Genomic DNA, 144,179 nt, shown 5'->3' with positions numbered 1-144,179 from the left:
AGCTGTGTCATGGATAGAATTGATAATCTTATTATAGAGTGTGAGGGGATAGTGGGTGCTGATCTTCAGGTTTCCACCGATGCTACAAAACCAACACCCCCAAAAGTCCTTACTCCCTCACGCCCCACTATTGTTCCACCAAAATGTTCCAGAAACCACAGCGTAAGGAATTAGCTGATTCCCATGAGACAGCACAGCCAGGATCTTCTCCTCAGATACCAGACTCCTCTCTTGAACCCCCTATTCTTCCTGTCCAGGACATAGTATCCCTTGTAGATCCTGTAATCGTTTGCACAAACCGATTTGCAGCTCTGACTGATCCCCATGAGGAAGTATATCCTGCACACCCTATTATAACTTCGAAGAAGAGCCAAATTGAGATAGATGACGCAGTTTTTATTCCCCCACAGTCTTTTTACCACACGGTAAAACTCCTTTGGGAGGAGGTTGGGTTCCTAAAAACAACAATTGAGGAGTTAGTGGCTACTGTTAAACTCCTAGTTTCCAATAATGTATCGCATATCCCAGCCATCTGTGTTTCCTCTAACTTGCATTGTACACCAACACTAGGAGCCCCAAAAGACAGCGCCTTGCCGCTGGCCTCTGCTGTTTCTTTACAGTGAACCGTTGAGCCCCAACCCATTAAGTCTTTAGGCCTATCTCGAATCCCCCCCCCCCATACTCTGCAAAAACAACTCTACTCACAAGCAGTCGCTAATCGTAGAAGGTCAGGCAATGTTCCATTTACTCCCCCCTCGGGTGGGAAAATATCTTCCCAACAACACACGGAATCACCCCGCCCCACCAGCCACGCTCAGTCAGTTTTTATGGTCAATGTCCCCAAGATAGGCACGAAAAATGAGAACACTGAGTCTCTGATAAACAAGTCCATACACTGGCTGCGTCATATCAGGGGTTGCCGCTCGTTGATCAGGAAAGACATAGTCTGAGCGAGGAGATGTACTTTTAATAACCAATCGCTGGATTGTATCGAGTTTACCTTGATCAATCCAGACTTAGCAGAAAATCTTTTGGCTCTGGAGTATAGAACTTCTTCTCCTGATTCTTCATCTATTCAGGTCAGGCGTTTTCCCGTATTTACCAGGGCCAGGATCAATGACAGTGTGCAGTTACCATCTACCTCTAGAGGGTCCCCACTTGAGGCTGTGGATTGACTACAGCAGTCCAAACAGCTTAGGCAGGAACCACAATCTGCCATAACCACTAATACTCTAAACGCGCCTCATACCCTTGGAGCAAACCCCATTCCTGACGATCTTCCAACTCTGCATAAATCCAACATCCATTGTAATAACCTGATCAACAGTCCAAGAGATCAAGGGTCGGCAACTCTAACTAACACCTTCGCCCAACCATTGGTTCCACCACAATCGATAAGCCAAAACTTTATCTTTAATAAAACTTCAATATCTCAACTTAAGATTCTTTCATGGAACATTGCAGGTCTTTCCAGTAAAATGTCGCTACCTTACTGGAACGACCTGATCGAGGAACACCATATCTGCATGTTCCAAGAAACATGGAGTCTAGCTCCACTATACAAATCTGGTTATAGTTGCTTCTTCAAATCTGCTGTTTCCAAGGGGAGGGGAAGGCCTTCAGGAGGCCTCATTGTCTGGATTAAGATCGATATGGGTTGTCAAGTCACTGAACATCATTGTGATAACCCAGACATTATGCGACTTTCAATCAAGGGACATAAATGTGGTAAAACCGTGGAGTTGTTTAATGTATACATAAGAGGTACACCTGGGGGCAAATCATCAAACATTGTATTGTCCTTAGAACAGGAGTTAGCTAACTGCCGATCAAATTCATGTGTTATGATTGGGGGGGATTTTAATTGTACTTTTGAGCCACTAGATTCTGAGGACCTGATGGGACAAGAAGCTGAAGACACTGAATGGGGTGTCCCAGCATTAAACATACCCCCCATTAAGAAATGGTCTCAAATTGCAATCCAGATTTTGGCATTCACACTAGAATTTGGGTTACGGGCCGTGAACGGTAGAACTTCTTCAGATGCTATAGGAGCCAACACATTCAATAGAGCCAAATGCCCCTCACGAATTGACTACATATTAGTTGACGTGAGGTTATGGAAAATGATACTGGACATGGAAGTCCTCCAATCCTCTGATAGCGATCACAATACATTGAGCATGACCATAGATAGTCCCTGGGCTCCTCCTCTTTCTTGTAATCAGTCTTTAGTACCTCTTATGATTACCAAAGAGTTAGTACCCTCAAATTCTAGAAGGACCCTTAAATGGCCTACAGTTCTCGCCCAAGAAGCATTGACATCTGGCATTAGCCATGCCTACTACTAGAGATATCGGAGGCCCCCGGGGGACTATCAAAAATCCTGGATTTACATGACAACTTGATAGCCCAGATAGGAGCATATTTTATAGTAGTTAACACAGGAAAACCAACAGGAAGAGTCAAAAAGTGCTATACCTGGTACAATGGGGACTGCAGACAAAAAAAGAAAGTTTTAATTCTGGCAATAAAAAGCAAAAACCCCCTTTTAATTAGAGAAGCTAGAAAGATCTACAAAAGCGCAATCTATTGTGCGAAATTGGATTGTGATGAGTCATTCTGGCAAGACTTAAAAGGTGCTAGTACAGCTAGAGACCCTAACCTCTTTTGGAATAAGGTTAGCGGTTTGGCAACAAAGATTCTGATGTAATCGCATATCTCATTACATGTCAGGACTGGTTTAATCATTTTGAGAACCTTTACTCTACATCGGTCTCTTCCCACCGTGCGGGGACACAAGAGCTAACAAATTTCCATACTATTATACATTTTACAGCTCTCTTCACACTTGAAGAAGTTGAGATGGCCATAAAGAAAATTGTCCCAGCTAAAGCCTCAGGACCAGATGGCCTCCCAGGAGACTTTTTCTTGCAGACCCGAGCAACTGGGCAAACTATGTCATGCTCTTAATTAACTCAATTGCAAGAGGGAGTGCAGTACCAGAATCTTGGAAAGGGGCTGAGGTGGTACCCATTTTTTAAAAAGGATCAAGGGATGACCCTGCAAACTACCGACCAATCAGTTTGATTGATGCGATGCAGAAAGTAGTTGGCAGGGTGGTATTGCAGAGAATCCTTCGATGTATAGATGAAGAAAACATTCTTTCCCAATACCAAGCTGTCTTTAGGGCATGTACAGGGACAATGGACCACGTATTTAGGTTGTTTTTAATTTATTGGAAGGTGGTCTTGATTGCCAAAGGTAGCCTTTATTTGGCATTTATTGATTTAAAGACCGCCTTTGACCTAGTCCCTCGTGATCGGCTATGGCATCTATTGGAGAATTGGGGATGCCACCATTATTACTGAACATCCTGACTCTCCTACATGAGAGCACTTATGCCCAAGTGAGGTGGGGGTCCCAGGGACAATTAACAAACAGGATCCCTGTAAATAGAGGGGCTGTGTTTTGGCTCCCACCCTGTTCTTTTTATATATGAACGGGGTGGTGAGCTACCTGCAGGAGTTTCAATCTGACGCCCTGGCAGGTGAAAGGGTCCCCACTTTACTTTTTGCAGACGATACGCTACTTATCTCTAAAACGCCAGCAGGGCTCCAAAAGCTCCTAGACAGATTCTATACTTTTTGTGAGGCCAGGGGTTTGATTGTGAACACCTCTAAGACAAAGCTTATGACATTTAACCCTTACAAGCCATATAGAGACAATTTTACCCTAGATGGTACACGCTTGGAAAAAGTCTCAATGCTCGATTATTTGGGAATAAGACTTTTTTTTGTTGAAAGATTTTTTTATTGTTTTCCAACACATCAATACAACAATCAACTCTCTCAATCCCCGCCCATTCAGGAAATACCCCACATATACCAGCATTTCCGCTCAACCTTCCCACCCGGTCCCTTCCCCCCCTCCCCCTCCCTCTGTCAGTGTGCCCCCATCTTCTACCCCGGTCCCACTCTCGATGTGTCCCCTCCCCCTGGTCAATGCAATACAGGGGCCCAGCCTCTCCCTAAACCAACAGGACCTTCCCGCTAGCCCAGCCCAAAGTGTAGGCGGTCAGGGCCCGCCGTCTCGCCTCGACTACTCCCCGCTCCCCACTACCACTTCCCCATCAGACCCACTCCCCTCCACCCCCGACTCGGACATCAACCCCTGGAGTTCTACCACCAACGCTTCCCATGCCCGGGCCGTCGCTAGCGCTTTTTCGTCATCTCGCCGGAGGGCCAGTTGCACCCGGAGCGTGCCCTCAGCCCCCGCCCAACGCGCCAGTGCTGACCTCCAGCGCAGGAAGCTGGGTCCCCCCCGGGATTTCCAGTGCAGAGTCAATTCCCTCTTGGCCATTATCAGCCCTAGATCATAAAATTTGCTAGTGACCTTCGTGCGACGAGTGTGGGGGAACCAAAGCAGCAAGCAGGTCCCCATCTCCGGTGCAACGGAGCGATCCGTGACCTGGTTCAAGCAATCTACCACCGCTTCCCAGTAGTCACCCAACTGCCTACAGGACCAAAACATGTGTCGAAAGTCCGCACCGTCCACCCCGCACCGCGGGCACTGAGAGTGCGCTCCTTCGAAATATTGCAGTATCTTGGCCGGTGTCAGGTATGCTCTGTGTAATGTGAAAAACTGGACTAACTGGAACCTGGCATCCTCGTCCCCTTCCATGCCCTCCGCACCAGTGTGGACCATGTAGACTCAGGGATCTCTTTCCCTAGGTCCGCTTCCCACTTTTCCCGCAAGGCGCCCAAGGGGAGGAGGCTCTCCGTCGATAGCCGGCGATAAAGGCATGTGATGGCCTTAGCCGTCCCCGCCGCCATCACTACATATTGGCAACCCGCGGCAGTCGGGGGCTCCGACAGCCCCACGTTCCAATGCCTCTGGAGGCTCGCCACCAAGGCCGCATGAAGCAGGAAGTCTCCCCGCGGAAGCCCATACGAATCCTGCAAGTCTTGGAAAGGCAGCAATACTCCCTCTCTAAATAAGTCCCCCACCATCTGTACCCCCAGTTCCTCCCAGACCGCTAATCCCGACCAATCTCCTCCATGCTGGAACGCCGTACACATCCCCAGGGGGATCTCCGGGGCATAGGGGTGAACTATGGCAGCCCTTCTCTGGCATCTGTTCCAGCATAACCTGAGGGTACGTTCCTCCATGGTGAGCTGGGCGAGGTCCAACCTCTGGTGGAGGACTATAAAGGCCAGCACGTGGCGCGGGATTAGTCTGCCCTGGGGGCCTTCCGGGCCCCTGTACTCCCTGGCCACCGCCTGCGTGAGCCACTGAAGCTGGGCCGCCAGATAGTACCATTCGAAATCCGGAGCCGCCAAGCCCCCCTCCGCCCGTGGCCGCCGCAAGGTGGTCAGCGCCACTCGACGCCTTCCCGAACCCCAAATGAAGCTCGTAATTAATACCCGCAGCGTCGCAAAGAACGACGCCGGGATCCATATTGGAAGGGTGCGAAAATAGTAAAGGAGCCGCGGCAGCGCCACCATTTTCAGCAGCGCCACCCTCCCAGCACACGAGAGCGGGAGCGTTTTCCAAAACCCCATGCTACTCCTTAGGCCTCGAAGCGCTCTACCCACATTCCCTTCCAGCAAATCAGTCTGGGTATGGTAAATGTTAACCCCCAGATAACGGAGACAGCTACCTTCCCAGCGGATATGACCCAACGCCTGCGGGGGCTGTCCCCCTCGCGACAACGGGAACAAACATGTTTTACGCCAGTTGACTTTAAGCCCAGACAGCCGACCAAACACCTCCAAAAGGGCAACCGCTCCCTCCAGTGCTCCCGCAGCATCTGCCAAGAACATCAGCAGATCGTCCGCATAGAGGGAGATATAATGCGTATCCTCTCGCAAGGAAACCCCTACATACGCACCCCCTCGTCGGGCATGAGCCGCCAATGGTTCAATGGCCAGTGCAAACAGCAGGGGGGAGAGGGAACACCCCTGTATCGTCCCCCTCCGGACATGGTAGGAGGCCGATATGGTGACCCCCGTCTTCACTCGGGCCGTAGCCTCGCTATAAAGCAACGTGGTCCAGCGCACAAAGTCCTCCCCCAAGCCGAACTCCCGCAACACTCGATACAAATAAGGCCATTCCACACTATTGAAGGCCTTTTCTATGTCGACCGACAGCGTGCATGCCTCCGGGAAGACCTCCCGGTCCAGTCCCATCACTCGCATTAACCTTCGCACGGAAGTGGCAGTGCTGCGTCGAGGAATAAAGCCCGCCTGATCCGGGTGGATTAAGGCGGCCATATGACCCAAAAGGCGCGACGCCAGTACCTTACTCAATATCTTATAGTCTACCGTCAGCATGGAGAGCGGCCGATACGCCGTGCGCGCGTCGGCCTTCCCTCTGGGCTTTAATAAGGGTATCACAATCGCCTCCCGAGCAGAGGTGGGTAAGCACCCACGTCGCCAGGCTTCGCTGTAGAGGGCCTGCAGCTGCGGGGCCAACAGATCCGGAAACGCCGCATAGAACTCGACAGGCAACCCATCTGCCCCCGGGGTTTTCCGACGTGCCATGTGTCTAATCGCCGCCCGAATTTCGCCCAGCGATATGGCACCGCCAAGTTCTTTCCCAATCTCCGGGTCCAGTCGAGGTAGGCGGGCCTCCAGCAAGAAGTCCGCTAGGCCCTCAGGCTCCCCCTCCATGGTACTATCATATAGCCCAGCGTAGTATCCGGCAAACTGCTGATTTATCCCCTTCTGGGAGTAAACCGGGGCACCCCCCGCTTCGGCCAGGGAAAGTATCGGTTCTCCCCGGGCTGCCGGGTTCGCTAACCACGCCAAAAGGGATCCCACCTTATCGCGCTCCGCGTGCGCTCGCATTAGGTAGCTTTTATGGTCAAAGCATCGGAGCTTCTCCACCTGCACCGCCACACCCTCACGCGCCTCAGCAACCGCAGCCAACTCACCGCCTCCCGTCTGATGCGCCCGTTCCGCCGCCCGCAGCAGAGCCTCCGCCCCATCTACCTCCTTCAATAGCGACTTCCTTACTCCGGTTGTGGACGAGATACAAACCCCCCGAACAACCGCCTTGAACGCGTCCCATTCCGTCGCCCGGCTTGCCGTCGTACCCGTGTTTCGCTCGAAATATTGTGTTAAGCAGTCACTAACCTCAGCCCGGAAGACCGGGTCCTCCAGAAGCAGAGGGTTAAGACGCCACGTGGGAATAACTTGCCGCTGCCTGGACCACTGCAGCACCCCCATACAGGGGTTATGGTCCGAGAGAGTTTTCGCTAAATATTCACTATGTCGCATCAGCGAGTGGACGTCCGGAGAACACAGTATACCATCCAATCTGACATACAGCTCATGGGGGGCAGAATAGAAGGAGTAATCCCTGTCCAGCGGGTGATGAGTACGCCAGGTGTCTACCAGACCCCAAGTGTCCTGCCAGCTACGTCGAGTATTGGCCACCCGACGCACCGCCGACTGTGCCAGGGGAGGGTGGGACCTATCCAACTCCACATCCGTCACCGAATTAAAGTCCCCTCCCAGCACCACCGGCCCCGTCAAATACGCCGCCAACTGCCCCGACAGCCTGGAGAAAAACGCCGCCTGGTCCATATTAGGGGCATATACACTACACATGCTCAAATCCCTCCCATCCAGCCGCCCCTGCACTGCTACGAACCTGCCCTCTGGGTCTACCAATGTCATCAGGGGTTGGAAAGGGACACCCGCTCTCACCCAGATCAGAGCCCCCCGGGCAAACCTCGAAAAGGTGGTGTAGTACAATTGACCCCGCCAGCGCCTCTGCAGTGCCTTCCCCTCCTCTCTGTCCAAGTGGGTCTCTTGAAGGAAGGCTACCTGAACCCCTCTTCGCACTAAGTAGGCATGGATTTTATGTCTCTTCACCATAGAGGTGAGCCCCCTCACATTCCAAGTCACGATTCTCAATTCAGGGGGGGTCCCCATCCCATCGTCGAACCAACCATCCCTTCCCACCCCTCCAAGGCACACTGACAACCCCCTGAAACCCTAAAACACCCCAACTCCCCGATTCCCCACCCCTCCCCAGAACAGGCTCTAAACCACAGTCACCCATCCAAATATTCCCCCAAACAGAAACCAAATACTCTGGTAGCCACCAGAGTCTCACTATGTCCGTGAGGTTGAGGTGGTGGCTCTACGCCTGACGGGTTCGACGGCAGTCCTCCCCAAAGCATCCATGCCCAGTCTCCGTCAATCCCCCCCAGCGGTCCACCCCCCGCAAGCTCCCCCACCCCGGGGCCCCCAAGAATCTCCAGAACCTCCATCCATGGACACCACCTGGTACCCGGCTCTCCCTAAGCCCCATCAAGCCCGAATCAGCGTCCCTCTCCACATGTACCCAGTCCTCCCTGCCCAAGTCCCTCAGTTCATAGCCCGAGCACTCCCCAAACCTTCAAGCGTCCAACAGTCCATCCGCCGTCCCCGGGGTAACATCTGGCAGCACCTCCGCTTCGTCGATAGCGCCGTCCGAGTGAGAGTCCTCCGTGCCCTTCCTAGAGCCCGAATCCTCGCTGGGCTGGGAGGCCGTGGCCCCGGAAATCACAGAGACCGCCCGCAGCGCAGCTCGCCTCTCCAGAGCTGTCTGGGATGCACCCGGTGATCGGGCCCCCGCTGTCCTCACCCTGTTGCGTCTGTTGCGACAGGCCTTCGTCTGGGTACCCTGCAGCCCCTCCCCAGCAGCATGCGCCGTCGCTCGGGGCCGGGCCGACTCCAGCCAACTCCAGGCTGCCGCGGGGTCAGTGAAGAAGAAAGCCGCCCCATCCATCACCACTCGGAGACGGGCCGGGAACAACAAAGAGTATTGCAGCCCCTCGTCCCGCAGTGCCCTCTTCACCGCCAGGAATGAGGTACGTCTGCGCTGAACCTCCATGGGGTAATCCGGGTAAATAGAGACCCGAGCATTCTCCACCTGGTAGGGTCCCGAAGTTCTGGCCCTCTGAAGGATAATATCCCGGTCCTTGTAATGCAGCAGGCGGGCCACCACCGGCCGGGGCGGCCGGCCCGGGTCCGGGGGACGGGCCGGAACCCTATGCGCCCTCTCCAAAGTAAAGAACCGCGTAAGTCCCTCGGGCGCCACCACCTCTTGCAGCCAAGTCTCCAGGTAGGTTAGCATATCTCCCCCTTCGATCTTTTCCGGCAGCCCAACTACGCGAATGTTATTGCGGCGGTTGCGCCCTTCAGCGTCCTCGGCCCTCTTTTCCAGAGTCACCACCCGCCGTAGGAGATCCGCTGTCTGATCCTCCAATACCTTCTGCGCTGGCTCCACCAGGTCCATCCTGTCCTCCGTGGTCTTGACCCTGTCCACCAACTTCCTGTGGTCCGCCCGGAGCAGCCCCAGGTCCGAGGATACCTGGGCGATATCATTTTGCAGCGCCGTTTTTGTGTCCGCTATGGCCTGTAAGATTTGGTCGAGCTGCCTCTGCTGTAGGCCTGCCGCAGAGTCGGCGCCAGTGCCACCCTTGCAGCCTTCGGTAGGGTCCCCCGCCGATTCCACCGGATTCCCTCCCGGCTTGAGTCACGGCTTGCCCATTCTACCGGCCAGGCGGTGCGTCAGAGAGGCCCTCCCCAAACGGCCTCCAGGCCCGTTCACCAGAGCTGCGGGCAGCGCGCCCCCTCACCGGCCTCAGGGGCCTGCTCCACCGTGCCTTCGGTCCACAAGGGAACCAGCGCCCTCCTGCCTCTCACCGGGCGCCTCGACGGGAGCGGCCTCTAGCCTTCTCTAGAGCTGCTGTGTCCGGGGGCCTCGTCCGACCCTCTCCGCTGTCCTCCGAGGGACGCCGGGACTATCGCACCAAGGCGGGCACCACCCAGAAGCCAGGTCCTCACGTCCGCCACCTGTGGCCAGTCAAGCCGCCACCTCCAAGGGGTCGCTGCGCCGGTCACCCACCTCGTTGGCCCACTAAACACGTGGCGTCTCACTGCGGGCGCTCCAGTTCCAGGCCTTCCTCTACCGACACAAGCCCAGTGCCGTCCGCCGTGCCGCCGCCGCCCTGCAGCTCAGCCACCGCCGCTAGGGCACTCTCTATTGCGGGCATCCTAGCCCCGGGCTCCGCATGGAGGGCGATCCCGGCAGCCACCCTCCGGTCAGCAGGGCCAGGCCGGCACTTCCGGTGCCCGCGGCCGATGCAGCCTCACTTCCGGCCCGCTCCTCCAGCACTATGGACCGCTGCTTCCCGTCCTCTCATAGGCCGCCCAAGATGGCCGGCGGCCGCCCGCCTCCGCTGCTTCTCCGTCGCCGCGTCAGCCCTCTGCGCTGCGTTCCACCCCGTCCGACTGCTCCAGGGGTCCCGAGGTGGCAGGGGGAGCCCTCCGGGAGCGTCAAACCGCTGGGGGGACACTCGTTACAGGATCAATTGCTGGGCTGGATGCGGAGCTCGTCGCTCACGCGTCCATGCCCGTCGGCTGCCAAGCCACGCCCCCCTTGGGAATAAGACTTGACGATAAAATACGATGGAGGCATCACACTGACAAAATGCTGCTAAACCATAAGCGTGTCACAGGCACTTTAATCAAAGAACACCGCTCCTCGCACAGTAGACCTGTGGCTCCTGCTCTTACAATCTATGCAGCAAAAGCAGTCAGTTCACCTCTTTATGGAGCTGAACTGTGGGGTTTCGAGAATACCGAAAGTCTTTGCATGTCTGAACATAAATTTTTAAGAAATTTAGTGATGCTTCCACGCAGTGTGCCATTGAAACCATTGTTAAAAGATATGGGTAGTCACTCCTTTAAAGACATAGCTAGGTTACGACCCTTGTGATTCTGGGCTCGCTTATGCCGTACCCCAGAATTAACTAGCTACGCCGCCGCGCTAACAGAAGTCATGGCCTTAGATGTCAACCAAAGAATTAGCTGGATACACAATCTCAAAAAATCTCTTATCGCATTAGGCCTAAAGGAAGCTTGGGATACACAAACCCCACCTAGCAAGGCCAACCTCAAAAGATGCTACTGGGCTTGGGTCAATGCCCAAGAGCTTAATAATTCAGGAGTAGGCAGACTGACAAAGGAGTTTTACCTCCACAAGCAATACACATTTTTAGAACCGTATTTAGATTTTATCCAAATACCGCAGGATAGAGCACTCTATATACAGTTTAGGGTAGGCTCGCTGCCGGTTAGAGAGTTAACTGTGAAATGGAGCACCCCATATCGGACACCACTAGGGTGCCCCTGTTGTAAAACACCGGTAGAGATCATAGCCCACTTCATGTTGGCCTGCCCTGCTTACATAAGTATACGAACCAGATGACTTAAACCCATTTGCAGAGAGTTGAAGACGCGCGAATACCGTACTGCTTTACGTATTCTAAAGGCCGATGCGCGGTCTCTCTTTGCTTGTGGTGTAGCCAAATATCTTGGTTGTGCCTGGATTGTAAGGTTCAAATTTTTGCATGGAGTTTTTTAATGAATTGTGTCTCTATATTCTCATCTTGAAGGTTTGCACATGATATTATGCACTGACACTTTATTCCCTATTTCTGGTCCAAGAACAACCTAATGGGGGTGGTGGGGTGGGGGCTTTATGTGAAGAAGGGCTTGCAATGAATTTTTATTTATTACTTACCCAAGCTCATTCTTACTACCACCATTTTTTGTAATTTTTAGGGCAATTAGAAATTGATGAATTTAATGACTTAATGTTTTATCGGATTTCATTCCTTTTAAATTGTCTCTTTTTAAAATATTTTTATGGCTTTTATAAATTGAAAGTTGTAAGAAATGCTTTTAAGATAAAATAAAGCAATTTTGACTTGAGAAACAAAATTGCTTACAAATTCCACTTAGTAAGAACATGATCATGACACCTTGATCACATACAAGGCCTCGACACTCATTGTGCAAATGTCGTTATTTGTTTTCATCCATAAGGCGACGCAGCTATCAATAGATCATAATGATGTCAGCCCAACTAAGGCCTCGGCTCGAGAGCAAGGATGCATTTTGTTATAAATAAATAAACAAACATTTCCTGGAGCACTTGCTGTCATTACAAGGTGACTACATGCTGAAACCTTGCCCAGCGGCATTCTGATGCCTCTGCGAGGAAGCATGTCCAACTTGTGACCAAGACTGGTACCTACATCCTTTCCCTAAAGATAACGCAGGTGTATCATCCACCAATGGGGGATTCTCGGCAGAACCCATACACACCCTAGACTTAGGTTAGGGAATGCATAGTAGGAGTACGCTATCTATATAGATTGTTTTATATGCTCGCATATATACATTGTTTAGCAGGATAGTGGAACTGTTCATCCTGTTCACTGTCCTTGTATTGCTAATTGCTCTTATCTGCTTCTGTCTATTGATCATTGCAGCACATATATTCTATACAAGAATCACAATGATTCAATAAACATTGAAAAACGCCTCTCTGTGTATTCCTTGTATATTTTAAGTGTGGGCGGTGAAGTGCGCTCCGCTGGCGGAGCTTGCGAAGTTCTTTAGACTCCGTGCTTCGCATGGAATGCGGAATTTGTGGAAAAAGTAAAACTCTGCCTCCCATGTAGCGGAGTTTACCGCCCCACATACAGGCTCTCAGTCCCAGTCTGGGGTCCCTTGGGCCACTCTCATTAACGCCCATCTCCCTGTAATCCCGCCCCTTTACCCTCTCCACACTTGGTGACATCACTGCCAGCCGTCAGCGAGAGGGAGGGAGCCGAGGCCAGAGGCACCATTCAGCAGAGAGACAGCGAGACAAGGTGGTGGAGACACCAGGAGCAGCAGAGACAGGCCCACTGTGGAAATGAGCCTTTTTAGAGGCCCACCGGTGCAGGGGTTCACCCTTGTCTGTCCACTGGTTCTTAAACCAACAAAGTAGAGATTGGCACTGAAGCTGTAATATCAAAGAAATAAGTTTATTAACCTCTCATGAGTGGGACTACGTCACTACAGTACCCTCGGGCCACTGTAGGAGGTAGTCCATTGAAGTCACAGAACACAGGCCTTATATACAGCTTTTTCTGCACTGTAAGCATTGAGACTCAAAGGGGAGGTACAGGCATAAACAAGAATAGTTATTGACTAACATGGGCATACAGAAATTGCTTGGTCAACAAAGTGGGAGGGGAGATGTACTGCTTACTTCAGTTGGAACAGCCTGACCGTGACAGGCTAAGACAGGTGCATTCCAGCAGCTCCAGGCCTTTCTGAGCATGCGCAGTGCTCTGGCTCAGTACTGAAGGAGTTAACTATAGTTGATGACTCAAGCAGAATAGAAAAGCAGGCCACAGTAAAGACGGAAGAAGCACATGGCTAACTAAAATGGATGCCAGAAACAAAATGGCTTCAGCTTATGCTAACGGTAATTTCTGTGATTTCCACAGATGGCCCTTTTAGCATTAGCTGAAGACAGCTCTATGAATTAATAGGAGCATGGACGTTATCCTGCACATCTATCCTCATAAATTCATTAATATTCTGATCCATTGCTAGGTGGGCATTTGCATTTCGTTTAACTGGTGAGATACATAGGGAACAGAGCATTGGGTCACATTAAATACAGAGGCAGCAGGAAAAAAGGATCGCAACAAATATACATGGTGCTGATGATAGCTTTCAGTCCCAGACAGAAAACAGTGTCCAAAACCAACCAGTCCAATTCCAAGTTTCAGGGCTACAATGTATGTCCGTGACTATCTTATTCAGTTTCAAAATAGCCAACAACACATGTCTGATACAATGTCTAAATAAAAACATTTTGTTGATAGGCCTTCCGGTGTTGTTCTTTATGAGGGTTAGAGCACCAATGGTATGTTCGAAGGGGGCGGAGTAGTATTTATCAAAGTGTACACAAGATGTTTCTCTTGCAGAAAAAAACAGTATTCCAAATGCAAATATTAAAGCAAATACACCTATTTTCACAAAAACAATTTTTGTGTTGGGGGACTAGGAGGACCAAACGGGGCCATGGGAATTAGGGCGAGGAGCCGCAAAGGGCTGCTCCTTCTCAAAAATGGGACGACCTAAGGGGGACATTGCTAACAAAAAAAAAAGTACTTGGGGAATTGAAGCCTCTCTACAACCAGCCAGAGGGGAGTCTTCTCCCTGTGTCTGTCTGAGCCTCACAGGCAGGCTTTTATCGTTCATCAAATGTTCACTTCTCCCACGGTGGAGCTGCACAACTTGTAACCCAGAACAACAATCACGGCCCAGGCTAAGGGAAACGTTTCTTCTTTCAGGATAGGGCAATCACCGTCCAGGGCAAACACCCTCAACGATCCTGTCCAGTGTCTCAGGCAGTGCACCAGTATTCTCCACTCTAATCTAACAGGCACCAAAGGCACAACACCTGTACCCTGAACTCAAGTCCTTCCCTAACTCCTGTGTTACTCAGCTGACGCACTGCTCTTTTGTCGGGGCCGCAGATTGTACCTAGTGTGCCCAGGCACCTCTTGATCAACAAACAAAGGTGCAGGCTCACTTTCAGTTGTGGACCGGAACTCAGAGGCCTGATGCGGGAGTATCTGAAACAACCCTTGTTTCAGAGGGGGTCACCTCAAGCAAAACCTTCTTGCCGTCCTTGTCGGTCTGTGCCTCTTTCAGCTGGGCATCAGAAAAAAAGGAATCCGCTCTCCATCCTGATTTGTGACCTCGTCTTTCACCCAAGACAGTGGTAAGGGTACCCGCTTCTTCCGGTCTTCCACCTTCACCGCTGTTATAGTTGCCAGCAACGCCTGCGCTCGTTCCCTTTACCTCGGCTCCAAGCTGGACTGGCGCTGACTCCCCAGGCTGGATCTGATGTCCGAGCCCCTCTGGCAATGGTTGTAGGGCAGCAGATATCTATTGGTGAACAGAACAAAGATCGTTTAGACAAGGCATACACATAATCTATCAACGGAGATCTCGGGGTGCCCCATACATTAGCAGGACGCCCAAGCACCACTTCATCTATCTGAGAGTAAAAAACACCCTATTAGCGAGTATAAAAGGAACTTTTAGTGAACTGACAAAGGTAAACTTTATTTTTCTCTCCCAATTCCTAGAAGCCGGGAAAGTCTGTCTTCGTTTACTAAACATACTCTGAATCCTAACAAAACAACTATTTTTTGGTGTTTCTTGTGTTAGCAAGCTTGTGTTCCATAAATCATATAGTTCACAACACTTCTACTTGTGATTTTTTTACTGCTGTACAGGACTGTGGACACTTCTAGAATCATTTTCCTTACGTAAGAACAACTATATGTTTTGCTTATGACCATGCTCTCATGTTATAGATGTAACGGGAAACCCTAAAACTGTGAATGTAACAGAGATCTGTATTGCATGAACAACTGACACATCAATCCCAACATAGTAAGCTCACAAATCTCTCCAGCAGAACTTGTTGTGGCAAACAAACTCCTATAAGGCTATATTTTTCTTCAAAATGTTTGCTAAGGATCACACGGGCATTGCTCCTAGTATTGTGAACCATGTGTATACTACCTTTCATGATCTGGACTATGTCCAATCTTGTTCCAGGAAGGCTTAATCAAGGCCATAAGTTCATTGAAACAACTAAGTAAATTCTTCCATTTCTTAAATGTAGTTAAATTACTAATGACGAAATCCTAAATATTATTAACATAAATTGAGAATTAATTTGACTCTAATTTTCCTAGGCACATTATAGCCTCAGACATCATTTGAGCAAAGTTTACATTACCTGTAGTGTTTTAACCTACAACGTTAGAATCAGGAAATTTTATTAATACAAAGGAGTGAATTTGTTAAACTAGTCTTCAATATTACAAGCAGGTATTATATCTATGGTTTTCCTGTTTAGAACAAGTGGCACTGAAGTGTGCGTTTGCTTAAGATGTGTTATTTTCTGTAGACCAAAATAGCAGCAAATCTGCTGAAAAGGAATGTGTTCCCCGTTCAATCAAATACAGCCCTGTTTATTTATTTGTATTATTACTACAAGGGCTATAGACTAAATGTACAACTTGCATTTACACAATTATATATGTACATGTACACATCAGGAAACGTTGTGATGCTTTCATAGTGTACTGTAGACCCCTAAAAGTGAAAATCACACACTGTCACAGTGGCTAACCTCAGATAAAAAAAATGCTCCAAAACTCCCTGTGTGGAGATTTTGCATTCAGTAGTGCTGGTCAGTTCTAAATACAGAACTTGGCCTCTGGCCCTTAAACCTATTGCCCCCTGTCTGAGCAAGGCTATTCCCATGTGGGCATCACAGCTCAAAGTAACTCTCGAGAAGCATGACTGAGGGTCTGACTCCGGTGGTGATATTTTAAAGGTAGGATGTAACTTTTACTCTTTATATTTTTATTATTCTTGTGCACTGCGCATATATAGCACCTAAAAAACGGGCTCAAATTTTTAGTTATCAGAATGCCATAATGCACAAAGAACTATTGTGCATTAAGGCGTGCAATGTAATTCACGTCTGTACAGCTACTCTTTTTTTTAATATAACTTTTAATTGTATTTGAGACTGCAGCAATTAGATCATACTAGAAATCATATTTTAAGTTTGTCACCAAGATACAGTAATATTGTCATTGTTAGAGAAACAAATACTCACCTTTTTAATTTGGATGCACAATATATTTAATCATTTAAACATTGCATTGAAATCTTAATGCACAATTTGCACTGGGTAATTTTCTACAGTGCTAAATATTATTGAATTTTCACAATTGTGTTATTAGACATTATAAAGATCATGATAATGCAAAAACGATTTTAGTGCAGTGACTTTTAATAATTTTTTACATGTATTCAGTTTTTGAATAATGATCACTAACCCTTTTGTTGTTTCTACATATGAAAAGCAAGCCTCATTCCTTACCTTTTGTCTTTAAATGCATTATAACACTTACAGAATTTCCTTTGAAACTAAGCACAGAAGCTTTACTGAAACACAGAAAGTTTCTTTCACCTTTTAAAAAGCAGTAATTATTTACCATTCAGATCCACAGATGTGTTTTTCAGGAAAGCAGCAAGAAAGGAAGTCTTTACTTTTATCCTTTCTCTTTTATCTACAATAATGAAGCTGTATTTCTAACTTTCAAAATTAATAGTCTTTAATGCACGTGCTTTTAGGCCATTCTGTACTAGCTTGAAACCTAGTTGCCACAGCGTTTGTTTGTAGTTTGTGCCTGGGTAAAGCATGTGTTATTTATTCAGCTGTGTTTTATGACCTCTGCTCTGACAGACAGCTTCCTTCGGAGAGACAACTTGAGCAGCTGTTAAAAGCTCTCTTTCTGGTGCTGGGAATGAGACTTCGTTAAAAACCAGGCATTCCAAGCCAGTCAAAATCTATCGTTGGCAGTGGTAAAAGGACGCTTTTATTTTAGCAGCAACCAATTACTCCGATAATGTGAATGCCTTTTAATATTTTATATAATGTATCTAAGGGTAACGCTGTAACATTTTGTATTGAGTCCTAGTTGTGTAAAAAACACATTCGTTTTTTTCTGTGAGGCCTACTGTTTCCAATTGAGTTTTAATTCTAATTTTTTGCCATTGTGGCAATATAATAATTGAATGTTCACACATCTATACATTGTTACTGCTTTACTTTTAATAGTAGCTTGCAGCTACTTAACATATTTTATATAATTAATACTTTGAATTTGAAAGTGTAATTCTTAAAATGGCATCTGCAGAACATAACGACGACAACAAACCAAATTGAGCTCATTCCAGAGATATTCAAGAAGGGGCCACACACTCATAACACAATACAGATTGCAAAGGCAAGCCACCCTTACACAAAGAGCACAGTCGCTATTCACTCAAACAAGTACTTAACAAGCATCATCCCCGGTGTCAGTCCACAAACCACGTAGACACTCAAACACACAATCAAACCACAAATCAACACTTAGGACAAAAACAAGAGGCAGCCCACAGACTGTACTCAAACCAAACCAATTGTAAATCATATTTACAAACAAAAGAGCTCTCAAAAGCAGTTTAGAGACTGCACCAAGACAAGTAAACAGCCCAAAGACTGTTCCACCTTAAAGAAGACAGGCTCTAGCCCCAGACCTTTTCCAAAGTACCCCGCTTTACCAGTTGATCTGGCAGAGTGTTCGCAAACAGTCTGTGTCTTTACCTAATCATACTTATTCCAGAAGGCATGCCTATTACAGGGGTCCACAGACCCACCCAAAACAAGACAAAGTACGTAGATCAGGATCCTTTTTTCATATGTTTGTTCCACAGTGTACTATACATTATGGAAGAAATACCGTATTTGACATACAGATGCCTATTGGGTGTCCCCTCTGAGGGAGCCGGCTGACGTTTTTCTAAACTCATTGTGGTACCACCGAGAAAACAACACATCCTACGAAGTGCACTAATAGCAGGCATGCCAAAAATATTATAATAAATATAATATTGTCAGTTGAATAGTACTATCCCCAAATATAGTACCGATCTGAATATACCAAAAGTAGAGACAAAAACATCTCCTCATTACCTACCCCTTTTTATTGCAATAGAAAGGTCCAAACCAAACCAAAATCTTGGCCAAGAAAATCCAAAACAAGAGTGTCGCTTAGCGACTTTACCAAACCAAAGTCTCCAACCTCCACCTGTCAAGCTCTGGGTTGACCTAACGGTCTCTAGAATTTTTTTTACAACAAGGGAGATCTCAGTCTGGACCGGCCAACACCTGGAGGGTCAGATCGGGAAACCCGGAAACACGTTGGTCTGCAAAGACAAAGGGTCTCCTCGTGCAGGGTACCTCCTCAGTAGATGCCTGTCTTCCGTCAAGACCACTCCCTCAGATGGCCGCGTCTCCGGTGAGCCCCGCAAGTTGGGTGCCAATTTGTGGAAATGAGCCTTTTTAGAGGCCCACCGGTGCAGGGGTCCACCCTTATCTGTCCACTGATTCTTATACCAACAAAGTAGAGATTGGCACTGAAGATGTAATATCAAAGAAATGCGTTTATTAACCTCTCGTGAGTGGGACTACGTCAATACAGTACTCTCAGGCCACTGTAGGAGGTAGTCCATAGAAGTCACAGAACACAGGCCTTATATACAGCTTTTTCTGCACTGTAAGCTTTGAGACTCAAAGGGGAGGTACAGGCATATACAAGCATAGTTATTGACTAACATGGGCAGACAGAAATTGCTTAGTCAACAAATTGGGAGGGGAGATGTACTGCCTACTTCACTTGGAATAGCCTGACAGTTACAGACTAAGACAGGTGCATTCTAGCAGCTACAGGCCTTTCTGAGCATGCAAAGTGCTCTGGCTCGGTACCGAAGGAGTTAACTATAGTTGATGGCTCAAGCAGAATAGAAAAGCAGGCCACAGTAAAGATAGAAAAAGCACATGGCTAACTAAAATGGATGCCACAAACAAAATGGCTTCAGCTTATGCTAACAGTCATTTCTGCGGTTGCCACAACACGACCGATAGATTGGAGGTAAGAGGAGCAGAAGAGATTGGTAGTTGGAGCAAAGCCTGCAAGTGAGGGGTGGGACTCTTGGGAGCAGAGACTGCATGCATTTGAGAGACAGAAAGCGTCGCTCAGGGAGGTGCGCAAGGAATTGCAAAACAGAAATTAATTTACATTTACTTTGTTTTTTTTAATTAAAAAATACGTATTACTACTGCCTGTATTTCAATCGCACTGTGGTCAAGCCCTGTATGCCAACAGACATATCTGAATATATTTAATTGGATTACCAAATGTATGATTGTACATTACTGTAGGAGGTGCAGCAAAGGCTCTGGTGGCGTAATCTCCCAGCTCCTCGACCTCATGTGGAGCTCCCTAGCAACCCTTAGTTAACAGATCTTTGATAACACTGCAGCGGCTTCACAGACCCGCGGTGCAGGCTCTTCTAAAGTACCTGTTTTTTTATTTTATTTCCAGGGCACAAGTTGGACGAGGAACCTCAAAACAGGAGGGGAAGTCTCCGGATTGTTAAAACGCAAGGTGCTTCTCCTCTGGAGAGTCACACCAGAAGTTAGTGAAAGACCCAAGGAAGGGAACAGGGAGGCCTCATGCTTCATGCATTGCCACCCGGGCCGCAACCAAACACAGGCTGCAATTAGCATGCAGGGGTTTGTTTGATGCACCTTCCTTCCTGGTAGGGCACAGCGGAGTTTTTTGCAACTCCGCAAGCTCCGCCCACCCTTAGTATATTTCTCTGAGAGAAAGAGCATGAGTGACTGAGAGGAAGTGTTCTAGGTCTGTTACCATGATTCCTGAGAGGGATCTGGTTGTCATGTTCTGTGTTTGCGAAAACCATTTGTTGCCTTTCTAGGTTTAGGAGTACTTATGGTGGCACTGTGCGCTAGCTAGCCTTTAGGACAACAGATCCTGAGGGGTTGTTCGGAACCAGTCTGGCACCATCCAAAGTTTATGTTGCCCAACAAACGCACAGTTCCTCCTGGAAAGTGGAACCTACACGACACAGTAGTGCGTGATGTTTGAACCTGCTGTCTTCAATAATGCAGCGGTGTGCGGCCTTCTCTGTAGTATTTTGCACTGGAGATCTACCCAGCGATGTCTCTAGAAGTGAATTTTAGGAGGGCGGGAGGAACACATTGGGCCACAGATAAAACTGGTAGAGCCACTGACAAAGATTATATATATATTGGTATACGAAGTATTAATGAGATTTTTTTAATCTATGTTTTCAGATTGATGATTGGCAAAAGGAATTTACTAATTGGAGGATTCAGAGATTGTAAATTGATTTTCCTGAATGTTTCATGAGGTAAGTTTTAGGGTGTAAGAATATGAACGTAGTTGGCAACATTTTTGAAGGCTGAGCAACGTGTCACAAATGCTTTTTGTCTATTATTATCCTTTGGGTAGGATGTTTGTGTACGTACAGTGGATATACTAAGCTGCATTTGTAAACCACAGGCATTGGTGAGCCTTTACAGAATCAGCCTGGAGAATTGATATTTATCTCTCATTAATCAGAGTTAAACTCTGGTCGACTTTGAAAGTACATGAATTTTTGTATCATCTTTTTTGATTTCATTCTTCTCTTTCTTTTCTCACTTTGACCTTTTTATTGCTTTTCTTTTTATGATCGAGAATTTATGATTTAGTTCGCTTTGAAGGAATATTTATAACATAGAATGATAATGTTCCAATTTTACTATGATAGTCGGCAAGTAGGAAATAGGATGTAATGAGCAGTTTAAGGCTTGGCGAGGGAAGCCACATGGCCCGCTCCCCTTTTATTTGAACTGGCCCCTAGGATGTGGTCTGCAGGGCCAATTAGGGGTTGCAGAGGGGACTGCCCATCCCCCCCCATAATATATATGTTCTGCCCCAGGGTACGCAGTCATCGGGACCCGACGGCCAGCCTTACGATGCGCTCGCCAAAGGCAGTGCGCAATGTGAGGCTAGCAGCCTGCAAGGATTTGGCCACAGGGCCTGGCGGCAGGCTAACCCTGTGGTCAACATCCCGCTGCACATTGCCAAAGGCCCTGTGCAGCGTGCGGTTGGCTGCCTGTGGGAGTTGGATGCAACCCCATGTGATGAAAGGCTGGGCTCAGCGTAGAGTTGGCTGCCTGCAGGTGGGTTGGCCACAGGGCCTGGCTTGTGCAGCCAACCCCCTGCTGTGCACAACCAACGCTTGTGCGCAGCATGGGGTTGCCTGCCTTTGGGGAGGTTTGTCTCCTAACCTGTGGGTAACCCTCGCTGCACATGGACGACTTTACGTATGGTAATAAAATAATAATTTATGTTAAAAAAAAATATAGAAATTCACTGAAAAACCAAAGGTTGAAGTAACGTTATAGATAGGTCTGATAAAGCAAACCTTAGAAATTCATTGGAAAAACTAAAGGTTAAAGTGACATTATAGTTAGGTGAATATGACAGTGATAACATAACATTTTTTAACTTAAAAAAAACACTGAAATTCACCAGTTATAGTTAGCAGAGCTAACTATAACTTTCGGCCTTGCCATGCACTGCTTATGACCTCATATATTACATCATTCATGACATGTTCTTTGACATCATTGATGACATCTCAAATGACATTATTGATGACCTAATCCTATGAGTGTGCTAGTTTATTTTATAGTTTACATAGTGGTGGGTACCTGCAATATTACATTTGTACCTTATCTTGCACAGCCTGTGCCTAGCTAATGGGTGTAAGTGTTTAAAAAAAACTCATGTTCTTCTAATGCATCACAGGTTTGGAGAGGTATTGAGCGCATTATAAATCTTTGTATTTTAGGACTAACTTGTGTCCAGTATATTCCACGCAAGTATTTTGGTTCTGCAGGAAAAGTTTCCTACAGGGCAAAGATTCTACATAGTCGATGCTAAGTATTGTGAGAAGCCTGGAGTTCAATTCAATTCAGATGTTTTGGTATAGCACAGAGCTACCCGACCTGGTCTCCCAGTTCGGATAGCAACAACACTGCCAGGAATACCTGCATGAACTTTTGACTAAAGCCAGACTTCAGAAGAGATGAGTTTTGAGAAGTTTTCTGAAGCAGACTTCGGACTGTTGAAATATGAGGGCAGCGGGAAGGGTGTTCCAAAGCTTGAGAAAAAGATACGCAAAGGAGCGGCTGCCACTTCCCACTCTATTAACCTTAGGTACTCTCAGAAGTCCTTGCCTACTGGAACGAAGAGGCCTACATGGAACATAGGGGGTGAGTATTTTCTGGATGATGAGTGGGCCTTTCCCATGGATGACCCTATGAGCGATGTAGAGGGCTTTGAACTAAATTATTTTTTGAACCGGTAGCCAGTGCAGGGCTGGACTGGCTGATTGATGCTTGGGTATTTTCTGGAGGATTCTAGCTGCAGCATTCTTGACAATTTGAAGTCTTTTTATCATGTGTTTTGGACTCCCTAAATAAACGGAGTTTCTATTGTATAGTCATGAATTGATTCAACTCTGCACTACCATCCTCCTAGTGGATAGTGGTAACATATGTAAGTATTTTCTGAGAGATCGTTGAATGCTAAAACAGGAACCAGCCAGTCTTCCGGCCTGTGTTTCCATAGGGAGTTTGTCATCTATCCAGAAACCCAGGTTTTTTACTGCCTGGGCTGGCTCAGGTATTTCTCCTAATTGTCCTGGCCGTGACACTTCCAACCATCTTGACCTATTGTTACCGACCACAAGTACTTCCGTGTAGTCGCCATTAAGTTTCAGGCTCCTGGCAGACATCCAGCCTGTGACCTCCTTGAGGCACGAGTTCAATTGGGTGGAGTTCCACTGACATCAGGTGTAAGAGCCATGATGACCTTTGTATCCTCTGCATACAAGACTAATGCTAATCCATGTGTCCGCATGATCTCTGCTAGGGGGAGTACGTAAAAATGTAAAAATGTGGGTCTCAGTGAGGAGCCTTGTGGAACTCCACACCATAGCGTACGGGTGGCTGACGAAAGTGCATCTTCGCACACCTAGAAGCTCCTATTTCCTAAGAAGGGCTTCCAGGCAATCAATGGCATCCCCAGTGATTCTGACTTCCTTCATCCTGTGGAGAAGGCCAGGATGTCACACGTGTAGTAGGCACCGCTTCGATCTAACATTATCATGGCTGCTGAGCCACCTTGGCTCAGAATTGAAAGGAGTTCCTCAGTAACTACAAGCAGTGCTGCAGCCCGATCTGAAGCCTGTCTGGGTGTGGTGGCGAATGTCATGAGTTTCCAGTAAACTGGAAGGATGTTTGTTGACATGTCTTTCCAATAATTTGCTTACTACCGAAAGCAGGGAGATGGGTCTATAGCTTTCTGCCAGAAGAGGATTAGCTGTTGGTTATTTTTAGTAGCGGATGTACTATGGCATGTTTCCATGCTGGGGGTATATTACCACTTGCCAGGGAGTGGTTAAGAATGTTCATAAGAATGGGCAAGGGGGTTTTGTTGCCCGGGTCTAAAATGTTGGAAGGGGCCGGATCCAATGGTGATCCTGATTTGATTTATTTTTGGGTGGATTCCATGGTTTCATGGCTCAGTGGAGGGAACGCCGACAGGGTGGATCCCGACCACTGCCTTGCCAGAGAAGGAATATGTGGTGGATGACATAGGCAGAAGACTCAAACTATTATTAATGGCAAGCATGTTGCAACGTTCTTCTGAGGGTGGGAGACTTATGGAGCAGGAGGGTAAATTCATGAGACTGTTTACCAACTGAACAGTTCCTTGGAGAAATTAGGGGCCGTCTCTATTTTTAACTAAAAGTGAGCTATCCTGGCACGTCTTATGGTTGGTTTGTAACTTTTATTGGCTGTTCTGTAGTTGTTTTTACTGTTGAGTTATTAGACAGATTTGTCTCAGCATGACAATTTCTACATACCATAGATGCACCAGGTACTAACCTATGTACATGTGCTTCTTTTGCTTCAGAAGATGAGCTATCTGTAAAGGTTTCACCACAGTATAAAGGCTGCAGGTAGTATAAACTTTAGCACCTTCACACCATGATTATTGTAAGCGAATAGTGTCTTTTTTTGACAGGTTTCTTTTTTTTTACGGAGTTTTATATAGCACAAACTTGAACCGAAGGTATCGGGTATCAGAGCGCTTTACATAGCACCAGCTGCATTACATGAGGACACATTCATTCTTGTTAGGCACAAGGAGATTAAGTGATTTGCCCAGGATGTTCAGTGTAATTGCCAAGACTTGAACCTAGTTCCCCAGATTCGAGGTCGACCGCCCTAGCCTTTAGGCCACCTCTCTCCATCGAGTGTACATACACTGATCTTAGTAGATACTTTTTAATATTCTGTGGTGTATTTATGTTTACAGTACCCACTTTTCTGCTTATTAACTTAATTTCTCAATGTATGTAGGTTCGGTGACTGTGAGACGTTAGATACAAATAAAGGCTGTCGGTAGTAGGTATTTATTATGGAAGAAAGCTTGAGGGACTTGGCTTTCTCTGAACACTTGCATACAGATTTAACACTGTGTGCAATAAGAGTTTTTATATATCTATGGTTGTTAATGTGAACTAGGCTACCAGTGAAGTGTATGGGATAGGGTTGATGTTGCACATAACCCATGCTTGTTACACCCTAGGGAGTTGTATGTGTGATGACAATAATGATGCTTCATATTATTATGAGCAATTTCCTACTTACTTTTAGGCATATAATGCTACTGCAGTTTATAGAGCGATGTGTGCAAAAGAAGCTTGGATGATTTCATCAATTATGTCATTTAAGATGTCATCAGTGATGTCAAATGATGTCATAGAACATGTCATGAGTGATGTAATATGTGAGGTCATGCAAGGGCTTCAAGTTATAGTTAGCTCTTCTAACTATAACTGACGGATTTCTGCGTTTTGTTTAGTTTAAATCATTAATGTTATCACTGACATAGCCACCTAACTATAAAGTTACTTTAACTTTTGGTTTTCTCAGTGAATTTCTGAGTTTAAAAAAAAAAAAAAAAAGATTTATTTATCAGATCTAACTATAATGTTACTTTAAACCTTTGTTTTTTCAGTGAATCTTTCTATTGACATATATATATTTTGTTTTCAGCAGTGATAGTTACCTGAGCTAGCTATAAGGTACACCTCCACAATCGCAATGCACTGATTATGACCTCCCATATTACATCACTCATGACATGGTCAGTGGCATCACTGATGACATCTCAAATGACATCACTGATGACATCATCCAGTGAGTGTGTGTTTCGTTAACGTCTCTGATACTGAAAGATATATACTGAGCTACTGCATAAATTAAATTACTATTTTTTCTGTACTACTGAGTGTTAGTATTTCTAACAAATATTATCTGAACTATAATCCCATTTTCTAAACGGGTGTACTCTTTATGAGTGAACTAGCCTCTATGCTAACACGTGTCCTCTGCTGATGTACATTTATGGTAGTGCTGTGTGACAGTCTAAGCTGTTCAAGTAGACTCCACTCACAATGACGACTGAGCATAGTTGTGTTTTATGACATACTGACCACTTTGCTTAGACCTCTCTCTTGTGTGATAAATTAGTGTAGTAGTAGTTTGCAATAAATGAATCTGTTCACTAAGAGCTCTCTCTATGCTGATGGCTCAGTGTAGTAGTAGTTTGCAATAAATTAATGTTCTCAATAAGACTTCTTTCTAGGGTGATGGTTCAGTGAAGTAGTGGTTTGCAACAGACTGACCTCTCTGCTAACAACTTTCTCCAAGATTAACAATAATTTTACTAGTGGTTTGTGACACAGTGGCCTGTGCACTAAGACCTCTCTACTGGGTGTGTGTTGTAGTGGTTTTTGTAAAACTAACATCTGCACTAAAACCTCTTTCCAGGTTGACGAATGGTGTTGTTGTGGTTTGCGATAGACTAGCCTATCCGGTTAGATGTCTTACTTTGGCCATTAGTGTTTAGAGTAGTGGTTTAGAAGAGACAGGACTGTCCGCTGAGAACTCTCTCTTGGGTGATAAGTGAGTGTAGTAGTTGATAAGGTTACAGCGAGCTCTGTGCTGTACGTCTCTCACTTGTCTCCTTTTCTTATTTTAAAATATTTAAATGGTATTTCATGAAGTATATTGAAGTTTACTTTGCTGGATGATGTCATTTAAGATGTCATCAGTGATGTTACTGACCATGTCATGAGTGATGTGATATGTGAGGTCACAAGCAATTGCATTGCAGGGGTGTAAGTTATAGTTAGCTCAAGTAACTATAACTGCTGAATCTCTATGGCTTTATGCGTGTAAAATCTGAACCTAACTATATCTCTGTAACCTTTGTTTTTTCAGTGAATTTTAACTTTTTTAATGCTATTTCCTAACTATAGCGCCCCTATAGCCTTTGGTTTTTTAATGAATTTCACCGCTTTTTTAAATATAAATTGTACTACTAATATACATGTTCTCAAGTTTATAAATACATTTTATTCACACATTCATTCTTATTATATATTTTAAAAGTAAACATTTTAAAAATACAGTAAGATAACTTATGTAGTCTTTCTATAAATGCAATGCACCAAGTCTTTCTTTTTTTATTCATTTTATGGAACCACAGATCCGTTCCCAACCAAAAGCACACTTTCAATAGTAAAACTGCAACACATTTAATACAAATGTTGTATTGCAATTTCTGTAAGTGTATCTGCCTGTGTGTCGGTATATGAGTGACTATGTGGGTGTGTGAATGGATGTGTGGGAGTAGATGTGTGAGTGGCTGTGTGGGAGTAGGTGTGTGAGTAGGTGTGTGAGTGGCTGTGTGGGTGTACAAGTGTTTTCTGGGTGTGTGGGTGTGTAAGTGGGTGTGAGAGTTGCTGTGTGGGTCTGTGTGTGGCTGTGTGATTAGTTTTATGGGTCTGTGAGTGGGTATGTGAGTGGCTGTATGGGTGTGTGAATGGTTAGTGTGAGTGACTGTGTGGGTGTCTGAGTTGTTTTGTGGGTCTGTTAGTGGTTGTGTGGGTGTAAAAGTGGATGTGAGTGGCTGTATGGGTCTCGGAGTGGGTGTGTGAGCAATTTTGTGGGTCTGAGAGTGGGGGTGGTGAGTGGCTGTATGGGTGTGTGAGTAGTTATGTGTTTGAAAGTGGTGCGAGTGTGTGTGTGTGTGTGTAGGAGGCTGGCTTAGTATATGGTGAACAAATTAAACTCAAAGAGATGATGGACGGTGCGCTGAAACCTTTAAGACACTCACCCCCAGTCACAGATCTGGGTTGAATCCATCATCATTCTTTAGCTCACTTCGCCACTCCAGTTCAGACCCAGCCATATGCAAATCAGTCTTGGCCCCGTGCCTCATGGAGACAGCCCAGCCCGAAATGCCAAGCCATTTCTTCCCTGGACCAGAAACAAGCATTCTAGGACTTGTTTTGGGGTAACACCCCTCATCAGCCAGCCTAGCTTGAATCCAGTGGCAAAGTGAGCAAAGGACCCACGTCTGGGCATATGACTGGGTCTGAACTGGGGTGGCGAAGTGAGCTAAAGAACGATGATGGATGCAACCCAGAATTGTGACTGGGGGTGAGTGTCTGAAAAGTTTCAGTGCTCTGTCCGTCATCTCCTTTTGTTTGCTTAGTATATGGTGGGCACTTAAAGGAGTGATGCACCTTGCACTACTCCAGGCAACCCTTATAGTGATATTGGTGGTCTTTAGTAACCTTAGACTCCCAAAGTGGTAGCTATGGACAGCAGGCTTCAGGCCTATCTTGAAGAAGTGGAAAGCAGCTTGTTTTACCACGTTCAATCGATAGTATAGATTAGATTATTAAGAAGCACCAGTGTTTATGAAAATAAGTCTATTTATTACACAACACGCATCACATTGGTATATCATCAATACACATGAAAATACTCAAAAGAAATCAGGTAAGTAAATATACACTAGTCTCCATGGATAGACCAAACCATATACTGAAGAAGTAAAAAGCGAACTGCAAAGAAGAACAAGACTTGGACCAAAGGACTCAGAGGAGCTGGAAGAACCAGGAACAACCCAAGGTAAATACCCAGAAACCCCATGGAGGCTGTGTGCAGAGTGGAAACCTTTTGCCTAATGGAAGTCTGTGGAAAAGTCACGGTTGCAGTTTTAAAGAAGAAGAACCTTTCTCAGAGGACCCCGAAGAAACCCTTTGGAGGACGTAAGGTTGGAGAGCCACCTCACCCGTTGATGCCCCAGGACCCGTGTTACCTGCACCAGGGAAGCAAGGTGCATAGGGATGAAGTGACGTCTGAACCTCCCGTAGACTACAATAGAAGAATCTGGCCGAAAGGCCCCTGGAGAAGTCCCTGAAGATGTCTGGTGGAATCCAAGAGTGGATTTTTGAAGAGAAGAACCTGCAAGCAGAGAGGACAGAGTCTATGCCACTCTGAGGTGACCAGGGGGCACTGTAGTACAATGCACACCCTTAGTAGGGAGCTCAAGAGAGTTGACAAGGACCTTGTTGCTGCAGCTGTAGGGACTAGGCGATGCTGAGGTTGACCAGGGGGCCATATATAAGCTTTCCCATGCCGAATGTCTGTGTCTAGGTGGTTGGCGTCTGTCGGGAGCACCAACAAGCATTGGTAGCCACAACGGACGTGGAAGACAACAAGATAAAATCATTGGGACCAGCAAGAACCAAGGGACTCACAAAGTGCAGGAGAGTCAGGGCAGGCCCAGAGCAAGCAGGGGAGCCCATCAAAGCAGGAGAAGACACTCAAGCGGACCCACAAGCTGAAGGCACAGGAGTCGCAAGAGGACCTCAGGCAGCTCATCAAAGATGCAAGGGGTGCAGTGAGGATGGTGATCTTCAATGGATGAGGTGCTGGGGGCTAGAGCTTCATGTAGCCTGAAGATCTCTGGAGTGCAGAGCCAACAAGCCTTGGCAAAAACAAGTTGATGCGGTGCACAGGGGTTTGGTCCCTGCGGCTCCGACGAGGGATACTGTCCTCCAAATTTCAGGAAAGACAAGTCAGGCCTCCGGAGAGCCACAGAACCACCACCTGTGTTGCTGAGCCTCAGGAAGTCCATAGGACGAAAGGAGCAGCAGACCGGCCAACTTCGTTGCGGTGCCTGCAGATGCAGGGGAGTGACTCCTTCACTCCAAGAGAGATTTCTTTGGATGTCCTTAATGCCCACAGGTCTTCTGGAGGACCTGAGTGAAGCACAGACACAAACGAGACAGAAGACTTGCTGAACAGCGAGACCAGGAGGAGCAGGACTCTCCCTTGATGCAATCTCGGTTCCAGGCGAAGCCCAACGAAGTCCAAGTGTCCAGGCGGTCTAAAAGTGTCTTGGTTTCAGAGGTGTGTCTTGTTCCATGATGAATCTGAGGACGCACCCATGGGAGGAGTCCTTAAATACCCAAGGAAAGGGTTGAAATGACTCTGGGATCCCTCTCAGAGGAGAGGCTGGACAGAGGGGAGGATACTCCGCTGTCCTTTGTCCAGTTTTGCACCAGGGCATGGTCTAATGGCTAGGGCAGTAGACCTCGAAGCTGGGGAACTGGGTTCACTTCTCGACAGGAACTCTCAACATCCTGTGATTCTAGGAAAATCACTTAATCTCCCGGTGCCTAATATAAATTAATGTGTCCATCTGTAACGCAACTGGTGCTCATGTAAATGTAAATGTAAATGTCTTGTAAAGCGCACTGCTGCCCTGAGGCGTCCTGGCGCTGTAGACCGCTAGGGAACCCGTCCTGGCTATCCCTGTGAGATGGTCCCTCCAGGGTATCTCCAAGGTGAAACCAGGCATCCCCGGCGAATGTGGGGGGCCGTTGTGGAGATGAGGCAAGCTAATGCCCAGAGTCGCCGAGTGTGATCCCTGGTTAGAGTAGGCACCGAAGCGAGAATTATCGAGTCCGCTGGCCCTGGTCCACGACCCTGCCGTGTCGGGGATTGAACCCTGGAACCCTGAAACCCTGGTCCCGGGCCGTCCTCTGCTTCTGGGTCTGCTTCCTCTAACCAGTGAGCCACACCTCTCCATGTAAGGCACTTTGATACCTTCGGGTCTAGTTCACGCTATATAAAACTACATAAAAACCAAAAAACACAAGGGTTCCTGAACTGGCTCAAACCGGAGTATGCAAGGAGGGCACCAAAAGTGCCCATCAACGCAGTGTGGTCGCACTGGAAGGCACCCCCACCCCAGCCCAATACACTAAGTCCTGTCTGGGGGTGGGTCACACCTCCCTGTGACAGGCAACCTATTGTTCTACCTTCCCCTGTTCTACTCAGCTCAGCAGCAGGATAGCAGAACAGTGTTTGTGGTTGGTAGCAGCACTAGCTTGCTGGCAGACCCTGAAAGGCTGTAACCGGGAGTACAGGGGGCTCCCCAGGGGGCCATCCAGTATATGGGATCACACCGCCAACACCAGAATCGGTGTTGGGGTATGGTTCCAACATGTTTGATACCAAACATGACCAGGTTTGGTGTAGCCATTATATAGTTAGACATCTAGTAATAACTGATGCCCACTATATATCTTAAAATGGCTGAGCACACTTACAGTGCCTGGAGAATCGACTCCAGGGTCTGAAGGAGTGTCCTGCTCATGCAGGGACACCCTCACACATATAACCAACCAACCTGCCCTCAGGACTGAAGGGCCTTCCACAGGGGTGACTTATAGGTTTTAAGTGTAGTGGCCTCAGATATAAGAAAACTTATATCTGTCATGAGAGTTGAAAGCACCACCTCACTCAGGCAGCAATGGCAGGCCTGTAGTCTGAGTTTATGTGGACTCCATGGGTAGCACAATACATGCTGCAGCCCATGGGAGACCCTTGGTGTAACTATGCCCTGGGTACCTTAGTATCATATACTAGGGACATATAAGGGTACACCAGTAGCCAATTGTGGACGTACAAAAGTGCTTAACAAAGCCATTTTGGGAGCGAGAGCACAAACAATGGGGTCCTGGTTAGCAGGATCCCAGCAAACCACAGTCAAAACACAGACACCAGGCAAAAAGTGGGGGCAACCATGAAAGCAGATCCTACTTTCCTACAGTGTGTCAGTGGTTTTGTGGGTCTGTGAGTGGTTGTGTGAGTGGCTGTATGGGTTATGTTAGTAGGTGTGTGAGTGAGTGTGTGTGTGAGCAGTAATTTCCCCCGGGAACAGAGTCCTGATGCACAAAATGGCGGCTGCAACTTTCCTCTCAAGTTGCAGCACGCCAATCTTTTTTTTTTTTTTTTTTTTTTTTTTAAAAACCTTTATTTGTGCATCTTAAACGAACAAATACGGGCCTACAACCGTCAGGCCGGCCACGATACAATGAAGCACTGATACCCACATCACATCCCACGTGCGTCAATGGTCAGGATTAACAACGAGTTATGGGTCACATACTGGAGATATCTTTGACACCCGGGGAAGGAGAAGTGAAGGTTAATTTTAAGTTTTTAGATTATTTTATCAGAGAAAAAAGTCAATGAAGGATAAGAACAAAGGAGATTCGAGTCCGCAAGATAGCCTCACCACACGGGAGAGCAGCAACATCAGTAAGAACAACAATGGAAGTAAAAAACTCAAACAGTGAGGCGGTGCAGAAATATAACAGGATAGTCACATGAGCAAGTACGCACCCCTCCGGAGCCGCCCCCACTTGATCCACCCCACACCCGGACCCCGAATCGAAGAAAGTAGAGCGCAGAGACATAGAAGAAAAAAGGCCCATAGAACTAATTAAGAACAGAGTATTATCCCCCCACCCTACACCAATGCGGAGGCTACGGCCTACCCCCCCCCCGACATAGTGCCTGTCGCCCAATGAACCCGAAATATAGAGAAGAGAGAAAGTGGGAATAGAGTAAAGAAAATAAGAAAACAAAAAAGAAGGTGGGGAGGAGCCCACGGGACACCAGAGCGCCCCGAACCATCAGCCAGTCATGGCCCCCACACACTGAGAGCCCACTACTCCAAAAAACGGCATGCGAAGATACCATGGCACCACAGTGTAAGCGAATGGATACAAGTCGCGATGAGTGCGCGCAAAACAGACATACAGTTCCAGTCCCAGGCCAGCCCGTCCATAAACCCTGGCAATAGAAGTCAGTCTAGCCCTGGCCCGATCGCGGGCGTGGGATTAAACCAGCCCCTGCATGAAGGTCCCGTGTCCCGAGCAGACAAAGACAAGATGGCCGCTCGTGAAAGGATGGTGAAGTAGGATCACGAAATGGCCGCCGACCATCGGTTGAGGTCCCTCTTTGCACCACATAAAATCCAAACCTGGCAGTTAAGGTACAGGAGTTCCACAAAAAGTAAGCCGTGGACCACCGCGGACGGTTCCTCGACGCCGTTAGGTATCGCTCAACAGGATAGTCCAGCGGACGCGGCGAGGCAGGCAACAATAAAGCAGGCAGCCAAGACCAGGGGGACAAAGGGTCCGCAGTTGAGGTGTAGAGCGGTGTACCCTGAGCGCCGGGAGCGCCAGGTGAAGGCATCAGTGTAGCACAGTCATACACCGCCGTTGCGTCCCCGCAAGTGGACAAAAGCACCGGGAGACCCACGCCCTGTAGATGACAAACAGTGCGCTCACGACCCGCAGCCGACAGTATGGGGTCAAGCCGCTCACTCAGCGCTTGCAGGCCAGCGCACATCTGTAGTTGGAAGTCCCGCAGGGCAGCCAGAACGGAGCCGCATGTCGGCGGAGGCTGGGCCCCCACAGCGGCAGCAATCCGGGACGGCACCGTGGAGCTGGTGTCCGTAGGAGGGAGGGCGAAGTGGGCAGCGGGCGAGACCGGAGTAGCACCCCCCCGCCTCGAGCAGGCCCTCAGCGCCATGTTTTGCCGCTATACGTTGCAATGGCCGAGGGGGGGGGGGGGGGAGTCGTGGCAAGGAGTCAATTCCCCTCAGGTCTACGCCGCAACGGGAACGGCCGACAGTCGCTTCTCTTCTCGCAGGTTCCCTTCGCCGCTGGCTGGGCAATAGGTGAAGGGGGCAGCAGCATCCCACAGCGCGGTCATCAGAGCGGGGCAGGAGACACGCCGCACCGGGGCCCACCCCACAGCTCCAGCCCGGCCGGCACAGGGTGCAGAAGGTGTCCGGCCGTCCCTCTCCGGGCTCATCCGGCAGCGATCCGTGGTGCGAGGGGAGATCGGGACCGCGGGGCTCAGGTTAGCGCTCGCTGGTCCGGTAACTGCAGAGCCTTCAGGGGGCCAGCAAAGGCCGTAATGGCGCAGGATTTCAGTGCCGAAGACAAAAGCACCCAGAACTCGGGCATCCGGGCGGGCTGAGACTCCGGGAAAGCGGCAGCACGGTCAGCGCGTCTTCGCACACGTTTCACCTCGAAAATCGGCGAGGATGGGCATCAGGATAGTAGTCCGAGGCCACGGACCGACGGAGCCGGGCGCTCAAGCGTCTGCTCCGGTCGCCATCTTGGCTCCTCCCCCCAGCACGCCAATCTTAACATTGCTATTGGCACGTAGCTCTGTGGATCAGCCACTGTGCATTAGCTGTGGATCTGTGTCTCTAGATATACATAATTAACTCCAAAACTACTGAACAGATTTGCACCAAATTACAAAAAGCACTCTTTCTAAGCCAAGATCTAGCTGGCAAATTTGGTGTAATTCCGTTCAGCGGTTCAGGCTGTAGTAGTGTCTAAAATCCACAACAGAAGACAGACTCACAGCATTGAAAGAAGTTGCATGTAGCTGCTCCGACTTGAATATTCCATTGTCATGCTAAAGGGGGAATATTCTGGAGGGTCGCAACATGAATAGAGTCCAGCGCTGTGAACACTGACCTGTCCGCTGCTGCTGCCATTACGCCGCACATAATCATCGGATCCAGAGGAGGGTGGGACTGCGAGGACCAGCTTCCTCAGCGCCTGGAGTTACATCGGCGCAGCTGGGTCCTCTTCCCTGGCCCTCCCCTTTGACCTACGCAGCAACTCGCGGCCCCCGCTTCGCGGGAGCCGCTCGGGGATTTAAACTCGTGGTGCCTGAAGAACTTTGTGCGCTGTGAACACTGACCTGTCCGCTGCTGCTGCCATTACGCCGCACATAATCATCGGATCCAGAGGAGGGTGGGACTGCGAGGACCAGCTTCCTCAGCGCCTGGAGTTACATCGGCGCAGCTGGGTCCTCTTCCCTGGCCACTCCCCCTGTTGCACCTTATTGGACATATACCACTCACTCTCGCCGCGCTAGCGGAACGCGCGCGGAACAAAGCGGCGCGAAGACCGGGCAAAGAGCGGGCCGTTTGAGGCCGTTTGAGGCCGTTTGAGGCCGTTTGAGGCCGTTTGAGGCCGTTCGAGGACGGACGAGGAAGGAGAGGGACCACTATCTACTGTTGATTGCTACTGATACGCTCCCTACACTCGGGAGGCTGAGGATGTCACCAAGGACAACTAGGAGCAAATCCTCGACGGCCAAGGGGGCCCACCCAGGTACACTGGACACATACTTTGTGAAAGCGGGTTCTCTTCTTATAGATGAAATTTCTATATTAGAAAGGCGAATTTCCCAAGAGTTAGAATGGGCTAGAAGATCTTCATTGGGACCTCTTCAACATGCAACATCTCCGGCCCCTCTAGCTAGGGCTACAATGTTGGAAGGGGGGGGGGGGGGGGGAAATGAAATAGCGACCAATATAGTTGAACATTCGCTACTTGGTACCCTAAATGATTCTCTAACAATTCATGATTTTTCCATCCACTCTGATCCCAGTCTATTATCCCTCCCCCTACCCAATCCGTCCATATTACCTGCTATTATCGAACCTACTCTTTCTGATAAAGTACTAATTCCAACTTCCACAGTCCAGCATGAATTAACTACTGTATATGAGAGAGATGGAGCAATCCCCAAGACAAGAAAAGGGGCACAAAGCATAAGAGGAGCTAAAACTAAGAACTCTAAACATATCCCTTCTCGTGGCAACAACACAGCTAGCATAGCCAAAAAAGCCACGACGAGACCCCAAAAACAAGCGAACTCATCCTTCAGCGCACAGCCCAAAAACAAACCCATCGTAACTGATGCCTTGGGAGAAGAGGGCCTTACATTATTGAATATAAGTACACTACTGAGGGACTTACTTAACCCTATTCTAAACTGCCTAGTCAAGATAGAAAAAGCCTTAGTGCAGCGCAAGACCGATTTCACTCATGTTGACGAGGGCTCTGACATAACAAACCAGATCCCACAAAATAAATCTACACATACCATCAATATCTCTACATCCGAGACTAAAGGGGCGGTGGGTAGTTCGACCTTACATCCTATACAATTGCAGCAGCTTTCCAACGTTCCTGCAGTGCCTTCGAACCATAGCCCTATAACTAAAGCCCAAGGCTCAAGTGACCAACTGAAGACAGACATACTTTCTATGAGCACGAACGGCATTGATCATAATTATAGAACTATTGATTTACCACCAGAAGCAATGCCTTACACTGTAATTCTAGCTGGCATCCCCAAATTAAATTCCTCTACTAGAGAGCCAGCGGAGGCCTTGAAGAATAAGGTAATTCACTGGCTCTCTAGGAATAGGCCGTTGCCAGAAGGAATATACAGTGAGATTTTGATGGTAAGACGAATCCACTGGATAGGACATAACAGGAAGTCAATCCAGGGAGACTGTGCGCTGATTAATTTTAGAGACCCTCTTACTGTCTCGCACATATGTAGCTGGCCCTATCAGCACCAAGGTTCACAGATTTACTCCCTCCCTCTATCCTTTTTTTACCCAACCGCTGAGCCCGAACGGGGAGAAGATTGTTGGGAACTTGTGTCCAGAAGGACTAGAAATCAGGCCCCTACAGTTTTTAGAGCAATTCCACACCTCAAGCCCCCACGCTTTGACTGCTTATTAACTCACAATAGATTTAGCAGCCTGGATATGGTCGATTGACCAATAAAGGCGATAGGGGCGGTAACAACAGGGTCCAATGACTTTACTAACAAACTGACCAGGCTAATTACTCCTTCTGAAAATAATAAAACAATTGGAGTACATCAAGTCATAGAAAAAAACATGGGTTCTTTCCCCCCTAAGCCTAGCCCACATGAGGTACCTGCAATTAAAGTGGCGAATTCATGAGCTTCGAAATCTCCAAGCCAGGCTAGGGGGGAGAACGATGTTTCTGCAATTATTGCACCGGAATTATCTAATCGTCCCTCCCTCAAGATCCTGTCCTGGAATGTGGCAGGTTTGGCAAATAAAGCCAACTGTCCAGAATGGAGAGCATTTATCCAGGCCCAAGATATTTGCCTCTTTCAAGAAACCTGGGCGAGAGAACATCTCACCCAAACAGGCTTTGCTTAATTTTCTGTGCAGGCAACATGGGCTGGCATTGGACGTCCCTCAGGTGGTCTGGCTATCTGGGTAGCCACTGATCTGGGGTGTAAGGCTGTTGCATACCCACAAAATTCGCCGAACATCCTTATGGTTCGGCTTGATTGGCCGAATGCAAACAGCCTCCTGTTGATTAATGTATACTCCAGGCCAACTAAGATCTCCCAGACTTCAAGTACGATAGAGGAGCTCTCAGGAGTCTTAGACGATATCCCACAGGGCACTTACCTTTTAATAGGAGGAGATTTTAACTCCCACTATGAGCCCCTTCCGGGACTACTGCTGGATTTAGCCGTGGAGGAGGACATGGAGTGGTTCATACCTCTCTTGCAAGCAACAGCCCCCAGAGCTTGGACCCCCCTTGCTACACAAATTACTGCTCTAACCTTGAAATTTGGTTTGCGGGCATGTAATGGTAGGACAAATTCAGATAACCCAGCTAGTTTTACCTTTAATAGCAAGGGTAGGGAGTCAAGACTGGACTATATATTGGCTCCACTACCAATGTGGTCAAGCATCATTGACTTCTGGGTATTGCCTAGGGAAGACAGCGACCACAATGCGCTGAAACTAGAACTTGCCCATCCTGGCCTAGATTCTAGACTGGGATCGAGGGACTTCGAGGATACCGGTCTCGACCTGATTCAAAACAGACGTAGAGTAAAGTGGGAGAGATTCATCTCTAACCCAGAGAGGATACCTATACTCTACCAAAGGGTTGTCCCTATACTTGAAATAGCTCAGGCTCTCACGGTCAATGATATAAATCAGAGTAATCATGAACAAATAGGGCAGTGCCATAGAATCCTCTCTGAGACAGTATCTGCAATACTCACTCGTACTCTAAAGAGGCCAACTGCTTGCGCAGCTGGTCCAATATGGTATAATAGGACCTGTCGTATTGCAAAATCAAGCCTCCTGACCTCTATTAAAGCAGGTCTGGGAAGCGAGATAATTAGAGCCAAGAGATCCGCTTACAAAATTTTAATTTGTAATGCAAAAAAAGAATGGGAACACCAGAAATGGGAATCCCTTTCTGTATCTCTGGCCAGGGGGGATTCACGCACATTTTGGCGAACAGTGAATACTGGTTCACTGGAATTGGCCCGAGCACTGGAGCCGAATATTTCACCTAGCGCATGGTCTGATCATTTTAAATCGCTGTACCAACTACCAGATGGGGAGCAGGCTGCTCTCTACCCTCCATGCATTGAGGATCCCAAAGAAATCTCCTTGTTTACACTCAAGGAGGTTAGAGCGGCTGTAGCTGGATTAGCTCCAGGCAAGGCCCCCGGGCTGGATGGTATCCCAGGTGACCTTTTTAAGCAGGAGGTGGTTGTCTGGACTCCATATTTAGTTTTATTATTCAATCATATTTTGCGTGGCATGGAGATTCCTGCTACTTGGCTGGGCGCAGAGATTGTTCCCGTTTTCAAAAAGGGCTCTCCTCTGCTCCCAGCCAATTATAGACCTATAAGCCTCATAGATGTCCCACAAAAGATCTTTGGTAGATTGATCCTAAACCGGCTGCAGGCCTGGATCGATGACAATAACATCTTGAGTCCCTTTCAGGCAGGTTTCAGAAGGGGGGTTTCAACGGTGGATCAGATCTTCCGATTGAACCTTCTCTATTGGAAATCAGTAACAATCGAGGGGGGCAGTTTATATACGATATTTGTCGACCTGCGGGCGGCATTTGATTTAGTCCCTAGGGACAAACTCTGGGCAGTTTTGGCAGCTTCAGGGGTCCCCGCTGATATACTCTTCATTCTGGAAAAACTACATCGGGGCAACTATGCAAGGGTAAGATGTGGCAGAGGAGGCACCCTTTCAGAACCTTTTCCGGTTGACAGGGGTGTTAGACAGGGTTGTGTGCTTGCACCCACCCTCTTCTGCCTCTTTGTCAACGGGATCTTTAATCATCTTGATGGGATTAGTAACATCGATGCCCCTAGGTTGGCGGGCAATAGGGTACCGGCAATTATGTTTGCCGATGATACCCTGTTGCTCTCCAAATCACCTATGGGTATACAAAGGGTCCTCGATGGCTTTGTTGACTTCTGCAAGTCGCATGGTCTGGAGATCAACACCACAAAAACAAAATATATGATCTTCAACCCACCTGCATCTACCCGATCTAGCCCGCGGATAGGGACCTCCAGCCTTGAGAGGGTATACACCTTTGAATACTTGGGGGTTATTTTCAATCCACTAATGAAGTGGGATTCACACCAGACAAAAGTGAATCTCAAGTTAACCCAGATGACGGGTGCTATCTCTAGGATGTTGAGTGGGCTGAACTATAAACCATTAGGCCCACGCCTTCATATTTATAAAACCCAGGCTAGGGCGGCTGGGTTATATGGGGGTGAAATCTGGGGACATGTACCTATCCAGAAACTACAGGTTGTTGAGAACAATTTCTTGAGGCAGCTGACAGCTCTACCATCAAGCACTCCGCTATTACCCTTAAGATTGGATTTGGGCTTAAGACCCATTGCGGTGGAACTAGGCCTCAAACCTCTAATCTTCTGGCATAAATTATGGCGCACCCCAGAGCTTGAGAATTACAGAATAGAGCTAGAAGACATTTTGCGTCTTATAAGAATTGATCAAGTACCATGGTTTGCATATATTAAACCTTCCTGTGAATCAATAGGAAGACCCGATTTGTGGTCTGACCCAGCCAACACATGCCCAATGTCTTCCCGCAAAACTATCTCTTCAGCTTACTATGAGCACAATTTACGTGTTCTAGTTACGAAGGCCAGGGCTGGGTCCCTCACTGAACAGTTCCTGGGATTCAAAGATACATATACCCGGGAACCAGTCCTAGATGACATTGAACCAACATTAACCAGGAAGCTTTACTTACAATGGCGCTATGGTACTTTGCCCCTTGGAGCCCACACTGCCAGCTGGTCACCTAACCTAACAACTCAATGCCCAGCGTGTGGCCACCCATCTGAGTCTGACCTGCATATAATCTTTTTTTGTCGAGCCTACCACAGACCACGGAGATACTGGCTTCTTCCACTTTTAAAAAACCTGGGTTTTAAGCATTACATTTCAGCTTACAGAATGCTATGTAAAGTCCAAAAATAGAGGAGGACCTGATCTGAATGTTGCTACGCTGTTAAACACTAAATGATGCATTTTTAATATGTGGTGTATAATATGTTATTTATTGTATGTTCATCTGTCTTATTCTTTTATGGCCCAAGTGGCCGAAATAAAGTTGAAATGAAATGAATAGAGTCCTTGGTGACTAAAAATGAACGCCATGACCGGCAGGCGAGGGTCACCCGAGTTCCCAGAGCCCCGCCCTGATCCCCTGGGCTCTGGTCATCACTTAGCGAGGGTGTCCTCTGCGAGGTGCTGACCGGCAGGCGAGGGTCACCCGAGTTCCCAGGGCCCCGCCCTGATCCCCTGGGCTCTGGTCATCACTTAGCGAGGGTGTCCTCTGCGAGGTGCTGACCGGCAGGCGAGGGTCACCCGAGTTCCCAGGGCCCCGCCCTGATCCCCTGGGCTCTGGTCATCACTTAGCGAGGGTGTCCTCTGCGAGGTGCTGACCGGCAGGCGAGGGTCACCCGAGTTCCCAGGGCCCCGCCCTGATCCCCTGGGCTCTGGTCATCACTTAGCGAGGGTGTCCTCTGCGAGGTGCTGACCGGCAGGCGAGGGTCACCCGAGGTCCCAGGGCCCCGCCCTGATCCCCTGGGCTCTGGTCATCACTTAGCGAGGGTGTCCTCTGCGATGTGCTGACCGGCAGGCGAGGGTCACCCGAGTTCCCAGGGCCCCGCCCGGATCCCCTGGGCTCTGGTCACCACTTAGCGAGGGTGTCCTCTGCGAGGTGCTGACCGGCAGGCGAGGGTCACCCGAGTTCCCAGGGCCCCGCCCGGATCCCCTGGGCTCTGGTCATCACTTAGCGAGGGTGTCCTCTGCGAGGTGCTGACCGGCAGGCGAGGGTCACCCGAGTTCCCAGGGCCCCGCCCTGATCCCCTGGGCTCTGGTCATCACTCAGCGAGGGTGTCCTCTGCGAGGTGCTGACCGGCAGGCGAGGGTCACCCGAGTTCCCAGGGCCCCGCCCTGATCCCCTGGGCTCTGGTCACCACTCAGCGAGGGTGTCCTCTGCGAGGTGATGACCGGCAGGCGAGGGTCACCCGAGTTCCCAGGGCCCCGCCCTGATCCCCTGGGCTCTGGTCATCACTTAGCGAGGGTGTCCTCTGCGAGGTGCTGACCGGCAGGCGAGGGTCACCCGAGTTCCCAGGGCCCCGCCCTGATCCCCTGGGCTCTGGTCACCACTTAGCGAGGGTGTCCTCTGCGAGGTGCTGACCGGCAGGCGAGGGCCACCCGAGTTCCCAGGGCCCCGCCCTGATCCCCTGGGCTCTGGTCATCACTCAGCGAGGGTGTCCTCTGCGAGGTGCTGACCGGCAGGCGAGGGTCACCCGAGTTCCCAGGGCCCCGCCCTGATCCCCTGGGCTCTGGTCATCACTTAGCGAGGGTGTCCTCTGCGAGGTGCTGACCGGCAGGCGAGGGTCACCCGAGTTCCCAGGGCCCCGCACGGATCCCCTGGGCTCTGGTCACCACTTAGCGAGGGTGTCCTCTGCGAGGTGCTGACCGGCAGGCGAGGGTCACCCGAGTTCCCAGGGCCCCGCCCTGATCCCCTGGGCTCTGGTCATCACTCAGCGAGGGTGTCCTTTGCGAGGTGCTGACCGGCAGGCGAGGGTCACCCGAGTTCCCAGGGCCCCGCCCTGATCCCCGCCCTGATCCCCTGGGCTCTGGTCACCACTTAGCGAGGGTGTCCTCTGCGAGGTGCTGACCGGCAGGCGAGGGTCACCCGAGTTCCCAGGGCCCCGCCCTGATCCCCTGGGCTCTGGTCACCACTTAGCGAGGGTGTCCTCTGCGAGGTGCTGACCGGCAGGCGAGGGTCACCCGAGTTCCCAGGGCCCCGCCCTGATCCCCTGGGCTCTGGTCACCACTTAGCGAGGGTGTCCTCTGCGAGGTGCTGACCGGCAGGCGAGGGTCACCCGAGTTCCCAGGGCCCCGCCCTGATCCCCTGGGCTCTGGTCATCACTTAGCGAGGGTGTCCTCTGCGAGGTGCTGACCGGCAGGCGAGGGTCACCCGAGTTCCCAGGGCCCCGCCCTGATCCCCTGGGCTCTGGTCATCACTTAGCGAGGGTGTCCTCTGCGAGGTGCTGACCGGCAGGCGAGGGTCACCCGAGTTCCCAGGGCCCCGCCCTGATCCCCTGGGCTCTGGTCACCACTTAGCGAGGGTGTCCTCTGCGAGGTGCTGACCGGCAGGCGAAGGTCACCCGAGTTCCCAGGGCCCCGCCCGGATCCCCTGGGCTCTGGTCACCACTTAGCGAGGGTGTCCTCTGCGATGTGCTGACCGGCAGGCGAGGGTCACCCGAGTTCCCAGGGCCCCGCCCGGATCCCCTGGGCTCTGGTCATCACTTAGCGAGGGTGTCCTCTGCGAGGTGCTGACCGGCAGGCGAGGGTCACCCGAGTTCCCAGGGCCCCGCCCTGATCCCCTGGGCTCTGGTCATCACTTAGCGAGGGTGTCCTCTGCGAGGTGCTGACCGGCAGGCGAGGGTCACCCGAGTTCCCAGGGCCCCGCCCGGATCCCCTGGGCTCTGGTCATCACTTAGCGAGGGTGTCCTCTGCGAGGTGCTGACCGGCAGGCGAGGGTCACCCGAGTTCCCAGGGCCCCGCCCGGATCCCCTGGGCTCTGGTCATCACTCAGCGAGGGTGTCCTCTGCGAGGTGCTTTGTTCTTTGTGATCACGGCTAGCTGTGAACAAACTGAGTGTAAGTAAGTAATACGCAGGCATCAGATGCAGCGGACAAAAGCCCTCGTGCTGCCAGGCCACGTCTCGGGCAGCACAAACGCACCCACCACACGCCCCGCAACCTGCTGCAGAAGGCACGGGTGCAAGTGAAAGCACCGGAGCCGCAGCGCTCTCAGCACTAATTGGAACTATTTTTCCTGGTTTGTACTTTCCTTTTTTAAACGATAACCTGTTTATGTTCATATTAAAATGTGCCAGCTTCGTCTTTCTGTCCTAAATGCGGTTTCCCAGCAAACTGCAATAGGCTTTTGTGAGGTTTTTTAATGTTTTTTGTTGTTTCCAATTTAATGTACCTACCCCGCTTTGTAGGGTTTTTATTTCACCACCTCTGTGAAATGGCAATCAGTTTAGTTGTTGGGAAATTTTTGAACCTGTGGCATTGAGTTTTAAACCTTGTAGTGGGGATGCTGCGTGTGTTATTGCCCCACACCAGGGCTTCTTTTTCTCTCTGCTGGTAAATCTCTGGACAGGGCTCGTATTTTTGCACGTGTGGTGGGTGTTTGTGAACTTGCACGAGAGAGACCGGAAGAGGTTTTGTGTTTGATTTTACCAGCGGCTTCTTGTCTGTTCCTCGCAAACTTTGAGACAAATTCTTACAGGGACATTGTTTCGTTGTGTTCATAATTCACTCTACACTTGGCTGGGAGTTCATTTAGGCTTGTTTTTTGTTTAAATGTAGGGTGCGCACTTTCCACAAAAACGCAAATAGTACTCTATAAAGATATTAGTATGTTATTTTTTAGGGTGACTTTGATTGGGTTTTAACTATGAACCGAAGAGTGAGGGATTTAGAAGAAGTCACGGTACTTTACGGAAAGGTACACCTTCTATCAACAAATGTACTCCACCATATCTGTGGCACCCCTCTGTTGTACCCCTGTACAACCACTCTTTCCGCCGCCGGCTCCCATGCAGTAATTGGTAAATTAAAATGAGGGCTTAATTTCCTCGAGTTCTCAGATGTATTTCTCATCCATGTCAGTAAAATATTCTGACTTGCAGCCTGACACGTTACTTTCGAAGCAAACAGGCTGCTAATTCCCCGTTGTGCTACAGCAGCTACCCAACAGTGCTCTAATAAATAACTAGAGTGCTAACAATTTCAATTCTGATAAAAGTGTGGCTCATCTGAAGGCATCTTGATGTAAACTCTATAGCATTTCCTTTAGAAATGGACAAAATGCAGGGTTTCTTCTTGTTACTGAAATAATGGTTGTTGCTCTAGAAGGCTAAAATGAGGACAAGCAGGCGGCAGGGGCAGTGGAAGCAGACCAGTCAGCGGAGGGCCACACATGTCAGCGGAGGGCAGGAGGAAGGGTGCAGGGGCAGTGGAAGCAGACCAGTCAGCGGAGGGCCACACCTGTCAGCGGAGGGCAGGAGGAAGGGTGCAGGGGCAGTGGAAGCAGACCAGTCAGCGGAGGGCCACACCTGTCAGCGGAGGGCAGGAGGAAGGGTGCAGGGGCAGTGGAAGCAGACCAGTCAGCGGAGGGCCACACATGTCAGCGGAGGGCAGGAGGAAGGGGGCAGGGGCAGTGGAAGCAGACCAGTCAGCGGAGGGCCACACCTGTCAGCAGAGGGCAGGCGGCAGGGGCAGGGGCAGTGGAAGCAGACCTGTCAGCGGAGGGCCACACATGTCAGCGGAGGGCAGGAGGAAGGGTGCAGGGGCATGCGCATGGACAACGGAGAGCGGGGGGCAGGAGCAGCAAGCTGACCAAGGCTGCTAGGCCAGCATGGGCAGTGGCAGCACAAGGGACAAGAGGGGTCAGATGTATGCACAGGGAGAATGGAGGGCAGGGGTAGGGGCAGCAAGTTGACCACGGATAGCAGGACGGCAGATGCAGCAAGCTGATCAAGAAGGGCAGGTGGGAGCGGGCAGGGGCTCACAGATAGTTAACAGTAGGCAGGCAAGAGTGGAGGGTCTCATATAGGAATCGAGCACAAGGACCCCTTAGCTCCACCTCCAGGTGTGCAGGAAAAAGGCCTTTACCAGTCAATTAAAGGCTCCCACTAGCTGTTTCCCCACAGCCCGGTGATGGGGTCATGCCTGTCTTCCGCTGTGGATGATGGAACACTTTGGGTGGGATGTGAGTCCACTGGGCAGAAAAGCTACCAGAGTGTACGCAGACCATGGAGGCAGGCTGGTACGGGGCACTATGCGATGAGATTTAGTCTACCAAGCCTTCTGGCCTGGGGGTGTACACGCGGGGGGTCCATGAGCCGCTAGGTGTCTCCTGAGCCACTGATGGGTATTCACTTATGGCAACCTGGTCCCCCATCAGTGCAATTGATTGAGTGGACCGAGTCTGGGTGGGACATGGTAAATCTGATTCTAGATGGATGGTGCTCCAGCGGAAAAGGCAAATTTACATATTCTCCCTATGTCACAGACTCGTCATCTCACTACTCATCCATACACTCATTAATTGGTGGGGCCCATAACACCAACACGCACTCGTCTTACACGAATCTGCACACAGGAGAAACGGCGCTGGACATGTGGGTACCTTATTACCTATCAGGATTTCAATTTCTTTACATTATACACGTTATATACATCTGCACTTATCGAATCCTGACCTTAACATTAAGGCACTCCACCACTTGGTCGACGGACCATTAGTTGGACTGGTTGATGGTGATTTAGAACCAGCTAAAACACAATTAAAGCCTCGGAAACATTTGACTAATTTTCAGTACTCAATAAAAGAATCACAAACTCATTTCGTATTCATCCAAATTTGTTTATCTAATATTAATTTGCTCTGCATTAGCATGTAGGCGCTACAGATTATAACATAATTCGGTTTATTTCAAGAAGAAAATCAAATCTTGGAACATAAGCACAGATTTAGAAATGCACTTGATAGTTACCAGGTAGCAAAAGTTGGCGACCCTCCAATCACACAGAGGATTATTCAAAGTCTCTGTTACAATCTCTGGGATAAACCGTCCAACCCACAGCAATGATCAAACCATCAGATGGAATAACTTCCCGAAAATCAAAGAAACCCAAGGTAAACCATGGAAATCTTCATCAGCTCAACATAGACCCAACGCCACGGAAGATCAGCCCAATGAACCACCCCCTTGGGCGGATGAGGGTCTTTATACCCTTTTCCCACTTACTTCAGATCAATATGCAACAATCTTTAGGGGTAGAAACTGTTCGGATTGGCCAGTCCGGGTCAACTTAGAATTTATTAAAGTTTCACAAGACCCACTAGTTTTCCATGAGACTTGGCATAGCAAAGCGTAAATGTAGTTCTTCTCCGACGGTTCACAGGCAAAAGTTCCGAAGTAATAACAAGCCATTGTCCCCTTGGTAGTTCACACCGTTCATCACTTGGCAACCCTCCATGCTCCTATCCTTGACAAGGGACACGCTGATACAGGAGCTGAGGTCACTTGGAGATCTCCAGAGCCACCCGATTCTGCGCAGTAGTCATCGCGCTCACATGATGGCGGCACCACAGGAGCTCAATCTTAAGTACTGCGGCCTAGCAGGCTCGAATGCCAACTTAAGCAAAAACAGACATAACAGTAATTAGAATATAGAAATGAAGATTCTAATGTTTAATCCCACTCTAATCCCAGTGTATATTAGTATTTTTCTAGTTTGTAGCAACATTTAAAGCAATAATACTCACCATTCTGCATTGCTGAAAGCCCAAACCATCACAAAGCAACATGAATCATGCAATTCTCTATTTCACCACAATCTAAAGTTAGTTTGCGTACCACAGTTAATTAATTTCGTTGTTCTGTCATGCAATTAGCATTTTAATCCCACGTGTATCTTATGTTTATCAAGGTGTAATGGTTGATTAATTTTTCTCACTCCAAACTAATTAGTACGAGTTAATTCTTAGAATGATTACGTAATTAATTTGATGCAAAATAGAGGAGGTACACACATTTTTGTTTTACCTGCTCCATCAAGCCCCCGTTTGGTGATTTTTAACATCACCACTAATCACTAAACAAAATTTAAAAAATTTTCTACGGAATTGGTTACCCAATTCCCTTGCATTTGTTAGGTTACATCATAGTGTTTCCCGTATCATTCTCTCTTGTTTTCTTGTACATATTTTCTTTCAACTCTTCTAATTCTATATCTTCTACCTCTCTTTCTCTTATTTCCTTCTGTTTTCTTTTCTTAATTTCCCTTTTTATCTTATTTTGTAATTTTCTTCTTTTTATGCACACACATCCTAGTCTCTAGTATTAACACTAATATAATCACAAAGGTCACAGGTATCAGTGTTTTACCCACAAAAGAACTACCTAATTTTGTTAACAAACTCTTAATAGTAGAAAAACTTTTACCAAGTTTCTCCCAAACATTTTGAACCTCCAGTGGAACAATTTCTTCATGCAAGTCAGTTATATTCTTAATGTATTTCTTGAAGTTTTGACTTTCGTCAGGAATGTAAGTACAACAATGTTGCACTTTCAACATACCACAGACTCCTCCCTCTTTGGCCAATATAATGTCAAGGGCAAGTCGATTTTGCATAATCATAGCTCTCATGGCAACCATTTCAGTATTTATTTTTAAGAACCCTCCTGCTGCGCTGGATGATAAACAATCCACAACTGCAGACAATTTTCTAATTTTATGGCCATTCAAAGATATTATAACTGCTGGTATCAGTGCTCTAAAAATATCCCCTAAAATTTCTGACCAACTCTCCCTCTTTCTACGTGTTAGTTGCCTATCTATTTCGTGCAAACCTTCCACTCCCCTTCCCACATGAAATATTTTCGGGAAGACCAAGCCTAGGTAGCATGTTCCATACGAGTAGTCCGGTAACCTATAATAAACTCTGTTCCCACAGATGTAATATATTCCAGGGAATACCGGATCATTTCCTCCTTTAAATCCCCATCCTCCCATGATTTTATATAAATCAAGCCATTCACTTGCACCTACAAAGTAATTATCATAGACCGTATAATCTCTACTGATGCACAATTTCCCTTTCTGGGGCCAATCTAAAGCCATTGCTGGATTCGTTTCTACCTTTAAATAATTTTCCTTTCTAACATCCCAAAATGTTGTTTCTATCTTTTCCCCAGACACTTTTCTTTGCATCTTAACTCTTCTCTCCTCTACCATGTTCAGGTAGGTTTTCTCTTCTTTTCTCGAACTACAAGTAAGATTATCCTTAAATACTTCTTCTAAAGTTAACTCTCTTGTTTGCAGAAAGAATTCACCTAATGTTCTACCAGGAATCACCTTGTTTAGTTCAGGAACTACAGGTATCTGTGAGAAAACATTATCTACATCAGTGTAATAGTATTCTAATTTCCCTGTTTTATAAAACAAACTGGCTAAAACACTGCAAGTTATCCCATATGTCAAAGGAAGATGATGATAAGTGACATCTTCTGACACAGATTCAGCTAACTGCATGCCAACGTAACAGTCCCTAACCTCCATAGTCTTTAAATACTCATACAATAACTTTGAAAAATCATTATTAGAAAAATCACTTATGGACTTATGTTTGTGAAGTTCTGTTCTATCTACCAGTTTTGTAACATGACTGTCAACAATCTTTCCCTTGTTAGTCCTGTTCTCGGCGTGTTTTTCTATATCTTCAAATGTTACTCTAAATGAAATTGTTATTGCTAATATGATCCAGACAAGCATTAGTAATCCTGTACAACAAAAACACATTTTAAACCATCTCCGGAGAAACCCACATGTAGGTTTTCTACCTTCTCTGTTTGCCATTTCGGTAATGATCAATGTCTTTTGACTTAGCCTCTTTTCATTAACAATTTACCTTTGTCTAAACCTAAGGCTTTGATCGCCTACTTGTTTTTTTTCTGGTCATAGGTCTCGTCCAGAGTTTTAATTCCTTACGATTTTCTTGGTCATTTCAATCCATGCATGAATCGTCTTTGTCTTTAGGTTCACAATCTTTGTTCAGAACTTCCCGATCATCCGTTACTTCTCTGATGTCAGACAAGATAACTCTCAGGATTTCCGAATCTTCTTCTTCAACCACTTCCTGCACAGTCACTCCTAGACTTTCTTGGCTATCCGCTTCCTCTTTTATATCAGGAAGTGCCACATATGTCCATTCCGGTGACTTGTACTTCTGGCTCGGTTTCTTTATCCTCTTTGCTCCTTGCAAGTGTTTCTGATCAGTGTCTTCTGATTTTTCTTGACTAGACACTTCATTCACTTGTTCAGCATTAGAAGATTTTATTCTCGTTAATCGGTACCTGAATCTTTTGAGTTTGTTGGGCCAAATTTCTTCCTTTGACGGCCTCTTCTATTTGGTTCCTTTCCCTTCTCGCTCCGTTTTCCAAGCTCTTGTCCTTAAAGTTCTCCCCCCTTTGTCTTCTTCTTCACTCTCTTCAGATTCTGTATGGGTCTGGCTTTTACTTTCTTTGGATTTTATCCTCAGGACCTCAGGTTCACTATCTACATTTATCCCTCCTCGTGTTTCTTCCACGCAATCTTCCTGCTGACTAACTGTCCCTTCTTCTCCCTGGGTGTGTGTTGTCCCTACACCTCCTCGGGGGTCTTCCGCAATGATCTTACCCTCACTCTCTGTATCTAATTCCTCACCTTCTATTTCTATGATTTCGGGCGGAATTGCTTGTACTCGGGACTTCTTTACCAAAGATTTCTTGTTCAGTTTCTCCAGCATTCTCATTTATTCTTTCTTGTATTCCCACTTTTTCTGTCTCTGATTTAGAACTGGTCTCAGAAATTTCAAGTAGTCTTCTTAGTGGTATATTCTCTTGCCCCTCAATTTGACTCAGATCCTCTTCTCCTGTTCATGGGGTTTGTCTTATTCTTGTTTCTTCTGATTCTGATTCTGATTCAGAGCTGGTTTCTGACGCTTCCAGATGCTCTTCTTCAGATCGATTTGCAGGACCAGGGACTCGAAGAGTGTGACTGGCATGAATCCAATTCTTTACCTTTGCACACTTCACAGCAGTCGTTGTTGTTAGAATCACTTGAGGTGGTTTCCCCCAACGTGGAACCAGGCAATTTCTCCTTCTATGTACTTTGCTGCGTACCCAATCTCCAGGACTCAAGTCATGAGCTGGCTTCTTTTCAAGAGTGGTCGCATCTGGTCCAACCTGATGAAACACAGAATGTACCATATCAGCCAATCCTTTGCAATAATCCAAGACAAAGTCATCAGATATAGGCAGTAGTTTGTTGACAGGAATGAAAACATGTCTCATTGCTCTACCCATGATAATTTCATGGGGACTCAGACCAGTGTTCCTATCAGGAATTGACCTAATTGTCATGAGTACAAGAGGCAAGACATCTGGCCATTTTAGACCTGTGGCCAAACACATTTTTCCCAATCTGTTCTTTATGGTGCCATTTATCTGCTCCACCACTCCAGAAGCTTCTGGTCGGTAAGCACAATGCAGCTTCTGTTGTACATTCAATGCTTCACAAATCAATGCAATAATTTCGTTTTGGAAAATGCGTAGCTCTATCTGATACAATTGTTACTGGGAAACCAAACCTAGGAATGAACTCTCTCAGTATGAGTTTTGCTACAGTAACTCCATCGTTCCTTCTGGTCGGATAAGACTCCACCCAACGTGAAAACAGACAAACAATCACCAGTACATATCTTAGCCTGTTACATGAGGGCATTTAAATGAAATCAAGCTGCATTCGGGTGAAAGGACCTACCTCCTGTCCTATGGTTCCCAAGCTCACCACTGTTTTTCTTCCTGGATTATATTGCTGGCATATAAGACATCTCTAACAAAGGCTCTCGGCTATAAGCCGAAACTTTGCATTATACCAGGTCTGTTTGAAGAGTCTAATCATGGCATCCCTACATATGTGAGCCTGCCCATGGTACATACGTGCCATGGTAGAGATCATACTATCAGGCATTACTGGTCTTCCATCACGATAAACCCAAACTCTGTCTGCCTCTCGTGGTGCACATCCTGATTTTATCCACTGTTTCTTTTCCTCTTCTCCTGCCTCTTCCTTCAACTGCCTCACTTCATCCCAGGTATTCACAGTGTTAGTAAAAAGCAAGGGACATGACTCCATTTCCCTCTCCCGATTACGATTCAAAGAATTTTGATTTCGCGCACAATATTGTGCTTTGTCATTGGCAAACTCGTTACCGGCTGACACAGTCAGTTCCTTTCGTATGCGCTGCACATTTTATAACTGCTATTTGTTTAGGCAGCTGTATCGCCTCAAGTAATTTTCCAACCATTTCTGCATTTCTGATTGGAGTTCCACTCGACGTCAACCTCTTTGGGACCAAACCTGCCCAAAATCATGCACCACTCCAAACCCATACTGACTGTCAGTAACCACAGTGACTCACAGATTCTTTCCCAACTTGCATGCTCTAATCAGTGCAAACAACTCAGCAACTTGAGCAGATCGTACTCCTTTTAAACAAGATGCTTCCAATAGAGCCGCTACAGTACATACAGCATATGCAGCACTCAAAATCCCTCTTCTAGTTCGCAGACATGACCCATCCACAAACATCACATAGTCACTCTCTTTCAGGGGCACATCTTTTATGTCCGGACGCGATTTGGTACAAAAATCAAGCACTTCCAAACAGTCATGATCAACATCATCCTTCACTTCCGCATTCACAGCATCAGGTAGTAAGGTTGATGGGTTCACATTAGTGCATCTTACAAGACTCACATTTGTAGCACCCAAAATGACCTTTTCATATTTGGTCAGACGACTATGCGTCATGAACTGCATTTTGCTCCTTGTCAAAAGGATTGCCACATCATGGGGCACAAACACTCTCACAGGATATCCCATTACAATTCCTTCACTTTGTTCCAAACTTTTACACGTGGTTGCCACAGCTTTCAAACAACCAGGTAAAGCTACAGGATCTAACACAGCCAAAAAATAGGCAATCGGTCGTCTCAATCTTCCATGCCTTTGTACAACACAGAAAGTGCACATCCATCTCTCTCACTGCAATAGAGCTCGAATTCTTTTTTGTAATCAGGCATTCCAAGAGCTGGTGCTTCACACAAGCTGTCTCTCAATTGTCTAAAAGCCTTCATCTCTTCTTTATTCAGCTCAAGGGGATCTTTTACATCACTTTTTGTTAACCGCACCAATGGTTTTGCAATCAGGGAAGAGTTGCTAATCCACTGGCGACAATATCCTACCATCCCAAGAAACATTCTGACTTCTCTTTGTGTCATTGGTGCTCTCATTCCTTTTATTATTCTAATCCTGTCCACAGTCACCCTTCTCAGACCCTTTTCGATCTTATGACCTAAGTATTGTACTTCTTTCTGACAAAACTGTAATTTCGATGGGGATACTTTGAGTCCTCCATCAGCCAAATGATTTAACAATGCAAATGTGTCCACCACACATGCCTCTTATGTCTTCGATGCCACCAATAGGTCATCGATGTACTGCACGAGCACTGAACTTTCGGGCATTTTTAAATCTTCCAGGGATTTCTTTAGAATCTGATTAAATATTGATGGACTTTCTGTATACCCTTGGGGGATATGGCACCATGCCAAAATACGCTCGCCGAACCGGAACGTAAAAATTTGTTGGCTATCAGGGTGCAATGGGATAGAAAAGAAAGCATGACACAAGTCAATGACTGTGTACCATTCTGCATCATGGGGAATCTTATATATGATTACCGAAGGATTCGGTACAATAGGACAACATGGAACAACGATTTTATTCACTTTTCTCAAATCCTGTACTATCCTAAAAGTCCCTTTCGGTTTTTTCAAACCCATGATCGGAGAATTATATGGACTACTCATTATCTCTCTCAGAATTCCTTGTTCAATCATTTTGTCAATTACAGGCGTTACTCCTGCAATTATTTCTGGTGTCAGTTTATACTGAGGAATATTCGGGTAATTTACTCCTTCTTTTACAATTATTTTCACAGGATCTACTCTTTTCATCAATCCAATATCCTCTCCTGTGAAATCCCATACTTCAGGGTTTTCGGTTTTCTTCAACTCTTGAGGCAATCCTTCCGGATCAAATACAACAAATGCCTCAGTGATTTCAGGTTCTAAGTTTGCCATGGTCATTCTATACAGTACGTCTTCGTCAGGAGTTTCAAAAGCAATGCCATCAGGGGTACAGAAAATAGTGCAATTCATTTTGCACAACAAATCTCTCCCCAACTGATTTACAGGGCTAGTGTCACACACAACAAATCGATGCATGTCGGTGAATTTCCCTATTTTAACCTTAACAGGATCTGTAAGATAAGCTTTTATCTATTTGTTTGAGACTCCAACTACTTGAATAGTTTCACCAGAGAGCGGGAGATTTTTAACGTCAGCTGATCTAACAGTTGAACGAGTAGCACCAGTATCTACTAGGAAAGTGATGTTCTCTTCATTAACCTTTCCATCCACAAAGGGTCCTGTCTGGTCTACCTCTAGAGTTGCGCTAAGTACACACACCTCTTCCTCTCCTAGGCACCGTCAATAATTCTCTTCTGACTCACTCTCATCGCGTTGCAGCCAATACTGCGAAACAGCACTAGCGCGTGGTAACTTTGTTACCTGTTCCTCGGTGTAGACTCCTGTCTCATTACTGTATCTCTGAGGATTTATGTGCTGTGTAAAAGGTGGCTTTGGCACCTGACACTGTTTGGTAACAACCTGCTGCTGTCGCGGCGGTTGGCAACTCACCTCATTTTGCACCTGTGGATTCAATGATGAATTATCACCATTAGCTCTCGGTGGCAATTTAAACTCTGATTTCCAATGCCCTAATTTTCCGCAATTATGACATGGCCACTTCTTTTTAGCTTCCTCTATGCTGACCTGTCCTTCTCCTTTTCGAATATTAGGCTTTTGTTTTGCCTGACCCATGCCATTAGCTTGTTCGATCAACTGGGCGTCTTGTCATTCAGCTACCTTAACCTGTGCCCACATTGCTTTCTCTTTTAGTTTACGTTGTTTGTCTTCGATTTCATCACTAAAATATTTTGCATGTCGTAACACCTCATCTATCTTTTTATTCTGCCAATCTACTGTATGTTGTTTGATCATTTCACTAACTTCAGGCTTTAAACCATAAACAAATCTATACACAAAATGACTCATATCCTTTTCACTTAATTTCTCATCTCCACTATATTGCTTAAAGGCTAATAATAACCTCTCATAATATGCATGTACAGATTATTTAGCCTCTTGGTGAGTTCTGTCAATTCTTACCCAGTCAGTTTCTTTTGGAGGTACTTTATTTTTCAAAAAGGTAATTACCTGATCGTATTTTTTCATTACCTCCGGATCAGGGGCTCCCGTCTTAGGATCCCTAGGATACTCTTGCGTTGGCCAAACTATTGTAATTTTACATTCTGCTCATAAATCTGCAGGTACAATTATATCCAAAAGACCATTCAGATCTATCCACAGCACTTTTGACAGTTTGACAAATCTTTCTACCTGTCGGTACCATTCGACTGGTTTTTCTCTCAGCCTTGGAAAATCATTGGTAAACGACAAAATATCCAGCCTAGTCCAAGGGACATGCACATAACCTCCTCCTGGGATTTCTCTCATGGGACATTTTGTTACCACTGGCTCTTTTTCTCTCACCGGGAATGCTGAGAAAGCCTTATCTGTAATTTCATCTCTTTTTCGGAACCATCTACTTTTCCACCTATCCACATCTCCCCAGTTCCTCGGCAAGGCAATCAGTTCTTTAATTTGGGTCAACCTTCCTGCCGTATTCAAATTTTCAATATCCTTGTCGGAAAAATCTACTCTATATGGTTTTTGTAATGACCTTGTTTCTCAAAATCAATTCCCATTTCACTCGCTATCTCTTCTAATTTTTCATGCAAAGTTCTCGCTCTCCAAGTTATACTTTTGCAGAGAAACATTAGCTCCTCATCCTGATATGCTTTTAATTTTTCAGTTGGAATGGTTCCTACGATTAATTCTTCTAATGTTACCTTTAAATTTGCTACATATAAAGGTTGTGGCTCTGTATCTTTCCTCTGTAAATTTCTTAACCAATCACTTAGTTCCTCAGATGTGGGTCCTACAGGGGTGTCTCAATTCTTATTTTATCCGTTATTCTCTCTGGGGTTACAGTTGCAGATTCGGTTGTCATAAGTGTCTTACTTGCTGGACTTTAGTTTACAGTTAAAGTTTTAGGAGTACTTAAACCTGATGTTCCAGACATATTTTTCCATTCATTCTCTCCGGAACCGCTTCTTTCTGTCTCTTTTTGCATACTACAATTATAAGGAACTATTAAACAATGCTCACTATCTTTCTGTTTATCAAAAACAGGCATCACCGGCCCTATAGTTACAGGTACGGTCACTGCTTCCATATTCTTAGTTAACTCTCTAATTTTCTCAGCTAATTCCAGTGTAGTTCTAGCTAACTTGGCTGAATTTTCATTTCCAGTTCTAACGGGTTGTGGCATTTCAGAATCTTTAAATGGATTAATTTGTCCCAAATTAGGTGGCGTCTGCTCAAAGTTCTTATTCATCGCAGTTTCTTTTACCGGCGCACTCGGCGTCCGTAACATAGAATTCGGTTGATATGGGGGCGGATTTTTATAGAACATGTCCTCCAGCACTTCATCTTCTGGTTCACTCGCCCCATATCTATAACCTTCTGACCCTGTGTTATTTCTCTTTTCTGACATTTCCTGCCACTCGTCTCTTCAGCATTTCTCAGAGGAAACATACCATCAGTCATATTCGCATTCCGCCCTCTTCTCATTCTGTCATCATGACTTTCTTGACCACAATGTCTACCAAACATGTAATTATACCTTCTTCCACTCCGCTGCCTTTCTCTTCCATACATTTTTTCTTCCCATTTAGTCAAAGCCTCGAATTGGGTAGGTTTGGGTTTCTGTTCTAACCTCATCATTCTTTCTCTTAAATTTCGTAATACAGCCAAACTAGACGAACCACTTTCTGGAAACGCTAGTACTCCATCCTCTTTGGTATACCTTGCCCAATTCTCCAACCAGATACATGTATGATAACCATATTTCGCTACCATAAAGGACGCAGGTGATTTTGGCGGAGGGAGTATCTGTCCTTCCCTAGTCACAATCGGCTTATCCTTCTTAAATAGGTTTTTAATTTTCCCAAACCATGATTTTTCTCTTTCTCAGGTAGATCGTAGTACATCATTTGAATTTTTCTATGTTCTTAATCAACTAGACTTTGCAAATCACTTCCTTCACGGCTTCTCCGTATTTTGTCCAATCCCAGTGCGACACTAGCGCACCAATCCTGGGCATCTACGTCACACCTGAAGTTCTCCAATCCCAGCGCGACTCACACTATCACACCAATCACTAAAAGCTTCGTCTCTCTACAGCTGACCAATTCCAACTTGGTCTTTCTGACGTCAGCCTTTCTCGCTACTCCTGCTTCTGCTGACCCTCCTTTACAAAACAATTTTGGCAAGCGTTTTCTCACGTTTTCTTTAATCAAATCTGTTAGTAATAACATAAAACATGTCCATTGCCTGTTTCGCTAAACCAACAAGATAGTTTTGTCCACTTACACAAGAATTCTGTCTTTCCAGTAGGCAGCGCTTACCTCTACCCTACCACAGAATTATTCCGTTTCGCCGATAAAGTAGCACTTGCCTCTACCTTACCCTTCTTACAAGCAAAAAGGTTAACCAGTTTCTCTGGGGATAAAACACATGTGGAGACTACAATACTCCGGAGAATTAAGGCCAAAGTTTCACAAGATAACCTATTGCTATTTCACTCACACACATTCACACGGAAATGTCCCTACCGATAACACACGACGATGTTGCCACCTTGAAACCAGACAATGCGCTGTGCGACTTCACTTAACACACGTTTCCCCTGCCTGCATACAGGGCAACCAACTTCCTACTTCCCGGAACTCTTTAAAACAATTGACAATATAAAATGCAACACAAAGTCAACATAAAGTGTTAGACATAAACCTTTGAATATAGGGGTTTTATATACACTAAACTAGTCAAAATAACCATTACTAATCACCAAACTAGTCAATAATAACCATCCTCCGCTACCAAGAAAACTGCTCCAGCAAAAAAGGCAAATTTACATATTCTCCCTATGTCACTGACTCGTCATCTCACTATTCATCCATACACTCATTCATTGGTGGGGCCCATAACACCAACACGCACTCGTCTTACACAAATCTGCACACAGGAGAAAAGGCGCTGGACATGTGGGTACCTTATTACCTATCAGGATTTCAATTTCTTTACATTATATACATCTGCACTTATCGAATCCTGACCTTAACATCAAGGCACTCCACCACTTAGTCGACGGACCAATTAGTTGGACTGGTTGATGGTGATTTAGAACCAGCTAAAACACAATTAAAGCCTCGGAAACATTTGATTAATTTTCAGTACTCAATAAAAGAATCACAAACTCACTTTGTATTAAACCAAATTTGTTTATCTAATATTAATTTGCTCTGCATTAGCATGTAGGCACTACAGATTATAACATAATTCGGTTTATTTCAAGAAGAAAATCAAATCTTGGAACATAAGCACAGATTTAGAAATGCACTTAATAGTTACCAGGTAGCAATAGTTGGCGACCCTCCAATCACACAGAGGATTATTCAAAGTCTCTGTTACAATCTCTGGGATAAACCGTCCAACCCACAGCAATGATCAAACCATCAGATGGAATAACTTCCTGAAAATCAAAGAAACCCAAGATAAACCATGGAAATCTTCATCAGCTCAACATAGACCCAACGCCACGGAAGATCAGCCCAATGAACCACCCCCTTGGGCGGATGAGGGTCTTTATACCCTTTTCCCACTTACTTCAGATCAATATGCAACAATCTTTAGGGGTAGAAACTGTTCGGATTGGCCAGTCCGGGTCAATTTAGAATTTCTTAAAGTTTCACAAGACCCACTGGTTTTCCATGAGACTTGGCATAGCAAAGCGTAAATGTAGTTCTTCTCCGACGGTTCACAGGCAAAAGTTCCGAAGTAATAACAGGCCATTGTCCCCTTGGTAGTTCACACCGTTCATCACTTGGCAACCCTCCATGCTCCTATCCTTGACAAGGGACACGCTGATACAGGAGCTGAGGTCACTTGGAGATCTCCAGAGCCATCCGATTCTGCGCAGTAGTCCTCGCGCTCACATGACGGCGGCACCACAGGAGCTCCATCTTAAGTGCTGCGGCCTAGCAGGCTCGAATGCCAACTTAAGCAAAAACAGACATAACAGTAATTAGAATATAGAAATGAAGATTCTAATGTTTAATCCCACTCTAATCCCAATGTATATTAGTATTTTCCTTGCTTGTAGCATTATTTAAAGCAATAACGCTCACCATTCTGCATTGCTGAAAGCCCAAACCATCACAAAGCAACATGAATCATGCAATTCCCTATTTCACCACAATCTAAAGTTAGTTTGCGTACCACAGTCAATTAATTTAGTTGTTCTGCCATGCAATTAGCATTTTAGTCCCACGTGTATCTTGTGTTTATCAAGGTGTAAGGGTTGATTAATATTTTTCACTCCAAACTAATTAGTGCGAGTTAATTCTTAGAATGATTACGTAATTAATTTCATGCAAAATAGAGGGGGTATACAACATTTTGTTTTACCTGCTCCATCAATGGCAGTAAGTGGGCAGGCTGCATCCCGGGTCATCACAATAAGACCAATGACCCTGTGATTGAGTCTGGCCCGCGTCTTCCTTCCTTGTCCTGGTGGGTGCTGGCTCCCGTGGCTTGGCCTTAGGTACTTTCTCTAGATTAGAGAGTGTGTGTGTGTGTGTGGAGGGGGGTGTTGACCACATAATAGACCCACAGTTCTCGCAGGGGGGGGGGGGGTTGGGGGGATTATCTTACTGTACACACTGCCCATCACTCTTCATTGCCCCTATGTCTGTCTCAGTCTTCTGCACCCTGTAATGTCTGCAGATCTCTGTGCTACTGTGACACACACTGCAGAGAACAAAGCAATCTGACTCTGGAAACACGTGACTGGTGAGCACATCCGAAGGGTGTCAGCTTGAAGAAAGAGCGCTAAGAAGATGACAACAAAAGAAACCTAAACCATGGGCCGTAATGTCAGGCCCACAGTTCATGCATGCATCAGCCATGAGCACGCTAACACATGTCAAGGCCTGTGGTGTGTGTCACACGGTCCACTGCAACAAATGCAAACGTCTCTTCTCTCCTCTTTGTCTCTTTCTCTCTCACTTCTTTTCTTTCCATCTATACTTCGCCCTCTCTCTTCCCCCTCTGTGCACACTCTTGCTGTTTCTCACCTCCCCTCTTGCTCACACTCTCACGCCGCCTCTATATAATTTTCTCTCCTCTCTCTTCGATTTTCTCTCTCTGAGTCTCTCTCTTTGCCTCTCTGTCTCCAGCTTCCCCTGTCTGTCTCATCGTCCTCTGCCTCTCTCGTCTGTCTGTCTCCCTTCTTTACTCATGTGTGTGTCTCTCTCTCTTTTCTCCAGCTTCCACTGCCTGTCTACCTTCCTTGCTCCTCTGTCTCTTTCTTTTTGTTTCTCTCTCTCCAGCTCCCTCTGTCTATCTCATCTTGCTTCGTCTCTGCTTTCCTCTCTTTTTCCCTCTATAGTTCGCTCTGTCTGCCTGTCTCTCCAGGCTGTTTTTTTCTGCCTTCCTCTTCTGTCTCACCCCTCTATCTCCCTTCCTTACCACTCTGCCTCTTTGCTTCTCTCCCTTCTTTCCTCCTCTGTCTCTCTCATCTTCTCTCTCCAGCTCCCCCTGTCTGTCTCCCATCCTTCTTCCTCTGTCTCTTTTTCTCTTTCTCTCTCTCTAGCTCCAATGCTCTCAGCCTCTCTCCTCTGTATCTCTCTGCCTCTCTCCTCTATCTCCCTTCCTTGCTCCTGTCTCTTTCTTTGTCTCACTTCCTTCCTCTTCTGTGTCTCTCTCTTTTTCTCTCTCCAGCTCCCTCTGTCTGTCTCCTTTCCTCCCTCTCTCTCTCTCCTAGTCTGTCTCCTTTCCTTGCTCGTCTGTCTCTTTCCTTCTCCTCCTTCCTTCCTCCTCTGTGTCTCTCCTTTTCTCTCTCTCCATCTCCCCCCCCTCTCTGTCCAGCTCCCCCTGTCTGTCTTCCTTCCTTCCTCCCTCTCCTCTCTCTGTCTCTCTAGCTCCTCCTGTCTCCCTTCCTCCCTCACCTCTCTCTGTCTCTCTAGCTCGCCCTGTCTCCCTTCCTTCTTCTCTCTCTCTCTCTCCCCAGCTCCCCCCTCTCTCTTTCACTCTCTCTTCCTCTCTCTCTCTCTTTCTCTCTCTTCTCTCTCTTTTCTCTCTCTCCGTTCTCTCTTTCTCTTCTCTTCTCTTCTCTTCTCTCTTCTCTCTTCTCTCTCTCTCTCTCTTCTCTCTTTCTCTTCTCTCTCTCGCTCCTCTCCTTCCCCCCCCCCACTCTCTCTCATCACGCTCTGCTGCTCTCTCCATTCCTCTTTCCTCTCCACCCTCTGGTGCTGGTGGGCGCTGCGCTCAGTGACAGGAAGCCCTCTCGCCTGTGGTTTGTGGCTCGCTGGCGGGTCCCACGCCCGCCTCACTCTTCGCTCCTCAGTCCGCCCTGCAGACCCGGCAAGAGCAGCCTCTCACTCAGAGAGAACGACAAGCACCAGCGCCCACACGGAGAGAGGTGAGAGAAGGCGCTAGCTATCATCAGTGCAGCAGGTGGAGTGCCACCGGGACCCAGGGGTGTGAGGGCCCCCGCTGTACCACTATGACGGCGCATTGCTACTTCCCGCGGGCAGACACGTTAACCCTTTTCCTGCTCACATTAGGCTTCTCTGCACCCCTGCTACACAGAACAGAGGGGGCGCTATGCAGGGTTCCGGAGGGAGGTGAGGTGCAGAGGGTGGTGCGAAAGGGGCAAGGCAGGGCTGCACGGTGCTGGTCACGCTCCCTGCTGCAGGTGATGCTATTGGACTCTATGAGTTGCACGGTGTGATCTTGGGCGTATCCATTCAGTCTGCCTCAACTTCTATCCCTGTGCGTCGATCGTCTCTCCTTGAGGGAGTCGGCCCATGAAGGTGTGAGGGACGGGTGCAAGTGGGAAGAAGCGCGGCTGAGTGTGCCAGTAAGTAGTGGAGCTTGTGAGTAGGTTCAGTAGGTGTGAGGGAGTGGGTAAGTGTGAGTAAGGCGAGTGGTGAGAAGGTCGAGAGTATGCGAGCAGTGGGTGGAAGGACGTCTGAGTGAAGAAGTTAAGTGAGCGAGTTCGAAGTGAGTGCCGGAGTCTTGTAAACCAGAAGTTGAGTGAGTCTCTGGAGTCAGTGAAGGAGACCGTGAGTAGTAAGTACACCTGTGAATAAGTGTTGTGAGTAAGTGTATGACTCAGGCTTACTGCCAATCAGAATCAAACTGACCACTCCGCTACAACTTACAGTTCTAACTTACGTCCCAGGGGAGTGAATGTTTGCAAGCCCCACTCGCCACCTCTGCCACATTGTGAAGGTCTGGGGACCGCTGCGCCCCCTAAAACCAACCAGATCCCAACAGCACACCCGGCATTACACCGCTACCCCCAAGTCATGGTCACCATGGTTACTGTGCCTGGGGCGAATGATGGCCCAATGGCAGGAGATGGAACTCCATCAGAGAAGCTGAAAGCGACCCGTCTGTTTCATGCTGACGCCATAATGGAAAAGTGGAGCCCCCTTTAGCCCATGGCGCTCACTAACATCTTCTAAGGGGCCAAAACGTTTAGTCCTGTGAAGTGAGGCCGTACTGATGCCAGCAGAGGCGGCCCGGGGTGCAGGGGGAGCAGGGGAAGGGAAGCATATGTATCTAGTGGCTGAATTTCACAACGAGAAACCAGGAGACCTGTGATGAATCCTGGCTTCCCCACTTTACAAAATTGTGTGATCCTGGGTAATTTTATTATTTCACATTCCCGCCTTTTTCTTTATCATATATAAGAGCACCTCGAAATACAAGGCTTGATGTTGTGGGCTGTACAATACCTTTTCTTGTGTTTGATTTAATAAAGTATCGTGTATAGTAAAAGACTAGGCCAGCCGGCGACTGCACATAACTGATTTACCTCTTATATCACTATTGGTGTTGCTGTCAGGATGGGGAATTAATGCTTCTAAATTCATGTTTGAAAACTATCACTTTAAAAAAATAATTCTGAATGCACTGATGAAATCTGAGGTGCTAAAGTGAAACGGATCTGCATGTTAATGAAATACAATTTTGAAGAGACTGCCATATGTTTACCCTTTTGTTGCAAGAAGTCTTAAAGGTGTTGCTAAGGTTAAGCAGGTGCAGGACTCCCTAGTTACTTGACTCTTTAACATCAATTAACCTTTAAATAAAAACTTTCCTGTGTAATTAACATTTTTTCGAGGTTTAGTGCTGAGTAGAGTAAACAGCAGCCCAGTGCTGCAGTGGACCAGGGGGCCGCCTGTGAAGATCAGGACGGCCGCACTTTGAGTATCATTGCTTTAGCAGGTATTGTGTTAGCATCTGACACACACAACCTACAACAGCCTGAACCCCACTTCAATCATTTTAGAAGAGTCCCTTCATGGCAGGCATGTGTGTTAAAAAAAAAGATTTTAAAAAGAGGATTTATTTACTTTTATATTCATAAGCACGGATGGCAAAAAACAAAATGGTTACAAAAATGAATCCATTTCACGTTAAAACAAAGAAAAAAAATTAAATAGTTGAAGATGTAAATATTTTTGGTCAAAGTAGGGAAATAAATGACATCGGATAACAAAAAGTAATTTTTAAAATGTAATAATAACTCGTATATAATGTTTGGTATTCATATATGTTTTTATTTCTCATCCGCAATTGAGAAAATTATGTTGATTTTCACAGTTGTTTCGGTCCAGATAAATGAATTGAGATGGGCCTTCTTAAGGACAAAACAAACATAAAAAAACTTATTTCTGTTATCAGTGCAACTACACATCCTACCCACCCAGTGGCTTATCAAGAGTATACGCTCTAGAGAATGACGAGAGAAAAGGACTCTGGAAAGAAAATTAGTCAGTAGGAAAGAGGCAACTCTTGAGTAGGCTTCTGAAGATAAGATAGTTATACATGGATCTTATGTTTGGGGTTAAAGAATTCAATAGTTTGGCTGCTTGAGCAGAGAAGGATGTGACGCCTATGTTTTTTTTTTGTATGATGGGGTTTTGAGGCGAGGTGCCAATCTTGAGCGGCGGTTCCCTTGTTGAATGCATTTGGTGATGTTATTCCTGATCCATGTATTGCTTTGTGGGTGATACAAATCAGCTTCAACGTGGATCTTCTGGCACATGGTAACCAGGACAGGGCCCTTAAGGCAGAGGAGGTGCGGGCTTGTGGCTTTACATGCAGGAGTAGTCTGGCAGCAGAGTTCTGAACCCATTGCAGTCTTTTCATAGTAAGATGATCCGTGGTAGAGGGCATTGGCGTAATCAGTTTTAGACCGTACACGAGAGATACTAGCCTGGACCCTGTGTGGAAATCCCAGGTGGGGGAAGATGCCTTGCAGAGTTTTCATGGTAAAGAAGCTTGATCTTGCTAACTTGTTCACTTGGGCACTCATCGATAAGTTGGAGTCCATGGTCACTCCAAGGTCTCTTACTTCCTTAAATACTTTAGGAGGTGTTCCCGGATCGTCAGGCCAGGCGCAGAGTGGGTCATAATTTTTCCAGTTGTCAGATGTGACTATTTTAGCTTTGGAATCATGCACTTTGAGACAGCTCCATGCCATCCACTGTTCAAGGGCCCTCAGGCAACTGAAGACTTTTAAGTTTTCAATTTCTTTGGGGTTTTCCTGTTTAAGGAGTATTTGCATGTCATTTGCATAGTTATAGCATGTGAACTGAAATTGATTGATCATTGCCAGTCATGACTTCATGTAGATGTTGAAAAGCATGGGTGAGATGATAGAGCCTTGAGGGACCCTGCTTTTGTAAAGTATAGTTTGGATGAGAAAGGCATGGTTGAGTTAGTACTGTGACCATCACTGTCTAGTTGGTTACTCATAACGGGCACCAGCCTGCTCGAAAGGCCACCAAGACGTTATTCTCTCCTTGGTGCACTCACACCTGGTCAGGGGCTTCCCGCTTCAATGAACATGCACACTGGTTTTCACAGAAGATGAAGCCAGTGGACAGAAGGCAGTCTTATCTCCTCCCCACATATTTGGATGGATGGTGCAGTCCATGGTTCCATGGTTATTGATACTGAGCTTGTTTGGTGCAGAGTCTGAGCGAGTTCACGTGGACGGGGTCCGTTAATGGTTATGCAGCTGGACCGATATTGTGTAGGAATAGGTTGGAGATGCTTTTTTGGTGATTTTTGGTTGCCTGGAGACCTGCGCTTTATATTATACCATTCACTCATGGCCAATAGAAAGTAACAAATGGCCTAAGAACTACCCTGTTACTCAGGGACAGGGAGCCTCCTATTCCTGTCGAGTGGACACACGCCGCCGATTGTGCTCTCAAGCTGAGCGGTTGGATGGTCGTATGTACCTAAGGCTACCTGCCAAGGACAGATGATGTATTATACCTGACTTTTGCAGGTCTTACCGGTGAATCTGCTGAACTGCCGGATCCCTGGTCTAGTATTACACTCCAACGCCTTTTACTTTTAGCACTCATTTTCTTTTTGCACTCACGTGTTGCAGTAGCTAATAAGAGATCCTTGATAAGCCATGACACTCGTGTAGGTCAAACGGCTGAAACTTGTTGGTCACTTTTTAGTGCAACTGCCTCTAATCTCGGCAGTCACGCTATTCATTATTTGTTTTTAATCCTAGCACCAGGTAGCAATACTAAGCTGTGTCTGGCTAGTCTCGTTGCTAGTTTTAATCGCTGTTTAGGTAGCACTGCACTCCATCCACCACACACTACCCTCGACTTGGGTTTTATCAATACCCCTCTTCTCTGAAAACATCCCTGAGCTCCTCCCTCGCAGCGAGGGGGTTGTAGCCTGCGTCACAACTAGGTTCGTGACTCGAGGAGGTATCCCTATAATGAAACATGACACATCTGGTGTGTGAGGATAACTGTCCTTAAAAGGGATTCCCCCCACTCCCTTCCCAGCATAGTTTTTTCTCCACTTTTTTCCACTTAGACACTCGCTAAGTGCGATCCCGGGCCCGTGGGATCTTTGTGTATTTGGTAAAAGGGGATGGCTGGAGCCATTCACTCATGGCCACTAGAAAGAAACAAATGGCCGAAGAACTACCCTGGTACTCGGGAACAGGGAGCATCCAAAGCGCAAAATATAATTTTGCCTGGAATCCAGATATTCTTGCACCAGCCTGGGTGCCAGTATTCACGATCTTATAAACCGCCTGTGTGTGGGGCCGCAGAGAAGTCTGACCAGACGTGCACTCTGTCCACAAGGTGTCTGGCTGCGTAAGATACCCTGAGTCTGGCACCAAATGTTATGTTGTGTTATCAGCATTTCTTTATTTAGTGGTAAAAAGAGGGGTCTACTTTGTAGTGGAGGAGTAACGAGGGTTCTAACAGATTCCTTTGGTAGAATCAAATCTCTTGTTTAGGGAGTATCGCACATAAGAGGTCCTGTCATTGCGGAGTCCAAGGACAGTCAGCAGCACTTTGAAAACAAAGATTTCTCTGAAAAAGCAGTCCACAAGCATCTTCAATAAATGCAAGAATATTGTACAAAAATTATGACAAAACAGTTTCTAAGAAAGAAAAGAGGAATGGACCAGGGGTCTTATCATCAGATACATATTGGTCGGCAAAGTTAACAAACCTTGTAACAGTTGAGAGGTGCTAAAGTGCTCAGGTGAGCTGACGGTGCAGAGACGGTGAAAGAATGTAAACAGAAAATGATACATAGGAAAAGAAAACACATATGTGAGGACACAATCTAACTGAGCAATTGATCCTGCAGACAAAAGGACGGAGGTAATCATTCGGGTCCTATATCAAGGGTGGCAACCAAAGGCAGGCAAAACCAATGTTTCGACCCCTTATGTATTTAACAGGAGGATCTTCATCAGTACACGGTGTGGCTGAAGACCATTGTACCAGCACCGTAAAATAGTAAATATAATAAATGCAAACCACCAGAAGAAATATCTAGACCAGTGCAGCTAAAAAGCAAGCTGCTGAACACGGTGATGCTCACTTTGATTCAAAAGGGTCAAAGTTCAAAACGTTTTCTAAAAGATGAAGGCAGTTCCTGTCCGCCCTGCAAACCATGCACTGAATGCATAAGAGTAATTATGTGGCCCATCCAGTGATGACAGCAACAGAAGACAGCTCAGCTGTACGAAACATATTTAAAAAACACCAAGAGAATCCTTGTTGGGAACAAGCATTGGCAAAGTCAATAAATCCGGCTTGCATTTTGATTCCTGACTTCTGTGATTATGACTTAGTACGTTAGCGGTATAATGGACCCCGTGCATTGCAATACAAGCACTCCACAGGGGCTGGAATGATAATTAAACAGTCAACAGCATAAGGCAAGTGGGTAATATTCATGTGGGGCTCTCTCTCTCGATCTCCCTCTCTCTCTCTATATATATATATATATATTATAGAACGGTAATAATAAAATAACAAAACACCAAAAACAGGCAAAAATAAAACCATACCGCATCAAGGCAATATGTGTCTTTCCATGAATAAGATTTGCAGATTTGTGTTGAATATACAGAAAAGAGTATCAAATATAGAAAGATTTCTCTATGCATTTATAAACTTGATGCCTTGAACAATGGTTTGAATGAGAGTCAGGAACGGCCACGTGATGGTTTACTGTTTTAGATACGGACCTTTGTTGGACCTGTCTTTGTTTCTTAGACTGGAGGAATCATGAACTAACATGTTCTGAAAGGTTTGCAAAGACACTGAAATTGAATATGAATTAAATGATTATAATATAAATGACACGTAAAGAATAAATGTTGCAAATCAATGCAATATATCAGTGGCTCTTAACCTGTGGTCCGGGGGGACCTGGGGCTCGGTGACTCCTCCGGGTGTCCGCAACTGCTTGGAAAGTTAAATATTATTAGCAGATTAATACAGTGTAGTTAAATAAAGAAGCAAAATGTAAAATGAAACATTTTAAACATTCTGTGAATGTGAAGGAAATTGAAATTGGAGGCTAAAAATTAAAGGCCATATGTACAAGGACTGGCAAAAACGACCGCTAACACTAGTTACCGGCAGTTTTCTTACCGCTGTGTACCGCTGAAAACTATTGCTTTTTAGCGACGTATGTACAATACTTCTGGGATCACCAGTGAAAACTGCCACTAACATTAGCGTGATGACGATAGGAATTCCGGCGTTAGCGGGCGAAAACCAAGGAAAGGCCCATTAGCGGAAAAAAACGCACGTTAGTCAGCCCAACGTGATTTTTTTGTCCTCTATTGGAGAAAATAGCCTATCAGTCGACCTCCAATAGAAAATAGGCACAAAAAACAATGAAATGCAGAATGGAGCAGCCAGGGCCACGTGCAGCACACAACAACACCCCTTCAAGCCACACAACATCCAGGATGACCAGGATGAGAGCCTGGTGGCCTCGCAGGACCTGTGTCTGGAGCCTGGATGCCTCGCTGCCTCACTGGACCTACGTCTGGAGCCTGGATGACTCACTGGACCGGCGTCTGGTGCCTGGATGCCTCGCTGGACCTGTGTCTGGAGCCTGGATGCCTAGCTGGACCTGCGTCTGGAGCCTGGAAGCCTCGCAGGACCTGCGCCTGGAGCCTGGAGCCTGGAAACCTCACTGGACATGCGTCTGGAGCCTGGTTGCCTCTTTGGACCTGCAGCTGGAGCCTGGAAGCGTCGCTGGACCTGCGTCTGGAGCCTAGATGCCTCACTGAACCTGCGTCTGGAGCCTGGATGCGTCGCTGCACCTGTGTCTGGAGCCTGGAGGCCTCACTGGACCTGTGTCTGGAGCCTGGATGCCTTGCAGGACCTGTGCCTGTAGCCTGGATGCCTCACTGGACATGCTTCTAGGGCGTCGGATTGCATCGCTGGACCTGATTCTGGAGCCTGGATGCATTGCTGGACCTGCATCTGGAGCCTGGATTCCTCGCTGGACCTGGGTCTGGAGCCTGGATGCCTCCCCGGACCTGCGTCTGGAGCCTAGAGTGGGCTGTTGAGGAGCTGTGGAGTCGATGATCCGTGGCGGTAGACATTAAGGTGCAGCGATCGCCCTTAACTGGTGGTGAACTCTGGCAGGTCGCATGGAGACACGTTACTGACCTGTGTGAGAAGACCTCCTTGAGACCCTTTGAGCTGTGAATTGTAGAGGCGCTCCTGCGCACCAATTTAGGGAGGTCTGCATCGCATACTACAATCCACAACTACACCGGGGTGCACGGAGGGGATTGCCAACGGTGGGCGGCGCCTCTCTGCATCACAGGCCGGATTATGTTGCGCTGGTCGGATGCTGTGGAGGGTGAGGCCACTGAGCTGAGCCCAATGTGTGTGGCGGGAACGCTGCAACTTCATGCCTAAGAGAGCCCTGTTGCATCAACTGCATCGGGAGGTTCACCAGCGGACTTATCGGTGACTGCTGTACCCAAGCTCATGAAATCCCACCTGGCTGCGGCTGCTGCTGGCTGATTCACAGATTTGGAGAGAGTACAGCAGATTGCGCCACAGTGTCAATGTCTAGGTAAGGAGAAGGTGGGGCGAGTAGCGGAGGAGGCCCGGGGGTCGAGTCACACAGGCCTAGCACCTGTAGATGACACCCCGAGTGGCGGCTCATCCGCTATGGCGGGAGAGCGTCGCCCTACTGCTTTCAATCAGTGCAAGAAGAAGAAAAATCATCACATGATGATAACTTCAGGATGTAATCGTGCTATGTTTTCTTTGCGGGTGGGAGGGTTGGTAGGGCTGCTCCACTCACGGAGCAGGGCAGGGGCGGAGTGGCATGCCCACTCAAGTGCGTAATGACTGTTTGGTTGGCCCACTCAGGCCACCCAAAGCAGTCATGCGCACTGTCCTGTTCGCAATGCAGGCTGCATTACAGCCTGCATGAAGAACATGCCCACCCCTCCAGCCCCTGTCTGAACGCCTTTTCCTGGCGCCAATGACCAATCCCAATGCCGCATTGCAGCGTTGTGATTGGCTTAGGGGAGAGAGCCTGTCTGCCTACTTCCTGTTCCTGGAAGCAGACTCAGGAGAGCAGGAGCAACGACGACACGGGACCTGGCTTCGAAGTAAGATTTCTCTCATTTAAATATTTACAACACCCTCTCACACACACAACCCTGCGTCCATACCCCATCCAGTGTCCTTTCCGGCGTTTCCCACCTCCCAGCTGTCCAGTCCCCCACGCAGCACTTCTCAATGGCGGTCGCTGTGCCGCCATGCACAGCGGGCATACCACTGGTGTGCCAATGGTATGCATGAAGTTACAACGCATACCATTACATCGCATTCCATTAGAATGCATACTAATACTAGGCATATTGCAACAGTAGGGAAGGTGTTGGATAGCGGAGATGTAAATATTACTATTCCCACTGCAGTGAGTGCAACCCTAAAACTAACCCTTGCACCACAAAGCAAACCCTGAAGCCTAAAATTCATCTTTGAGCCCCCAAAACGCACCCTAAAAATCATATTTGACCCAAATGCAAACCCCAATTTTCATTTTTGACCCAAATGCTCACCTGCATTTTCATGATTGACCCCAAAACACACCCCAAATTTCAAATTTTACCCCATTACACACCCCAAATTTCATCTCTGACACCCAAATCCCACCCTAAAACTCAAAAATACCCCATTACTGACCTCACAATGAGCTGTAATGGAATGTGATGTAAAGGCACCTGCGCTGTTGGAGGTGTGTTGTAAAGGCACTACGACGTAATGCCTGCGTTGTAATGGACATCTCCTGTGCCAAAGGCAAGCCATAGGCAAGCCAGTCTGCATCCGTCTGCCCCTGGACTGCGCTCAGCACCAAGGACCCTTCCTCTCCGACACTACTCCACCAGCACGGCGCTAGCACCCTCCTAGCCATCAACCCTAAACGCCACAACGCCTGCAAGGACCAACATCTGCTCCGGACAGGACATCGCCATCGCCATCACTGACAGCTACTAAATCACCCGCAAGGACCACCCGACCGTCCAGGAGGAGGCATTACCATCACCTACAGAAGCACACTTCGACTGACCATGCACTCTAATGACCCAACGGTGACCATGGAACACCTCAACTTCCAGATCCTGACCAACCCCATCCTCTGTGGCATCCTCATCTGCAGGCCCCCCGGCCCATGGACACCCATTCTCCGATACCACTGTAGGCCTCACTGCACACTAGGCTCTCCCATCCAGCGACGACATCCTACTCAGCGAACTCAAGTTCCACCTGGACAATCCCAGTGACCAGAACACCAGCCCCTCCTGGGGAAGCTCCCCAACATCAGATTCAAGCAGCTAGTCACCGCAGCAAGCCACATAGCAGGACACACGTTCGAGCAAGTCGCCTCTGCCAGCGGCAACTTCAACAACAGCCACACCACCAGACTCTCCTGGACCGACCATCATTGTACACATCACGTCTTCACCATGCCCACCATACACCACCCCCATCATCGCCCCCCCTCGCAGCTGGATCAAGGCCACCAAAGAACATCTCGTCAACTCCCTCAGCACCACCACTCTGCCAACGCTTACAGACGATGACACCACAGCGTGCAACCGCCACCGATGGATCTCCAACTGCGCCGACACCCTGGCACCCTTCAAGAATGGACCAGGCAAAACTAGCACCACGTTGCGCCGTATTTGCAAAGTGCTGCATGTAGTCATATGTGTGACCTTGTGAAGCCCTGTGCCACATCATACCTGCTTCAGGTATGATGTACTCAGGGTGTGTGTCCCCACGCGACAAGGCCTCATAGGAGTGGCACAGTGAAATCCCTCAGATTTCACTGCAACAATTGTAGGAAGGCACTGCGTCAGTACCTTACGCCTGCCTGATGGCAGACATAAGGGTGACGCAGGGCCATAGGTATAAGCTGGCCCCATGCATTGCTGGAGCTGCATCATACTTGTGCCACGACTGCAGCAATGTGTGACTTTAGCGAAGACAGATACATCAGGATTCCAGACGTATCTGTCATTACTTGCGTCATGGAGCGCTGTCCAGTAAATACTGCGCATCCGTGGTGTCGCAAGTAGGGCGGAGTGAAAAGTGTTGCAACGCTGTCTTGTCGCAGCTCTGCAACACTTTTCATGACTGAGGCCCAGGAATGCGCACTATCTTATTGATGGTGCGCATTCCTGCACTGTAGTTTTGTCGCAGGGCAACGCTGCAACATTGCTTGCAGCGCTGTCCAGTACCAAAACCTGCTGGAAAGAGGCCCCAAGTGTTATCTCCATGTTTAAGACCAGCTATTTTTTGGTCTTAAAAAACTGCCTCTAACCGTCGTTAGAGGCAGTTTTTTGGTCCTCCAAACTTCAGGAATCCCCATGTAAACATTGCGAAGTGGGGTTAGCGGTCGGTTTTGCACGGGAACGCCTCCCTTGCATGTCATTATCGCTAACAGAAGTGGTGAACTTTAGGATGGGCGTTTTCGCTGTAAAACCCCCACTAACAGAGGTTAGCAACAGCTTGTACATAGAGCGATGACAATCTCGCCGCAAAACCATCGGAAAAGTGCCACTAAGGCGTCGTTAGCACCTTGTACATATGCCCCTATTTACGTATCCTCAGATTGCTTTTTGGGAACAGAGCAAAAGCATTAAACGGACTATAGTGTGGACGACAAACGGCCTCAGTTGCATTTAGAAATGCTCCAACCTACACATTAAAATTTACTTATTGATTTATTTTTTCCATTTATTTGTGAATTAAATAAAATATTTATTAATTTTCGTTTTTGTTTGACGAATGAGTCTGTCTGAATTTTCTGTATTGTTTAGTGGTTCACGTCATCAAAAATGCATAGCGGAGGCCGGCGCCTTTCAATAATGACTCAGTGGGGGTTTACGGATTTCAATAATGACTCAGTGGGGGTTTACGGATTTCAATAATGACGCAGCGGGAGTCCCCAGAAGTCTAAAGTTTAAGAATCACTGCAATATTTAATTAAATGAATGCAGCTGAAGTCCACGAATTTGTCATTCAAGTAATAGATACATTGAGGGAACGCTCTGCTGTTTCCAAAGCCTCTAAGTATTTCTGAGGTATAAAGTAATTGCCTCTAAGTACTTTATCAGATGAGGGATAGGGAGAGGAGCTATGTGATGCAAAGTGGCCCAAACAGCATTATCAATCGCCAGCTTTTGCACGAAAGTGCTAAAGTGGTTCTGTGTTTGCGTCCCCTAGTGATGTACCAGAACTGCACATGACTAGGTAAGATTCCATGCAAAGCCAGATCAACTAAAGTCACAAAGAACAACAAGAATCCTAGAACTGAATTAGACCAGGTACAAACATGACAATGGAACCCCTCATGTGACACAAGTGAAATTACACTTACTACACAACTGACAGGCAATTGTGCATTCCATTGTTAGGGCTTCTCTGGCGCTGTTCTTTTTTAGAATGCAAATCTTGCTCTGGCAGTGACTAAAGATCAGATGAAGAGCCATTCCGTCATTGAAAGGAAGATCTGGAACTATTGCCTGTTAGATGGAAGATCTAGAGCTGCTCATGTTCAAAGAGTAGATCTGGAGATATGAACGCTTAGAGGCCATGAGGAACTGTTCATGTTTAAAGAGCAGATCTAGAATGATTCTCGTTTAGAGGCCGTCAGGATTGTTCATGTTTAAAGAGCAGATCTGGAATGATTCACGTTTAGAGGCCGTCAGCAACTGTTCACGTTTAAAGAGCAGATCTGGAATGATTCACGTTTAGAGTCCATCAAGGAACTGTTCATGTGTAAAGAGCAGATCTAGAATGATTCACGTTTAGAGGCAGTCAGTAACTGTTTATGTGTAAAGAGCAGATCTGGAATGATTGACGTTTAGAGGCCGTCAGCAACTGTTCATGTTTAAAGAGCAGATCTGGAATGATTCACGTTTAGAGGCCGTCAGTAACTGTTTATGTGTAAAGAGCAGATCTGGAATGATTCACGTTTAGAGGCCATCAAGTACTGTTCATGTTTAAAGAGCAGATCTGGAATGATTTACGTTTAGAGGCCGTCAGCAAGTATTCATGTGTAAAGAGCAGATCTGGAATGATTCACGTTTAGAGGCCGTCAGCAACTGTTCAAGTTTAAAGAGCAGATCTGGAATGATTCACGTTTAGAGGCCGTCAGCAACTGTTCATGTGTCAAGAGCAGATCTGGACTGATTCATGTTTAGAGGCCGTCAGCAACTGTTCATGTGTAAAGAGCAGATCTGGACTGATTCACGTTTAGAGGTCGTCAGCAACTGTTCATGTGTAAAGAGCAGATCTGGAATGATTCACGTTTAGAGGCCATCAAGGACTGTTCATGTTTAAAGAGCAGATCTGGACTGATTCACGTTTAGAGGCCGTCAGCAACTATTCATGTGTAAAGAGCAGATCTAGAATGATTCACGTTTAGAGGCCGTCAGCAACTATTCATGTTTAAAGAGCAGATCTAGAATGATTCATGTTTAGAGGCCATCAAGGACTGTTCATGTTTAAAGAGCAGATCTGGACTGATTCACGTTTAGAGGCCGTCAGCAACTGTTCATGTTTAAAGAGCAGATCTGGACTGATTCACGTTTAGAGGCCGTCAGCAACTGGTCATGTTTAAAGAGCAGATCTAGAATTATTCACGTTTAGAGTCCATCAAGGAACTGTTCATGTGTAAAGAGCAGATCTGGACTGATTCACGTTTAGAGGTCGTCAGCAACTGTTCATGTTTAAAGAGCAGATCTAGAATGATTCACGTTTTGAGGCCATCAAGGACTGTTCATGTTTAAAGAGCAGATCTGGACTGATTCACGTTTAGAGGCCGTCAGCAACTGTTCATGTTTAAAGAGCAGATCTGGACTGATTCACGTTTAGAGGCCGTCAGCAACTGTTCATGTTTAAAGAGCAGATCTAGAATGATTCACGTTTAGAGGCCGTCAGCAACTATTCATGTTTAAAGAGCAGATCTAGAATGATTCATGTTTAGAGGCCATCAAGGACTGTTCATGTTTAAAGAGCAGATCTGGACTGATTTACGTTTAGAGGCCGTCAGCAACTGTTCATGTTTAAAGAGCAGATCTGGACTGATTCACGTTTAGAGGCCGTCAGCAACTGGTCATGTTTAAAGAGCAGATCTAGAATTATTCACGTTTAGATTCCTTGAAGGAACTGTTCATGTGTAAAGAGCAGATCTAGAATGATTCACGTTTAGAGGTCGTCAGCAACTGTTCATGTTTAAAGAGCAGATCTAGAATTATTCACGTTTAGAGTCCATCAAGGAACTGTTCGTGTGTAAAGAGCAGATCTGGACTGATTCACGTTTAGAGGTCGTCAGCAACTGTTCATGTTTAAAGAGCAGATCTAGAATGATTCACGTTTAGAGGCCGTCAGCAACTGTTCATGTTTAAAGAGCAGATCTGGACTGATTCACGTTTAGAGGCCGTCAGCAACTGTTCATGTTTAAAGAGCAGATCTAGAATGATTCATGTTTAGAGGCCATCAAGGACTGTTCATGTTTAAAGAGCCGATCTGGACTGATTTACGTTTAGAGGCTGTCAGCAACTGTTCATGTTTAAAGAGCAGATCTGGACTGATTCACGTTTAGAGGCCGTCAGCAACTGGTCATGTTTAAAGAGCAGATCTAGAATTATTCACGTTTAGATTCCTTGAAGGAACTGTTCATGTGTAAAGAGCAGATCTAGAATGATTCACGTTTAGAGGTCGTCAGCAACTGTTCATGTTTAAAGAGCAGATCTAGAATTATTCACGTTTAGAGGTCGTCAGCAACTGTTCATGTTTAAAGAGCAGATCTAGAATTATTCACGTTTAGAGTCCATCAAGGAACTGTTCATGTGTAAAGAGCAGATCTGGACTGATTCACGTTTAGAGGTCGTCAGCAACTGTTCATGTTTAAAGAGCAGATCTAGAATGATTCACGTTTGGAGGCCATCAAGGACTGTTCATGTTTAAAGAGCAGATCTGGACTGATTCACGTGTAGAGGCCGTCAGCAACTGGTCATGTTTAAAGAGCAGATCTGGACTGATTCACGTTTAGAGGTCGTCAGCAACTATTCATGTTTAAAGAGCAGATCTAGAATGATTCATGTTTAGAGGCCATCAAGGACTGTTCATGTTTAAAGAGCAGATCTGGACTGATTCACGTTTAGAGGTCGTCAGCAACTGTTCATGTGTAAAGAGCAGATCTAGAATGATTCACGTTTGCAGGCCGTCAGGAACTTTTCATGTTTAAAGAGCAAACAAGGACAGTTCGCTTGAGAGGGCAGATCTAGAACTATTGTCATTCAGAGGGCGGAGCTCGTGCTAGTAATTCCACCTGGTACTTCTGAGCCAGATTGACCACAGTTTCACGCAGCGCAGCAGCCAGAAATGCTGCGCTGCTTTGAATGACAGTGGGAGAGGAGGAGAACGCCACATCTACAGAGACATGGCCCTGTCTTCCCCCTCTGCCTGGCACAGAATGTCGTGGCTGAGCACCACGCACACACCTGCACCACAGTGCAAGGGTGTGTGCGTGACTTTAGCATAGGTTTGTACTGGAAGAAGTCCCTTCCAGTACAAAATACTATGCTTAGATTACATTTAAAACTTTTCCTACTTTGTAGTGTGCTGTACAGTGCAGCAAACATTAAATACAAAGATGAAATGAAAACAATTCTCCTTTTAATGCCGGATTTCAAAAGGTGTTATTTTTTTACGTAAAACCCTGTCTCAAATTATTTATAGTTAGGGTTGTGCATGAAAAACCATGGGTGATTGTTTGGGAACCCCTGTGTACCACCCAAATAACGGAAACCAGAGCTAGGTGCTGCTTTGCATTACTTTTAGGCAACTTTCCAGCAATTGTGTGACACAAACCCAGAGCAAAATATTAGTAAATATACCTCTATGTGCGCTTAAATTACCCTGAAAGCAACATTTGTGTTAAAAAACCCATTTATCACTGTTCATGGATGCGATTCATAATAAGCCCATATTTACCAAAATGCAGTGCAGCAAGTCACATTGCTGTGCTGAGCTGCACTCCATTACATGGACAGGGCAGCAACATGCCATATTTGTCACAATACGGGGCATCCCTGCGTTTTCCCAGCGCTGTCGCACAATGTGCTTCCTAGCGCCAACGCAGGCCCTCTTGCACCATAGTGCAAGGGTGCCTGCCTGGTAAAGAGGATTGTTTACAAAAACAATACCCTGAGTCGTTTTCTTCTTTCTGTGTGTACAGCAGAATACAGTACACATAGAAAGAGGAGAAAACAAGGAGAAATAAATATATTTCTCCTTGTTACGCCTCACCTGGGTAGGCATAGCATTTTGGTCTGCCGGTAATGGTAAATCTGGGAATATGTCAAAATCCATGGGTTTTGCATGGGAACACCCATGCACCACCTAAGGAACGCCTCCCTGGGGCAGAGTGATGCAATGCAGTGATATGCACTGCGTTCATAACTCTGGATTTATCAAGCCCCTGAGGGCCACGCACGATGGCCTTGCATGGCTTGATAAATCGCAATTCAAGGGTTGTGATGCTTTTGCACCACGCAACGAGGTGCTTTTAGCGACACACCCCTTGATAAATATGGCTCAAATTATTTTGGTATTTCTGATAAAACACTTCTGAATTTTTGTAAAATACTTTGGGGCATATTTATCAATATGTCATGCAGCAAAGCAAGTCACCTTTCTGCGCTGTGCTGCACGATAGGGAAAGGGCAGAAATGTGCCGTATTTAACACAATACGGCATAGTCCTGTGTTTTCCGAGCGCTGGCGCACAATGTGCTGCCTAGCACCTACGTAGGCACTCTTGCACCATGGTAAGCAGGACAGTTTTTTGCAATCCTCTAGTGATTGTTGCTAACTGTGACTTGGTGTGAGTAACCACGTGTGAGTGGCTTTGCCTGTAAGACAGACTTAGGGCCTCATTTATGAGGCCCCGTGCGCCTCCAGAACATCACTTTTTGTGAGGTTCCGTGGTGCAGGAGCCTGCTCCATATTTACGTGGCAGCACTAAGCCACTTTTTTTTGGCTTAATGCTGCCTTATAAATATTGTTCCCTTTAACGCAGTTTTCTGCATTAAAGGGGCGTGCAATGGGTGTTGCTGGGGACGTTCCCAGAGACATCCATGGCTTTTTGACACTGCCCAAAATTTATGAGAAAACGTAAATCTGAGAAAGTGACAAAAACTTACGCCTTCCCAGGGAAGGCATAAGGGAGGCACAACGAGGAGAAATTTCTTTATTTCTCCTCGTTTTTCCTTTTTATATGTGTGCATCATTCTGCAGCACACATAGGAAGAGGAAAATGCCTTTGATTGTTTTTGTACAGGAAGGTTTGACTTCCTGCACAAAAATAATCATCCCAGCAACGCAGGCACTCTTGCACCATGTTGCAAAGGTGCCTGCGTTTGCGCATGGCAGCCCATTGTGCGCCAGCTAAGGGTAAACGAACAGGAATGCGCCGCATCTGATAGATACAGTGCATTCCTGCCCTTTTCTTTTGCCATATAGCAGCGCAGCAGGAAGGCCAAACCTTATAAATTAGGCCCGAGTGTGTTAGTGAGTGAGTGACTGCTGATAACTGTGTAATTTACTGTGAGTAACTATGGCTGAGTGCCTGTGATAGATTGTATGTTAGTGATTGAGTGATTGCTACTGCGTGAGTTGTAACCATGAATGATTGACTGTAAGAGCGTGAGAGATTATGAATGTGTTAATGACTGATTGATTGCTACTGTGTGAGTTGCTGTGAGTAACCATGAGTGACTGACTATACGTGTGACTGACTGTACTAGTGACTGCTAATCTGTAAGTTGCTATTTAGTGGATGAAATTTTGTGCCAGACTTTAAGTGTTAGCGACTGAGTGATTGCGACTATGTGAGTTGCTATGAGTAGCCACTTGCGAGTAGCAGCATAGCAGGGTATGCTCATGTAGTGGTTCCAGTCCTTCTGTGGTGGGCCCCGCTCTCCCCGGGATGTGGTTATTGTTATCTGTCACACACAACACATGAAGCCTGGCGCAGCAGCGGAAGGCGCTTGCACGACTCCGGAAGTGCCCCTCTCCCCGCAGACTCTGCTGTGAAAGATACTTTTAGCACTCTCTGTAACCCTGGCGGGGGGTCTGAAACTCAGACACCTTCAGGTGTATTTATAAGGCACCAGTGAGTAGTAGAGGCTAAAAGGTTAACACACTCCAGCTGACAGGCTACAAGGCAGAGGTGGCAAGCAGCCCCTCCCCCAGTCATTGAAGCCCAGGACACCTTTGGCCAGTTGAGGACCAGATCCCTCAGAGAGTGGGAGGGCCTTAGGGTGCAACAGAGTGTCTTAAAGTAGAATGAGGGCAGCTGATTGGGTCTACAAATGAAGGTGCAGGATGAGTGCATCTGATTGTGTCTACAGATGAGGGTTCAGGATGAGGGCAGCTGATTGTGTCTACAGATGAGGGTTCAGGATGAGGGCAGCTGATTGTGTCTACAGATGAGGGTGCAGGATGAGGGCAGCTGATTGTGTGTACCAATGAGGGTTCAGGATGAGGGCAGCTGATTGTGTCTACTGATGAGGGTTCAGGATGAGGGCAGCAGATTGCGTCTACAGATGAGGTCTGATGTCTGGCTGAGGGTCTCTCAGGGGGAAACAAGGATCTTCTGAGGACCTGCAGGTGGTGTCTGAGGACACACTGAGGGCCTCTAAGGGCTGGCTGGTTAGGTCCAACCAGGGTTTGACTGGGTAAAGCCTCAGGGTCTCCTGGAGATATGATTTGAGGGACTTCAACAGACCCTGAGTGCCTGTTGAGGCCTTTCAAGGAGCAGCTGCAGGTAGGGGCAGTCTGAGGACCTACGAGAGCATGCCAGAATGTGTGTCAGTTTTCACAGTGTTTTTGACAGTACTGGTTGCTTGGTTTCATTGCATTAATTTTTGTATTTACTCTTTTACACAGCATCCAAAGTAGGTTACCTAACCCCAAAGCCCCGAGTTGTTAAATGACCCATAGAAGGGAGTGTTTTACAGTTGAGCAAATGTGTCCAAATGTAATTTTGGTAGTACCATGGAATGATCAGCCAATGAGGTACTCGATGAGCAGGTATTTAACTACACGTTCATAATGTACGGTATTGTGACTGTTGTTTGCTTGTACACAACCACCTCTCTGAATGTGTTTATTAACACAGAGCTCCATCTACCAGACAGTGCTCCCAGAGGGGCGTCTAAAGCACAGAACAAAATGTATTCATTTATCCTGAGTGTGAAGGCACCCGGAAGGCTTAGGTGCCTGCCCGGAGAGGCTGGGGATCCCAGCGCTATTACAGACTCTGCCGTGCTCCTCTGCACCAGCAGGGCACAGCTCAGAATCTGCAGCTTCTGCTAAGAATAGGTGAGGGGAATGAGGTTGAGGCATGCAGGAGTTGCCAGCAGATTTCCAGGTTATTGAAATTGATGATTCTGAGGATGAGGCAATGGAGACTGACTTTGTCTGTACCAGTCTATTTCTCTACCATCTACCGGGCTCACTGTCATGTATCCATTCATCTCTCTTTGTTAGTGGGCGAGCCGTGAAAATGATTGGCATGTTAATCATACAGTAAACATGATGTAAATGTGTGATAATGTCTCTTCGGAATTAAAAAAAGTGAATTTCTTTAGCGCGTCACCTCAGTACACGAGATTACAGCACTGAATTGAGAGGGAGTTATTAAAAGTGCTCATTTTAAGCATAAGTTAAAACACTGCTGCTCCTCCCGCCCGACAACAATGCCATTTGCGATCTAAGAGGCGTCAGTTGCCATGCATACCCCGAATGTTGCCTAGAGTCTTATTATATTTAGAGTAACATTAAAATCTAGTTCATTAACCACGAGAAGTTTTTGTACAGCACGCATCTTGAACTCGCATATTTCAAGGTGGCAATAATAAAGATGAAAACAGAAGTGCCGGCAGGCAAGAAAACACGAACAGGAGTGAGGGGGCGGGGGAGGGTGAGAAGTCACAGACTGAGGGAGGGGGCGGTGGGATGGGGAGACAGTGAAGAAAATAGTGTTCGGAGTAAAGGGTCCAATAGCCGTGGAAGGATACAAATGATGAATCAGGAGGGACTAACAAGCCTCAAACCAATCGGAAGGCAGCATTTAAGACAAAATCTAATGGGCAGAGAGTGGGCGGAGCTTCCACGAAGCTTCCACACTACAGTATATACTGCATGCCTCGCAAAGCGATGGCAGTGCATTCGTGCTGCAACGCTAGGCGAGACCTAAAAAGAACAGATAATGGAAAGAATGCTGAACAAATAAAACCTTCACCCCCAGTCACATATCTGGGTTAAACCCATCAGGCTTTTTACTGGCCACACCACCCCAGTTTGGACCCAGCCATATGCAAATCAGTCTTGACCCTGTTCTGAACTGCCAGGCCAGGTCCTACCTGGACCGGAAAGTAAGCATCCTGGGACCAGTTTTGTGGTATCTTCCCTCATCAGCCACTCTCTGAGAGCACACCTGACTGGTTTAAATTCCAGTGGTATTGCTCATGTCTGAAGACAAAGGGTCTCGCTGGGATGTCTGTGAGATCTCTATATGCCTTCTGGGAATGCCAGAGCATCAGCCGTGGCTGTTGCACCCCCTGCCAGCTGCCTCAAAATAGCAGGAAAGGAAAAGCAAACAATAAACACGTTTTATTATTGTTTTATTTTTTCTTTCCTGCCGAGTCTTTGGGGACAGGGCCATGGGGGACGACAAGTGCAGGAGGAGTGGTAGTGCACTGTGATAAGGGCACATGACTGTTTGGTCAGCCTGTGCCTGCGAGAAGAGGAGCAGAAGATCGCGACGCGGCCGGCTGAAGTAAGTTTTTTTAAATGTATTGTTTAATTTTGTCCCCCCCAACCGCAACTTACCCCCACCACTCTTCCAAAGCACCAGCCACTACTGCAGAGCACATGCAGTGGAGTGTGGTAGGACCAGCTGGGTATGAGTGATTGACAGCTAAGGGCCTCTGATCGTAAGACACCAGGATCCGAAGCCCATCTGGATGTGACCAAGAGACAATGGAGGGCCTTTGCCCACCGCTGATGGGAGACGGGCAGTGCTTTGGCACTGGTTGGGTAGTGTCTGAAAGAAGCCTGTAAAAGGGGACGGGCCGCCAGATCATTCTCCACGGTCCCAGCGCTTCAGGTGACTCCCACTCTTCGATGGCTTCACAGATTTAGATTTATAAGGGCAGCACCTGGTTAAAGAATATAAAACTTCCCCACTTGCCAAAAGTCTGTAACCAAAAGTAGGCTGTATTTTCAAGATTCAAAAATCTTACTTAGCATATGATGACATCACCAGAAAACACATCACGTGACCTCTGACCCTACAACGATCCGCTCCAGGTTTTTGTGCTGCACTTTGGGACTTGTAGTCCTCTTAATGCCATTATAAAGCTAGAACTACAAGTCCCAGAATTCAAGGTAAAAACCTGCACCGGACAGCCTTCTCGCGCATAGCCTGCCTTGCCACATAATCCTCCATGCTAGGTCAGTTGTGCAGCTTGACACAGCACTAGTAACAACACAAGCACACCCCAGCATGAAGTGTACACATTGTTGGGTCTGTGGCGGGAATCGCCTTCCCTTTGTGTTCTGATATAAATATTCAATGATTCTTTAATCAGACCTCTAAAAATATGCAATATAATTCAAATGTAGTGTGAAAATGTCATTGCTACGACACAGCCCTTGTCACATGTATTTCGTGCATCAGTGCCTTGCCCCAAGTGAAATCACAGCTGAGGAGGAAGCAGGGAGGCCATGTCTGGGCCTTAAAAGGTGGTGGAAATTTTTATTTTTTCACACTTAGGCACTTGGCATGAGTGAACTTTAACTGACTTATTATCGTTTATGGCGATGGCTGACTTCAGGTCCCGCCTGGAGCGTGCAGCACCAGGATCGCCTCAACACCATTCTAGGCCCCCGGGCAAATCAGTGCACTGGGCCCTACCTACACAACTACTCTCAGGAATAAAAATATTTAACTGAAAATGAATGTTAAATTCTGGTCTGCATTGGGCCCCTATGCTCGTGGGCCCCTGGGCAACTGCCCAGCGTGTCCATGCATTAAGACGGCACTGGACAGGATTTCTCTCTGCAGCGCTCCCTTTACCGCTGTGAAACTCCTCTCCCGAATGCCTGTGAAGGTGCCTTGCAAACTGTACATTAATAATCCTCCCTCTCCCGGTCCAGGCCGAACCATCTATTGCGTTGGCATATGTTGGCTACCTGCTGGCTGCGTTTGGTGGAATCAAAAAGTAGTCAGCAGACTTACAAAGATTTTGTGTCGTGGTTGCATTGCTTTTGTTGCGAAGGCTCCATGCAAAATCATTTGTCATTACACTAAGCCAGACAAATCCACTTTGCATGGCTTTGTGTGGTTGAGTAAATACAAAGTAAAGCAAGGCAGCACTTGCGTTACTCTGCCCTGGGTGTGCATTCCATGGGTGGAACAGGGGCGTTCGCATGCATCCACCCATGGATTTGCCGCATTCCCAGATCTACAGAGACTCGTAGACTGGGAATGCATCAAAATGCTACACCCTCCCCAGCGAGGCGTAACAAGGAGAAATATCTTTATTTCTCCTCATTATTTCCTCCTTTCACATGTGCTGCTTTTTGCAGCAAACACAGCAAGAGGAAAACGCCATTAAGGATTGATCTCAGGCAGGATGGGATAGCTGCACCACAGGCAGGATTGTTCTCCTGCAGGAAGGCGTCCCTTTCCGCACAAAAAACAATCCTGCCTGTAACGCACGCACCCTTGCACAGTGGTGCAACGGTGGATGCATTGGTGCTAGGCAGTAGGGCTGGACTGGGAACCGAAACCAGCCCTGGCAAACTGCTCGGCCTGTACCCCTGGGTGTGAGAGGAGTGCGGCCAAAATGTTTGCTACGGCCGGTTTGGGCCGATTTTATTACAGGGGGCCAATATTGCCGGCGCCGGTAACAAAAACTGCCCCCCTGGGGCCCAAAACCGGCCCCCACCCTGGCGGCCCACCAGGGAAACGCCCGGTGCCAGCTACGGCCAGTCTGGCCCTGCTAGGCAGCCCACAGTGCACCATCGCTCAGAGGCAGCAGACATGCACCACATCTTAGCTGATATCACGCATTTTTGCTGTCTCACTTTCATGCAACGCAGCTCAGCGCAGCAGGTTGCCTTGCTGTATTATGTTGCGTGAAACATAGGAATCTTTGGCCCTATGTTTTTGGAACATGTCTGCATCTTAGAGATTTATGCACCAGGTTCAGCTCATGGCCACACCTGTCTGCATGAACAGAGTTGCAGAACTCACTCCTCATCAATGAAAACTGGAGGATTTCACTCTAGTCAGTATGCGACTACCCTGCCAGAAAAGTGGTAACCCACCTCCTAATTCGATAGGGTTGGCAAGTAAACTTCCCTTTCACGGGCCCGGGCTTGTGCTGACAGTTTATGTATCTTAAAAGATCAAGGCGCATATCAGCAACAACCGACGATAATAATTATCGCTAAGTGCACTTAGCGCTAGGATAATTATCGCTGGCTAACGTGGATTTTTATCGCTGAGATAGCGTGCTATTAGCAACGCTTATCTCAAAAGCGATAAAAATCCTAGCGCTAACTGCCAAACGTGAAATTATTGCTGGAAACCCAGCGATAATCTCACGAAGTTTGACGTTAGCTTGATGATAGGGCCTCGCATACTTAGCCATGATATCCACCTTCCATAGGATATCATGGCTAAGTCAGTGCTGAAGCAGGCGTAAGGAAAGTAGCGATAACAGGGGTTATCGCTACTTTTCCTGCTGCTATGCTTCATAGCGTGGGGCTTGATAGGAGAAATGTCGCTTAGCGACATTTCTCCAGTCATGTCAGGAACGCCCACTTTGCATCTCATTAGAGATGCAAAGCTTGGCGTTAAGGATCTGGGCGCTAATGCAAGGTTTCACGCGATAGTGTGACCTTGCTAATTAGGTGATAAAATTATCGCCGCTTTTCGCCGGAAAACGGACGCAAAAGCGGCAATAATTTTATATCGCCTCGTTGCTGATATGCCCCCAAATCTTGCTAAACTGTTTCTCTGTGCTGGGCTATGCTGACGCCCGCGCCCTTACAGTTTCACTTTACACCCACCGTACAGAGCTGCTACCCGAAGATACATAGCAACTCCTTTGGGGTATGTTTGGTATTTTCCATCATGTACACAACTCCCTCCGTTTGTCTGGTTTTCTGTTATTTTCTTTTGTAGCAGAGGACTATTTCAGTGTGGTAACAGGGAGTGCATGTATAAATTAGCTGTGTATTGCAACTTAGATATTTTTTGTGCGCAGATTAAAACGTCACTGGGGCACTCCTTACTTCTTTGGTGCTCAGTTTGCTAAGTCTTCTTGGATGTGGGCGGAGACTCCACTTGAATTAAGCTAAAAATGCCAATATCTTAGCTTTCTCCCTTGTAAAACCTCCTAGATTCTTATGCAAGTTAATTGGGGGCTGTTATTCTTTCACTTTTCCCTATTTGTTGATCCCAAATGACAACGTGTATGAGAGCTTTGTGTGTGTTTTGTGTATGTATACATTCATTTACTGTATGTGTGTGGTGTATATGTGTACATTCATTTACTATATGTGTGTGGTGTATATGTATACATTCATTTACTGTATGTGTGTGGTGTATATGTGTACATTGATTTACTGTATGTGTGTGGTGTATATGTATACATTCATTTACTGTATGTGTGTGGTGTATATGTGTACATTGATTTACTGTATGTGTGTGGTGTATATGTATACGTTCATTTACTGTATGTGTGTGGTGTATATGTATACATTCATTTACTGTATGTGTGTGATGTATATGTGTACATTCATTTACTGTATGTGTGTGGTGTATATGTGTACATTCATTTACTATATGTGTGTGGTGTATGTGTACATTCATTTACTGTATGTGTGTGATGTATATGTGTACATTCATTTACTGTATGTGTGTGGTGTATATGTGTACATTCATTTACTGTATGTGTGTGGTGTATGTGTACATTCATTTACTGTATGTGTGTGGTGTATGTGTACATTCATTTACTGCATGTGTGTGGTGTATATGTGTACATTATTTTACTGTATGTGTGTGGTGTATATGTGTACATTTACTTACTGTATGTGTGTGGTGTATATGTGTACACTCATGTACTATGTGTGTGTTGTGTATGTCTACATTCATTTACTGCATGTGTGTGGTGTTTGCAGTAACTTTCCACATGTGACACCTTCAACCAGTCCTGACATTTCTAACCAAAAGCACTTTGCATGATTGAATTCTGAGAGTTGTTTGGTCATTTGTCTGTTAATTTTATGTCAGGACCGGAGGCGAGAATTATGCATTTCTTTCTTCACTTTATTACATCAGCAGCCTTCAAAGAACATAAGTAAGAAAAAACAGTAAAGACTACACATCCCATGAACCACTGGGGAATGAGTCTCCATAACAACCATAGTGCAATTATAACAGTTGATTGCATATAAATGTGTGATGTCCCTTCCTGTTCCTCTTTCTTCACTGCTCGACATTGCCTTTCTCACTTAATTGATTATTGCTTAATGATTGCTTAGTGTAATTGATTATGGGCTTGTTGTGATGTTTCAATATTCTCTTAATATCCTTGATGCGCAGTAGGCTATTAGCCAGAGCACACACCACGATTCCATGCGGGTCCTCTAGGGGCGCTGTTTCACACCACGATTCCATGCGGGTCCTCTAGGGGAGCTGTTTCACACCACGATTCCATGCGGGTCCTCTAGGGGCGCTGTTTCACACCACGATTCCATGCGGGTCCTCTAGGGGCGCTGTTTCACACCAACTACGATCCAGTCAGGTGCACTGCGGCCTGTTGGAGCGGCTTGTGAGCGCTCACGCCGGCTCGCACGCACGTTTGGGGAAGCCCTATTCAGGATTTCCCTTTGGGATTCCCTCAGGGCTTTCCCACTAACCCTCACATTTTGACACCTCTCCAGCAGTTGTTTAACCCCTATGTTTGTGTAGCCAAATGGCTGCAATGCCAGCTGGTGGCGAGTAACCCTTACTGCACCCGTTTTCAATGGCGACTGGGCACTGGCGAGGGGGCCGCCCAGTACTCTGTTTGGATGTGGCATTCTATTGTTTTGCGCTCTCACCCTCACGTAGCATGGATCATTTTAGAGACCACAAATATTCTTCTTTTCTAGAGGTAGAAGAGGAGTTGACCAGTGGCGGCTCCTTCGCTAATGCGGAGGGGCGTCGCCCCAACGCCCGGAGCAGCAAGGAAAATAAAACAAAAAATGATAACAGAATGTTGTTATTATTTTATTTCTTACTCCTGCTGCGGCAGTGCATGAGGGTGAGGGGCAGAGCTGCAGGGGAGCAGTGGTAGAACAGTCATGCGCACTTCCCTGTTCTCCTTGCAGGCTGCATTACAGCCTGCATGGAGAACAGGCCCACCCATCCAGCCCCTGGCTGAGTGCCATGTCACGACACTCAGACCAAGCACAACGCTGCATTGCAGCATTGTGATTGGCTTAGGGGTGGGAACCTTGCTGCCTGCTTCCTGTTACAACCTGGGAGCGGACACAGGCGAGCAGGAGAGTAGACGTGGGACACAGCGGTGGCAGCGGCAAGGTAAGTTCTTTTTTTTAAAAGCAGATGCCCCCCCCGCTCTCGGCCTCCAACCCGCAAGCAGTGCCAGCCGCCCCTGGAGTTGCCTTTCCAGCGCCGCCCTGCAGGCATGGACCAAGGCTTAATCAGGCGATTTCTAGAGCACCGGCACCCCTTAGGGTTCAGGTAGATAAATTGGCCAAGAGCATCCAGGGGGTTTTCAGCGACCCTTCCTTGTTAAAAGCAGGTCCTAGTGGAAGTGAGGCAGGGGAAAAAAGGCCTCCAAGCATGATGCAGGGCACCTGGAAGGTTTTGATTGACTGAGTGGGACCTTCCGTAAGAGTGCGCACACGCAAAAACATTGCCGGGAGGAAGACTATCATTGAGAAAATAGCAACATGGTCGCTTCAAATTCTGACCTCAATAATGGGGTTACCTATAGAGGGCAGGGTGTGTCGGAAGAGTACATCTTCTCCGACGATTTTCAACTCAGGCAGACCATGGCACCAGGGATCCAATTCCTCTGAGCCTCCCGACATCGGAGGTTTCTAAAATATGAAAGGAACTCAGAAGCGTAACGAGGTGGGACAGAATCTCTCTTCGGCAGTTGGCCAGGATAGTGGGACTCGTCTCATCATCTATACAAGCTATCTTCCTGAGACCATTGCACTGCCATGTCTTACATAGACTGAACGCGTCACCCCTATGGAGGGGGCAAACTTACTCAGAACTAGTCTCCTTATCATCCAAAGCCAGGATGGAACTCCAGTGGTGGATCGACCACATGAACGGGAGAGCGATCTTCGAAACAACACCGGACATCGTCATAAAATCGGATGCCAGCCGTCAGGGCTGGGAGACCAGAGGCAGTGATGTGTCTATGGGAGGCAGATGGTCAGAGGAGGAGCTGCAATTACACATTAATTGTCTCGAACTCCTGGCCCGATCCTTTATGGTCAAATCCCTCACCAGGGACAGGAGTATCCTGTTGTATTCTGTTGCAGATGCACAACATCTCGGCAGTCCAATACATCAACCGGTTAGGAAGTACTCACTCGAAAACTCTGTTGGATATGGCAAAGGACTTCTGGCACTATTGCCTGCAGAAGCAAATCTTGGTGATGGCAGAATACTTTCCAGGGATCCAGAATACGGCAGCAGACTGTTTCCTGACGTTCATGGAATTGTCATGGGATCTCCTGATAGAACTGACCTAATTCCCTTTGATCCTCCGGGACCATCAGAATTGTCTGCACCCCATGGTTCTGCAGGGATATCTCTCCCTTATGGCATGGAGGATTTCGAGAGACGCTGGAAAGACGACCATCTTTCAGCAGACGCTGCAAACTTTATCCAACAGGCGTAGGCTACAGGCACCATCAAGAGATATCACTCAGATTGGAGAATATGGCATAGTGTGTTTGGAGAGACATTTGGATCCCATTGGGAAAGAAGTTACTCAGATATGAAACTTTTTGCCAGAATTGGCGCAGTCCGGGCTGGCATACCATAGCTGGACACGATACCATAGACAATAAGCAGGTTGGGGTAACACACTTGGGTTTGTAAGCTAATGAAGTGTATTCGACTCTCTAGCCCACCAGGACCCAGGCATTTTGGCCTGTGGGGTGTTAATGTGGTATGAAAACTCATCATGAGTTGGCAAGATAATCAGTATTTGTTACAAAAAGAGGGTCGGCAAAAAGGGCCATCTTCATTATGTCTAATCTGATGCAAGTGATAGTTGGATGTGAGAGTGTTGGCTATTTCAGCTACAGTCTTCACACTAGAAGGGGTCACATTTCCCTTCTCTAGAAGAACTAAGACAAATACCAGGTCAGTATCTTATCCTGCATTTACTGAGAACCCTAAGCTATGCGTAGTAAGATGCTTTAAGGCATACGAGGAGATGACAGCCGACATCAGACCGGTAGGTGAGAGGCGACATGATTGCCCTGACTAAAACGTTTAAGGTGGCATCCTCACCTTCCATTGCCAGGTGGGTACGATGGATCATGGTGAAAACAGGTGTTGATAAACACAAGCTTGGGGCTCATTTCAAAGGGGGAGCCATGGCGTCTTAGGCCATACAGGTAGCTGGTAGACTTGAGGTTGTAATGAATGCTGCTGACTGGTCATCAGAGTCGATCTTTTAGAAGTTTTATTTCAAACCTATTTCGGAGGCCACAGCTTTGGTGCAAAGTAAGCTTTGAACATGCATAATCCTTGCCTCCGCTCCTGACGTAGAATGAAAAATGTCCTAGTTAACTAGAAGGAACGTTTCAATTCTATTAATGACAAGGAGGCGAGGATAATCCCCCTGGAGACATCATGGAGTGATCTCCAACCCTCACTATGATTCTTTGTTATTATTAAGTAAGGTTAATAATTGATTTAAATTATGTAAGTTGATATCTGTTAAACTTGGTTTGATGTTTTCTCACTCATGCTGTGAAAGAATAAATGCAATGGATTTGCAGGCAAGACAGAGAATTTATGTAAATGGTTGTAAAGAATTGGATAACCTGGGTTACCTCTCTGTTGTGTAGGTAGTGATCAGAAATTCAAACGGGACAGGCGTTCAAGGTTAACTTCCTCCAGTGAAGAAGAGGAACACCTTTACATACATCGGGCTGTGTTATGATTGGACTATGGTTTTTATGGAGACTCATTCCCCAGTGGTTCATCGGATATGTAGTCTTTACTATTTTTTTCTTACGTATGTTCTTTGAAAGCTGCTGATTTAATAAAGTGAAGAAGGAAATGCATAATCCTCACCACCTTGTCCATAATAGAATCGAATCGTTCCTTCTCGTTAGCTCGGACATTTTTCATTCTCACTACAAAATACTTGACATCTCTATTACGTCTAAAATCAAAGCAAAGGTGGGTCTGGGAAAATATGTTAGTTTTGTTTTATTATTTTTTGCAACCTATTACTGACAGGTATGAATGCAATGACACAATGATTCATATTGTGGAATATTGCGTAATCACAGGCATGTAGTAATATCTCACACGGATAAAACTAGACCGTTGTAATTGAAATCCTAACATTATGTCTAGGATAACCTCTGTTGACCAGTTTTTTAGTAGGTCACTTGCTTCACGTACCTGACTCTCTCTCAGCCCTGTGTTCGTGACAGGTGCCTGACTCTCTCTCAGCCCTGTGTGCCTGACTCTCTCTCAGCCCTGTGTGCCTGACTCTCTCTCAGACCTGTGTGCCTGACTCTCTCTCAGACCTGTGCTATTCACAGGTGCCTGACTCTTTCGCAGCCCTGTGTGCCTGACAGATGCCCGACTCTCTCTTAGGCCTGTGTGTCTGACAGGTGCCTGAGTCTCTCTTAGGCCTGTGTGTCTGACAGATGCCTGACTCTCTCTAAGCCCTGTGTGCCTGACAGGTGCCTGACTCTCTCTTAGGCCTGTGTGTCTGACAGGTGCCTGGCTCTCTCTTAGGCCTGTGTGTCTGACAGGTGCCTGACTCTCTCTTAGGTCTGTGTGTCTGACAGGTGCCTGACTCTCTTTCAGCCCTGTGTGCCTGACAGGTGCCTGACTCTCTCTTAGGCCTGTGTGCCTGACAGGTGCCTGACTCTCTCGCAGCCCTGTGTGTACATGTGCCTGACTCTCTATCAGCCCTGTGTGCCTGATATGTGCCCGACTCTCGCTCAGCCCTGTGGCCACATGTGCCTGACTCTGCCGCAGCCCTGTGTGCCTAACAGGTGCCTGACTCTCTCTGCACCCTGTGGCCACATGTGCCTGACACTCTCTCAGCCCCGTGGCCACAGGTACCTGACTCTGCTGCAGCCCTGTGTGCCTGGCAGGTGCCTGACTCTCTCTCCGCCCTGTGGCCACATGTGACCGACTCTCGCTCAGCCCTGTGGCCACAGGTGCCTGACTCTGCTGTAGCCCTGTGTGCCTGACAGGTGCCTGACTCTCTCTCCGCCCTGTGGGCACATGTGCCTGACACTCTCTCCGCTCTGTGGCCACATGTGCCTGACACTCTCTCCGCTCTGTAGCCACATGTGCCTGACTCTCTCTCATCCCTGTGGCCACATGTGGCTGACTCTGCTGCAGCCCTGTGTGCCTGACAGGTGCCTGACTCTCTCTCCGCCCTGTGGCCACATGTGCCTGACACTCTCTCCGCTCTGTGGCCACATGTGCCTGACACTCTTTTCCCGCTCTGTGGCCACATGTGCCAGACTCTCTCTCAGCCCTGTGGCCACAGGTGCCTGATTCTCGCTTAGCTCTGCTTGCCTGACAGCTGCTTGACTTCCGCTCAGCCCTATGAGTCTGACATGTGCCGGACTCTCTCTCAGCCCTGCGTGCTTGACAGGTGCCTGATTCTCTCATAGCCTTGTGTGCACAGGTGCCTGAATCTCTTGCAGCCCTGTGTGCCTGACAGGAGCCCGACTCTCTCTCAGCCCTGTGTGACTGACTCTCTCTCAACCTTGTGTGCCTGACTCTCTCTCAGCCCTGTGCTCTTGACAGGTGCCTGACTCTCTCCGCCCTGTGGCCACATGTGCCTGACTCTCTATCAGCTCTGCGTGCCTGACAGGTGCTTGACTCTCGCTCAGCCCCTATGAGTCTGACATGTGCCGGACTCTCTCTCAGCCCTGTGTGCGTGACAGGTGCCTGACTCTCTTGTAGCCTTGTGTGCACAGGTGCCTGACTCTCTCGCAGCCCTGTGTGCCTGACTCTCTCTCAACCCTGTGTGCCTGACTCTCTCTCAGCGCTGTGTGCCTGACTCTCTCTCAGACCTGTGTTCTGGACAGGTGCCTGACTCTTTCGAAGCCCTGTGTACTCATGTGCCTGACTCTCTCTCAGCACTGTGTGCCTGACAGGAGGCTGACTCTCTCTTAGGCCTGTGTGTCTGACATGTGCCGGACTCTCTCACAGCCCTGTGTGCTCGACTCTCTCTCAGCCCTGTGTGCCTGACAGGTACCAGACTCTCTTGCAGTCCTGTGTGCCTTAGATGTGCCTGACTCTCTCAGCCTTGTATGCCTGACAGGTGCCTGATTCTCTCAGCCCTCTGTGCATGACATATGTCTGTCTCTGATGCAACCCTGTGTACCTGACAGATACCTGACTCTGTTGCTGTCCTAAGTGCCTGACTCTCTGGCAGCCCTGTGTGCCTGACAAGTGCCTGACTCTCTCTCATCCCTCTGTGCCTGACAGGTGCCTGACTCTCTCTCAGCACTGTGTGCCTGACCGGTGCCTGACTCTCTCTCTCAGCCCTGTGTGCCTGACAGGTGCCTGACTTTCTCAGTCCTGTGTGCTTTGCATGTGCCTGACTCTCTCTTAGCCCTGTGTGCCTGACAGGTGCCCGACTCTCTCTCAGCCCTGTGTCCCTGGCAGGTGCCTGACTTTCTCAGTCCTGTGTGCTTTACATGTGCCTGACTCTCTCTCAACCCTGTGTGCCTGACTCTCTCTCAAACCTTGTGTGTCTTACAGGCGCCCGAGTCTCTCTCAGCCCTGTGTGCCTGACATGCGCCTAACTCTCTGGCAGCCCTGTGTGCTTTACATGTGCCGGACTCTCTCAGCCCTGTGTGCACAGGTGCCTGGCTCTCTCGAAGGCCTGTGTGCCTGACAGGTGCCCAAGTCTCTCTCAGCCCTTAGTGTCTTGCAGGTGCCTGACACTCTCTCAGCCCTGTGTGTCTTGCAGGTGCCTGACTCTCTCTCAACCCTGTGTGCCTGACTCTTTATCAGCCCTGTGTGTCTTGCACGTGCCTGGCTCTCGCTCAGCCCTGTGTGCACAGGTGCCTGGCTCTGTTGAAGGCCTGTGTGCCTGACAGGTGCCCGAGTCTCTCTGTCAGCCCTGCGTGCCTGACAGGTGCCTGACTCTCTCTCAGCCAAGTGTGATCTGAGAGTGCGAGTGTGCATGTGAACACTCACATGTTCACATTCGTTATCAATTCTTTGCTAGAAGAAGAGGGTATACCAGACCCCACCCCACCCTCCCCCCACACCCACACACTAGCCCCCACCTCCTCCCCAGAGTCTCCTCAGGGCTTACAAAGCTCGAAGCACTTCCTTCCTGCCGGCTGGGGCACGCGCCTCCCCCTACCCACGCGCGCAGGCTTCAGGGTGCAGAGGAACCTCAAAATAAACCAGATGGAAACTATTCAAATAAGTTGCTACACAAGCAGGTCTTTCGGGTGAGGCCCTGCAAAGCTGAAGCGAGAAACCCCAAAAAGAACGGCAGGATGACCAACCTGTCTAAGTGACTGGCTAAGTGACTAACTGAGTGACTAAGTGACTAACTGAGTGACTAAGTAGAATACGTGAGGCTCAGGGCTGTCAGATTGTGCCATATCAAGTGGTTCAGACGTCAGTGAGTTCAAGAAGGGAGGATCACAACTGCAGTCTTTGCCCTCTAAATGAGTGAAGTTCCTTAAGGCTGTAAACAGGGGTAATGGGAAAGGGGAAATTGGTCCAGGTGTGGTAGGGGGTAGCATCGACGTTTCGATCCGGCTTATCGGCAAAATTCAGTAGATATAGACCATGATCGACGCGATGGAGTAAGGACGTCGATCAGATTGTCTCCGGTTGTAAAAATCACACTGTGCCCTGGATTGCCTGATTCATTCAGCCAACTTTTGCCACAAATAAGGATCTGAATATTACGTTCCATGGATGGTTTGGGCACCACCGCCAGGGTCTATATCTACTGAATAACGGGAATTGTCCTTAGCTGGCCCTTGCCACGTTACGGGCATTGGTGTAACCAGGTTTTGTACTCCAATTGTACATTGCAAGAGTGATGAGGGTCACTTCACCCATCCCCTTGTCCTGAGGAAGATCCACATAGCTGAGGTATTAAAGTCCCTCTTTTGCTGATAACCTGGATCGAAACGTCAATGCTACCCCCTACCGCACCTGGACCAATTTCCCCTTTCCCATTACCCCTGTTTACAGCCTAAGGAAACACTCCTTACAAATTCAAATGAATAATTTGCATGTGGCCAGGTTGCATCTATTGATTATCAGTTTTGTACAGTCTTGTAAATATATGCCCTTTACTTTCCTACACACTTTGAGCTCTCTTGACTCCTATATATACACTTGAGCACTCCTTCTTACACGTTCCCTAGAACATTTTTCTACTTTCTTGACCCTCTTATGATTGTTCCTTTAAATGACTAAATAAATGTATTGTAATAATACTTAGTGGTTTTTTCTGCACATTGATTTTCACGATTTACAGACGTTTGGGAACTGATTAATGTAAGCTCAAATAAGTTGTTAATTCTGTTAATCTAACTCTTCTTTGAATAATTAGTACAGGACCATTGTTTCTTTATAATAACCGATACTCAGGTCCAGGGACCTTTTCGGAATACCCCATTGGTTATAATGGCTCTAACGGAGTGGGCACCAATGAGTGCAGTAAGTGAGGCGCAGTCCTGGCAGACTGCAAAACCTCAAGCGAGTGAGGCATCAGTGAGTGATCCTGCAGAAAGTGTGAAAGGGAGGTGAAGGGCTAACAGGCTGTGCCATCTCATGTGTGTGAGACATCTATAAGTGCAGTAAGTGAGGTGCGGGGCTGCCAGTCAGCGCCTACTAAAGTGAGTGAGAGTTCAGTGAGTGCAGTAAGTCAGGCACTGGACTGTCAGTCAGCGCCTTCTCAAGTGAGTGAGAGTTAAGTGAGTGCAGTAAGTGAGGCGCAGGACTGCCAGTCAGCGCCTACTCAAGTGAGTGAGAGTTCAGTGAGTGCAGTAAGTGAGGCTCAGGGCTGCCAGTCAGCACCTACTAAAGTGAGTGAGAGTTCAGTGAGTGCAGTAAGTCAGGCGCAGGACTGCCAGTCAGCGCCTACTCAAGTGAGTGAGAGTTAAGTGAGTGCAGTAAGTGAGGCGCAGGACTGCCAGTCAGCGCCTACTGAAGTGAGGGACAGATTAGTGAGTGCAGTAAGTGAGGCGCAGGGCTGCCAGTCAGCACCTACTGAAGTGAGTGGAAGTTCAGTGAGTGCAGTAAGTGAGGCGCATGGTTGCCAGTCAGCGCCTACTGAAGTGAGTGAGAGTTCAGTGAGTGCGGTAAGTGAGGTGCAGGGCTGCCAGTCAGTGCCTACTGAAGTGAGTGAGAGTTCAGGAAGCAGTGAGTGAGGGTGCAGAAAGTAAGGAAGTGTTGTGCAGGCCTACTTACCTGTGGGATCTCAAGTGACTGAGACTGTGAAAGTGAGGGGCAGGATCGTCTGCCCAGTGCCATCATAAAGGAGTGAGATGTCAATGAGAGTTCAATAAATGAGCTGCAGGACTGACTGCCAGTCAGCACCATCTCAAGTGAGTGAGACATTGGTGAGTGCAGTAAGTGAGGAGCAGGACTGCCAGTCAGCGCCTACTCAAGTGAGTGAAAGTTCAGTGAGTCCAGGAAGTGAGGTGCAGGATTGCCCGTCAGCGCCTATTCAAGTGAGTGAGAGTTCAGTGAGTACAGTAAGTGAGGAGCAAGACTGCCAGTCAGCACCTACTGAAGTGAGTGAGAGTTCAGTGATTGCAGTAAGGGAGGCGCAGGACTGCCAGTCAGGGCCTACTCAAGTGAGTGAGAGTTCACTGACTGCAGTAAGTGAGGCGCAGGACTGCCAGTGAGTGCAGTAAGTGAGGCGCAAGACTGCCAGTCACCACCTACTGAAGTGAGTGAGAGTTCAGTGATTGCAGTAAGTGAGGCACAGGGCTGCCAGTCAGCACCTACTCAACTGAATGAGAGTTCAGTGAGTGCAGTAAGTGAGGTTCAGGACTGCCAGTCAGTGCCTACTCAAGTGAGTGAGAGTTCAGTGAGTGCTATAAGTGAGGTGCAGTACCTCCAGTGAGTGCAGTAAGTGAGGTGCAGGGCTGCCAGTCAGTGCCTACGCAAGTGAGTGAGAGTTCAGCGAGTGCAGTAAGTGAGGCACAGGGCTGCCAGTCAGCACCTAATCAAGTGAGTGAGAGTTCAGTGAGTGCAGTAAGTGAGGCACAGGGCTGACAGTCAGCGCCTATTCAAGTGAGTGAGAGTTCAGTGAGTGCAGTAAGTGAGGCGCTGGGCTGCCAGTCAGTGCCTACTCAAGTGAGTGAGAGCTCAGTGAGTGCAGTAAGTGATGCACAGGACTGCCAGTCAGTGCCTACTCAAGTGAGAGTTCAGGGAGTGCAGTAAGTGAGGTGCAGGGCTGCCAGACAGCACCTACTCAAGTGAGTGAGATCTCAGTGAGTGCAGTAAGTGAGGCGCAGGGCTGCCAGTCTGTGGGATCTCAAGTGAGTGAGTGTTTAGTGAGTGCAGTAAGTAAGGCACAGGGCTGCCAGCCTGTGGGATCTCAAGTGAGTGAGAGTTCAGTGAGTGCAGTAAGTGAGGCGCAGGGCTGCCAGTCAGCGCCTACTCAAGTGAGAGAGAGTTCAGTGAGTGCAGTAAGTGAGGCGTAGGGCGGCCAGCTTGTGGGATCTCATGTGAGTGAGAGTTCAGTGAGTGCAGTAAGTGAGGCGCAGGGCTGCCAGTCAGCGCCTACTCAAGTGAGAGAGATCTCAGTAAGTGCAGTAAGTGAGGCGCAGGGCTGCCAGTCAGCACCTACTCAAGTGAGTGAGAGTTCAGTGAGTGCAGTAAGTGAGGCGTAGGGCTGCCAGCTTGTGGGATCTCATGTGAGTGAGAGTTCAGTGAGTGCAGTAAGTGAGGCGCAGGGCTGCCAGCCTGTGGGATCTCAAGTGAGTGAGGCTCTGGTAGCTGAGGTATAGTGCTGCCAACCTAAGCCATCTCCAATCAGCGAGTGATACTGTGGGAACTGATCTGAGCAGCTCCCTGTTGTGTGTCACTGCATGGGGGCGAGGCTGCAGCAAAAGATATGGGAAGGACATGAGGTGCCAGGCTTAACCAGGTCATGCCAGTGATAATGCAGCAGAGGTGCCAGGCTGCCAGTCTGCACCTGGTCATGCCAGTGAGACTGCAGTAGAGGTGCCAGGCTGCCAGTCGGCACCCGGTCATGCCAGTGAGACTGCAGTAGGGGTGCCAGGCTGCCAGTCTGCACCCGATAATGCCAGTGTGATTGCAGTAGAGGTGCCGGTTGCCAGTCTGTACCAGGTCACGCCACTGAGTGAGACTACAGTAGCGGTGCCAGGCTGCCAGCCTGTACCAGATCACACCAGTGAGATTGCAGTAGAGGTGCCGGTTGCCAGTCTGCACCAGGTCATGCCAATGAGTGAGACTACAGTAGATGTGCCAGGCTGCCAGTGTGCACCAGGTCACGCCAGTGAGTGAGACTGGAGTAGAGGTGCTGGGCTGCCAGTCTGCACCAGGCCATGCCAGTGAGACCGCAATAGAGGTGCCAGGCTGCCAGTCTGCACCAGGTCATGCCAGTGAGTGAGACTACAGTAGATGTGCCAGGCTGCCTGTGTGCACCAGGTCACGCCAGTGAGTGAGACTGGAGTAGAGGTGCTGGGCTGCCAGTCTGCACCAGGCCATGCCAGTGAGACTGCAGTAGAGGTGCCGGGCTGCCAGGCTGCACCAGGCCATGCCAGTGAGACTGCAGTAGAGGTGCCGGGCAGCCAGCCTGCACCAGGTCATGCCAGTGAGACCGCAATAGAGGTGCCAGGCTGCCAGTCTGCACCAGGTCATGCCAGTGAGTGAGACTGCAGTAGAGGTGCCAGGTGCCGGTCTGTACCAGGCACAGAGGTGGCAGATTCATGGCATATCTTGGTGCAGAATGCTAGATATCCACCACTTAGAAATATTTCACACACTTTGGTGATTTAAACTATTTTTTATGACCCTTCCAAGGCCCCAATAAGCCAGCGATCCCTTAAGATTTCCTTTGCTCCTCTCTCTTAATGTTCACAGGTTTTTGACAACCTTTGGGTTTGGGCATTTGCAATGAAATCTTTCTCGCCTTTGGGACCTTATATGTATTTAGCTAGGCAGCACGTTATCCTGGGCGCTGAAACATCTACTGTTCTTTAACATGGAGGCTTTGACACTAATAGGTACATTATCGCACTATACATTATCGCACATTACTGCAGCGTAGCCTCACTCATATGTATCTTCAACACAGTGACATTCCCATCTCACAGTAATCACCGCCACACAGGGAAGACCCAATGACTTCCGGTGATTATTATATATATTTTTTAAATCACAGAAGCCCGAGTAAAAGCAGGCACCGAGTATCTCTACTGTTCTAAAGCGGGAACATGCAGTGGAATGTAACCCACCATGCCGTGGCGATTCGCCTGTGAAAAAGAGCCTGAATGGACCCCTCTTCGAAGTAACAACACATATGCTCATAACTCCGCAGTTGTTTTTAGTAAACATAGAAGTGAAGAGTCCAACTTGATCATTATGGGATGGTTCCAGAACATGACACTTTGTGACCTGTTGAGATTTCTGTTTCTGAACAGTACTGGTAAAAAGATACAAACAAGCATTTACAATGCAATGGTCTCGGCATTGTTAAATTTAGAGCTGTTGGCATTGCTCATGGCATTATTCTTGTTTATGTTTTTGTTTTTAAAACATTTAAAGAAACGGCATTGTTATTTACAATGTCAATAGCTTAATCACTCTCCAATGCGAGACCTATTGCATTTGCACCCACACACAGAGCCACACACACAAAGCCACCCACACACAGAGCCACCCACACATACAGAGCCACTCACATAGCGCAACCCACACACACATAGAGCCACCCACAGAGCCACCTACACACACACAGAGTTACCCACACACAGACAGAGCCACCACGCAGAACCACACACGCAGAGCCTCCCACACACACACAGAGCCTCCCACACACACACAGAGCCTCCCCCACACACACAGAGCCTCCCACACACACACAGAGCCTCCCACACACACACACAACCACCCACACAACACACAGCCACCCCCACACACACACAGCCACCCACACACACACACAGCCACCCCCACACACACAGAGCCACACACACACAGCCACACATACATACACAGAGCCACATACACACACAGTGGCTTCCACAAACCTGCTGTGACGAGATTAGCAATAAATCATCATTTAACAGTGTTTAAGGCACGAGAAACGAAGGAGTTAAATGCCAACATCAGAAAGAAATAACACCCACACTGCGAGCATTAACGTAATTACAAAACAAATGCTGTCAGAAGCAACCGAGCTGTCAGAGCCTATGACCATTAGGATGAGTTCAGCACCCGGCCCCGCTGGAGCAGCCGCTGAGCTGCTTGCTTCTCATGGCGTGCTGTCTGGTGGGCCTTGGGACCTAAGAGGGGAAGTGAAGGCATTGAACACTGCGCACTCTGGCAGCAGATGCCAGGGAGCACCTCCCGTCAAGACTCCAGGCCATTATAGAGGCAGACAGTTAAACGGAGGGCAGAGGGCTGAGAGCTGCAGACAGAGGGAGTGAGGCAACAGCTGGAATCCCTCACTGGGCTGGACTGCTGTGTCCGGCTCTGTCTAGCAGGAGTGCAGGAATGGCTGACATCCGTGCAGAATACAGCACAGAGGCAGGGCTGCAGCGGCGCTGTACCACAGCACCCGCTCTGCTGAATAGAGCGCAGAGACAGGGCTGCAGCGGCGCTGTAACTGCGTTGCACCACAGCACCCGCTCTGCTGGATAGAGCGCAGAGACAGGGCTGCATAAATAAATACACACATGACCCCCCCCCATGGCAGACGTGGTACACCCCACCCCTACTCCCGATGGTGCAGAGTCTGGAGACTGCCGTGGGTGGTTGGGGGTTGCCACTGACTGCCGGTCCTCGAGTGTGCTTCTGTCCACAGATCACACGGTGCGTCCGTCTGCTCCCCTCCCCCATGGGGCTGTGACCCGCTCTAGCGGACAGGCTGGCTTTTGTAGCGCCTAATCTGCATTCTCCCTGCCCTGCCGGCAGCTTCCCGGGAGGAGGAGATAGCTGGAGGAGGGGCTGGGGTGACCACCGTGCACACAGCCGGGTTCTGGGGAGGGGTCGGGGAGGCGCCGTTGGCCCAGCAGTGCATACAGCCGGGTCTTGGGGAGGAGCGCGGGGGGTCAGCAGTGCATACAGCCGGGTCCTGGGGAGGAGCGCGGGGAGGGAGGGGGGGGTCAGCAGTGCATACAGCTGGGTCCTGCGAGGAGCGGAGGGGGGGGGTGCAGCATTGCATCCAGCCTGACCAGGGGGAGGAGCCCCAGCAGTGCTGCTCCCTTGTGAACATGCGGTGACCAGGCGCCGGCGGCCGGGAAGGACAGGGAGCCCGACCTCACCCGGCGCCCCCCCTGCTTGCTGGTAACCATGTTTCTCCGAGGTCAAGCAGAAATGCCTCGGAGAAACGCAGCAAATTTTCGGATTGGGGGCGTGTTTTTCTTTCTCTCCTCTTCCTATTGGCTGGAATGTTTACATTCCAGAGGAGAGAAAGAAAGTAAAAAACACGCCCCCGAATCCGAAAAAGACGGGGCTTAAACGGACAGACGCCCCTCTCCTCCAATGGCTGGCCTCCGTTTAGGAAGCCAGCCAATGGAGAAGAGGGGCGGGTTTAAGCCCCGTACTAAAACGTTAAATCTCGCGAGCAAGACTGCACAAGCGCAGCCTTCACTAGCCGAGACCTAAAAAAGCCTGTTGGCACTTCCAATGCTTGTTTTTATGCAGTGAATTCTACTGTGGATTTACCATTTATTAGTCCTGTACACATGAGGTAGCACAATAACCCAACATAGCTGTACTTTCTTTAGTGAATTCAGAATGCTAAAGTTTCTTCTTTAGCATTCAAACCTGAGACTCTGAAGAGTGCAAAGCTGAGTCAGTCTTGGTGGGAGTTGAGCCTATGATCTCCAGAGCACCGCATGTGTCAGCGGCAAGAGGTCATGTCTGATATTCAGTATTTCTTGTGATTCTAAGCACTCTGGAGCTTCTAGGTATACCCTGTCACATGATTTACAGTTGTACACAGGCACAACTTATGTTAAGGTAAGTCACATATACATGTCACTTGGTTTGAGAGTACACATTTCCAGGAGGTGATTTGATGACTTATAATTTCATGAAATTGCCATGGTCTCTTGCATAAAAAATGTATAAGAGGCTGGAATGAGGGATGATATCAGGCTGTGTGGCCTTAGGGAAGCCCATGTGAAGATGTGAGGGTGCTGAATACGATATTGCTGTAATGGAATGCGCTGTAGCGCATTTGAAGTAAAGTGATATATTCGTTTTAACGCTGCCTCAGGTTTCCGTGATTAAGTAAATCCGGGGCAGTGTCAACATCCATGAGTGCTGTGTGGGAATGCCCACCGCAACGCCCATGGAACGCCTCCCGTGCACAGAGTAAGGCAACGCAGCGACTTGCGCAGCTTTGTCTTACTCCATGCCTATTAGACCATGAAAAGCCACGCATAGATATGATTGAGAGGCCTGCACCTCCAGAGCGTCAACAAAAGTGACATTTCGGAAGCATAAATAAGCCCCTATATTCAATAAGGATGCTTCTGTCCCGCTGTCTCCCCTTGCACAACTTTGGCTGCTGCGCTGTGCTGCGCTGCACTTTGCTCTATTTTAGTAAATTAGTCCCCCCATTCAATACAGCCAACTCACAAAACACTCACACCACATTCTGTACCAGTCTAACACAATGTAAGAAGTATCTAGAGACTGGCTAGGGAGACTGACTGTCAACTGAGGGTCAAGAGCACAAAAGAGAATGAATATTGTAACATATGAAGGGATGCAACACGATCCAACACACAACACCATCCCCGGACTCAACAAACACGATGAATTCAGGAGAAGCCCAGCTTTTTATTGGAGACAATAAAATAAAAGTCTCAAAACAGAGAGGCCACAGTTCTCATGGAACTTGTTGTCAGGCTAGAAGCTGTCACTGGGTCCCATCTGCATTTGAGCCTCATTTCTATGGATAAATACAAACGTGTTCCCTATGCAAGTCACCCACAATTCCAGTGAAAGAAGCTCACGTAATAGGACTAATGTGGCTTGACCTCGTGCCCATGTAGATCACCCTTACCAGCTGCCCTTTATTTAGCAGGACATATATTTTTGAGAAACCTCAAAGCTGCATTAAGGGGGGAGTACCCAGAATGCTCCACGTCAGCTCCGAAATAGCCAGGGGCCCCAAAGAACAAAACCTGGAGCTAGAGCTAGACCGGGTTTAGCTTCCATTGGTGCAGCAGGTGCAGTGGCGCCATGTCCCGAAGGCCAGAGTGGCTCATTGAATACTGATTATTGTTGTACTTCACAGTTCAAACAGCAGCCAGGGCCCAGGGGGCCCATTTCCTTCCTTGCACAGGGCTGATGACACTCGCTACCGCACTGGAGCCGCATCACTGGTCCGAGCCTGCCTTGGGGCAGGTTTGACATCTAAGAATATGATTCTAACCACAAACGTATTCACAGAAGGCATTTAGCAGTCCTAAAGTTAGGACTCCTAACTTCTGTGAATACCGAAATGAGTAAGTGCATTCTGTGAATACCAAAATTATAGTAAGTTTAGGATTTTGTCTTAAGTTAGTTCTGTGAATCGGGCCCCCAGAACTTTAGAATGTCCTCCTATCTTTAAGGAGGAGCTCAACTGATGCCACACCAAGGCTTCATGCCCTGAGGGCACCACTTGGGGAACCCGGAGCTCACACCAGCAGAGGCAAGCAGGGCTCAGGCAGTTCCAGTAGCTGGTCCAAGCAGCAGGTCAGATGGCCAGTTGCAGAGAGGCCTCTGGAGTTTGTAATGTCCCTGTAGCTCAGAACAGGAGGACAATATGCTGAGCGTTGTACTCACTTCAGCCTGGGATGAAGGGTGCAGGTCAAGTCTTCCTTCTCAACAAGGAGGGCCGGCCTCAAGGTGCCGGGTGTCCTTCTGTAGTAACTGCAAGTCCAGGAGTGTACTGAAGAGTGGGTCCAAGGGTCCCCTTTTAATACCTGGTGCCCTCTTTGAAGTAGTAGAAGCTTCTGGAGTTCCCACCTACAGAGATTTCTGGAATTTCCTACCTCGGTGCCCTGGTCCCTCTCTTTCGGCACAATGGGCTAGTGTGAAGTCCTTTGTGTGTGAGCTGAGCCAGTGCCTTTGATATGCACATGTTGTAGGTGGTGGCCACCCACCTCCAATCCTGCCAGAGATGGCCCATCCTGTTAACACCCAGACCCTCCATTGTACCTAAAATGTTGGAAATGTATTTTTTAGTTTTACATGTCCTGGTGGTGGAAAACAATTAATGTGTCACTGCTATGAGGCCTATATGTCCCATAAGATAACATTGGGCTACCATATTACATTTAATATTTGATAACATTTGCCTTGGAACAGGTAGAAAACGAATGTTAGGTGTCTAAAGAACTGTAATTTAAAATCCTCTTTAATTGTAAAGTCAGATTTTAAGTCACAATTCTGAAAATTGCACTTTTGGAAAGTTGGCATTTTATTGTCCTAACCAGTTGGTGCCTACAGCCTGTATCCTGGGTCACATGACTATATGTAGTTGACAGTCGGCCTTTGCGTATTCCTCTCAGACAATAACACAGAGGTGGACTTAGTGTTGGTGGGATGGGCCACCCTGACAGAATGGGAGGGGAAGAGCTGTGCTCAGACCCACTTGCATTTCAAAGGTGCTGCCTCAGCACACACACAAAGAACTTCACACTAACCTTTTATGACCCCAGGCCCTGTGGTGCCTGGGCAGGGAGGCAGGAAATTCTAGGACCACCGTGGGTGGAAAACTCTAGAGGTTTCTTCCAACTCAAAGTTGGCACAATGTATAAAAATAGGACCTTCGCATCCACTCTTCAGTTCACTCCTTCACCTGTGGATACTATAGAAGAAGGGCTGCCCTGCACACAGAGGACTGGCCTGCTGCTTGAGGCCTGGCCTGCTCTTTGAGAAGGAAGAATGGACCTGCTCCCTTCACCCCAGAGTAACTGCAAGCATCAGGTGGCTGACCTTCTGTTCTGAACAACAGGGACACAAGCTCTGGAAGTCTCCCTTCAACTACCTAGCTGACCTACTGCAACTGGACCTGCCTGGGCCTGCTGGCCTCTGCTAAAGTGTGGCCCTGATCCCCAAGATGTGTTTCTGCAGGTCCTGGGATCTTGGTTGGCATCAGAGTGCAGTACTCAATAGAAGGAGTAATCCTGAAGTTTTGGGCCTTTTACGACCACGAATGGGCACGCTCATGCCAAGATCTCACCGTATGCGTCAACCGTCAATGCAAAGTTACGGTGGACCTAACTCTTTGTGCTACAGTAAGCACCAGCAATGACCTGCAACATAAGATCTGCACTTTCCACAACAGCATCGACAGCCTGTGGCGACAGCCAACACGAAGCTGCATCAACGACTGTCTGTGACTCCCGACAGGATCTTCACGATGCAGTGATGACCGTCCATGATGTCTAGCCTGCTCTTTGTGCTACAGCAACTACCATCTACAGCGCTTTCCCTGTTCTTCACGTCCTCCTCCACCGTGACCTGGACACTTTGTGTCGGACTTTGAGAAGGTAACTTTTTCAGCCGGACTAACCTGGTCCTTGTATCCGGCCAGAGCTCCATTGCAATCAGCCTGAACGTGTGACTTTCACCTGGTGTAGCACGACCAGATGACTCAGAGTAGCGCTTTTAGGTGCTATAGTTACATAAATCTTTGACAATGAATATCTTCAGTTCTACTGATTGGATCTTTGTTGTTTTGGTGTCAAATAATTTAGCAAATTTTACTTTATTTTACTAAGTTGATGTGGGATTTTTCTAGTGTTATGTATTCTTGTTATTATTGCTTGTGTGCTGCATACTTTACACATTGACTGATTTTGTGCCAAGCTACCAGAGGGTTAAGCACAGGTTAATTTAGTGACTTTTGTGGCTCACTCTGGCAAGAATTGTGGTTGTTGCTTGAGAAGGGTATTCACCCCTAAACCAAAAATCTTGGGGCACATTTACAAGGAGTCAACGCCGCCATAGCGCCAACTTTTTGACGTTTACAGCACCTTTTTTTCAGTTAGCGGCAGTTTTCCGGGGTAAACGTGTGATTTTTGGATCGCCAGTTCTGGTAGCGAGACTTAATGAAAATGAGATGCAAGGAAGGTGTACCCGTGCAATAACAGACTCTAACCCCACTTCGCGATATTTACAAGAAATTCCTTGTATGGTGCAAAACCCAAAAAACTGCCTCTAACTCTCTAGTTAGAGTCAGTTTTTTAAGACCAGAAAATAGCTGGTCTTACAAATGGTGCAAACACTTGGGGCCTCATTTTAGAAGGTTTTGGTGCTGGACAGCTCTGCAAGGAATGTTGCTGCGCTGCCCTGCAACAAAACTACAGGGCAGGAATGTGCACCATCAGTAAGATAGGGCGCATTCCTGGGCCTCATTCATGAAAAGTGTTGCATCGCTGCAACAAAACAGCGTTGCAACACTTTTCACTATGCCCTTCTTGCAACACGATGGATGCTCTGCATTTACTGTACAGCGCTCCGTGTCACAATTAATGACAGCTACGTTTGGTATCCTGACGTTATCTGTCAGCGCAAAAGTCACGCATTGCTGCAGTTGTGGCACAAGCATGGTGCAACTCCAGAAATGCATGTGGCCAGCCTATACCTGTGGCACTGCGTCACCCTTACACTTGCCATGATGCAGGCATAAAATGCAGGATCGTCCTACAATTGTTGCAGGGAAATCTGATAGATTTCACTGTGCCACTCCTAAGAGGCTTTGTGAAACCTCCTGCATACATCATACCTGATGCAGGTATAATGTGGCACAGGGCTTCACAAGGTCACGCATATGACACCCTGTCTTTTTCCCCTAAGTTGGCGCACAATGGCTGCCATGCGCCAAAGCAGCCACCCTTGCGCCATGGTGCACCGCTGACTGTGTTGTGGAGTTGATTGATGTTGTGGCTCCATCACTTCTCGAAACGTCTGCAGGGCATCTGGACTAACAGAGAGCGGGAGTGAACCAGTTGGCCTTCTTGGAGTGTTGTTTGCATGGTCTTTTCTTGAGGGGTGCCAGGGTGTTGGCACAGTTGGAGATCCATTGGTGGAGGTTGCGCACTGCGGTGTTGGAGTCTGTAAGCGTTGGTGGAGTGGTGGTGGTGAGGGAGTTGACGGGAAGTCCTTTGGTGGCCTTGATCCAGCTGCTACAGGGGAGGGGGTCAATGATGGAGATGATGTTCGGTGGGCGTGGTGAAGGCATGATGGAAACAATGATGGTCGGTACAGGAGAGTCCTGTGTTGTGGCTGTAGTTGAAGTTCCCCCTAGTGGATAAGACGGGCTCAAACGTGTGTCAGGCTATGTTGGTGGGTGCTTGAGTCCGATGTTGGCGATGTTCCCCAGGAGGTGGGGGGTGTTCTGGTCACTGGGGTTGTCCAGGTGGAACATCAGGTCTCCAGGTAGGATGTAGTTTGTGAATGGGGTGCGGTGAGGTCTACAATGGCATTGGTGAATGCCCAGCAGGCCTGTAGATGAGGGTGCCGCAGAGGGTGGTGTTGGTCCGGATCTGGAAGTGGAGGTGTTCTATGATCACCGTCGGGTCTTTAGAGTGCCTAGTCAGTGAGAGTGTGCCTTAATTAGACAATGGCAATGCCTCCTCCAGACAGCTCGGGGTGGTCTGTGTGGGTGAATTTGTAGCCGTTGTGAATGGTGATGGCCAAGTCTGGTTCGGAGCAGGGGTTGGTCCAAGTTTCTGTGAAGAAGGCGATGTTTGAAGAGGTGGCATCAAGGAGGTCCCAGATTTCTGTTGCGTGTTTGTGGAGGGACCGCACGTTGAGGAGGATGCAGTCGGCTGGGCGGCAGGAGGTGTTGGTGTGCTGATGTGGCAGAAGGTGCGTTTGCAGTTTCGACAGGAGAATACTACAGTGTTGCTAGATGTCAGGCGGTGTGGCGTCCAGGATTGATGGCGAGGAGGGTGCTGGCGTCGTAGTGGTGGAGTGTCTGAGAAGAAAGGTCCTTGGTGCTGGGCGTGGTCCAGTGGCGGACGGACGCAGACGGCTTTCCTTTGGCACCTCAGTGGTACGCCCCCTGTGCATGGCCACACAGCGGCTGCTATTATGCAATGCTGCAGGGGGGACTGATCAGCTGGGAGGTGCGAAACGCGGGAAAGGACCCTAGAGTGGGTGGGGCCCTTACCTCGAGGCAGGGTCCCGCGTCTTCTGTGCTCCTGCTCTCCTGAGTCTGCTTCCAGGAACAGGAAGCAGGCAGCCAGACTCCCTCCTCTAAGTCAATCAAAACGCTGCAATGCAGCATTGTGATTGTTCCTGAGTGCCATGCCAAGGCATTCAGCCAGGGGCTGAAGGGATGGGCATGTTCTCCATGCAGGCTGTAATGCAGCCTTCGTTGCTAACAGTGATGTGCGCATGTCTGCTTTGGGCAGCCTGAGAGGGCCGACTAAACAGTTGTTGCACACTTGAGTGGGTATACCACTCCACCTCTGCCCTGCTCCATGGGTAGAGCAGCCCCATCCACCCTACCGCCCGCAAAGGAAACATAGCAGGAGTACAACAGAAAGTTATCATCATGTTATGTTTCCTCTTCTTGCACTGCTTGAAAGCAGTGGGGTGACGCTCTTCTGCCAAAGTGGATGAGCCGCCACTGGGGGTGCGCCACCCACAGGTGCTATGCCTGGGCCCCACTTGACCCCCGGGCATCCTCCGCAACGCGTTCCACCTTCTCCTCACCTGGACATTGACACCATGTTGCTATCTGTTGCACTCTCTCCAAATCTGTGACTCAGCCAGCAGGAGGCTCAGCCAGGCGACAGTTCACAAGCCAGGGTACAGCTGTTGCCGCCAAGTCCGCTGGGGAACCTCCCAATGCAGATGATGCAACAGGGCCCCCTTAGGCGTGAAGTTGCAGCGCTCCCGCCACACGAGTTCAGCGCAGTACAGGGGCCTCGCCCATCACAGCGTCAGGCCAGCGCAACATCCTCCGGCCTGTGATGCAGAGAGGAGCAGCCCACCATTGGTAATCTCCTCCGTGCACCTCGGTGTAGTGGTGGCGCATAGTATGCGATGCAGACCTCCCTACGTTGGTGCGCAGGAGCGCCTTTACCGTTCACAGCTCCAAGGGGCACCAGGCAGTCTTGTGCCACAGGTCAGCACCGTGTCTCCATGCGACCTGGCAGACTTCACCACCAGGTAAGGCCAATCGCCGCGCCCGAATATCAATCACCACGGCCTAGCAACTCCACAGCACCTCCGCATCCCACTCCGGGGCCCAGACCCAGGCCCACAGAGGCCCCCGTGCTCCAGGGACTGTCCGCGCTTTCAAGGTTTTGGATGCCATGGTGTTGCAAGCAGTGCGCAATGCTAAGTGATGCATCACTGGTTTTGCCGATGATGCGCCTCTCTTCATGATTGTTGTCCTGGATTTCCTCTTCCACTAGGACTCTGGCTGGTCATCCTGGCTGTTGGGGAGCATGAGGGGGTGGTTGATCTGTGCTGCACTTGCCCCTGGGTGCTCCAATCTGCATTCCATTGGTTTTGTTTCCTATTTTTCATCGGTGGTGGACTTGTAGGCTATTTTTGCCTCTAGAGGCAAGAAAAAGCACTTTGGGCTGAATAACGGGAGTTTTTTGCCCCCAAATTGGCCTTTTGTCAGTCTTTGCCCACTAACACCAGATTTTGTATTGCCTTCATGCTAGTGTTAACGGCAGTTTTTCACTACAGCTACCTGAAACTATCGCCATGTAGCGACGTATTGTAAATACATCGCTAACAGAGCGATAGTTTTTGGTGATAGGCCGTGTTAAGAAAACTGCGGCTAACTAGCGTTAGTTAGCGGCAGTTCTTGTACATATCCCCCCTAGTTTCTCACAGCATCCTATTTTGAATTCAAAGATCTTACATCATAGCTTATACATGATCAATTGTTAGCCACATGCAACTCCAAAGACGTTCAAGAACGTTTGCTTACCTGTAACAACTCCACTTTAGACGAAGCAGTAGATATTGCCAGAAGCATAGAGAAATCATGAGACAATGCTAACCGAATGGGAGCTCTCTTGTCTGTCCCCCACTACCCGGAGGGAATGATCCATTTAAATCCACTTGGTGAAAGGACCACCGTGAGATTGCCCTTGCCAACTCTCAAATTGGCTGTACCTTGGTATCGGTATCATGCCCTCTTTGTGCCTCTGGATCCCATTCACACTAAATTCAGTTGATAGTGTAATGAATAGGATTTGAAAATTTGATCTTGTGTCAAACACGCAAAGAGCACTCAACTGACTCCCTTTGTCTGCTCGGGTCAATAAAAAATCTGCTATTGCTCTAGGGGTGTAAGCTGTGCTCAAAATATTAACATAATGTAACAAAGATTTACCTGATTACTTATCCGGTGATTGCCTAGAGCATTAGTGCCGTACTGAGTGTAACTCACAATGCCAGCTGTGTCTGACTGAAATCTCTCTTCTCTTTCTCACAGAGACGCTGCAAGCCTCTCCATGGCGCGCACCAACCTCCGGCAGCTCTGTTGGCCTCTCTTCATCGTTCCTTCCGTCTCTGGGTCCAATGCTGAGACCGCATCCGAACTGACCACCGTACTGATCCTGCTATTCATCTTGCTGCTGCTGCTTATTGTCCTGGTCTTCAGTTGGCACAGGCTGAACCTTGACACTGACAACAAGTATCACCCCCGGCGACTGTGCCGTGGAGGCAGCGAAGAAGAAGATGACAGAGGACCCATGGCATCGCTTGCCGGAGCTGCAGCTGACAGGTGGCGGGTCATTCGGAACCGCGTGATGGGGGGCTCATCTGTCCAGCTCAGCCAGTCTGAGGATGGCATGGACCAGGAGCTGGCAGGACCCTCAGAGGATGGAGACATGGAAAGCAACGAGGAGAACGATTACCATCAGGATCGCACCGGCGTGTTAGATGATGAGACGGATGACGATGATGATGATTACTCAAGCATGGAAGCAGCACAGCCAACGACGAAGAAAGAGATGGATGCTTCTGACCTGCCTGCTGAGAGAAGATCGACCAACAGCCAAGCAGTGGACACCTTAGAGACCCTCCTGCCCAACTTGTCTGGCTCTGCTGTCTGGGAGGATGAAGGTCCAGAGGGCAGCGTCAGTGTACATGTCACCGCACTGTAACAGGCCCTGGGGCACAAGATGAACAGATAAACCATTCCCAACATGAACGTCCTGCCATCTTGAATTACTGCGAACAAATAAAACATTGATACTGCTCAAGACCAACGCCTTGAACAAAACCTCTTTTCATCCTCTCCACGATGGCCAAGTTGTACAACTCCACACATCCCAAACCACAGAACTATGTGACCCAAGGGTGAGACATACCGATTATCCTGTGGTACATACTGTTGATATTATGGGACATATGAATGATCCTGTCAGACACACTGTTGAGCCAATGGCACATATCAATGATCCTGTGAGACATACCAGTGATCCTAAGGGACATACTATTGATTCTACAGGACATATTAATGATCCTGTGGGATAGAACGATGATTCCAAGGCACATATCGATGATCCTGTGAGACAAACCAATGATCTTGTGGGACATACTGTTGGAACTTATGGGACATATGAATGATCCTATGAGACACACTGTTGCTCCGATGGGACATATCAATGATCATGTGAGACAAACATACTGTTGATCCAATGGGACATGTCAATGTTCCTGTGGCACATACCGATAATCCAGTGAGACATACCGATGATCCTGTGAGACCTTACGATGATCCTGGGAGACATACTGATGGTCCTGTGACACATACCGATGATTCAGTAAGATATACTGATGTGTTCCAGTGAGACATATCTGTGATCCTGTGGGACATATTGTTGATCTTATGGGACATATCAATGATGCTATGGCACAACTCGATGATCCTGTGAGACATACCGATGATCCTGTGAGACATACCAATGATCATGTAGGACATAACAATGGTCCTGTACGACATACTGATGATCCTGTGAGACATACTGATGATCTAGTGAGACATACCAACGACCCTGTAAGACATTCCAATGGTCCTGTAGTACATACTGATGATCCTCTGGGACAAACCGATGATCCGATGTGACATGCCGATGTGCCTGTGGGAGATACCAATGGTCCTGTGGGACATACGATGATCTTCTGGGGCATATCAATGATCCTGTGGTACATTCCAATGATCCTGTGGGACATACTGATCATTCTGTAGGACATACAGATGATCGTGTGGGACACACTGATGATTCTGTGGAACATACCAATGGTCTTGTGGGACTTACAGATGATCCTGTGGGACATACAGACGATCCTGGGATGTACCGATCATCCCAAAGTTTCTATAGCCAGAGAGACAGTTACAGACACCATAATGCAGAGGTTGACTTTGATCTCATTTTCCTACCATTGAATGTCCACTGTTTGCACATACCTGGATGTTTATTAAGATGCTGACCACGGTGCAGCGCTATTCACCGTACCAGTTTTACACTCACCAATTTTAGGAGTTGTTTACTGTTGGACCTTGATGAAGAAGGCACCCTAGGTTCAGAGGCAGGAAGTCTAGAGCTGCTGACATATTATTTGCCTGTTTACATCCGGTTCTTATGTGGTCAGAGCCTGGAAGTTACAAGGGCCCCAGTGTGAGATTTACAAAGACCCTCTTCCACATCCCCCCAAAGTCCGGGTATAAAGTGGTGATAGTCAGCAGCAACTTGGGTGTCGTCAGCAAGGCTAGGTCTAGATGATGCAAGATGCAAGGCGGTGCACCCCAAGCAGTCAACTAGTTGTGGGCAATTATGCCACGATGGCCTCCTGTGCAGAAGATAGGTCAGCGCTTCCTTTCCACCGGGTATGTGTAGGCTTCCATCGCAGCTTCTGGTGTTCAACCGGTGTTTTACCAATGTTAGCTCCCATTTGCTTGTGACATATAAAGAAAAAAAAATGTGATTTGTTTAGGTTTCTCCATTTTCGTTATTACTTCCTTTTAGGAAGCTGTAAATGGCTGACCTTGTTGTAATTACTTTCTGTTTCATTGACATCTGTTCTCTTTAAGCCTAGCTGTCATGGCTATTGATGCCTAAAATATTGGTACATAAAGGTAGACGGGGCTGTCAGGAATTCAAGGAATGTTGTCATTTTCTCTTTCGTCACTTTTGTGCTTGGCGAGGAGCGGAGTGAAATTACAGCACTATTAGCATATTGTATTTTGTCATGTCACTGGGGAATTATATTAAAAGAGTCTAGTCCTCCCAACGGCCATGTTAGAGTCAGGCAACTAAAAGAGTCTAGTCATCGAATCGGCCATGTTAGAGATAGGCACTACTGTCTAAGTGCTGAAAGCAATGACTTACTGAAAGAAGGGTAAGATTATATTTGTTTTTATTGTCTAAATACTAATAACAGTACCGCAAATGCATGGTGCGTCCTTTATTGAAAGGAATGATGGCGGAAAAATGTATTATGGAGTTCAATGACAATCTTCTCCAAATCTGGAAGCGATTTCAACCTTGAAAACGCAGGGTCATTTTGAATTAAAACTTTTACAAAGATAATTGGCAGATTTATTTCCTAAATACAGAGATCCCTCTGGCCTCAAAGAATAGCCAGAAATGTGTTAAATGTCTCTGCATAGCCCAAAAAAAAAAAGGTATTCACAAAAGGTTTCTAGAAATATGCCTGAAAATTTACGATTAGTGCAGCTTTTCAGGCTTACTTCTAGAAAGGTTTTTCATCTTCAGAAAGTCGTAAATCTACAGATCTGAGGGTGCAGAAATACATCTTTGTGACTGAAGCCCGCAGCACCAGATTTCTTTATATTTGATTACAGACCCAAGCATTGCTTATGGCTAACCCTTAAGTATGGAATTTTGTGTTGTAAGAGCTGACTGTAAGCAAAACAGTCGGGCTATATTTACCCTAGGTTTGCGTCGCTTTTGCACCACGCAACGGAGGCATAAACGACACAACCCTTAAGATGCGATTTGTCAAGCCACATGGGAGTGGCTTGATCAATCCCGAGTGATGCAGCTCAGATCGCTGCATTGTGTTATTCTGCCCCAGGGAGGCGTTCCATGGGAGGTGCGTGGGTGTTCCCATGAAAAAGTCATGGATTTTGACGCATTCCCAGATTTTCCAGAAGTGGTAGACATGGAAATGCGCCAAAACTGCTACACCTCGCCTGGTGAGGCGTAGCAAAGAGAAATATATTTATTTCTCCTCGTTTTTTCTTCTTTCTCTGTGTGCTGAAGAGGAGAATGCCTCACCGGATATTTTTTGTACAGGAAGGTGCCCCTTCCTTCACAAAAACAATCTTGCTAACAACGCAGGCACTCTTGCACCATAGTGCAAGAGTGCCTGCGTTGATATTACCCAGCACACAGCGCAACAGCACTGGGAAAAGGCAGGAATGCACTGTGTTATGTTAAATATTGTTCATTCCTTCCCTCTCCCTATTACGCAGCGCAGCAAGGTGTCTCGCTGCGCTGCGTCACATAGTGATAAATATGCCCTCAATGGCTTAATGTCTGTAGAACTCGTACCTGCCAGGATGCATTTTATATTTACTGAGTACAGTATGAAAACAGCTTACTCTTACCATCTGCAGCCAGGCTGTGACCCTTTTGTATCAATGTGTGTTAAAGTGACACAATAGCCATAAAATACTTCGACCCACTGTTCCGCATAATTTTCCCTTTTTATGCACAATTTAGTCTAACGTGCCACATAAACTGGTTCTTCATTGCCATTTAAGCACAGTCGCCCCTAATGTATAACGAGTACAATGATCAGTGTTCTTGTATTGATAGGATTCGAATTGTAAGTTCAGATTCCATTTTGCGGAACGTGCGGTTCTTTGCCCGATGTTTTATATTAGTTACTTGTTTTTAAATTAAAGCTTTATGTTATTTCGACCAAAGATCTTTTTAAGTTTTACTAATTCTTTTAAAGGTTCTGTCTCCGTAACCCTGCTTCCTACCATGTTTTAAACATGTGTCCTTTGGGGTTGAATGATTGAAATGAAGGGCACTATGTCTACTAAAAACATAGAAAACAGACTGACACTTTTTGTTACACAGTTTTTTCTCAGTTTCCAGTGTGTGTAGCATTGGCAGAGAGGCTTAAAAGATGCCCAGGCTCATGAACTGTTCCAGGATATACTGAGTGCACTTCCTGAATTGGAAAGTTAACGGTGTTAGTGAAACACAGTGCAAACTTGAGTCATTTATGTTTTTTAAAGCTTCTTGGACTAATGTTTTTGAGCCTGACATTATTTGAATCTATTTCTGATGTAATTATGTAATGATAAGACTGGCTAATGCAACAAACAAGTTCCTTTTACTTAAAATATTGTTTGTATGTTATTAAATTGATTTTCATTCTTGAATTTCTGTCAATTTTTTTGCTGTTTTCAACAAACTTGTAAGTATGCCACTTATTTTGTGGGATTTCTACAAATGCGAGCTTCTGAAGGGATTTTCTGGCATATGTACAAAGAAATTAAGCAGCGTGGCGTTGCAAGCACTGTGCCATTTCAAAAACGTAGGAATGTTATGTTATGTTAATAAAATGTATTGAGCGCACGAATACCCGGAGGTGTCTTGGCGCTAAGACTGTCGTAAGCCCAGGAAAGAGCATCTAATTCCGAAATAGCCTTGTTTTGAGACCCTTTCTAAAAGAGGTAAGTGCGCTTGCACTTCTGATATCAATTGGAAGCGTATTCCATAATTTCGCTGTACCATACGAAATGCTTCGGCCTCCCCAGCTTGAGGTCCGGATCCTCGAAGCCCTCATAAGTCTGGCGCCAGTGGAATGTGACTGTCTGGCAGGATGGTACCAAGAGAAGAGATTTTTAAGAAGCATTGGTCGGGTGTTGTTCAGGGCCTTGTATGCTAAGCTTAGCAATTTGAACTTGGTACGATGAGCCACCGGAAGTCAGTGGGGTCTCCGAATGTCCTTAGCTACTGACTCGTATTTAGGGACATTCAGTAGTAATCTTGCGGCTCGTTTTGAACCATCTGAAGTTTTTTTTGGTATAATTTCTGCTTATTCAGGTAGAGTCCATTGCAGTAATCTAACTTTGACTGTGTAAGTGCAGTCACTATTGTCCTTCTGGTGTCGACGGGGATATAAGGTAGAATCTTCTTCAGTTTCTTGATCAACAAGCATTTGCAATGCAATAGGTCTCGCATTAGTAAAAGTTTGAGCTTTTGGCGTTGCAAATAATAATGAAACACCAATAGCTCTAATTTTTAGTAATGCGAGGCCTATTGCCAATAGACAGCTACACAAAAATAACGATGAACACAAAAATCACTCTCAATAGAAAGCAACAAGCTCCAGACTCCAATGCCAAACAATTGCTTAACCTCAGGGTGACGGGGTGCCAGGTCGAACATTCGCAAAATGTTTCAGTTACTCTCTCCATCTCGACGGCAGGATACAGTATTGTTGCATAATAACAAATTAATTAATCATAAATAATTTGTAAAACGTGAAAACTTGTGCCGTGGTTGCGTTGAAAGGTGGGCCAGGCGTTCCTCCAGTGATTGCGGCCTTCAAATGCACAGGATGTCTTTTTAATTCAACTGCTGATTAATATATTTAAATTCAATTAAAGAAACGAAACAAAAAGCTGAATGCTGGCAGTACTGACCCAGCCTGAATCGCCCGGGGACGCGTGTAGGTTTCCAAGAAATTTTTGTTCCATTTACTGCTGCGCTGTGAAAGGCGTTAACGAAGGGGTTGTGTGGTGCCCGAGGCGGATTCTTAGATCTTAATCATAAAAGCCTTACGCACGCACACCCAGATTGACTTAGATAGAGTGGCACAGACATCCATGCCCATGCACTTTTAAAGAAATACACAAACCCGCACACTCAGCTAGAAGGGAATTCACACACAAAGGCGGCGAAAAAGATTACATTATGGACTTGGCCCATTTAGAGGTGCTGGCAATGGTAAAATCGACCGAAAATTATGTTTTTACTAAATGTAAATGCAGGTACGTAGCTTCAGATGGGCTGTTTGGGCGGGACACCCCCTTATGATTTCTCAGTCCGGTCATGCTGCGAATTGCCATGCCAGGGTGCAAGGCGGGCGATCAATGGGCAGGTACCGCCGCCATGGCACCTCATTTACGAAGAGTCAAGAGAACAGTTAATGCAATTTACAACCAGCTCTGATAATATGAAAAGACAAGCGTGACCAAGGCGGACCGCACTGAAAGCGGACCACGCTGAAAATAAAGATACACAATACCATCACAAAACACATGCCAGCAGGGGGAGGAGAGGCTGTCAGGCCGGGGGCACCCACCTTCCTGCGCAGCCGCAGCTGGCCGGTAAGGATCGCCAGCAGGGTGGGGTCAGGCTCCTTCACACTCACGCACACATGCCAGCACGGGGTGTCAGGCCGATCACGTGCACATGCCAGCAGGGGGTGTCAGGCTTGTCCACACTCACTCACACATGCCAGCAGGGGGGGTGTCAGGCTCGTTCCAACTCACTCACACATGCCAGCAGGGGGGTGCCAGGCTCGTTCACACTCACTCACTCACACATGCCAGCAGGGGTGTGCCAGGCTCGTTTACACTCACTCACACATGCCAGCAGGGGTGTGCCAGGCTCGTTCACACTCACACATGCCAGCAGGGGGTGTCCGGCCGATCACTCTCACATGCCAGGAGGGGGTGGGGAGGGTGTCTGCCGGGGGCACCCACATTCCTGCGCAGCCTCAGCTGGCCGGTAAGGATCGCCAGCAGGAGCATCTTGAGCAGCAGTGTGTTCTCCATCCTCGTGGCCGTGCGAGGGCTGCTCTCTGCCGAGGGTCACCGAGCAGTGCGTGGCTACGCTGGGAAGAGGCACTAGGTAGTCAAAGGGGGGAGGAAGGTGACTCAAAGGGCAGGGAGCAAGACAAGAGGGGGCCTCAACGGGCGGGAGAATCTGAGCGTGGGCTGGAACGCCGGAGGGAGGGAAAGCGAAAGCACGCCATGCGCGCGTTGAGGGATACGCATGCACTGGCTGAGGGCGGCTGGTGCGTGTGTGTTTGTTGGCGCAGGGGGCGTAGAACTCGGCGAAGCAGGCGCTGCAGGAGTTCAGCAGGTGAGAGCAGGCCGAGTCGGAGTACAAGATGACCAGCGGGTCTTCCCGGGAGTACATGCCTGCCCAGCGACTGCGAAATATTCGTTGTTGCTTTGAATTGCGCTTGCATTAGTGGTTTGCCTATCAGGCACTAGGACCGGGGGCTCATGCCGATATGTTTAGCTGCCCGGGGACTGCCCCAGGGTAGCCAGCGATGGGGGTGGCTGGCCCGCTTTGGATTACACTCGGGCAAGACTGCCCGCGAGTTCTCTCCTCGCTTCCCCCTTCAGCCAGACCGGGTTTCCTGACAGCCGGGATCACAGATCCTTTATCCTGTCCCTATGGGGGGTGATAGCGCGACGGCCTAGGGGTGCAAGGCACACTACACACGTTGTGTAGAGCAACACAACATAATGGCTAGAGCGTGGGACTTTGAAACTGGGGAATCCAGTTCGAGTCTCGGCACCGACCCTCAAACATCCGGTGATTCTGGGCAAATCGCCTAGCTCCCAGCGCTAAAAAGGAATGGGCCCGCTTGTTTACGCTTGAATGAAGAAGGCAGTATAGGGCGCCCTGAGCACCAACCCTCCCGTTCGCTATTAGCGGATGTAGCGCGGCATGTAGTATGACGGAGCGCGCATAAGGCTCGAACCTGTTAATATGTACACATTGAAATGGCGCAAGGGGCACGAGCACTGGAGTTCGAGGGCTAGGTAATTACCGCTGCATGTGGGTACCAAGGTACAGGTGGCGCAGGTCCATCGTACCTCTCTGGTGTGGTTCTTGTATTTTTACCGCTGCGCCATAGCCATAGTTCAGGAATTGAGAGGGGCCCGAGTCTTTATGAGCGCGTTCACAAAGATACTACTGCCTCGAGCCTAATTAACACGGCACCAAGCACCAGCTGTACACGTTACATGCAAGCGCCAAAAGCCCTGCGGATGCCCAAATGCTGCGTTTTTAACGAGTGAATGTTCACGAAAGTGAAACTGCATGCTGACTTGCGAGGGAAGGGGGACAGGAGATGTGCACGCCGCGTGGCTGTAAGCGCATACACCAACTTAAATCTGCCAAGAGCCTGCGCGTGCCCATCTCCTGTCCCACTTCCGAGGCAAGTCAGCAACAATAGATCTCGCTGGCGACAGCGCTTCGCGCTGCGTTCGCCAGGCGAGACCTAAAAGACGGGAGGCAGACACAATAGCATTGGTCTGCTGAGATAAGGTAAGTTTGTTATCACTCAGCACCCCTAGGTTTTTGCCTTTTGAACTGGTTTTGGCAGTTCCCCCATTTCCGCCGTCCACCAAAGGTCATCACATCTGGGTTGCAGATTCCCAAAGATCACCACCTCGGTTTTCTCAGAGTTAAGTTTAAGACGGTGCTTTCCCATCCACCTGTTTATTTCCATCATACAGTTTTGAAACTGCAATGTTGGGGAGGCTTGATCTTGTTACGCTGCCACCACAATCTGGGTGTCATCGGCGTATGAAGTCAGACTAAAGCCGAAGTCTTGGATCAAAGGAGCAAGTTCTGATACATAGACGTTAAAAAGGGTTGGGCTTAGTGATGAGCCCTGTAGGACTCCACATGGAAGGACGTAAGGAGTAGATTTAAACTGGTCCAGTGTCACGGTTTGTCTTCTTTCCTTCAGAAAGGAGGATGGCAGGGCCAGTGCTATACCCTTAACCCCTGAAGTTTCCAGACGCAATTGCAGTAGGTTATGATCGTCAGTGTCAAAAGCCGCCGACAGATCGAGGACGACCCTCTGTCCACCACAGTCCTAATCTCCTTGATGGCCTTAATTAATGCTGTTTCTGTACTGTGTTAAGGTAGAAAGCTGAATTGGGTGGGATCGAGTAAATAGTTTTCTTGTTTAAAATGAGTTAATTGTTTGTTCATGATTTTCTCCACTATCTTGGCTGGGAGAGGCAACCTGACTATCGGGCGATAGTTGTTTGGGTTAGATATGTCCAGATTGTTCTTTTTATCAATGGGAGTATTGACGCATCCTTCCATGGAGCCAGAAAGATACCAGACGTGAACATGTTATTAAAATTTCTGTGAACAAAGGGCTCACCTACTTCGCTATATCTTTCAGAAATGCGGGGACGGACAAGGGTCTAATGGGGATCCAGATTTGATTTCTCTGCTGTGTTTTTCCACTAGTTCAGTAGTAACCTGTGAGTAGCTGTGAAAAATCTTTCCATTGAGATCTGAACTTGGGGGCATTTCAGTAGGTAAGCGAGTGGGGGTGGCTTCAAAGGAGTCATAGATGTCTTGAACTTTATTTCCAAAGGCCTCTGCAATGACATCACAAAAGCTTTGGTTGTTCTTGGTGCATTTTTTCTTAGGCAAGGAAGAAAGCTTCTCTACTACCCCAAACAGTTCTTCGGATGAGATCTTGGCTCTCTCACTCTGCCTGGTAAAGAAGGCCCCTACTCTGAAATCAGTATTGAATCAGTGCGGATTTATAGTTGCTTTTGTCTGCTTTGTCATATTTTCCTCTCCAGCTTCTTACGAGTCTGTGGCATTTTAACTTTTTCCTGCAGCAGGACCTCCACAAACCAGGGGGCCGACGGTAAGTTACGATTCCCTGAAATTATACCAGTGGGTACCATGGCCTTAATGGCCTCATTTAGCCATTCCATGTTTTGGGATTGAAGCATGGCTTTATCAACCTTGTTTCAGGCATTATGAGTTAATAAATGGGTATTGGCTACCCCTCCCTTCTAGACTTTTGGGATAGTATAATCGAATATGATTAAAGAGTGATCTGACAACGTAAGAGTGTAAATGTCTTTTACTGTCAGGCCCGATACAGATGTAAAAATGCTGTCGAATTTGTGTGTCCTGCCTCATGTGTAGCCTTGTGCACCATCTGAGATAAGCCTAATTAATGTCCCTAGAGTACCTAGGGGAAAGATTGTATCTTTATCCCCGTATCCTCTAGGTATACATTAAAATCGCCCAGGATAGTAAACTCGTTAGTGGAGAAAATAGGCTCCATGAGAGTATCTAAGTTAATATTAGAACATTGGAATGTTGGCAGCTCCATTGAAAACAATGGAGTGCTCCGGGCTTATAATGGCTGATAGAAGCCCGGAGCGCCAACATTCCAATGTTTCTTTGTTCACAGCTGTGGCTGTGAACAAAGGCTTCAGGGAGCCTGAGGGGATTTGAATCCCCTCGCGCTCCCTGAAGGCTTCGTTTTGTTAGAACATTCTGCCCTCTAGTGGCAGAATGTTCTAATAGCCTTATAGCCCTTCGTAGCAGGGCTATACCGGCTTTTAAAGTCCCGCTGCTTTGTTAAAGTCCCTCGCCTTCGGCTCGGGCCTTTAATGTTGCAGCGGGCCTTTAACAGCTGGTATAGCCCGCTATGGCGGGCTATAAGGCTATAGTGAAAGTGCTTCTGGCGCCTGGGGGACGATAGAGAAGTATGCCCCTGAAGGTTTTTTTTTTGCATTTAGTTCTAGTGCGAAGTAAAGTGCTTCACAGTAGGGGGTGGGTGCTGGGGACAAAGGTGCCTCAAACTGCTCACTGTATATTACAGCCACCCCACCTCCTCTCTTGATGGGTCTATCTACCCTGAATGACAGAACTCCCTGAGGGGCCGCTATCGCCAAGTCCGAGGCCAGAGGTTACATCGGCCCATGTTTCTGTGATAAACAGAACATCTAATTCATATATGGATATAGCGTCTACTACTTCATATTTGTGTTCAGCAAGAGATCTGACATTGATGAGGCCGCAGCGTGCCTCTCTCGAACTGGGGAGTCTAAGTACTTCACCTCATGATTGTTGCTAGAGATTTGGAGCGCCCTCACCATCTGTCGCGTTGGGGGTGAGAATGGCACCGTATTTACAAAAAAAGGTGCACCCTTCTGTTCTCCTTTGCACTAAAAAAACTTCCTAGTGCCAACGCAGGTACCCATTCACCATGGTGCAAGGGTGCCTGTGTTGCAGCAATGATTGTTAATGTGCAGGGAGGGACACCTTCCTGCACATAAACAATCTTTAATGGCGATTTGCTGCTTCTATGTGTTCTGCAGAATGCAGCACACATGGAAAGAGCAAGAAACGAGGAGAAATAAACGTTTTTCTCCTTGTTGCACCATTCTAGCGCCGCCCTTTCAAGGGTGTTACCTTTTGGCGCTGCCTCAGATTTACCATTTCTTGTAAATCTGGGGCAGCGGCAAAAACAATGGGTGTTGCGTGGCTACGCCCACAGCGACACCCTGTGCACGCCCCTTTGACGTAAAAGACTGCATCAAAGGGTACGATATTTACAAGGCGGCGTTAGCTCCACCTTGTAAATATGAAGAAGAGTATTGCGCCACCGGAGCATCGCAATAAGTGACGCTCCGGTGGTGCAATCCCCTTGTAAATATGACCCTCTGTGCCTTGCCTTGGGGTGTTAACAGCGCTCTTTTGGGAGGTCTCACTCTGACTCTTTGAGTGTTGCTATCTATACCTTCCTCTGTGACAGAGTTACTACTGCCTTGAATGGGACCACCACAAGGGGAGAGCAACTGGGGTCCTGAGCCCCAGTCTCTGCAGTTTTTGGGGCCCTGCACTCCTGTTAGAAATCAATTAAAATAATAAACAGGCATTGCAAAGCCAATAGGTCAAAACAGCCGTTTTGACCGCTTGGCTTTCTCGCGCGATGATGGGTACCTGCTGATGCATGCATAGGTATCATGACGCAATGACAGCCAAGCGTGAGACGTACGCACGTGCATCCATCACCACGCATGTGCACAAGCAGCATGACAACAGCAGTTATTTTCTTCATTTAAATTTACCGGTCCATGGTATTGGATGCCACTTGGAGCGGTAAATAAAAAAGCCGTATTTAAGCTCGCACGAAATGAGTGTTTTTGGGAAGAAAATAACCAATGCTCTTCTCCCCTTCCCCCAAAAAATGAACATTGAAAATGTGTTTTAAGGACTGTAGGACCGAGTATGAGGACCTCCGTCTTCTCTGTGTTCAGTTTAAGCCGGCTGTCTGTCATCCAGTTCGCTACTTCCTTCATGCCTTCGTGTAGTCTGGTTCTAGCTGAGGTGGGGTTGTTGGTGAGGGATAAGATGAGCTGGGTGTCGTCGGCGTAGGATATGAGGTCGAGTCCGTGTTTTCGTGCGATGTTCGCCAGGGGGGTCATGTAGATGTTGAAGAGGGTGGGGCTGAGGGAGGATCCTTGGGGGACGCCGCAGATGATCTCTGTGGCTGTGGATCTGAAGGGGGGGAGGCGGACTCTCTGGGTTCTTCCGGAGAGGAAGGAGATGATCCATTCCAGGGCCTTGCCTCTGATGCCGGCGTTGCTGAGGCGACGTATCAGGGTATGGTGGCATACCGTGTCGAAGGCTGCAGAGAGGTCCAGGAGTATGCAGGCCACGGTTTCTCCTTTGTCGGTCAGGGATCTGATGTCGTCCGTGGCTGCAATGAGGGCAGTCTCGGTGCTGTGGTTAGCTCTGAAGCCGAACTGTGAGGGGTCGAGTGAGTCGTTGATTTCCAGGGCGGTGGTGAGTTGAGCGTTGACGATTTTCTCAATCACTTTGGCGGGGAACGGTAGGAGCAAGATGGGCCGGAAGTTTTTGAGTTCGGTGGGGTCTGCTGTTGGTTTCTTTAGGAGGGCGTTGAGTTCGGCGTGTTTCCATTTCTCCGGGAAGGTGGCGGTGGTGAAAGACGCGTTGATGATGTCTCGGAGGTGGGGTGCGATGATGTTGTCGGCTTTGTTGAAGATGTGGTGCGGGCAGGGGTCGGATGGTGATCCTGAGTGGATGGAGTTCATGATGCGGGTGGTTTCCTCGGTGGTGGTTGGGTTCCAGGTGAGGATGGTGGTGTTGTCGGTGGCGGGTTCAAGTGGTGGGTTCGTGTTGGTTGTGGTGAAGCTGTTGTAGATGTCGGTGATCTTGTGGTGGAAGAAGGCTGAGAGGGAGTCGCAGAGGTCCTATGAGGGAGGGAGGGATGGGGTTGTTTTCTGCGTCGGGGTTGGAGAGTTCTTTGACGATGCCAAATAGTTCCTTGCTGTTGTGGGCGTTGTTGTCTAGTCTGTTCTGGAAGGCTGATTTTCGTGCGGCGCGGAGGCGTTGGTGGTGTTGGCGGGTGGCGTTCTTGAGAGCAGACATGTTCTCCTCGGTCTGGTTGAGGCGCCAAGTCTTTTCGAGGGTGCGGCATTCTTTTTTGGAGTCCTTGAGGTCGGGGGTGAACCAGGAGTTTTTCTTGTGGTTGTTGGTGTTTGCTTGGGTCTTCAGTGGGGCCAGGAGGTTGGCGCAGTCGGAGATCCAGCTCGTGAGGTTGTTGGTGGCTTCGTTGGGGTCTGTGGTGCTGGTGGGTTGCTTCTGAGAGAGGGTCGATGTGAGTTGTTCCGTGGTGATTTGATTCCAGTGTCTTCTTGGTGGTTGCTGGGTGTGGTGGTGCACGGTGGTCTTCTTGAAGCTGAAGTGGACACAGCTGTGGTCCGACCAGGCAAGTTCGGTGGTGTGGCTGCAAGAGATGTGTTTGCTGGAGGAGAAGATGGGGTCGAGCGTGTGTCCGGCGTAGTGGGTGGGGGTGTTGACTAGCTGTTTCAGTCCCAGGTTGGCGAGGTTGTCCAGTAAGGCGGTGGTGTTGTTGTCGGTGTGGTTCTCCAGGTGGAAGTTGAGGTCCCCTAGGAGGATGTAGTCGGTGGACGGGAGTGCGTGTGGGCTGACGAAGTCTGCGATGTCTTCGCTGAACTTAGTGCGTGGTCCTGGTGGTCTGTACATGAGGGTGCCTCTGAGGGTGGTCTTGGGGTCGCTGTGGATCGTGAAGTGGAGGTGTTCGGCGTCGGGGAGTGAGTTGTCGACGTGGGTCGAGATGCGGATGGAGCTTTTGTGTGCGATGGCGATGCCTCCTCCGGTGCGGTTGGTGCGGTCTTTCCGGATGATTTTGTAGCCGTCGGGGATGGCTATGGCGATGTCGGGTGTCGAGGAGGGGTTCATCCAGGTCTCGGTGAGGAAGGCGATGTCTGGGTTTGTTGAGTCGATGAGGTTCCATAGTTCGATGGCATGCCTGTGGACGGATCGGGTGTTGATCAGGATGCAGTCGAGGTTGTTTCCGGGGGAGTCGTTCTTGTCGGGTGCGATGTGTGTTCGTAGGCAGGTAAAGCGGCAGTTGCGGCAGGTGAAGGATCCATGGGTCCGCTTCGGGGTAGCGCGGTAGCAGCCGGGCGTGTGGCCGGGGTTGAGGGTGGTGAGGGTGGTGGTGTCGTAGGTCAGGCGGGGGTGGCGGATGGGGTGGGGGTCGTGGGGACCAGGGGGACGGGTGCTGGGCGCGGTCCAGGCGCGGACGGGTGCAGACGGGCTTGCCTTAGGCGCGCCCGCTGCGCGCGTCCGCTGCGCGGCCTCGCAGCGGCCGCCATATATGGGGGGGTCAGCTGGGAGGCAGGAGGTGGGAGGGTAGGTGGGCCATTGGGGTTACGCTTGAGGAGCGCAAAACGGTGGGAAAAGCGGGAGGCGGGCGGCGGGAAAAACGAGGAAAAAACGGCTTTTGGAAGGTGGCGAGAAAACAGGGGAAGAAGCGATGCGGACGACGAGAAAGGCGGGAAAAGGACGAGAAAAAAAGGCGGAGAAAAACAAGCACAACGAGCTGGGGCACCGGGCGCACAGGGGGGGGGGGGGGCCATGCACTCGGGGATACAGAAAAAAAGGTGGAATTACATTCAACCAGGCAGTCTCTGAGCAGGCACTCGAGGGTACAAAATAGAAGAAGGGAACCGGGCACTCTGGGGCCACGCACTCGGGGAACAAGGAGAGAAGTGGGAGCGGCAGTCACAGGGGCACACAGGCAGAACTAGGCAACACTGAGGCAGGCAAGCACTGGTGGCGCTGCGGAGGCGGGGGAGCGGCCTACCCTAAGCTCAAGGGTCGCTACCTCTGCCTCGCAGCGGCCGCCATATATGGGGTAGCCGGGGAGGGGGGGTCAGCTGGGAGGCGGGAGGGTAGGTGGGCCAATGGGATTACGCTTGAGGAGCGCAAAAACGGCGGGAAAAGCGGGAGGCGGGCGGCGGGAAAAATGAGGAAAAAACGGCTTTGGGAAGGTGGCGAGAAAACAGGGGAAGAAGCGATGCGGACGACGAGAAAGGCGGGAAAAGGACGAGAAAAAAAGGCGGAGAAAAACAAGCACAACGAGCAGGGGCACCGGGCGCACAGGGGGGGGCCACGCACTCGGGGATACAGAAAAAAAGGTGGAATTACATTCAACCAGGCAGTCTCTGAGGCAGGCACTCGAGGGTACAAAATAGAAGGAGGGAACCGGGCACTCTGGGGCCACGCACTCGGGGAACAAGGAGAGAAGTGGTAGCGGCAGTCACGGGGGCACACAGGCAGAACTAGGCAACACTGAGGCAGGCAAGCACTGGTGGCGCTGCGGAGGTGGGGGAGCGGCCTACCCTAAGGTCACTGGTTTCTGGCTATAGTCTGGCTGGGTCCCTGCTAATCAGGGCCCCAGTCTCTCTGTTCTCTCTAAACAACTTGGAGTGCATATTAAATGCACTAGTGATTGGATGCTGTGCTACCTTATGAGCCCCTAGTATATGGTACCCTAGGTACCAAGGGCATAGGTACTTCACAGGCCTACCAGGGGCTGAAGCATGTATTATGCCACCCCTGGTAAGCAGACTAAATCTGACACCACAGGCCTGCTACTGCAGCCTGGGTGAGGTAGTGTTAGCACTCCTCACTGAGGTATAGGTTCCTATATCTCACCATACACACACATATAAACCTATCAGTCACCCCTAAGGCAGGCCCTATCAATCCTGAGGGCAGAGTGCTTGGTTTACAATGTGAGGGGGTGCCTCTGCATGAGCAGGACCCCTCTGCAGCTGGCAGAGTCTATTCTCTGTGGCTGTTTGTGGATGCGGTTAAACCATATACTCTTAAGTGCATTAAAACCCAACGGTAAATGCTAACTTTGGAATGACTGCATCAAAACATGTTGTGTTTGGTGTCAAACAACTTGGAATCGTACCCCCACACCAGTAACTGGTGTGGGAGTATGATCCCACCCTTCTAGAGGGGACGACATATACCCACTGTGGTAACACGGTAGAAATCTGAAAGAGCCCTGGCATCACAAAATGGATGCCACCAGCACAGACACTGGGCTGCCCTCCTGCTGCTGACTGAAACTCGCAGTGGAGGAGGCCCAACAATAGGCATCCTGTCACAGGGAGGTGTCACCACCTTCCAGACAGGATTTAGTGTATTGGGGCTGGGTGGGTGCACTCCTAGAGTGCTTTGAAGTCCTGCACTGGGGGAGCAGTAGGCTCCTCTGTGCATATGTCAGCTCAAACCGTTTCAGGGGCTACCTGACCCTGCTCTGGCGCGAAACTGGACTAAGGGAAGTGGGTGTAACCACCCCCTACCCTGACCCTCCCAGAGGAGTGATCATAAAGCTAGTCCCTCCCTTTCTTTTAGTATAAGATAGGGAACCCTTGCCATTGCAAACTAGATATCCCTGGATGACGCTTTACAAGAAGAATCCTGGCCCTTTGACGTTCCACTACCTTTGGAAGACAGAAGAATCTCCCTTGGAGTCAAGGAGTGACTCCCCTGCTTGGCAGGCACCAAAAACTCTAATCAACGGACGCAAACTTTCCCGCTCCCGCCGGAGTCCGAAGTCCCTGCAGCCCTGGAAGTGGATTTCCTGACTTCTCGACGGCCATTGTGAGTCCCCAGCAGAGCTGAGGCGAGTAGACCCCACGAGTGATGAGGAACAGGGTACCGTGCACTGTTGTTGAGTGCAACCCCTTCACGATGTTCTACGAACTTTTTCATTAGACCATTTGTGGCCCAAGCCTCCAGCAGGTTGTGCACTGAAAATCAGAGGCCTACCCCATCCCGAGTGACCGTGGGCTCCTGTAAAGCATTTCCTCATGAGGCGTCTTTGCAACCCCTTGCCCGTTGGCTTGTGGGTCCTCTGAAGACTTTCTGAGCAAACCAAAGGACTCCCCTGGTTGCTCCAGGCCTGCCCTCACTTACCCTTGCTTGGTGAGTCCCTCAGACCTTGCTGGTCTGCACCGCTGACTTTATTCACTTTCCACAAGACTTGCTGTTGCTAAGGCTTGTTGGCTCCAATCCGGTTGCCGTCACCTCAGTAAGCTGCAGACGTTGTGGGACACTCTGAATCCAGCTGCTGGTCATCGTTGATGCCTCCTGGTCCTCGTGAGTGAAGAGTCAAAACACCCTTGATCACCTGGAGCCACCCGACTTCCGTGGGCATCCATCTTTCTGGCCCCGGGTCACTGGCAAGTGACTGTGAACACTGTCCCTTCTGCTTTCAGGTCATCTTCATCCTGAATACAGCCTTGGATTCCACCGGACACTTCTTCAGTCTTCGCAAGCAGCAAATCTTCTTTGGCTTCCATAGAAAACAGCGACGCGACCCGACACCAAAAGACACCTATGCACCCGGCTTCCCTGGGTGAGGTAACTCGTGCACTCCGGTGCCCTAGTGTGTGTTGGCCCTCGAGTTACTTACCCTGTAAGTGGCTTGCTTGTAGACTTCCTCGAAGTACCCTAAAAGTTTAAAAATCCAACCGCGACTTGCTCCATTGAAATCAATAGGGAACCCGCGGCTGTGTTCTCACACTGCACTCGTCTCCCGTGGGTCTTTTACTTACCTGCTTTTGCTGCATTAGTGAAGCCCCAGCGATTCTACAGGCCTTAGGCCTTGTCCTTCTGTAAGTCGACATTCCTAAACCTTTTTTTTAGTATATGGTCTGGTATGCCCCTAGGGCCCCAGCTATATTTGTGCTTAACTTATTGTGAAACGTTGATATTTGAATGTGTTCCTGTCTTCTAATCTCATAAAGAGATTAGTAGAGTGTGTCTAGAAATAAATACATATATATTTGATATATATACCTGTGTGGTGTCCTTTTCATTTGGTAATTCAAGAGATTATAAGATAAAACAAGATGCTTTACATTCCTCAGAGACTTAGCCTGAAGGCTGCTCTCCACAGCTACCACGATGATAGCTTTCTTTAAAAGGTTCTCTTAAACTTATCTACCATAAGAGTCGAATTGGACTAGTGCAAGGTGGCCACTATAACTAGTGACCAGCATATGCCAGGCCAACTTCTCACAAGGACCATGACAGGAAGGGTGGGGAGCAATGGAATACAAGAAGAATGCCAAAAAAGCAAATAAACAGAGTAGTGAATCCATGGACAGGATGGGGTTTGGAGGAGGAGGAGGCGAGACAGAGCTCATGGGCATCATTCGAGGAAGGAAGCAGCAAAGAGAGTAAAGATCAAGAAAACCCATGGATTCTCATAGAGAGCTAAAAGAAGAAAGAAAACGCATTTCCCTGAAAGTGAGCGTTGGGAGGAAATAAGTCGTCCAATCAAAAGGATAATAATAAGCTCCAGGGGCAGGACAAACCCAGTTTTGCATTCACTTGAAAATTTAATTTCATTTTATTACATTTTTGTAAGGCCCTCTCCAAAGCGCTGAACAAAGTACAAACACAATATAAAAAATTATAATGTAAAACAAAGAGGGCTCAATACAAAGCACAACAGGAAGATGGGGGGGGGAGGGTTTTCAGAAGCTGATGAAAGGACGGCAGATTAGCAGCAGAAAGAGTGGACAGCAGCGAGACTTCCAATGTTTGGGGCAGAAGAAAGAAGTGTTGTGAGGGAGATGTCACAGAGAGACAAGCAACAGACAAGCAGAGAGACAGAATGAGCGACACACAGCAAAATAAGAGATGAATATAGGAAGGGCAGTGGAATGGGTGCATTAAAACACAGTGCAAAGGCAGTGAAACAGGGCATGCAGATGGAGGGGAGCAGTGGGGGGGGGGCGCCAGGGAGGATGAGGCATAAGCAGCAGGAGGCAGGAGGAAAAGGATCCCAGTATAGGAATTGAAAATAGATTAAGAGAATATGTAGGATGTCTGAGTAACACAAAATATCAATTGTTTAGGCAAGAGAGGCAGTGGCGGCACATCTATGGGGGCGCTATGGCTCCGACTCACCAAAATATATTGACTCACTCTGCCACTAATCCCGTAAGGAGTTACAGCTTTTACACGAAAGCCATCTAAACAACCATTTGTTTACATGAAAAGCTGCAATATCAAGTTGGCAGCAGAAGAGGGCTCCACTGTGCACCCTGACTCACTCTTACGCAATACATTAGCCGACTGTATGCACTAGCCTCTGCATTGCAGCATGTCATCTGATGGAGTGTAGGGTTGGCTTGGCATCCATGCGCCCTTAGGGCCAGTCATAAGGAAGGACAAGCATTTGCAATGCAATAGGTCTCGCATTTATGCGATTTTGAGCCAATGCGATTGTAAATGACAATGCGTTTTATTTATGTTTTGGGTTTTAAAACATAATTAAAAGGCATTGTTATTTACAGTACTATTAGCTAATAGCTTAATATAATGTAATGAATAAATGTATGTATTGTGAAAAAAAAGGCCGCCTGAAAGTCTGCTAAAGTTTGACTTTCTGTGAGATGCCCCACACTTGAGAAAGGAAACCAGGCCGGGCTAATTAAGCGTAAACAAGCCAACCGAGAAGGACAGGACTCTATTCCTCTGCAGCATCTGTGGGATGCAAATCCATGACAGCAGGATGCTAAAGTCGTTAAGGCAACAGAGGTCACCACTAAACAACACGTAACTGCAGCTGCATAGACCACGTGCATTTTGTGGGAAGTTGCCTTTAAAATTAATATACACGCAAATAGTAATTGTCTCAAGTTTTTATGTACTTTAACTGATAGACAACAAAGTAAAATAAACTTCAGCTAAGTGAACATATAAACATATGTGAAGTAAAATGCGCTCATGAACAATAGAATGTAAAGAATATACAAAGCACATATGGCCGTTTGGATTACATATAGGTGGGCGTAAAAGCTACCTTTGTAATAGGATACATGTGGAAGTTGTAAGACACACATTAGTGGTGATACACATATAAAGAACAATTTATACAAATGTGTTGTACAATGCATATACATTGCTTGCACAGAAGGGAGATACGCGTACAGTGTGTAAAACACAGAAGTAAAAAAAAATGTCGAGGTGAGAAAAGTGAACGCAATGTAATCAAAAGTTTAGACACTGAAAAAAGCCACATATAAAGTTTAACGTGCACACCTAAAAACGTGAAAAGCAGCACCGTGCAAGCGGATGAAGCTAAGCCAGCAAAATCAAGGAACTGCAGCTGTCTAGGTACACTTGCATTGTGATGGAAGTTGCTTGTAAAAGTAAAAAAAACTTAAGTGCTGATTGGTGCTGCATTTTGCCTTTAAACAACATGTCCTCCTATAAAATACGGTTTCTGTTCTCTTTCTTAGGCAGACTAACACAAAAAACATTTTATCGAAAACTGCCACCTAAAACTAATGCCTAATAAAAGCCCCGGCCCCTTTGTCATCTCAAATTAAGCCGTTGGAAAGCGGATGTAACCAGCACCGTGAAAGCAGCCATGGCTGCACAGATTCCAAAGGCTGCACAAGAGCCGCTTTTAAGCCAGAAATGGTGATGAAAAGGCACAACTGGGGAAATAAAAGTTACATATTACGAAAAAAGTACATGTTTTGCCTCCTCACGTCCCCAAGCAACACCATTTTCTGGTGGAATAAGGTTGTGTAAAAAAAGGGACAGTTTGAATTTTATTGTAAGTTGTGCAACGAGCCAATAAGTCGAGGCCTGCTGCCTATGTAAAACACGGGCATTGCCGTTGTCATATGGAACAGCTAACTCATATACCACAAAGTAAAAAACGCACACTGATTAAAATGTGAAAACACGTGTATTTTGTGATAAGTTGTCTTCAAAATTAATATAAACGTAATGTCAGAGGTTTTTATGTACATTCACTCACAGACAACAAACAACAAGGAACTGCAGCTGGCTGGGCACAGGTGCATTTTGTGTTAAGTCTCCTTTAAAATTAATATAAATGCAACTGCTAAATTTCTCACTGTTTGCCTTCAAAGAACATGCACTCTCCAATTGCACGGTTTATGTGCTGTTTCTTAGGCAGGCTAACACCAAAAACATTTTTAGGTCTCGTCTGAGACAGCGCTTTAGCGCTGCTCTGGCGAGACTTATAGTAAGCGAGTTTTGGAAGTGCAAACAGTGGCTTTTCAGGCCTCCAAATACAGTGCATGTGCGCCGGGCGCGCGCACCATTTGGCAGCCTGAAAAGCACTGCCTGAACACTTGCTTTGATGTCCTCAGTGAGCCGCGCGGCCACTGAGGACATCAAAGTGCACACCATTTGCCACCCCCTTCTTGCTTGTTTACTTTGTCTCTGGTTCCCCTCAGGCATCCAGACTCTGTCTCTCTGCTGACTTCTCTGGGTGACCCCTGGTGACCCCTGCTTGTGGACACCGCCTCCTCTGGGCACGGACCGCTCTGCTAATGTCGTTTGTCTTGAGCAGAATCAGCTGCCCGTGACAGGCCTCGCCCCTTTCATATAAACAAAAGCATGTGTGCCCTATTCCCGTTGATTCTTCTTTCTCCCGCCCATTCTCCTGGAGCTCGCCTTTATTTCATTGATTTCTATTTTTGTCTGATCCCGCTTTCCCCTCCCTGATCCTTCTTTCCCCTCCCTAATCCCTCCTTTCCCTCGCTGAATGCTTCTTCCTCTCCCTGATCCCTCCTTTCCCTCTCTGATTCCTTCTTTATATTCCTGATTCCTTCTTTCTCTTCCTTATTCCTTCTTTCTCTCCCTAGTCCACCCCCCATTCACCCTCTCACACTCTGACGCTACTTTCTTTCAATTCCTGCCTATTCTCCATTCTTCCCCCACTTACTTCGTCTCCTCTTCGTTCCCTACTTTTTCTGTCTCACATCCTTAAGCCAACTCCACAACTCATCTCTTCGCCATTCCTCCTTCTATTCTTCTCTTCTCTTCCCAGGTTTTCTTCACTGACCTGTCTCTCCCTCCTCCTATTCTTCTTACCTTTGAGCACCCGCTCCCCCCTCCATCATTCCTTCTCTGTGCTCCTTTCCCTCCTTCGGCTCTACTCGCCCCTTCTTCCCTGTCCTCCACCGTCTCTCCCTCCTTCCTTCCCCCTTCCCCCTTCACCCCCCTCCCTTTGTTTCCTTCTGTCTCCGGTTATCACCCCCTGCAGCCTCGGTGCTGATTAATGATCACGGAAGCCCCTCCCGGGGGCTTCTCCAACCTTGAACGGTAATATGGCCGGCTGGAGAGGGCGGCATCCGGGATGCAGGGCACACAATGCTGCTGCGGCGATGCCGGGCCTCGCTCCTGTCCCCCAACGCGGGAATTCATTCAGTGAGCCCCACACGCATCGAAGCGCTGTAGGTACAAGGCACGCATGAAGCACTGCATCTCAAAATGCATTCAGTGATCCAAGTGCGCTCATGATAGCGCTGTGAGCCCAACAAAAAGCGCATAAAGCGCTCTGTCGCAAAACTCATTTACTGAGCCCAAGGCGCGCTTAAAGCGCTCCTCCACAGAATACATTCACTGAGTCCAACATGCACAGGGAGCGCTCCTTCGCAGAATTCTTTTAGTGAGCCCAAGGCGCACCGAAGCGCTCCGTGGTAGAATTAATTTTGCCAGCCCAAAGCGAGCACGAAGCGCTACATCTCAGAATTAATTCAGTGAACATGACCGTGCCATCTCTCAGAATTCATTCAGCGAGCCCAAAGTGCGTATGAAGCCGTCGATCGCAGAATGAATTCAGTGCATCCAACACACGCATAAAGCGCTTCATCTAACAATTCATTCAGTAAACCCTATGCCCGCATAAAGAGCTTAATCTCATATGGTATTCAGTGAACCCAATGCTTCCTTGAAGCGGTCCCTCACAGAATTCATTCAGAGAGCCCAAAAAGCTGCAAGAAAGCTCTGCATTCCAGAATTCATTCAATGAGCCAATGGGTGATGAAGAGCTCAGTTGCATTGGTCCATCGCAGAAGTAATGGCGGGATCCCAATGTGCGCTTAAGGCGCTCCATTGCAGAACTCATTCAGCGAGCTCCACGCGTACCTGACACTCCAACGCAAAATTAATTAAGTGAACCCAAAGTGAGCATGTAGCGCTGAATTGCAGAATACATTCAGTGGGCCCAAGGGACGTATAAAGAGCTCCATGCAGAATTCATTCAGTGTGCCAGATACAGAAAGCGCCCGATCATCACAGAATTCATTGAGTGACCCAAAGCGAGCATGTAGCGCTCCATCGTGGAATTCGCTCACTGAGTACAAGGCATGCATGAAGCGCTCTATTGCTGAGACAATGCCTTACCCTTCTGCCCTTTCGCACTCATTACTTCAAAGGGATGCACGTTCCCTTTACTAATCTCTCAGTTTCCTTTGTGACATTGCCAGTTTTTAAATGCGTTGCCTTTAAATAATGAACTATCCGTTTACACAATTAACATTCTATTGGTTAGGGGGTAACCATTGCCTACAAGTCGCCTCGAGCTGAGCTTGCTACCCCGATACGGGGTTTAAGTGATCGTGATTTTACATGCGTGGCCGAGAAGGGAAAAGACTCTGTTTCTTCCTTCCTGCCCAGGGAAGACAAGGACAGTGTCCATGTCTCCTGCTCTGCTGCTGGCAGCTGCCCACCGCCCCCAGCAGCTGCCCCCCACACTGTCTTACTCTGCCATCCTCTCTTTCTGTCTTGCTCCTCCTCACTTATTGACTTCAAGAAACAGTTATTACTTCCTCTTTCCTCTCCTTTCCTTTATTTGTTTCTCCGTGAAATGGATCCCAAAAAAAAAATTCCCTCAGGAAATGTCGTCTTTTTGGGCCATTTTTCTATTCCAAAGTGCAGCCTTGGGAAGGAGAGAAATTAAAGGTTCAAAATGTGGAAAATAAAGAAGTAACCGATACAATAATAAGAAGCATTTGCAATGCAATAGGTCTCGCATTTACACAAGTTTAAGCTATTGGCATAGTATATATTATAGTATAAATAGTATTTCGCCGAGTTTACTTCCAGTCCAGGGAATGTTTAAGCAAGTGTGTTTATGGCTCATGCCAAGTAGCTGAATACCATAGTTCAGGTAGTGCACGCCACACACTGCTGCACGCCACACACTGCTGCATGCCACACACTGCTGCACACTGCTGCATTACTCACTGCTGCATGCTGCATGACACTGCTGCACGCAGCACACTGCTGTACGCCACACACTGCTGCACGCCACACACTGCTGCACGCCACACACTGCTGCACGCCTCACACTGCTGCACGCCGCACACTGCTGCACGCCGCACACTGCTGCACGGCGCAGACTACTGCACGCCACACACTGCGTCATGCCACACACTACTGCATGCCACACACTGCTGCACGCAGCACAATGCTGCACGCAGCACACTGCTGCATGCCACACACTGCTGCACGCCTCACACTGCTGCACGCCTCACACTGCTGCACTCCTCACACTGCTGCATGCCTCACACTGCTGCACGACGCACACTGCTGCACGGCGCAGACTACTGCACGCCACACACTGCGTCATGCCACACACTACTGCACGCCACACACTGCTGCACGCCGCACAATGCTGCACACCACACACTGCTGCACGCCACACACTGCTGCATGCCACACACTGCTGCACGCTGCACACTGCTACACGCCACACACTGCTGCACACTGCTGCATGCTGCACGACACTGCTGCATGCTGCACGACACTGCTGCACGCAGCACACTGCTGCATGCCTCACACTGCTGCACGCCACTGCACGGCACACAGTGCTGCATGCCTCACACTGCTACACGAAACACTGCTGCACGCCGCACACTGCTGCACGCCGCACACTGCTGCACACCGCACACTGCTGCACGCCACACACTGCTGCACGCCTCACACTGCTGCACGCCTCACACTGCTGCACACAGCACACTGCTGCACGCCACACACTGCTGCATGCCACAAACTGCTGCATGCCTCACACTGCTGCACGCCGCACACTGCTGCACGGCACACACTGCTGCACGCCGCACACTGCTGCACGGCGCAGACTACTGCACACCACACACTGCGTCATGCCACACACTACTGCATGCCACACACTGCTGCACTCCGCACAATGCTGCACGCCACACACTGCTGCACGCCACACACTGCTGCACGCCACACACTGCTGCACGCCACACACTGCTGCACACTGCACACTGCTACATGCCACACGCTGCTGCACACTGCTGCATTACTCACTGCTGCATGCTGCACGACACTGCACGGCACACAGTGCTGCATGCCTCACACTGCTCCACGAAACACTGCTGCACGCCGCACACTGCTGCACGCCGCACACTGCTGCATGCCACACACTGCTGCACGCCGCACACTGCTGCACGCCGCACAATGCTACACGGCACACAGTGCTGCACGGCACACAGTGCTGCACGGCACACAGTGCTGCATGCCACACACTGCTGCACGCCACACACTGCTGCACACTGCTGCATTACTCACTGCTGCATGCGGCACGACACTGCTGCACGCCACACACTGCTGCACGCCGCACACTGCTGCACGCCGCTGCACGCCACACAGTGCTGCATGCCTCACACTGCTACACAAAACACTGCTGCACGCCGCACACTGCTGCACGCCGCACACTGCTGCACGCCTCACACTGCTGCACGCCACACACTGCTGCACGCCGCACACTGCTGCACGCCGCACACTGCTTTTATACGAGTTTACGCTACTGACATTGTGAATGACAATGCCTTTTATTTGTATTAAAACCAAAACATAAATAAAAGGCGTTGTAATTTTACAATGCCAATAGCTCAAACTCTTATAAATGCGAGACCTATTGCATTGCAAATGCTTGTTTAAAAAGCTGCTGTCCAATAAGAGCCCCAGCACCTCTATTGTCACAAATTAAGCTCTAAGAAAGGGTCTGTAACCAGGACTGTGAAAGCGTGCATGTAGCTAAGCCACAAGCAAGGAACTGCAGCTGGCTGGATTTGCCTTTTAAAGTAAAATAAAGACGAGTGCTAAATGTGTCAGCTTTTGGACTGTAAACAATATGCCCTCCAAATTGTACGTTTTCTGTGCTGTTCCGTAGGCAGGGTAACACAAAAAAAATTATTAAAAAATGCTGCCTAATAACAGCTCCGGCACCTATCACCTTACAAATTAAGCTTATTGAAAGCAGCTGTAACCAGCATTGTAAACGAGGCTGTAGCTAAGCCAAAAACAACAAGTAAGCGCAGCTGGGTACACCACACCTACATTAAGAGAGAAATTAATTAAAAAATGTATTGAACAGAAAGTGCTAAATTTTACAATTTTCGCCTTTCAAGAACATGCCCTCCAGGCTCAATTTTGTTTCTTATGCATGGTAACACCTAAAAATTGTTATAGAAAGCAGCCGCCAAATAAGAGCATCGGCACAAAAATGTACAATAAGGGTACGTATAAAAAATAAGTAGTGTGCTCAACTGGACTGGTTTTGTGCCAAATAATTCAGACGCAACAAACATAAGCCCCAAAATTAGCGTTAGTTATCAATTAACAATTATTGAGAGAATTAGACATTAAAAGCTCGTCCCCAAAAATATCCGTTCCTACTTTTGGATTTATTCGCTGTATGTTAGTGAAACTTCTAAAATATGCACAATGTAAAGCTGCTACATGATTAGAAACACAGCATGTGTTACGTCACAAATTAAGCAGTTCGGAAACATCAGCAGGTAAAACACTAATTAAGGTTTAGTGCATATTTTCTTTGTTGCAAATTAAGAACTAGGAATGCGGCAGTAGATACGTGTCTAACAGAACATCTGTAGCCGCATGTTTGCAGCTACACACAACAAGAATTAGTAGCGTGAAATAAAATCAAAATCAATTTGTAAAAATAGGCTACAATCTTTTTTAGGTCTCACCTGAGACAGCGCTTTAGCGCTGCCCTGGCAAGACTTATAGTAAGCGAGTTTTGGAAGTGCAAACAGTGGCTTTTCAGGCCTCCAAATACAGTGCATGTGCGTCGGCCGGACGCGCGCAACATTTGGAGGCCTGAAAGCACTCGTTTCCTTTCACTTTCGCGGCCCGAACGGCCGCTTTGTCTATGTTGCTTTCCTCAACCCCCCATACCCTCCTTCTCAATTGCGGCGGTTGGTTTCGCTTCGCACTTGTTTTATTTAGTTAGGACACATATCGTTGATTCATGTCGGGTGTTTGAATTATCTAGAGACATTATATAGAGTGCACTAATGCGTTTTTACCTATTAGCTTTATTTTAGCATTTCCCCCATTCAATTTAAATTTTGTGGTTTTGTGTGTTGTGATGAGTTACTTTTCTCATTTTTTTGCATGCTTAAATGGGTTTACTCAGCTTTATTTGCAAACCATAAAACGATCTCATGCCAAACACAAAATGAGAACAGCATGCATTCACTATTTCATACTGGTCTTTAAATTTTAAAAGACATTCCTTCATTTTGGATCAAAGGCAATTACGGTTCTTTCATAATACATTCTACCCCGGCACGGGACACGGCCTTCCCTCCACGAGCGCCCCACTGTTAATGGCTGGCAGGACTGAGTTTAATATGCATCCCGCCATTGTATTTGTTTTTGTTTACTCCTCACGTTAGCAAACCAAGCTTAGATGCCTGCAGTGAGATCAGCGGGGGAGCACTTCAAAGGGTCCGCTCCCCCGCCTGGAATGCGCTCCATGGCTGGCTGCCACGGCCCCGAGAGACAGCAGATAAACACTGAACTGTTCACCGGCTAACAGGCCACTGACTCTACCGACGTCATTCGGGACTTTCTTTCACCGTGAAGCCTGCACACGTGACTGACCTCTCTCCTCACGGCTTTCAGAACTGAACGTGCCTAATTGCCACAGCCATGTGGGACATTCGGTGACTGCTCTACAGGTACTTTACTACTACTGTGCCTCGTGCCTGCAGACCTCAGGGAGAGCGACATGTCTCAGAATCTGCCCTGCTATTCCTACTAATAGTTCCCATGCCCTGCCAGTCACTGGCGACTTGGACACGTCACTGCGTCTGACCGAGGTTCATCGGCCTCTTGAGAAGTCTCCAGATTTCCGCAGCAACCAGCCCACCCCTCGCAGGTAGAAATCCCTATTCACATCAGCCACGCACGCTGCCCTCTACCACCCTCGGGCTGAGGCGGACATAACAAAACAAGTGCGTCAGGAACAGGCAGACACAGCAGACCTGATCTGACTAGATAAACTCGACAGGGTTGATAAGGCACCGTGCCCCAGCTCGTGGAAAATACTTTCACTTTTGCAAAAGGCCAGTTCACCTCTGCTCACTACCCCGACCTCAGCTGCGCTCACACATCTGCTCCTCGTCTCTTTTTTTTTTTTATGGATATGTTGCCACAACTCTTTGTGCACGGATTAGTTCAGTGATGAACCACACCTGATTGGAAGTGGGGCCACTTCTGCTGAGGCCCACTGTTCAATCTGCATACGTTAATGGGCGAGCTCCCCTTACCCCCCCCCCAAAAGAAACCCATCTGCCTGGGAAAGGCCGCCCAGCCCCCCACTGGGCCATTGGCAGCATCTGAGACAGCACAAATCGGCCACCACTCTCGCCAAAAGGCAACTTAGGGCTGCATCTCCGATACACGCCCATTGCCCGAGTGCCCGCCTTAACAATCGCTCCTGTTTTGCAAGTGAGCTGTGGGCCAATTTTTTTTTTTTTTTTACAACCGGTGGTGCTTTTTGACCAAAATGGCAATAAAGAAATGTAAACAAAGTATGTGCTTTACAAGGCATGGGAGAAGGCATCGTGCAGGCAATGTTTGTTGTAAGATTCGGGGAATCCACAGTAAAACCCGGCCCAATCGCCCACAAACAGTCAGACAAGCATTTGCAATGCAATAGGTTTCGCATTTATACGAGTTTGAGCTATTGGCATTGTAAATGACAATGCTTTTTATTTAAGTTTGGTTTTTTTAAAACATAAATAAAAGGCACTGTCATTTACAATGCCAATAGCTCAAACTCGTATAAATGCGAGACCTATTGCATTGCAAATGCTTGTTTAAAATAGCTTGCACATTGCTTTATTAACTGGATTAACATAATGTAATGAATAAACGTATGTATTGTGAAAAAAGGCCGCCTGAAAGTCTGCTAAAGTGTGACTTTCTGTGAGATGCTCGACACTTGAGAAAGGAAACCAGGCCGGGCTAATTAAGCATAAACAAGCCAACTGAGAAAGATAGGAATCTATCCGTCTGCAGCATCTGTGGGATACAAATGCATGACAGCAGGATCCTAAAGTCGTTAAGGCAACAAAAGTCACCACTAAAGAACAAGTAACTGAAGCGGGCTAGACCAAGTGCATGGTGTGGAAGCTGCCTTTAAAACTAACATACACGCAAATAGTAATTGCCTCACGTTTTCATGTACTTTAATTCATAGACAACAAACCAAAATAAACTGCAGCAGTTACAGGATACATGTGTGAGTTGTCAAACACACAAAAGTGGTGAGGCACGTATAGAGAACAATGTATACAAATGTGTTGTACAATGCATGTACATTGTGCGCACAAAAGGGAGATTTACACCTCTTCTATTACAAGTTAACAGCGGCAAAACTGATAGAGGTAAGTCATTATTACAATTTATATTATATACTCTGTGTTACTTTATAAGAAAGCTAAAACCTAATAACAGCCCCGACAACTCTTTCAGCTCAAATTAAGCCCTTGGAAAGCGGATGTAACCAGCACCCTGAAAGCGGCTGTAGCTAAGCTACAAACAAGTAGGAGAAGCCCGGCGGAGCATGGCACGCACGCTTGGCGGGGGCGGGGGAGCGCATTCCAGGCGGGGGAGCGGACCCTTTGAAGTGCGATGCCAAACGGATTGCATGGCGGCACGATGCGCGTGATTTTGCACGTGCTCGCCATGCAATCCGCTTTTCGGAGCACTTTTGGGAGCCCCTTACAATAGTCTCGCTTTGCAATCGCTTACGCGATAGCAAGGCGAGACCTAATAAAGGAAAAGTGACAGCCTTGAGTGCTATCCTTGCTTCTGATTGGATAAAACACGTGAACCTGGCGCCTTTCACGCTGTTTGATGCAGATGCATGCTGGGAATTGTGTGTCCTTGAGGTGCAGAGCAGGGTGTGTGTTGAGGACATCCTCTGGTAAGTTTTACTTTCAGCAGCTTGCACCTCCCCTGTGAGTATGAGTGCATGGCATGTCTCTGGGTCTGTCTGCTTGTGTGCACCAGTGTGCAAATGTTTATGTAAATGAGTATTCGTTTGTATGCGCCGGAGCAGCCCCTGCAGTTATTTTTATTATGTTACAAATTAAGCAGTGGCTGGCAGCAGGCAAAGCAAGGAAGCTTGCACAGAAAGAAACATGTCAAACAGAATACAAACATCTCTGCAAGGCTGCCACAAGCTCTTTTAGATGCATGTGACAGAATGCCTGAGGCATCCCCAGATTATGAGAAGAGCCCCTGATAGATTCTAAAAGCTGTAAATTATTATTTTCAGCAGAGAGTATACACAGTGCTGGCCCTGCACCTCCTCTTTCGGACTCAAAACTATTCAAATCCACAAGTAAACTTTTGAAAACTGGTCTAGTTAGCCTTGCCCTCAGCTAGCACTAACCTAACTCAGGGGCTGTGAAGGATGAACAGTGGATACTGGCGAAACCCATCCGATCGGACTCCCTGGGGACCATCTTACTCTTTTCTAAGCACATGTATAACCACGTTGATCGCCCTGAAGCATCCCACTGGCTACACGAGGCGCTTTACTAAATCCATGGCCAATACTGAGGCTTAAAAACCTTGCTGGACTCTAGGGGTCCCATTTACTATATTTTGACGCACAGCAGTTGAGCACGCCTTCCTGCTGAGTGTCAAAATAAAAGGGCAGCAATGCGGCGTATTTACACGATTCAACCTATTTCTGTGTCTTCTCCCCTGCACTGGCACCAACGGCAGACGTGCACCAACAGCAGCTATGCACCAACGCAGACATCCTTGCGCCATGGTGCAAGGGTGCCTGCAGTGCAGGGATGGTTGTTGTGCACAAAACAATCATTAATGGTGTTTTGCTCCTTTTATGTGTGCTGCAGCATGCAGAACACACGGAAAGAGCAGAAAATGAGGAGAAATAAAAGTATTTCTCCTAATTGCCTCACTACTACGCAGGATTCTGACGCATTCCCAGGTTTACGCCGCTTTGTAAATCTGTGAATGCGTCGGGTTCCATGGAAAGGGGGGCATATTTACAAGGACATGAAAAGCCACGCAGGGTGGCTTTATGTGGCCTTGTGTATATGGGTAGGAACACTGCACCGCAGGAGCGTCAAAAAAAGTGACACGCCGGCGGCGCGATGGGCTTGTAAATGAGGTCCTAGGTCTGGCTGAAGCAAATTAAATAATATGTCAGCAAACACTGGGGTTCTCCTTCTGTACTAGGTTTTGTTGCTGTTATACACAAGTGGAATAGAGGAAGGAGTGGAAGAAAAAGGAGACTTATCATTAATATTATGATTTCTGCTTTATAAGGTTTGAGATGTGGAGAAAGAGATGACAGCCTCCCCAAGGGACGACTGGAGAGACTTTCTAGAAAGAAATACAAAATAAACATTTTTGAGGCAAAGTCCTCTTCTATCAGAAAAGAAATTAAACAAGCAAGAACAAATCTCCCCTAAAAACGTTAACAGTCAAAACTATCTCTCTAACTGTCCTCAACGGGGACTACAGATAAATGTGAGGACCTCTCTGCTTATTTTTAAGACAAGGTAAATGTGATAGCGAAGTCCAAAAGCCCCTCGAGGCTGTCCCTGAATGCTGTGGAATGATCCCGAAAAGCTCACCCACGTGGCCCTCTTGCACAGCAGTGACTCACACAGCCCAGCACCATTCTCCCTCCTCCTCGAAAAAAAGTCCCTCAGTGACATCTTACTGGACAAACCTAATTAACATTTCCATGTCCCAAGGCACATACTACAAATTTGGCGAGATCTCCCTCTAACTAAAAACGCCAGCTCGAAACATTAGAGGTCTGAAGAGTCTGCTGTCCAGTTTAAAGGTTACCACTTCCTGCCAGGGTTTTAGCATATGAGTATACCCCGGCACTCTAAAGTTATTAAGACGGTGGTAGAAATATATCACAGATTTCTCATAGACAGTTCAACGATTGTTTAGTGGAAACACTATGATGATGCTTGGTGCTATTCTGTCATCAAAAATTGAGACCACAATATGTTATATCCTTATCTCAAAAAGGAAGAACACGTGTTTCATTACTACGAGTAACTTTATCAAGGCTTGAATGTCATGTATGGGCGCAATGTTGCCCGAAGAATTGGTATATGATCCGTTGCTATTACTAATCGAAGCCGAACTTACGGCCCGCTGCTTGCCGGAAACAAGGACCTATCATAGTCGCTGTTTTTTAGGAGCAGAAAAAGAGAGAAGTGTTATGTTATGTTAATTGCACTTATAAAGCGCGTGATTACCCTTGGGTGTCCTGGCGCTAGGTACTGGTTGCCTGGGAAGTCGAGAGTCGGGAGAGAGCTACTGAGTGAAGAGCCATGTCTTCAAGCCCCTTCGAAAGAACAGAAGATCCGGGGCAGACCTAAGAGCGAAGGGAAGCTCATTCCAAGCTCGAGAAGCACAGTGAATAAAGCTCCTGCCTCCCCAATTTACTTTGTTTATCTTGGGGACTAGCACTAGCTTGGCACTGGCAGAGCGTAATGCTCTACCCGGTACATACCAGTGAAGCTTTTGTTTGAGAAATTGAGAACCGACACCATTATTAGCCTTAAAAACGATACAGAGTGCCTTAAAGCGAGCTCTTTGTTTTATCGGGAGCCAGTGCAATTTCCTAAGCTCATCTTTCACGGAAGCAAATTTAGGTATTCCAGAGAGCAGTCTGGCTGCAGCGTTTTGGACTAATTGAAGCCTGTACATATGTTGTTTTTGTATGTTCAGAAACATTAGTTACAATAGTCCAACCGTGATGTTATCAGAGCCATGACTACTGTCTTAAGATTGCTCTTCTTCAGAAGAGTTTTAATTTTTCTGATGATTCTAAGGGTCATAAAACAGGCGGACGTTACCGAGCTTACTTGATCACCCATAGTGAGTGTGTTATCCACTGATACCCCAAGGTTTTTAGCATTCCTGGTGGGTATCGGGCAAGTTCCCAGATCTTCCGGCCACCAGTCCGGTGTCCATACCAGTGGATTATTCCCAAATTTCACCACCTCAGTCTTGTTGGAATTAAGCTTTAGGCAGTTGGAGGACATCCAATGAGATATAGCACTCATGCAATCATGAAAGTGATCCCCAACTTCTTTCACAACTTCCTTTGTCAACGACAACACTATTTGTGTGTTGTCAGCATACTAGGTGATCTGGAAGTCAAATGATCTAATGACTCCAGCCAGTGGGGCCACGTAAATGTTAAATAAAGTTGGGCTAAGAGACGAGCCCTGTGGCACCCCACACGGGAGTACAAATGGTCTGGAGGAGAAGCCATCAAGGTCCACTGTCTGAGATCTATCAGCTAGGAATGATTGTAAAAGTTTCCACGCTGAGCCTTTGACCCCAATCTCAGACAGCCGGTCCATCAATAGTTTATGGTGACCGTATCAAAGGCCGCGGACAGGTCCAACAAAATCAGAACTGCACTCCCTCCTCCATCAACGGCCTCTCTAATTTCATCAACTTCTATCTGCAAGATTACATTTGATACAATAAAATATTCAGCCTTATTAACGGTTGTAAAAGATAGCATGGGATTGGAGGGTACAGATCTGGGATCCCTTTCCCCCTTTCTAAAGAGCCATGGTCAACAGGTGGAAGTGGTAACATTTATTTCGGATCCATCAGGAATAGACCAAGGTTTTCGACGAGGCTTCATTTTTCTCAATCTGTTCACCCTATAGATGCCCTGGCCGCCTGAGGTGAGTATTCTAGTATTAGGAGGGTGACACCCAATTGTATTTGAAAATCTCTTCACCTAAAACCATTGAGATGGATGTCCATGTGCTGCCAGGCTTCAGACAATGACGACGTCTCATCACCTGAAGTGTGACCCGTTGGAGTCAGAATTATTCATCCCAGAGTCCTCCACTCCACTCCGCCTTGCAGCGAGGTCGCTTTAAAAACATGGTGGCACTTGTTGTCGACCAGCAGCGTGGCATGTACAAGCGCCTGGGCTCTGTACTAGACAAGATCTTGAACTGCAAGAAAATATGCACCCTATGGAAAAAAGATCTCAATATTATCTTAGGCTCCTCAGGGGGTTTAAACTCTTCATTTGTGAACAGGTTTTAAATGCATGATCCCAGCCATGATGTTCTCAAGGCTGGAACATAGAAACTCCCTTCTGGTTGGATTTCCTAAAATACATCAATCTTCGCTCAAGTCAAAGGCAAGAACCTCCGAGCTTGGAGTACCGGAGATCATACCTCCAGCAGTCAGGGATAGAGCAGCCAGACACACTGCCCGGAGGCCACCACTGCCAAAGACTAGCACTGCCAAGCTGGGACTGCAGAGATGATACCTCCAGCGGTCAGAGAGAGCAGCCAGACTCGCTGCCCGGAGGCCACCACTGCCAAAGACTAGCACTGCCCAGCTGGGACTGCAGACCTGATACCTCCAGCGGTCAGGGAGAGCAGCCAGACTCGCTGGCCGGAGGCCACCACTGCCAAAGACTAGCACTGTCCAGCTGGGACTGCGGACCTGATACCTCCAGCGGTCAGAGAGAGCAGCCAGACTCGCTGCCCGGAGGCCACCACTGCCAAAGACTAGCACTGCCCAGCTGGGACTGCAGAGATGATACCTCCAGCAGTCAGAGAGAGCAGACAGACTCGCTGCCCGGAGGCCACCACTGCCAAAGACTAGCACTGCCCAGCTGGGACTGC

At 47.9% G+C, this 144,179-nt stretch overlaps 1 protein-coding gene across 3 annotated transcripts; it reads left to right on the top strand.

Annotated features, from left to right (window-relative positions):
* Positions 1-60,005: 60,005 nt before the first annotated feature.
* LOC146839577 (uncharacterized) lies at positions 60,006-113,597 on the top strand. Of its 3 annotated transcripts, none has more exons than XM_085651643.1 (2): positions 60,006-60,225; positions 108,663-113,597. In XM_085651643.1, the coding sequence occupies exon 2, from the start codon at positions 108,682-108,684 to the stop codon at positions 109,333-109,335; it is 654 nt and encodes a 217-aa protein (XP_085507769.1). In that variant the 5' UTR covers positions 60,006-60,225; positions 108,663-108,681; the 3' UTR covers positions 109,336-113,597. The 3 variants fall into 3 exon arrangements, with proteins under 3 accessions (XP_085507769.1, XP_085507767.1, XP_085507768.1); XM_085651641.1 differs by lacking the exon at positions 60,006-60,225 and adding an exon at positions 60,597-60,666; XM_085651642.1 differs by lacking the exon at positions 60,006-60,225 and adding an exon at positions 103,536-103,740.
* The last annotated feature ends 30,582 nt before the right edge of the window (positions 113,598-144,179 follow it).

The sequence above is a fragment of the Triturus cristatus genome, chromosome 4_1, assembly GCF_964204655.1.
Source record: "Triturus cristatus chromosome 4_1, aTriCri1.1, whole genome shotgun sequence".
In the NCBI taxonomy this organism is placed as follows: Eukaryota; Metazoa; Chordata; class Amphibia; order Caudata; family Salamandridae; genus Triturus; species Triturus cristatus.
Note: the sequence above shows the minus strand (reverse complement) of the source record. Positions and strands in the feature narration are given on the sequence as shown.

Excerpts from the sequence above, each read along its gene's own strand:
- LOC146839577 (XM_085651643.1), top strand. The coding sequence starts at position 108,682 with ATGGCGCGCACCAACCTCCGGCAGCTCTGTTGGCCTCTCTTCATCGTT.